General features: G+C 46.4%; 6 protein-coding genes and 3 long non-coding RNA genes across 20 annotated transcripts; 4 read left to right on the top strand and 5 right to left on the bottom strand.

Moving 5' to 3' along the window:
- Positions 1–7,368: 7,368 nt before the first annotated feature.
- On the top strand, positions 7,369–11,888 carry LOC105103053 (C-type lectin domain containing 10A). The gene is made up of 10 exons (XM_010996571.3): positions 7,369–7,915; positions 8,640–8,781; positions 9,367–9,483; positions 9,795–9,890; positions 9,987–10,058; positions 10,162–10,233; positions 10,372–10,458; positions 10,547–10,698; positions 10,944–11,047; positions 11,183–11,888. Exons 2-10 carry the CDS (start codon positions 8,715–8,717, stop codon positions 11,337–11,339), a joined length of 924 nt encoding a protein of 307 aa, XP_010994873.1. The 5' UTR covers positions 7,369–7,915; positions 8,640–8,714; the 3' UTR covers positions 11,340–11,888.
- A 15,626-nt stretch (positions 11,889–27,514) lies between these two features.
- On the top strand, positions 27,515–29,438 carry SLC16A11 (solute carrier family 16 member 11). Its single transcript, XM_031467786.2, has 4 exons — positions 27,515–27,731; positions 27,999–28,142; positions 28,301–29,068; positions 29,156–29,438. The coding sequence occupies exons 1-4, from the start codon at positions 27,530–27,532 to the stop codon at positions 29,383–29,385; spliced, it is 1,344 nt and encodes a 447-aa protein (XP_031323646.1). The 5' UTR covers positions 27,515–27,529; the 3' UTR covers positions 29,386–29,438.
- A 162-nt stretch (positions 29,439–29,600) lies between these two features.
- Positions 29,601–41,555, bottom strand: LOC105103054 (monocarboxylate transporter 13). Of its 7 annotated transcripts, none has more exons than XM_010996574.3 (12): positions 41,494–41,555; positions 40,769–40,959; positions 40,308–40,529; positions 39,845–40,198; positions 39,423–39,547; positions 38,673–38,837; positions 38,446–38,576; positions 38,191–38,328; positions 32,923–33,433; positions 32,636–32,779; positions 31,249–31,986; positions 29,601–30,629 (listed from the first exon to the last, which is right to left on the bottom strand). In XM_010996574.3, the coding sequence occupies exons 2-12, from the start codon at positions 40,945–40,947 to the stop codon at positions 30,430–30,432; spliced, it is 2,907 nt and encodes a 968-aa protein (XP_010994876.2). In that variant the 5' UTR covers positions 40,948–40,959; positions 41,494–41,555; the 3' UTR covers positions 29,601–30,429. The 7 variants fall into 7 exon arrangements, with proteins under 7 accessions (XP_010994876.2, XP_010994875.2, XP_010994877.2 ...); XM_010996573.3 differs by lacking the exon at positions 41,494–41,555 and adding an exon at positions 41,429–41,479; XM_010996575.3 differs by lacking the exon at positions 41,494–41,555 and adding an exon at positions 41,087–41,422.
- A 5,608-nt stretch (positions 41,556–47,163) lies between these two features.
- C16H17orf49 (chromosome 16 C17orf49 homolog) lies at positions 47,164–50,091 on the bottom strand. Of its 4 annotated transcripts, none has more exons than XM_031467788.2 (6): positions 49,855–50,091; positions 49,576–49,670; positions 48,855–48,956; positions 47,982–48,172; positions 47,669–47,773; positions 47,164–47,439 (listed from the first exon to the last, which is right to left on the bottom strand). In XM_031467788.2, the coding sequence occupies exons 1-6, from the start codon at positions 49,873–49,875 to the stop codon at positions 47,375–47,377; spliced, it is 579 nt and encodes a 192-aa protein (XP_031323648.1). In that variant the 5' UTR covers positions 49,876–50,091; the 3' UTR covers positions 47,164–47,374. The 4 variants fall into 4 exon arrangements, with proteins under 4 accessions (XP_031323648.1, XP_031323649.1, XP_031323650.1 ...); XM_031467789.2 differs by having other exon boundaries at positions 47,164–47,435; positions 49,855–50,009; XM_031467790.2 differs by lacking the exon at positions 48,855–48,956 and having other exon boundaries at positions 49,855–50,009.
- Positions 50,092–50,208: 117 nt separating this feature from the next.
- Positions 50,209–52,037, bottom strand: RNASEK (ribonuclease K). Of its 2 annotated transcripts, none has more exons than XM_010996583.3 (3): positions 51,789–52,037; positions 51,021–51,097; positions 50,209–50,616 (listed from the first exon to the last, which is right to left on the bottom strand). In XM_010996583.3, the coding sequence occupies exons 1-3, from the start codon at positions 52,020–52,022 to the stop codon at positions 50,475–50,477; spliced, it is 453 nt and encodes a 150-aa protein (XP_010994885.3). In that variant the 5' UTR covers positions 52,023–52,037; the 3' UTR covers positions 50,209–50,474. The 2 variants fall into 2 exon arrangements, with proteins under 2 accessions (XP_010994885.3, XP_010994886.1); XM_010996584.3 differs by having other exon boundaries at positions 51,785–51,996.
- A 156-nt stretch (positions 52,038–52,193) lies between these two features.
- LOC105103061 (uncharacterized) lies at positions 52,194–70,335 on the top strand. The gene is made up of 5 exons (XR_010384477.1): positions 52,194–52,419; positions 54,252–54,332; positions 59,653–59,898; positions 61,623–61,748; positions 62,647–70,335. It is a non-coding gene; the product is annotated as an uncharacterized LOC105103061 (long non-coding RNA).
- On the bottom strand, positions 53,038–64,824 carry ALOX12 (arachidonate 12-lipoxygenase, 12S type). Of its 2 annotated transcripts, XM_031467787.2 has the most exons (14): positions 64,690–64,824; positions 63,854–64,055; positions 62,621–62,702; positions 62,394–62,516; positions 62,179–62,282; positions 61,762–61,922; positions 60,786–60,929; positions 59,754–59,963; positions 57,583–57,669; positions 57,214–57,383; positions 56,596–56,717; positions 54,558–54,658; positions 54,265–54,435; positions 53,038–54,142 (listed from the first exon to the last, which is right to left on the bottom strand). In XM_031467787.2, exons 1-14 carry the CDS (start codon positions 64,822–64,824, stop codon positions 53,963–53,965), a joined length of 1,992 nt encoding a protein of 663 aa, XP_031323647.1. In that variant the 3' UTR covers positions 53,038–53,962. The 2 variants fall into 2 exon arrangements, with proteins under 2 accessions (XP_031323647.1, XP_064351218.1); XM_064495148.1 differs by lacking the exon at positions 54,265–54,435.
- A 28,335-nt stretch (positions 70,336–98,670) lies between the features above and the next one.
- LOC135323217 (uncharacterized) lies at positions 98,671–101,642 on the bottom strand. The gene is made up of 3 exons (XR_010384476.1): positions 101,378–101,642; positions 100,936–101,134; positions 98,671–99,149 (listed from the first exon to the last, which is right to left on the bottom strand). It is a non-coding gene; the product is annotated as an uncharacterized LOC135323217 (long non-coding RNA).
- A 20,154-nt stretch (positions 101,643–121,796) lies between these two features.
- Positions 121,797–124,809, top strand: LOC135323216 (uncharacterized). The gene is made up of 3 exons (XR_010384475.1): positions 121,797–122,010; positions 122,254–122,452; positions 124,239–124,809. It is a non-coding gene; the product is annotated as an uncharacterized LOC135323216 (long non-coding RNA).
- The last annotated feature ends 2,559 nt before the right edge of the window (positions 124,810–127,368 follow it).

Genomic DNA, 127,368 nt, shown 5'->3' with positions numbered 1-127,368 from the left:
TTAGGAGTGTTGGAGTAACCATGGAGAAACAGACTCATCCTTAGACAGGAGAAGTCTGAGGAGAAAAACCTGGGCTGGAGCTGCCCCATTCATCGGTTGACTGGGTTGCACTTGCTTGTCTATCAGAGAACCTGTGAGCCTACTGGACCCCATGGATGTCAAGCCTGAGCCACCAAGGGACGACCCCGCCCAAGAGGACTGCATGGCAGAGTGAGGCTTGAAAGAAGATGTGTGTGTACAGCAGCAATCTTGGGCAGGAACCAATGGCGATCATCACAGAGGTGAGCCAGAGAGTTCATCATCCTCGCAAGGGACTGACATGGTGCAGAGGGCCCCACAGGGTCTCTGAAGCACCACCTGTAAAAGGCCAGTGTTGATGCCCGCTTTGAAGAGCATCTTGACCGCCACAGTCACACCAGATCACAGACCTCTTCCTGGAATTCTCCTCTCCTTTGCCCCAACCCTCAAGCATCAATGAAAAGAAGAGGAAAGAGAGAGGAGGAACAGAACAGTCCATGTCTCCTGTCCTAGGTTCTCCAGAAGCAGACCCTGATATGAGGATCCTTGTGAAGATGATTCATTGGGAAGTGTTTTTAGGCAATATTAAGCAAAGACCTGTGATGGTGGTAGTGTGACCAGCTCAATCCCACGGGGGAGGAATCGGGACAACATAGGTCACATCTCAGAGTTGTCTCAGTCAGGAACAAGGGATCTGGAGTATTTGTATGTTTGCAGCCACAGTTATTGGTTATGGGTGGCCTGTGGTTGGTGAGAATGTAAATTCCAGGATACTTCGGGCTAGTGTGCCCAGGTGCAGAAGGTTCTAGCACTTGTGCAGGAATAGAGGGAAGGGGCCTGAATGAAGTCCTGGTAGTGTCCGCCTCCCCCTAGCCCGCTGCTGATCCCGAGCTGGTGCTGCCTAAAGCTTTAGCTGGAGGTAAGATGAGAGGTTTGCTTTTTTTTATACTGAACTTTTGAGACCTGAAATTAAGACCAATCTTACAGCTGAGGTAATAGGGAAGAAAAAAAAATCCAAAAAAGTCTATTTAATAACAGTGGAATGACATACTAGTGTATGATGCCGCTGATCAGGGTGAGAAAGTTCCCTTTTATTTCTACTTTGCTGAGAGTTTTTTTTTTTAAATCATGAATGGGTATTGAATTTTGTCTAACGCTATTCTGAATGAGTTGATATAATTACATAAATAAAGCATTATGAAAATGTTGGAATAACATGATTTCAGTAATTCCTGGTAACTTTCTGGAATTCTGATTTCTTGCTCCTGAATCCTGAAGATCAGTATCCAACTTGTGGAAGCACCAAGTAGGCCTGCTAACATGGTCAGCTGCACCGTCTTCCTGGACAGAAAGGAATTATACCACAAATACGTCAGTCCTTCCAGAAATTATATATAAACGTAACGCATTTGTGATCTGAATGCCAACAGACTTTTTTTTTTGAACAGTATAAAATAACTTTAATGTTCATATAGAATAGAAGTCTAAGTAAATGTAAAATTTATGGTTAAGAAATTGTGAGAGATCACTTATTCGAATCTGCTGAGATCAAATCAGTATGATAGCACAAGAAGAGAAATTAAATCAGTGGGACAGAGTATGAGTCCAGAAATACATACGAATACAGTAAGGAATTTAATATGTGACAGAAGTCTTAATTCATTGGGAAAAATGTAAAGTATATATAGTTTATAAATCGATTATTCATTTGGAGTAAAATAAAGCCAGGCTGTTGTGTCATAATCTATACAGAAATAATAAACTCTAGATGGATTATTTAAATGTGAACAGTAATCATTAAAAATATTGGAAAGAAATTTAGGAGAATGTATACAATTAGGATAGGGAACTCTTTCTAAGCAAGACTAGAATTCCAGAAGCCGTTAAAAGAAGTGACATTCCTTTTTGAGTACATAAAAATCGAGGGAAAAAAGCATGGCAAGAGACATCGTGCTCTTAACATCCCACTGAGACTTCCCGGAGAAGGACGCGCACCCCCACAACCTACCTTTTCTAATGTCTGGCAAAAAAAAAACAAACTTACCGCCATCAGCGCCATTGCAAACAGCCAATGTTACTCCAGCAGCATCCAAACTTAAAAGACTTTCAAAGATCTGACCTCAACTTTGCAAACTGGAGATTTGAAAACAAAAGCTACAAATCTTAGCATTTTTAAGGATTTAAGCATTTGTGTTCTTATTCTCTGGGATTTTAAAAATAGGCAATCATATCATTTACCAATTCTGACAGCTTGCTTTCTCTTTCAGTCCTCCTGTGTTTGATTTGTCTCGTCTTCCTCACCGTTTGGCACAATCTCACAAAGAACTGGGAGAGTGAGCATCCTTTGTCTTAGCCTTGAAGAAACGCTTCTTTTTACTCTACTTCTAGTTCTTCTACTAAGGCATTCATTTTACTTTCCCCCAGTGTATGTATGTGTGTATACTTTGGTAATAGAAAACAATGAAAAAAGAAATAACAGAAGGACATTCCCCAGAGCTGAATGACAAAGATCTCAAGGGGAAAGAAAGGGCCCAGCAAATTCCCTGCACAACGGGCCAGAAAAGGCCCAGACCTCATCCCGTTACCATGCGTTTCAGAGTATCTTGCCGAACAATAAAATAAGAAAAGCTTTTCAGAGAAGAAATTTGGAAATCAATCACTGAAAGAAGAGGAACAAGAGGCATCATCTCAAAACTGTTAGAAGAAAGAAAATACAAGAAAAAAATAAATCTATCAAAAGTCAAGAAAGGAAAAAGAAAGAAAGAAATTATGGCAGATTGAAAACATGGAGTGGGGAGGGTGTAGCTCAGTGGTAGAGTGTGTGCTTAGCATGCAGGAGGTCCTGAGTTCGATCCTGGGTTCAGTCCCTCTATTAAAAACTAAATAAGTAAGTGAACCTAATTACCTCCCCCCAAAATAAATTTTAAAAAATAAATTACCCAAAAAAAGAAAAAAGAAAAGAGCAAATTAAAAAGTATGTTACAGAGAAAATTTTGTGTAAAAAACCAAAACAAAACTTCACTTATGTGTATGTGTTCTTATGTATACAAATATGCACAGAAATATAGCTGAAAAGACACATCAAATTGCTAAGTCTGGGGTTGGAAATGGGGTAAATTTCTTATTTTATGGCTGAGTAGTATTTCATTGTCTATATATACACACCACATCTTCTTTATCCAGTCATCTGTCAGTGGACATTAAGGTTGCTTCCATGTCTTGGCTATTGTCAACAGAGCTGCTGTGAACATTGGGGTGCATGTATCTTTTTGAATTAAGAGTTCCCACTGGATATATGCCCAGGAGTGGGATTGCTGGATCATATGGTGGCTCTATTTTTAGTTTTTAAAGGACCCTCCATACTGTTTTCCGTAGTGGCTGTGCCAAATTATATTCCCACCAGCAGTGTAGGAGGGTTCCCTTTTCTCCACACCCTCTCCAGCATTTGTCATTTGTGGACTTTGTAATGATGTCCATTGTGACCGGTGTGAAGTGATACTTCATTGTAGTTTTGCTTTGCATTTCTTTGTGATATTGAGCATATTTTCATGTGCCTTTGGCCATCTGTATGTCTTCATTGGAGGAATGTCATTTTAGGTCTTCTGCCCATTTTTGGATTGGGGTGTTTGGGTTTTTTTGTTACTGAGTTGTATGAGCTGTTTGTATGCTCTGGAAGTTAAGCCATCGTCAGTTGCATTGTTTGCAAGGAAGACAGATTTGGTTCTGTTTAAATCTGAAGATGAGACTGAATCCTGGCTGACTTGGGCTCCTCATTATACCATTAGGCAGGGGATGCAGGTAATTGTACTTTTACGGGTGACTGATTCTGATTAAGAACAGAAATAGGTCTGCTGCTTCACGATGGGAAAAAAGAGGACTGAGCCTGGAATTCGTGAGACTCTGGGGTGCCACATAGCACCCCCATGTCCAATAACACAATGGTCAATGGTGAATTGTGGTGACCCAGGAAAGATGGGTCAAGGATTTGGATGCTGTAGAAATGAAGTTTGGGGTCACCCTACCTGGTCAAAGAATCCTGACCAGCTGAGGTGCTGGGAGAGGGTAAGTATCATGGAAAATGTAGAAGAAGGAGGCTATAATTGTCAACCATAAGTCTCAGACACAAAAGGAAAGAAGAAAAAAGAAGGAGGTTACTTGCAAAGAACTTGTAAGGGAATCAGACTTTGGGAGGACAGGCTTATCGAACAAAACCACAGGTTTCGAAGGAAATTCTGCACAATTACCGGCATTGACAAGTTTTTATCAGTCTACTCCTTTTGGCAAAACAGAACTTCCCTCATATGATTATCCTGTTCACAAAAAGTTCATGACAGATCTTTAGGCATCAGCATTGCAAAAGTCAGGGATAAATTTGTTTTTCCTAGGGAGTCAGCAGTTTGGGAAATGCTCAAAGTTTAATTTATTTTGAGGACTGGAAGGAGAACTATTTTTTTCCTGTGAGTGTGTGTGAAATCCATATGCAATTTATCAGCAAAAATCCTGTCAATTCTACCTTCACTCTATGTCCAGAATCAGAACACTTCTCCTCACCCGTACACCCACCACCATCATCTCTCACCTGGATATAGCTCTTTACCTGGAGCCTGGGTTACCACTCTGGTCCCTTTTCATGAAATTCACAACACAATAGTCACACTGTTACAGTTAACATGTAAGTCAGTTCACTCACTCCTCTGCTCTGACTCCTCAAAGTCTGCCCCGCTAAGTCAGAGTAAAAACAGATCTGCAAAAATACTTACAAAGCACTAAAAACTTGTTGTTCCATGTTTTGCCTCTGTGACTCACCTACTTCTTCTCTATCTAGGTCATTTCTCTATAAAATCTCTGGCATCTCTGGCAAATGGGTGATCCTTGTACATACCAGACATTCTCCCACACCAGGACCTTTGCACTTGCTGTGCCCTCTGGAACACTCTTCCTCCTGAGGCTCCCCATGACTTGCCCTCTCACCTCCTTCTGACTTTTTTTGCTCCGAGGTCATCTTTGCAGTAAGGCCACTCTTGACAGCCTGTTAGACATTGACCTGATCTGACTAACTTCCTTGCTGTATTTCTCTCCATAGCACTTACCGCCATGTGACAGTATGTATATTTTACTCATTTATTCTGTTCATCTGTTACCCACTAGAATATAAGCTCTATTGACCAGGGTTTTTTCTGCCTGTTTGTTCACTTCTGAAGGATGCCTCTTCTGAGGGAGGATGCCTGGCACAGTGCAGATACTGTCGACAAAAATAGTCCAGAAACTATGATATGAATAAGAATAGAATGATAAGAATAGAAAAGAGTTTTATCTGAGCCAAGCTGAGGACTATAACCCGGATGCCAGCCTCCCAGATGACTCTGAGAAACTGCTCTGGGGAAGCATGGTTTGCAGCACAGTTTTATATCCTGTCAAAACAAAGAACACTAAACAAGTCAGAGATACATTTCTTCAAGGTTTCAAAAAAAAAAAACCCCAAAAAACCAGACTGACATGTACACAGTGAGTCGGTATGGCCTTGGGACCTGGGAAGGGAGTCATTATCAAAGGAGGACCAGCATTAGCGTCCCAGGAAGAGAGGCATTTAATCTTTACTTCTAACATGGGCATCCTTTACTTCTGGTCAATGCTCCCTTTTCTTTAATAATTAAAGCAGATGTACAATTCAGGTTAACTCATGAGCTAGCCAGTGACTTCCCCATACCTCAACACATGAAAATTTTCCTTTATCAACACCCAATACATACTTGTTTTTTTTTTAAACACCTTTCTTTTGGTATGATTCTTGTACAGTAAACTAGACATATTTCAGATGTACAATCTGATGAGTTTTGATAGATGTATACACCAAAATAATGAGTAAATGCTTGGATGAGTGAATGGAGAAACATTCCATGCTCTTGGTGGGAAAAGTTCAATAATGCAAAAATGTCAATTATTCCCAAATTAACGTGTGAATCGTGGTAGACACAGAGGTAAGAGACCCCGACCTCCCTTCCAGGAAGGACTTGGTGCCCAGCTGTGGGGACTGTAACCTGTGCAGACAGCCACCTCTCCTGAGGTCCTGCCCTTGCTGGGGTATCCTCCATCTGGAGACAGCGAGGTGGGTGATAAAGGTCCCATTGCAGCCCAGTGATGGGCAGCTCTGGCAGGCAATGCAATCTGAACTCCCAGAAGCCCCTGTTAGATTGGCTAAAGCTGTTTGCAGCTGTTTAACGCCTCCCTCTGCCCTCTCCTTTCCTTTCCCCTTCCTTCCACAGGTGTTGATGCTTAATAAGTAGCCTGCACCCTAAATTCAGTCTCAGCACTGGCTTCCAAAACCCAGTCTGGAACAAATACTAATTAAAATACCCGTGGGGGAGGGTACAGCTCAGTGGTAGAGCACTTGCTTAGCATGCACGAGGTCTTGGGTTCAATCCCCAGCACCTCCATTAAAATAAATAAATAAATGTATAAATAAATATCTAATTACCTCCCCCACCAAAAAAAAAAAAATACAAACAGAAAGGAAAAAAACCCCACAGTTCTGGAGGGAGGGTATAACTCAGTGGTAGAATGCACACTTAGCAGGCACAAGGTCCTGAGTTCAATTCCCCAGTGCCTCTGCTTAAAACTAACTAAATAGATAATAAATTAAAAAAATTTTTTAATTAAGAAAACACCAAATAACAAATAAAAATAAAGCAAGAAAACAAAACAAAACTGGAAACAACCTAAATGTTTATCAATAGGGAAAAGCTTAATAGATAAATTATGGTACATATTATGACATGAGATGAAGATGAGAAGTGAATAAAGGACATTTTATAAACTGATGTGGCAAAATGTTCCTGAAGCCTTGTTAAATGAATTTTTAAAAGCAAGTAGCAGAACACAATCCCATTTAATTAGAAAATAAAATCTAAAATGGATATGCTTTCCTTCTTCCCCTTTGAAGACACTAGGAATCCTTCCTATTGAAAAGATTGTGTGTGTGAATTCAGGGCAGCCCCCTTTCAAGGATGGAAAGGGTTGACAGGATTAAACTGAATCCTTTTGTTAAGATTGTGTATGTGGAGAGAGCCCAGGTTACGGTGTCAGGCAGCATCGGGCTTGAATTCTCTTTTGCTTACCAGATATGTGATCTTGGGCAAATCACACAATGGCTCTGAGCCTCAGTCCATCATCCAAAGTTCCTCTCAAGGGTCTGGTGGGAATTGAATGGTTAATGCACGGCAAACGTCTGGCACAATCCTCATCGCAGATTTGGTGTTCAATAAATTCTTTTTTTCCGAGGCTCCTCCCCTCCCATTCTGGCCAGGAAACCCTATTCTCAGCCACCCTCTCCCCTCCTTCTGAATGGAGCGGGAAGAGCTGACCAGAGCTGGCCGAGCTCCACGACTGAGACCCCAGAGGAAGCGCAGATGCCTGGGACTCAGCGTCAGGACTGAGCAAGAGCACAGCAATGAGTTCCTCCGGCCCCGGCTGTGCAGTGATGGGGACACCGACAGTTCTGACATTCATTCAGATGCAGGAAGTGAAAGGGGTGTGGGGCAGAGGGGAAACAACAGGTGGCACCTCTGGTTTCTTCTGGTCTAACTCCTCTCCCTCAAGTGGGAAAATTGAGGAAGTTAGGGGAGCTCAAAAGAAGCGGAAAGGGAGTAGACCCTCCCTGGAGGAAGAGATTAAAGCTGGCCCTATATCCAGCTGCCCCTGCACACCATCTGCCTGGGTCCTGATTTCAATTCCTCCCTGTTGTTATTTACTGCCCCAATTGGGGGGATCCCCATTTATAGACTCCTGGCGGCGCCTCCTTCTGTCAGCCCCACTCCTGCTTTTGAGGATTTAATTTTTTCCACCTCTGGTCATTACTGCACAAAGAACTCAGGAATCACCTCCTCTTGACTTTTCACAGGTAACCGGGCTGGGGATGCAGATGAGACCAAGGGGACAGGGAGGATGTCAGAGAAAGCAGGGATTGGGGACTGTGGGTCTTAAGTGGGATGGAGTGGGAAGATATACATGGGGGCAGCTGGGGATTTAATGACCGAGTGGAGATTTTAGACTCTTCCCTACATTGGATGCCGATTGAATAATGGCAGCTACAACCTTGGTCACAAGCTGAGACTCGCACTCAGCCCCGTCTCAAGCCTAGTTCCAGCCTCATCTTCAGCCTCCACCCCAGCCACAGCCCGAACCCCATAGTAACCCCAACTTCCCCTCAGCTTCAGCCCTAGAGTCTGCTTGAATCTTATCACCAGCCCCAACCCAAGCTTGAACTTCCACTGTATCCTATTTCCAACTTCCGCACCAAGCTTAGGTCCAACTCCATCCATAGCTTCAACATGAGTACTGACCCCAGTCGTAGCAGGAGATGCAATCTCGCTTCCAGCCTCAGTGTTAGGCCCAGTCCTAGCAATACATGTAGCTCCAACTCTACCTCTGCCATCAACCCCAAACTCAACGTGACCCTCACTCAGGCCTAACCTTGACCCAACTTCCGACCTCAGCTGCAAACCGAAGCCCTTCCCCTCCCCGTGCCTAGCCTTGGCCCTGGTTCCTTCTCGACTCTCATCTCTTACCTCAGCTCTGGCCCTGACCACAGCTTCTACCTAGTCCCAGCCTCCCCTCTACCCCAGCTCCTGCCCCTGCCTGGCCACTGGCCCTGCCTCCATTTCATCTCCGACGGCCTCAGAAGCTGTGTTGGTCCAAGCATGTCAGTGAAGTATGAAGACCTCCAGTACTTGGAGAGTGAGAAGAAAAGCCATGGCTCTACAGATGGTAAGAAGGAAGGAGGAACAGTCTTTCCTAAATCCCCTCTTCATGTTTAGAAGGGTTTCTGTGGTCAGGTCCTGTCTGCACTTCTACCATGTGTACTGGTGGGGTCCTCCACGCTAAGGGGGTCAGGCCTCAGCCTCTGGGAGCCCCAGTAGGAAGAGGGTTCAAGGTCCACAGCAGGCCTGGCCTCCTATGCTCTGGAGAGGGCATCAAACCCATTTTCTAACCTGTTTTCACTGATAAATATGAGCCTGTTAAGGATCTGCCTGCTCCCAGCTCTCTCTGGGTCCTCCCACCACCTCCCCCAGCTCTGATGATAGGACCTTACATATCGCATCGTCCCCTGTCTGTGTGTCTCTGTGTACATGTGTCCCCGGGGGTGTGAGGGGCCCAGGTGATGGAGCACTTGCGCTGGTCCATGAGGAGTCAGAGGCTTGGACGTCCCCTGTCCCACAATCCTCCTTGTCCAGGCTCCTCCGAGCACTACCTGCACCAGCCTTCCCCCCGACAGGTCTCCGTGGCCCTCTCTTCCTCCCTGTCTCTCTCCTGTCCGGACCCTTCTCATCCTGACACCCTCTCCTCTTGCAGGGCTGCCTCCCCCACGGACCTTCCTACACCGTGTCCTCTCTGTCCCCTGGCCACTCCTGCTCTCCCTGAGCCTCAGCCTCCTCCTGCTGGTCGGCATCTGTGTGATCGGATCCCAAAGTGAGGGGCACAGGGTGGGTGGGGACGAGAGAAATAACCGGTTGCGGTGGCGGGGGTGCGTGGATGGCGATAGTGATGGATGAGGGTGACTGCTGGCTTTGTCACTTATCAATTGGGGAATGAAGTCAAATTACTTCACCGCTCTAGGTCTCAGTTTCCTACCTGCAACATTGAATAACAACAGTGCCCGTCCCTTTGGGTTGGGTCCCTGTGGGGACCAGCGAGACAAGGCACATCAGGTACCCCACCCAGTGCTGTCAGAGAGGGAGCCTGCTGGCCCCTAGCACTGATTGTCCCATCCACCTGATCAGATTCCAAGTTTCAGAGGGACCTGGCGACCCTGAGAATGACTTTTAGCAACTTCACTTCAAACACGGCAGCTGAGGTCCAGGCACTGAACTCCCATGGTGAGCCAGGCATGGAAGGGGCTCTGGACCTGGGTAGGGTGCAGTGGGGAAGCCGGGAAGGCTAACTCCTGAGCTCTGAGTCCCCCTGTCCTCCAGGTGGCAGTTTGCAAGAAAAGATAACATCCCTGAAAGCCGAAGTGGAAAACCACAAGCAGGAATTACAAGCAGGTGAGAGACACTCCAGGAGAGTGTGTGGAGGGGCCGGGGCCAGGCTCTCAGGACAGAGCGGGAATGGGAGCAGCCACGTGGTGCTGAGTGCCCTCCCCTCCAGCCCGTAGCTTGAATGACAAGATATTTTCCCTGGATGGCAAGTTGGAGAATCAGCAGCAGGAACTCAAGGCAGGTCAGGCCCCTGCTCCCCTCCACCTGGGCAAGGGAGGGCAAGGGGGCTCCCATGCATGGACCTCTGGTCTCCAGGGGCTCATAGAGCAGACCTCACACCCAGGGCACTGTCTCCACTGCCCATCTGTGTGTGTCCCAGGTTATTCGGAAATGCTCCTGCAAGTCCAACATCTGGTCAAGAACTTGAAGTCCCTGACCTGCAAGGTGGCTGCTCTGGAGAGCAATGGTGAGGGGTTTGGGGGCGTGCTTGGCCCTACTTCCTGCCCATGGCCCCTGGGCAGCATCTCAGACCCTCCCCCACCCTGGCCCCTTAGGGTCTCGCAACACCTGCTGTCCCACTAATTGGCTGGAGCACGAAGGCAGCTGCTACTGGTTCTCTTCCTCTGGGAAGCCCTGGCCCGAGGCTGAGAAGCAGTGCCAGCTGGAGGATGCCCACCTGGTGGTCATCAACTCCGGGGAGGAGCAGGTGAGGGCCTCTGGACCTCGCATCCCAAGACATGTCCCATTGAAGCAAACGGTTCTCAACCTTGGCTGCACATTGGAATCACCTGGGGAGTTTTAAAAACTACTGCCATCTGAGCCAGACCCTCAGAGGTTTAATTGGCCCTGGAATCTCCTCAAACGATGTAACTGACAGGTGAAGTTCAGAACTGCTAGTCCAAGGAGCTGGCTGGGATGGGGAGAAGTCACCAAGCCCTTCTGTCCCCCCAGAATTTTGTCCAGGCACACATCGCCTCCTACACCTGGATGGGTCTCAGCGATCTGGATGGAGTCTGGAAGTGGGCGGATGGGACGGACTATGAGACCAACTTCAAGTGAGTACCCCCGGCTTTCTGTGTCCTCCCTCCTTCAGCTCTGCTCCTAGAGGGTCTGACCCACGGCCCCTTCTTCCCAGACCTGGGTTCTGTTCCATCTGACCTTCTGAGTTGGCTGTTGTCCTCTGCCCCCAGGAATTGGAAGCCGGGTCAGCCAGATGACTGGTCCGGGCATGGGCTGGGCGGGGGCGAGGACTGTGCGCACTTCCATCCCGATGGCAAGTGGAATGACGATGCCTGCCAGAGGCCCTACCGCTGGATCTGTGAGGCCGGGCTGAGCAAGGCCACCTAGGAGGGTGGCCCGAGTTGTTTCCTGTGGACCCGCGCCACCAAGGAACTGGCGGGGTTGGGGGAGGGGTACCTGTCTCTCTGTGGGAGACAGATAAGCCCGGGGAGACTGGAGCACTGCCATCATTTCAAATATTTTTCCTTAATTTTGAAAAGACTGTATAGTGTTCCCAAGGTATTTTTAAAATTTCTTCTTCATTGAGGTGTAATTGACATATAAAGTTGTAAGATACTTAAAGTGTACATCGTGATTTGATACATGTATACATTGTAAAAGGATTCTCCCATATAGTTAGGATATCCATAACCTCACATACTTCTTTTGTTTTCTAGGTGAGAACACTTAAATTCTACTCTTTTAGCAGATTTCAATTAAACATTACAGTGTTATCAACTATAGTTACCATGTTTTACATTAAAACCATCAGTTCTTATTCATCTTAATAGCTGAAAGTTTGTACCCTCTTACCAACCTCTCCCTCTTCCCCTGACCCCCCAGCTCCTGACAACCACTTCTCTGCTGTTTCTATGACTGTGACTTTAAGATTCTACATATAAGTGATAAGTTATTATAAGATATTGAATATAATTCCTTGTGTTATACAGTAAATCCTTGTTGCTTATCTATTTTATGTATAGTATTGTGTATCTGTTAATCCCATACTTTACCCCTCCCTTTCCCCTTTGGTAACCATAGGTTTGTTTTCTATGTCTGTGTATCTGTTTCTGTTTTATATATAGATTCATTTGTATTATTTTTTAGATTCCACATATAAGTGATACCATTAATATTTGTCTTTCTCTGCCTGATTTACTCCACTAAGTATAATATTCCCTGGGTCTGTTTTTGTTGCTGCAAATGGCAGTATTTCATTCTTTTTATGTCTGAGTAATATTCCATTATATATATACATATATACATACATATATATGTATACACACACACACACACACACACACACACACACACACACATATACACCCCACATCTTCTTAAGCTAATTGTCTGTTGATGGGCACTTGGGGTGTTTCCATGTCTTGGCTATTGTAAATAGTGCTGTTATGAACATTGGGGTACATGTATCTTTTTGAATTCGAGTTTTTGTCTTTTCCGGATAGCGACCCAGGTGTGGGATTGCTAGATCAGATGGTGGCTCTATTTTTAGCTTTTTAAGGAGCCTCCATACAAACCACCCCATAGTGACTGCACCAATTTGCATTTTCACCAACAGTGTAGGATGGTTTCCTTTTCTCCACATTCTCTCCAGCATTTATTATTTGTAGACTTTTTGATGATAGCGATTTTGATTGGTGTGAGGTGATACCTCATTGTGGTTTTGATTTACATTTCTCTGATAATTAGTGACGTTGAGAACCTTTTCATGTGCCTGTTGGGCATCTGTATGGCTTCTTTGGAAAAATGTCTATTTAGGTCCTCTGACCATTTTTTGATTGGGTTGATCATTTTTTTGATATTGAGTTGTGTGAACTATTTGTATATTTTGGATATTAACCCCTTGTCCGTCGCATTATTTGCAAATGTTTTCTCCCATTCCAGAGGTTTTCTTTTCGTTTTGTTGAAGGTTTCCTTTGCTGTGCAAAAGCTTTTTAAGCTTGATTAGGTCCCACTTGTTTATTTTTGCTTTTATTTCTTTTGCCTTGGGAGACCGATCTAAGAGAATATTGCTACAATTTATGGCCAAGAATGTTTTACCTATATTCTCTTCTAGGAGTTTTATGGTGTCATGCCTTAAACTTAGGTCTTTAAGCCATTTGAGTTTATCGCTGTATATGGTGTGCTCCTCTTTCTTTCTGGTTCCCCTCCTGCTCCAGTAGAACCATATCTGTCCTTGCAAGGACAGGGAGGCTGGTCCCCCACCACTGTCTCATCTCTGGATCCGGGTTTACACCGTCATACTGCTGTTGATATTGAAAGTGAAATTTTTAGAATCCTAAAAATCTCTCTCCTCTGGCTCTTGCAAATCATTGTGGCTTTCAGAATGTTGCTTTTGTTATGAGTCTGGAAAATCCATTCAGAAATCCAGTTGAAATTTTGGCCTTAGTTTATATGCATACTCACCACAACTCTGGGCAGACTGTGGAGAGCGGTCACTGCTGAACCAGTGGTGGGCAGAGCAGTGGTTACACAGAGATTGGCACTAGCAACAGAGGAGCCTCATCTCTTGCTCCAAATATTAGTATTGCATGCTTTCCATTTAATCTTTCCACACTGCTTGGAGCTTCTAACTGCATAAAGTACTTGTTTTCATTTAAAAAAAAACTTGACAAATAGATAACATTGAAAATATTTAATGAGAAGTTTTCTCCAACTTTCACACACTCCCCAAGTTTGGAATGAGCGAGTCAAGGTCACATTGTAATGGTCACCCCCACAACAAAGACAAAATCAAAAAATTGCCACCTGGCTGAGGCAAGATTGGGTGTGACAGGGTCATGGGTGCCACAAAGGGGCTGAATGATGATTGGTTTAAATCTACTAGGACACCCCCACTCTCTTTTGTCCATGATTGGTTTCGGGGTAGACATGTGACTCTGTTTTGGCCAATGACACTTGAGGATCTGGAATGGGCTGGGGCTTCTGTGAAAGAGTTTTGTTCTCTGATGAAAATAGAAGGATGTCTAAGGGAGGAACCTTGATTGTTGCCTTCCTGCTGTGGACAGTTCCTTGCTAAGGACACGATGTTTGTAGCAGTGGCAGCTGTCACAGGACTATGACGGGAAAGTCAGGAGTAAGGAGTTATTTAACTGCTGATGCAGTGTGAACCTACAATGACTCCTTGGGGGAAGACAGAGAACTGGGTGTTTAGTGGGTCCAATGCTGGCTTAATGCTATGCACTGAGTAAGGTGCCTTACACATCCTGCTTCTCAGCTGAAATGAAAACGTGCACTTCTCTTAGAGTTAACCTACTTGTAGGTTTGGGGGAAAAGGACAGGAATCTGAAGAAAATATGTGAATCATTGGCTAGAAAAGAAGACAAATGCCTCTAGCTGTGCCCCCAGAATTAATAGGATTTGAAATGTCAGAATGAGTCATACCTGGTCATGTTTTACAAGTGGAAAAGCAGTCCCATTGTGTATTATTCACATGGTGTGTGATTACTTCACATGGTATGTGATTACTTCATGGAGGCGGATGGGAACAGTCTATTGCCATTTAATAGAATGGTTTCAGAATGAAAAGGAAAACCGTTAAATAAATCAGGATAAGCAGTGCCTGACCTTCCTAATTCCACCACTTTTCCTGAGATTGATTTGCACTGCCTGAGGACAAGGGGCTAGACCCCTCTCCCTGGCGTACACAGAGCCATAACCACTACCACCTGAAATCAGCCAGTTCAGAAGTTCACACATAAACTCTCCAGCTTCAGACCTTGGCCATGGTGTACTGTGACTAGGAATGGAGTAATTCTGTCCCAGAAGATCATAAAGAACAGAACGCTTACATGAGCTAAACCGCCTTTAACCTCTGCAAGAAATTATATGGGACGGCAGTTGCAAAAGAACTGAAAAAGATTGTTCCCTTCTGTCAGCAAAACTGTTTGTTAAACTACACTCTGCTGAAGTCCTCGTCGGGTTCTGTTGATCCAGCAGATGGACAAGAGTGAATGGGAAGTGACCTCATTTGCATTATACTCCCCTGCCATCTGACCACTCGTATTAATCCTGAGACCTTTACCAGTTCACTGACTGCCAGTCAGAGCCAGGTCCATACTTCTCAGCATAAGGGACTGGGATCGACACTCCCCACCCTCCTTGCCTTTGCTGTCCTCATTCCACCGCTGCTCTTCCGGATTTTCCTGGATTCTCAGGATGTCTCCTCTCTTAAAGTCAAGGAGAGGCTGGGTCACACATCCTCTGGCTCTTTCTGCCTGAAAATCGCCCCATTTCCCTGCCAGGCCCTGGGAAATGCTTCTATCAACATTGTAGTGTCCAAATAGGACATTTTGTAGAATTCCAGTAAAGTGGGCAATGAATCAAACTCCTGATCTTCTGTTTGAAATCTGAGGTGACGCAACCCAGTTATTCCGCTCCTCTGAGTGGAAGTCGCCTGCCTTGGCCATCTCCGCATCCGCGTGCTGCGACGCTGTGGCCACACGCAGCCCCACCCGCCCCGGCAGCCACCTCCCAGCAGACCAGCTGGGCTCTCGGCCCCACTGCTGCGCCCGAAATGGCAGTAGCAGCTGTGGGAACTCCCCACTGGAAGTCCCCCTAATCGTTTGATAATTTTTTTTCTTATTCATATTTTCAAACTCTCTTCTATTTATGTAAACGTATTAGATATATTTATTTGTACTTTTCCAGTAATTCCAACGTCTAAACAACAAAATTCTATTCTGCTGTTTGCTATTTCTGCTGACTCTCATCCCCAATGTCCCGTTTCCTTTTGTGTTTTGTATTTTTTTTTTTAATGCTATAAGCTCTTAGGGTTTTAAACTTTATCCCTCAAGGTTCTTTCAGGTCCGGTCTGGTGGTATATTCCTCCAGACAGGATCTATGCTTGCTTCTGCCAGGTGCCTGAGGGCCTTCCAAGCTGGGGCTACTTTAAATAAATCACTCAGCTGGATGTTTCTTGAAACTCAAATGAAGTGTGTATTTGTGCCCTGCTCCTGCTGGAGGGCAGGCTTGTGGTTATGAGTTTTTATGGGAGTCTTCTTTCATCCTCTGGAAGACCAGCTTTCTTCTTGTCTTTTTTGTGGTCCTTCCTGAGGCTGCTCTTAGGATCTGACTTCTTCCCTTATGTGGCCCAGGCCTTCTTCACCTGCCACTCACACGGGCGCACAGTTTGAAATTCCCTGTTACTATATTCAGCTTTTGGGTCATTATCTACTTTAGCCCTGCTTAGGTCTCTGGATTTGTGCTTCAGCTGTCAGAAGCCCTCTTATTTTCTTTCTAGCTAAGCCACTAATTTAAAAGGAAATAGAACAGTTTTTTTAATCCAGATCTTTTAGGTATTTTGTAGTAGGAGTTTAGCTGCCCTATTGCTAGAAAAAGAACTTAAAGCTAACATTTTACATTTATGTGTCTTGTATCTAGCCACCTTGCCAAATTTCCTTCTTAATTCTGAAAGTTTTTATGCTAGGGCCTCTTGTGTCTTCTAGGTACTCAGTCCTATCAACAATGACTTTCTTTTTTTGTACTTGCTAGGACCTCTGGGCATCGCTGGGTAACAACAATAATAATGCGTATCCTTGCTTTTTAATGATTCAGATCTAATGATTTGCTCTTTACAGCATCTGCCCTTTTGAGAACTGGCCTTTATGAAATTTAAGACATTTCCTTATATTTCTATTTTACATAGTTTTTTCTTTTAATTAGAACATGGCTGCTGAAGCACATCGTGTCTTCTTAGAGCTGATTGATATTTTGATTGGCTACATCCAGTTTGGAACCAAGCTGGGCCTATTCCTGCTTCACTCATTCACCCCGCCAGTGGGCTGAAGCTGAGGATGCAAAGAGAGAGGGAGAGAGCTCTGAAGACAAGATTTCCAGGCTGGATTCAGATGATAAAGGGCCTTGTACTCCTAGCTGAGGAGTCTTGAGTTTGTCCTGAGGGCAGTGGGGAGCTTTTGTGGGTAGATCAGATTTGAATGAAAACAAAACAAAACAAAACAAAACAAAACAAAACAAAACAAAACAAAACAAAAAACCACTCTGCTGCAGTGGAGAGAATGAATTGCTGGGGCCAGCTGGTGGCAGAGAGACCAGTTAGGGTGTAGCTTCCCTCATCTAAACTTGGGGAGGAGACACATGCTTTTATCTGTTGCTGCTATATTGATGCCCACTTCATACCAAACATTATGTCAGATCCTTTACATGGAGTGTAGGTGTTTCTTCCTGCTCCGTGTGTGTGTGTGTGTGTGTGTGTGTGTGTGTGTGTGTGTGTGTGTGTCATGGAGGAGGGAGGAGTTTGTGGTAATAATCAGAGGGAACAAATCACATTAATAATAACAAACAAAAAATTCCCATCAGGGTCCCAGGAATAGGCCCCTCCAGAGTAACTTTGCTTTTCCAACCTCCCCAAGTGCCTTCAAGCACCAACGGGGAGTTCTTAGATAGTTTAGCCAAGTCCCTTGGTTTCCTATGCAACACTGGTTCTTTTTTCTCCTTCCTAACTGACCCTAACTGGTGCTCAGGAATCCACCCTACTCCATACAGTCACGTGCTTCAGGTGAGTGGCTTCAGGCCAGTCCCAGAGGTACAACCTGACGAGAGTAAGCCAATCACGGTGGTCCCATCCCCCCTTGCCAGTAGCTCGTTTAATCATGGACATGGGATACAAATCTGGCCATAGATGAAGGGCTATCTGCGGGGGGCCATAGGGACGCACTGCACTGGAAGAGATGAGCTCATATTCCTCTGCACGTGGTTATGCCTGGATGCCACATCTGAAACTGCAAAACTAAAACACTGAGGGTGACAGACTGAAAACATGGGAAGACCCCGATTCCTTGATGATGCTGTTGAGCCACGATTAGCTACCTCGGGTGTTCCTACCTCTAGTTTTATTGATACCTGAGATAATATATTTTGTTATTGTTCAAGCCAAGTTCAGTTGGACTCCTTTGTTACTTGTGGCCAAAAACATCATAACTAGTGGAGATGGTTTGTGCTGCCAATGAGCACACTGTTTATACGCTCCAGAAGGGCTTATGACCTACAGACAACATGATCTTCCCTCCCCTCTGGGGCTGATATTATTATGAACTGCTATCCACTGAGCCTTCTGGGCACTGCCAGTTCTTATCAGCATCCCCAATACTGAATGGCATTATGGGAAGTTGGACCTGCAACTGGAGACAAAGACAAAGGAGAAAGTGAGAGAGACCATCAGAGATTGGAGGGATAACAAGAGGTGTATGTATTGTGCAGGGCGGGGGCGGTCAGCAGAGCCACAGGCCCCTGCAGGGTCCAGCAGGTCAGTGCCAAAATGGATAATTAGATTTGGGAAGAGTCAGGAAGACAGCTTCCTTAATAAAACCAAATCGGCAACTCCACGTGTTAGCCCAGGTTGGAGAAGCAACAAAACGGGGCGGCAAACCCTCTGGCCCGGGTTTTTCCTTCTCCTTGGGGTTCTTTTATCTCTGTCTGCATCCTGACAGCCCAGGTGTACATGGTTCCAATCATGGTTGTGGCCCGAGGCTACACACAACGCTCTCCTTTGGTTCACTAGCCCACATGAACTGGAGTGGAACTTTCTTAAAGACTCAAGGAAACACTCATGGATCAAGAGCTCTCCTACATTTGTTTATTTATGTGAACAAACAGACCCTTAAAGAGTGCTTACTTCTTATTAGGAATTGTCTCACACTTTTCAAATATTAACTCATTTAATCCTCACAACCACCCTAAAAATTTGTGCAAATAGTAACAAGGTGCTACCGTCATCATCCTTCTTTTCTCAGACGTAGGTGCCGTTTTATTGTCATCTGTTTTACAGATGAGGGGGTCATTCATAGGCAGGTTAAATACTTTGTTCTGGATCACAGAGCTGATAAAAGCTAGAACTTGAACCCAGGCCGTCTGGTTTCAGGCTCAGTGTTCCTACCACCATGCTATGTTACTTCTCAATATTGAGTATTTTCAAATACACTCATAAATGCATTAAGTATAATATTTTTTTCTGTGAAGATTTTTGAAAGGATTTTCTTCTTTAGAATTGCCTACAAGGAACTCATTGTACCTTTGATTGGCTCTGATTTCTTGGCAATCATCACGAATATTTAGGAAATTCTGGGAAGTGAGAAAATTAACATGCAAATTGTTTTCCAATGTAATGAAATTTTAGGAACATGAAATTTATCAAAGAAGTTGACTTAAACATCCATTATTTTAGATTTTCACAGTTTTCTTTTTGCATTTTGGAGTCAATAAACTTTTTCAGGTCTGTAACATTTCTGTGAACACTTGGAAAGCTTTTAGCCCTAAACCTTGTGTACTCAGGGGATAAATAAACTTTCCTTAAGGACAACAGGGAAATAAACCCAGAAGCCACAAGCCACCTAAGAACAGCCAGGCTTTCTGTACCATGGAGCTCAGGCTCTGATCCTACCCCACCCCTCCGCTCACTGCTCTCAGCCTTCACTGGCCACTGTCCTAAAACATCTGAGCCTGAGCCTTTGGTACCAACTTCCCATCCCCCAGACCCCTGGGTCCAGGAGGGGTAAAATCATAATCCGTCAATCGGGATGCTTCTCGGAAGTAACCAGTTGACCAGATGCCCAAGGCCTTGCCCTCACCTCTCTTTAGGCCCACTCAGATGTGACTTCCCCCTAGGTCAGACCCTGCCACCACACTCTTGAAACTACACAGTAGGCATCAGACCCACAAACTTGCTTTAAACTAGGATCAGTCCCATTGTGAGACTCCTGGTTGTGAATCAAGAAAGAGAGCTATGGAAAAAAAAAAAGAAAAGAAAGAGAGCTATGACCAGAGTTGAGGTGGCTAAAGCTGGGTAAAGCTATTTGTCTGAATGAGACAGAGGGAAAGAGCCCTTAGGAAGAGAAGCTGCCCACGATTTAAAATGCTTTGAAGCAGGGGAGAAGTAGCGGGGAAGGGCTGTGCAGAGGAAATGACATTGCGGTGCAGGCAGGGGCGAAGGAGATTCAAGGCAGACAAGCAGAACTCTGTTCAAAAGCGAGGGCACTGAAAGGAAAAAGACTCACCCTGGGCACAGACAAGAAGAGGTCCGTGTGCTATCAGTAGCAGCCAGTCACAGCCTCTTCAGTTCACAGCCCCTCCCAGTGGCTTTGGGGCATTCCCAGGGCTCAGTCAGTTCCCACCCCGGTCCTCCCAGTGGCCATACAGGGATTCCTTCCTTGAGGGACAAGCACCTCATGGTGTGGAAAAACTAAAGTTAGTTTTTATATCCTCTTCTCCCTCTCCTCCTTCAGTATAGACTTGACTCCCTTAAACCCAGAGACCTGTTGGGACTGACCCTCCCAAAATTGGTTACTAGTAATGTCAGGCAATCTGGACTTTCCAAGGTCACCATTGCGATGGCACCCCTCAAAAGAGCAGTGGTTCCTTTTTTAGACTGTGGATCTTCAGATTGATAATTCTGCCATTTTCATTTCCATTTCCTGAAAGTCAGGGTCAGCTTGTGAAAAGTTGTTAAACAACATGCTAAATATGAAATGTCAACCCTCACTCTAAACTCTCAAAGCATCACATGAAGACTTCATTGGGTTTTCCAGTGGCTTTCTGATTTTGTTAGTCCATTGAAAAAGGGAGTTTGAAAGTTGTTGTATACTGTTAACGATTGTCTGCCCATGTCCTGCCTGAAATTCCATGATTATTTATGAGAAGTATCTTTAATAAAGCTGGATAGGATTTGGCCTGGGAAAAAAAATGGGCAGAGGAGCTGAATAGACACTATCCCAGTGAAGACATACAGATGGCCAACATCTAATTATTTGGGAAGTGCAAATCAAAACCACAGTGAGATACCACTTCACAACTTTTAGAATGGCTGTTACCCAAAAGACAAGAAATAACAAGTGTTGGAGAGGATGTGGAAAAAAGGGAACTCCCATACACTGTTGGTGGGACTATAATTGGTGCAGCCTCTATGGAAAACAGTATGGAGATGCCTCAAAAAAAATTGAGAATAGAACCACCATATGAGCCAGCAATTCCACTTCTAGTATTTATCTGAAGAACATGAAAACACTAATTCAAAAAGATATGTGCACCCTGTGTTCACCGTAGCATTATTTACAATAGCCAAGATACGGAAACAGCCAAAGTGTCCATCAATGGATGCGCGGATAAAGAAGGTGCGGTATATACATACAATGGAATACTACTCTGGCCATAAGGAAAAGAATGAAAGCTTGCCATTTGGGACAACATGGATGAACCTTGAAGGTATTATGCTAAGTGAAAGAAGTCAGACCAAGAAAGACAAATACCATATGATTTCACTCATATGTGGAATCTTAAAAAGCAAAACAAAAGAAGAAACAAAATGGAAAAACAAATCCATAGATACAGAGAAGATTAGTGGTTACCAGAGGGAAAGGCGGTCAGGCGGTGGGTGAAGGGGTCAACTGTATGGTGACGGATGGTACCAGGCTTGCGGTGGGGATCACTTTGTAGTGCATACAGATGTTGAATCATGATGCTGTACACTTGAAACATAATTAAAAATGTTGGGTCCTGCAGAGGGGAAACGACAGACATCATCCCTGGCCCCTTCATCGTTACTGACTCCCCCTCTCAGATCCAGACATAGGAGCACAGGGAACTGGAGTAGAGACTGGGCTGGAGTAGAGGTGAAGGAGTGACTACCTGTGGCCAGAAAATAAGAGGAAATGAAACAGGAAGGGACCTACATTTGTAGAGTTCCTACCATGTGCCTGAGTTGTGCTGGTCCTTTGTCACCTGATGTCTCACCAACAATCCTTTGAAATAGTATCACCTTTTAACAGACATCTAGAAAGTGTTGGAGCTCGGAGTCAAGAACTACGCTTTTAAATAGGAATGTGGGGGGAGAAAAGAACTATTGCTTTTAACAATTTACCATGTCCACGTTGTTCTTGCTCACTTTCCTGATGTCCCTTCCAGCTGGGATGAGAGCACACGGCCAAGGTTCAGGTGGTCAGGAGCACAACCCTGGCCTTGGATTTGGAGCCAGAGGTGAACGAAGCTGAGAATGTTGCTGAGCAGCAGCAGTAGTTCCTAGGCCCATTGGTCGCAGAGGACTGGCAGTGACATCTAGTGTCCAATGGCGACCGCAGTGACCTTGGCCACCCAGTTAGGCCCGTGGCAAGCTGTGTTCCTGCCAAACCTAGTTCTGTAGGCTTCTTGGTGATTCTGAGCACAGAACCCAGTATCCTGTGATCAATCCTCTCTTTAAATAAGTCAGAGTTAGTGCCTGTGGTTTACAACCAAGAACTTTGACACACATGTTGGCCAAAGACTCAGAACCAGAAAATGCCAGCTAAGCCACATTTGGGTATTTAAACACAGAGCAGGCTCAGAGACCTTAGCTGGTTGCTTCCTCTGCCATCCTGATCCCCCGTCCTGGGGACGGGGCTGTCCCAAGAGATCCAGAAGCCAGAGGCTTCAGGTGTTCAACAGGTTTCGAGGTGGGGGAGCTGGGGGCTGGTGACAGAGGGAAGGGACTGGGGACTAGATAGAAAGAGGCACTGGAAACAGACTTGGTAGAGGGGGTAAGAGAGGGGAAATGTGGGGTAGGACTCCCCTCCCATCCCCTCCCATCCCATCCCAGGTCTTGGCTCCAACCTGGCTCCAGCCCCAGCTCTGTCTCATCTGTGCCCACTTCAGCCCCACCCTCAGCCACCCCAACCCCCGCCTCAGACTCAGCAAATTCCTTATCCAGTCCCAGTCCCATCGCAAGGTTCTGGGGACACAGTTCGGTCGCCCGTTCATGTGTGGTCATCTAAGCAAACTTGTTCTCTGCACACAGTGAGCCCCACTGCCCTGAGTGGGCATCGTCACCCTCCTGCATCATTACCCACCCCCATTTCAGAGCATCTCAATAGATGTGCTCTCCTGGCCTGGCCCACAAACCCTGACCTTTGTGTCCTCATCCCCTTCCTGGGTCATTTTTGCGGGCCCTGGACCTAGGCTTTGAGGTCCATGCTCTCTTCCCACAGCCTAGTCTCTGGGTGAGCTGGAGAAGGAGAAGGTGCAAGGGGGCGAGGAGGGAGAGGCAGCTGTGTAAGGCACTTAGAAGCCCCAAAGCAGCTGGGAGCCAAATACTGGAAAGCTTCATATTTTTGTGTACCTCAAGTAGAGCCACATTTCCTGTGGGTAACACCATCCATCCTTGCCTGCCCCTTCCCTCCCATCCACCTCCAGCAGAGGGAGTCCCCAGTGGGTGTATCCAGGGAATGGCTGGGCTCAATTCAGGGCTTCCCAGAAGCTGCAGGCCCCAGAGGTCCCAAGGACCTCCTACAGAGAGGTTGCAGTGCACAGACACAGGTTTAGAATTCACAGACACAGACACTCCCAGATCCTGTGGTCCCCAAAGCAAACGCTGTATAGACCTTGAAACCGTCTCTTCTGATCTCGTTAGACCCAAATGGGCTCAGCACCTGTTTTTGGGACTTCCTCCACATGGGCAGGCATTTCCAGTTTGGTCCATCAGCCACCACTCCTTGTGGTCTTGCCTTATCTGGTGGCAAGTCAGTCAATGAGTCCCTTGTTCAGAGTTTCTCTCATTCAGTGAGTGGTCATTCACCCTTGGCACCTTTGGGTATCAAAGATCCAGAGATCAATAACGCAGGGTCCCACCTCCTGGGCCTTCGTGGGGTAGAAGCAATGTCGGGGTGAGAGGCAGAAGACAAAAATGGATGATGTCACTGCGGGCTGAGAAGTGCGCCATGTCGGTCAGCAGCGGGGATGGCACCTAATGCACGTCGCCAATCAGGCCGACTCCTCAGGGGTGGCTTCTGCCCAGAAGAGAACTTGGGAAGAAAACCTGAAATAATTCACTCAGTCATTTAAAGCATTAATTTTCTTATGAAACATGCATCAATGATTATGAAGCAGAAAGCAAAAGTCCACGTGAATTTTCAATATAAAAGATATTTCAAAGAAACGACCTCCCACCCCCATGGAGGGTCTACACCCCAGACTCTCCTGATCCCTCGGGCGCTGGTACAAGTCCTCTCGCCTCTGTGTTTAGCTTCCAATATTAGTGAGTATTAGTGACTGCTACATCAGTGGAAAGTTTTGAGAAGCATCAGTGTCTGGGAAGCTCCTTAGCCTGACCTTCATGACCTTCCACGACAGCTTCATCCCACATTTGTCCCCTCCACACTCCCCGTTCCCCCCACAGCGATATGTACAGCTCCCCAAACCATAAACAGCGTGCTGGGCTGGTTCATGCCTTGTGATTTTCCACAAGCTGCTCCCTTTGCCTGGAATGCCCCTGCCCACACATCCATCTGGCAAACTCCTACTCATCCTTCAAGACCCGGCTCAAAGAGCTCCTCTTCTATGAAGCCTTCCCCACAGGCCCAAGCAGAATGAGTCAGTTCCTCCCATGCACCATTCTACGGTGTCCGCGTCCCTTTCCTTGTGTGGAGATCTCTTTATTTCACTTTGTCTCTAACTTGATTGTGAGCGCCTGGATAGAGGAGTCTGTAGCATTGGAAAGTTGTATCCTGGTCCTAAGCGTAGCATCTGGGATGGTAGGTGTCTATAAATATTTTCTCTAGAGGAGCGAATGAACAAAACTTATTTTGACTCTTTTCTTCTCAATTGTTTTTTCATTTGTTTTTAGAGTCAAGATAGGGAGACCAGCATCTTCTCATAAACTTTGGAAAATGCTAAGAAAACCACTCACCACTAAGGTAAAAAAAAAAAAAAAAGAAAATGCATTTAATCTCTCTTTGTAGTCATTCACATCTTAAAAACCTGGGGAGTTCTGCTGAGGACTCACCAGACCAATGTGGTCCTTTGACCCGCAGGCAGCAGTAGACTAACCAGGTAGGGAAAGGCAGCGGTGCTCTAGGGTCCAGTCGGTTTCCTCCAAGCCACCACAGGAGCAGCTATGGGGGTGGACACATCACATCCCAAGCACCAAGTCCCTTACTTATACCCATATACACGGCGACTCATTCTATCCCCATAACAACCCTATCAGGAAGCTACTATTTTTATCCCCATTTTAGAGATGAAATTGAGGCAAGGCACAGAGAGGCTGAATAACTTGCTCATCATATTACAGCTAATAAGTGGCAGAGATAGGCTTCAAACCCAGCAAGTCTAGCTTGGAAATTCATTCTCCCAACCTCACTGCTCTACTAGTTCCAGGAGCAAAAGATGTACAGTGACAGTAACTTTGGCTAAGAACAGAGGGACCATGAGGTAGAAGATGAACGTGCCCTTTCACAACCGATCACCCCAGTCCTGGGCTCTGGGATGCCCTCTGGGTTCATAAGTATCCTGTAAAGGCTCTCAGCATCACTCTGTACAACTTGCAGACCCTGAGGACCCAGTCTCCTCTCTGACTGCCCTGCCTTTTTACTTTATCTTGGAGAGGGAGTGATTTGTTTCAGTTGGCTTGCTTCCACTCGAAGAGTGGAAGAGTCCTCACCATCTCAGGAAGAGGGCTCCCTGCCCTCCTGGGTGAGTGAGGATCTGCTGGCGCCATCTCCCAGGTGTTTTTCACAACAGCACCCCAGGGAAGGGAAACTAGTGGGACCACTTTCCTAGGGTGCACGTGGCAGGTCTCCTGTACCCCATCCAGGACCTTTCAAGCAGAGGGCATGATATATGCAAAAATTCAGGCATGAGAAACAGCTGTGCCTGTCCAAAGAGCAGGTGAGAGGCTAATGGCTGGTGAAAGGGTGAAGGAGAGAGTGGAGGGACAGGGGATGGAAAAACATTCCAAGTCCACCTTTGATTGTGAAGGGTCTTATACCCAAAGTAGAGAAATTTGATTTTGTTTTCCTTCTGTGGGCAGTGAAGAGCCTTTGAAGATCAGGCTGTGTTGTTAGGTTTACAGTTTCACTACTTAAGAAGCTGTTTTTCTTCTTTTTTTCTGTTTTTTTGGTTTTTTTGTTTTGTTTTTTTTTTTTTTTTTTTTTTGCAGAAACATCTCAACAATTAGGAAACACTGCCACCATGTGGCTATTGGGTGACACATACTCCAAACAGTAAACTGCCAAATTTTCTGATACTGTTTAATAATTAAACCAAAGAACACATCCTTTGATTCAAATAGCTGAAGTAGATCAATGATAACCTTACCCCTAATGTGAAAAGGATACTTTTCACAAGGTTTTTCGAGAAATCAATACCTGATAAACAACAAGGACCTACTGTATAGCCCAGGGAACTGTACTCAATTTCTTGTAATCAGCTGTAATGGAAAAGAATCTGGGGGGAAAAATACACACCACACACACACACACACACACACACACACACACACACACACACACACACACGAAAGAAATTATTACCTGGGTTCATCTCGGATTTCTTAACTTTTCTTTTAAAATCCTAATCTAAATCTTCAGCGATTCTGATCAAGGATCCTTTCTATTCCCAGTAACCCCTATCGGAATCATAAACTCTTTGGCCCTGCAGAGGCTCTACCATTTCCAGGACAGTTTGGCATCAAGCTGTCTCCAGGCCATTTCCCTCCGTGGTGGTAGATTCTATTTCTGTCTGAGGTCTGTTCTCCTTGTGTGGCTCCGCAGTTGCTCAGACCCAAATTGATATATTTCCACCATCTTTAAAAAAAATTTTTAAGCTGGGTGATTTGGGGCAAGTCACCTGACCTACCTAAGCTTCAGTTACTTCGTCTTCACAGGGTGACTGCGAAGATGAAAGATGACACGTGGGCATGTCCCTGGCACATCACAAGGAAGCCCTTGAGGGCATATTACTGTTGAGCACGCAACATGCGCTCAGTTGAGTTCTGTGATTTGACATCCGAGGTTAACCTGATTCTCCACGAACGTTCCCTGAGAGCGAAACTACTCATTCTCTCTGGCTCTGGGGGATCACCCCTATTTTCGTGCGTTGCCTGCCGACTGCGGTCTGCCCGGAGATCGCCATCCACGCGTCTCCCGGGTGCGCAGCCGGCGGCAGGTGCGTGGGCGGGGGCGGGGCGGGGCGGGACGGCATTCACTCCTCGCCCCTCCCTTCCCAGGGGCTGGGGGTGGGGGGGTGTCTGTGGATAATTCAATCCTCGTGGGACTCGGCGTCTGACCTCACCGGCGGCTCGGCGGATTGGCTGCCTGTCTCAGCTTGCCCCCACCCTCCGTACCCCCCGCGTCCCAGGTGGCTCAGGCCTCCTGTGGCGATCTGTTTATTGTGAGAGCCCGTCCAAGTTGGACTCCATCTCTGCATTTGCTCCCCTCTGGGGCCCCCTCCCGCCGGGGAAGCGGGGAGAAAACCCGGCCAAGCCGTTCCTCACCCTTCCCCTCCCCGCACCACCCGGAGAGGTCGGGTAAGAGGGAACGGGTGTGTGTGGGAAGGGGAGTCTCAGGCCCGGGAGATCTGGCTGTCACCCCGTCCTGGTACCTCGCGCGGACCTGGGAGTTCTATCCCTAGGCCTAGGTCCTGTTCCCCGCCCCAGTCCCACGCAAACAGCCAGAAGCTGGATCTCAGGGATGCCCAGGTCCCTAGAGAAGGCACAGAGGTGGCGACTTCACTCACAGGTGTTCCCTCTCCCCCAGGCGGCGATGAACCCCAAGCCAGCCGGACCCCCGGACGGGGGCTGGGGCTGGGTGGTGGCGTCCTCAACCTTCGCGGTGAATGGGCTCTCCTATGGGGTGTTACGCTCCCTGGGCCTGGCCCTCCCTGACCTCGAGGAGCATTTTGACCGAAGCGCTCAGGACACTGCGTGGGTCAGCGCCCTGGCCCTGGTCGTGCAGCAGGCAGCCAGTGAGGGGGGCCCTGGGGTGGGAGGAGGGAACAGGGGTGGAGGGGCCATGAGTGCAGTGGTGGGGGACGCACCTGACTGATTACCAGATAATCTGAGAAAGGGCGACCGGTGGAACTGAGTTCTGGAAAAGAGTGGGTCTTTGTGGTCAAGAGAAGGGGCTATTAGACAGGGGGAGGAACTTAGGCCCAACAAACTGTCAATGAGAATTGCTGAAGAGAGTTTAGGGGTCCAGGAGCGTGTCTTCCGTTGACTCCGCCCCTTTCTAGGCCCAGTGGGCAGCGCCCTGAGCACCCGTTGGGGGGCGCGCCCCGTGGTGATGGTTGGGGGCGTCCTCACCTCGCTCGGCCTCGTCTTCTCGGCTTTCGCCCACAGTCTGCTGCACCTCTACCTTGGCCTGGGCGTTCTGGCTGGTGAGGGGAGAGGGACACCCGTGTTCTTAAGGGGCGATGGGAGAAACAGGAGCTTGTTGGAGGCCAACGGGGCAGGGGCCTTCTGCGAGAAGCAGAGCTGGGACTGCAAAGGCAGATAACCCCGGTTCCCGCCCTCACCCCGTCCTATCCATTCGCAGGCTTCGGCTGGGCTCTGGTGTTCGCCCCTGCTCTCGGGACCGTCTCCCGTTACTTCTCCCGCCGTCGAGTCTTAGCCGTGGGGCTGGCACTCACGGGCAATGGGATCTCCTCGCTGCTCCTGGCGCCCGCCTTGCAGTTTCTCCTTGATAATTTCGGCTGGCGGGGCGCCCTGCTCCTCCTTGGTGCCATTACCCTCCACCTCACCCCCTGTGGCGCCCTGCTGCGACCCCTGGCGCTCCCTGGCGACCCCTCGGCCCCACCCCGAGGCCCTCTAGCTGCCCTCGGCCTAGGTCTCTTCACACGCCGGGCTTTCTTGGTTTTGGCTCTAGGCACGGCCTTGGTGGGGGCCGGGTACTTCGTCCCCTACGTGCACTTGGCCTCTCATGCTTTAGATCGGGGCCTGGGCGGCTACGGGGCGGCGCTGGTGGTGGCGGTGGCAGCGGTGGGGGATGCAGGAGCCCGGCTTCTCTGCGGGTGGCTGTCGGACCAGGGTTGGGTGCCCCTCCCGCGGCTGCTCGTGATGTTTGGGGCATTGACAGGGCTGGGGCTGCTGGCGGTGGGTCTGGTACCCGCGGTGGGGAGCGAGGGGAGCTGGGGGGGCCCCCTACTGGCCGCCGCTGGGGCCTACGGGCTGAGCGCCGGAAGTTACGCCGTGCTGATTTTCGGTGTGCTCCCGGGGCTGGTGGGCATCGGAGGTGTTGTACAGGCCACCGGGCTGGTGCCGATGCTGATGAGCATCGGGGGGCTTCTGGGCCCGCCCCTGTCAGGTAAGGGCCTGAGCCAGCAGATCCGCTCCCAACCACCCTCTGCTCTTGGGGTCTGAGGCTTCTAAGTCCCTTTCCCCCTCCTCTCAGGCTTCCTAAGGGACGAGACAGGAGACTTCACCGCCTCCTTCCTTGTGTGCGGCTCTTTCATCCTCTCTGGCAGCTTCATCTACATGGGACTGCCCAGGGCGCGGCCTTCCTGCCGTCCGGCCGCCAGTCAAGCCACCCCTCCCCCTGAGAGGGGGGAGCTGCTCCTCGTTCCTCAGGCTGAGCTGCTCTCCCCAGGAGGCCCTCACTCCACTCTGGACACCCCTTGTTGACCATTTTCTTGTTTAACTCCCTCCTCCAATAAAGGATTTCTATCTGCTTTTTCTGCAAGCTCCAACTGAAAGCATTCTACATAAGATATCTGAAAAGGCAGGCTGATAGGAAAAGGATCCTACTAAAGCCATGGGAGGCGGAAATGGTGTGTGTCCAATCAGTCGATTTCTCTCTGCCCAAGTTCTTGTCATCATAACAGCAGATCTTTGCCAAATGTCTGTCCATCAGCTTCAGTTTATTGGAGGGCAGTGCTCTTGAGTGCTAGCTGCCCCAACCTCATTTCCCAGACAATTCTTTCCTGCATTTCAACCTCCTTCTACTGGCCTGAGGGAAATACAAGAATCCCAGACCCAGACTTCAGCTCTCTAAGCTTTTTCTCTCCTTCCCAAACTGGCACACATTCCCACACAATCCCCCCCCCCCCAATGTCCCTTGTTTACTTAATTTATTTTCTAAGTTACAGGGGATAGTGGGAAAGAGGGAGGTCAGTGAGCAAATGGGAGGAACTGTGGTCCAGGGAGCAGAGTCCAGGGTTTAAATGCTCTGGGTCACCAGAGCACCTGAACACCTCCCCTCCACTCCCCAGCATGCCCCCATTCAGCCAACCCAAGCTCATAGGCCCCAGCTCTTCTTGAGGTTCTTATTATCCAATTTTCTTATTCAGTTTTAATTCAAAGGGGCATCCTTCTTTCCCAAAGATCTGTCTTCAGGGAAGAAACTTAGAAGGCAACACTGGAGATCACAAGTAAAACATGAGAAGACTCTTCTTGGCCTTTGATTTCCACAGTTGATTCACAGCTCAGTGGAGCAGGCTGAATGCCTGCATCCTTCAGAAAAGGTTGTGGGAGCAAAGAAGAGATGAGTCTCCTCAACAAGATACAAGGAGCTGGCACACACATTGCAGGAGCCCCAGGCCTGCTCTGGTTGAGGGGAGGCAGATCAAGATGTTTAAGGCACTATGGTTCTGTGGGTGCCAAGATGGGGCAGAAGACCTAGAGCTGCCAATCTCTGGCTTTCTGGGTCTGACTAGCCCTTCCTGGAGTTCATTCCTCTCCCAGCCCCTCACTGGGCAGAGGGACTTTGGTACCCAGTGTCTCCGTTACAAGGTCCTGGGGCTTGGAAGTAGGAGCTGAGAAGCAGAAGAAGTGAGGCAGAGTGATGAGAACTCCACTCCCTGCAAGGAGGAAGGCCCCAGACACCACAAAGGAAGCCGTGTAGTTGCCTGTCACATCCCGGAGGTAGCCTAGGTTCAAGAGAGAAAAAGAATACACGTGGGTGATCTGTTTCCTGAGACTGATGGCTCAGACACATTTTTGGGTGGAGGGAAGAAAATAATCCTTAACCTATTATCTTGGAAGAGTTAGAACTCTCAAGGTAGGACTGGACCAGCCAGTGGGGATCTGGGGATCCAGATGGAGTCAGGCACACCTGTGCCTTTCTTTCCAGTAACTGTGGCCCTCCCATTCATGCCTTCAGTTAATAGTTAAGAGGAAAATGTTACAGGGTCTGAAGGCTCTGACGTCTGGAGCCTGGAGAACTTTGACCAGATGGCCCAGACCCCGGCCCAGGGCCCAGTGGGCCAAAGGAAAAGGCAGACACTAGCATGAGATGTCTGGCCAGGTCCTCTGAAAACCCAAGCTGTAAGTACCCTGCCAAGGATGCCACATAGCTCCTCTTAACCTTTCCACAGCCCAATTACTTTGCCCCTTGGACCCATTTTGGGGCCAGTGTGACTGACCATGCTGGCTGCGTACTGCACCAATTCCAGAGGGCATTATACATATACACTATAATGGAAGTTCCCCCTCCCGAGTGGCATGATGTAGCAGCCCTGGCCCACCTGGAAATCCCACTCCCCTTACCTGACAGAGGAGCCCCCAGCAGCCCCCCGATGCTCTCTACCATCTGCACCAGTCCCAGGCCACAGTATATCTTTCCAGTCCCCACCAGTTCAGGCAGCACGGAGAAGGCCACTGGGGTCAGGGCCCCTGATGTGAAGCCATATGCCACAGCCAGAGCCACCAGGGCTGTGGGAGCCAAAGCCACAGGGAACAGGGCCAGTATCACCCCAGTCAGGGTGGTCCAGAGCATCAGGAGTCTTGCCACAGGCCCTGGGACTGCATCCCCTAGCCACCCAGAGGCCACACGCCCCACAAGATCCGAAATAGCCACCACTGAGAGTAGGAAGGCAGCAGGCAGTGGGTCCCAGTCCAGGTCTTGCAGATGCGCCACCAGGTGCACATAGGGAATAAAGTAGCCAGTGTTGATCAGGGTGAGGGCGACAGTGTAACGGAGGAAGGGGCCATGATGGAGGAGGGAGGTGAGTTGGGTCCCAGGGCCACCCACGGCAGGGTCCTCAGCCAGGGAGAGTGGGCGGAGAAGAGCACCACAGGCCACCAAGTGGAGGGAGAGGGCAGACACCAGCAGGAGGGCCCCCCGCCAGGCATAGTAGCTGAGCAGCCACTGGAAAAGTGGGGCAAAGGCAAAGGAGGAGAGGCCGACACCCGTCAGTGCCAGCCCGGTGGCCAGGGATCGCCGGCGAGAGAAGTAACGGGACAGGCAGGCCAGGGTCGGAGTGAAGGTCAAGGCCCAGCCAGATCCTGTCAAAAAGGAAGAAAACAGGGGTTCAGGGACTCTTAGGAAGCTCAGGGCACCCAGTCATCCCAACACTGCTCAGCAGCAGAACGTAGCACAGGCCTGAGTTACAACCTAGCTTGATACTTTCCAGCTGTATGACCTTGTGTATTTTACTTAACTTCCCAGTCTCAATCTCCTGTGCAAAATGGGGGTAATATACTTTATGGGAGTCTGGAGGCTTAGAGATAATGTTTACAGAGTAACTACCATGGAACTTTGTAGGTAAACCTGGGCTGTACCATTTCTGGCTGAGTAAACTTCATTGGCCAAGTTGCATAAGCTTCTAAAGCCTTTCTTCACCTTTAAGTAGGATAATGATACCTATTTCACAACCACAGTACCTGAGACAACATTTTCATAATTCTTCCTTTTACACTCCAGTCCCACTGGCCCTAGGCTTGCATATTCTGGATTCATCATCTTTGCATTTCCTGATTTCCCTACCCTGTTAATGACTTTAGTCAACTCTCTTAAGAATTCCATTCCAGGCACAGGTGCCAGCCAAAACTTTCAGCTTCTCACTAAGCCTTTTGGAAGGAGCAGGAAGAATGTGAAAGTCCAGAGGCCAGAGACTCAGGCTTTTAACTCTCAGGCCCTTGCCCAGGGTCTCACCTGAAAGCAGCCCAATACTCAGGTACAGGTGGGTCAAGGAGGTAGCAAAGGAGGCGAGCAGCATCCCCAGCGCAGCCAAGATACCCCCAGCCATTACCACAGGCCTGGGCCCGAACTTCGTGCTCAGGGCACTGCCTACTGGGCCTGGGGAAGAGGAAGGGTTCTGCGAGATCTCAGGCGTCCTTCTCCAGCACTGCCCACCCCTTATCTCCTTCCCAGTTCCCGCATCCCCTCTCCCTTCCGAGGGTCGAAGGTCGCAGGACTCCAGACCCAGGCACAGCACTCACTCCCGAACTGCTGCACCGCGATTCCTATGGAAGCGATCCAGGAGACTCGCGCCGCCTGCTCCTCAAACGCTGCCACAAACTCCACAAAGAAGACGCCGAAGGAGCGGAGCACCCCGAACACCAGCGCCGACTGGAAGAACGCTGAGAGCACCACCATCCATCCCCAGCCCCCGTCGGGGGGCTCGGCTTTATGTGCCATCTGGGAAGTAACAGGGCTGCCGCCACTGAGAGCCCCTCCGGGAGCAGGGCTCAGGATGTTCCACCTCGGCCCACCCATCCAGCCACCCAGCCGGACGGCTCGGGGCCGTGCGGAGGAGGAGAGGATGGTAGAGAGGAAAGTACCGATAAGGGCTTGAAAGCTGCAGAGAGGCTGCGTGAGGCGCCTGCGCCTTTCCCCTGGTGGCGGCGAGGGTGGGCTGGCGATATACGTGGGAAGACCCGGCCGGCACTGGCCCCCCGCGTTCAGGGCCGGGGGGCGTGGCTCCGCTGGCCGCGAGTCGAGAGTCCAGGCCTGGGTGGGGCAAGATGAAAGCGGGGCCGACGTTGGTTAGGAACCAGGGGGCAGCACTGGGTTTGGGCTCCACCCTTGAGGTGAGCCAGCCTCGAAGCGGATCATCTATTTTATCATTGGAAGTGTCAGCACCTGGCCAGACGGGCAAACATCCCTGTCTGCAGCTCACCAATGAGGACACGGGACTCCTCAGAAGAGGGCGGAGCCAGAAGGGCTGGGCGGAGTTTAGAGCGCGTTCTGCATTGGGTCAGTGAGTGGGGCGCATGCGTGAGGAGGAGACCTTTAGGAGGCACTCTAGATGGGCCCCACGTGACCCAGGAACCCACTAGGAGGCTGTTTGGGTCTCCTGTCCACCTAGAGGACCAATTCGACCGGATTGCAGAACGGAGACACGCACGTAAGGAGTCCAGGGGGTTGGTGGTGGGTAAACCGGTTTAGGAAAGGAAAACACTCACGTGCTTAATGAGGGCCCCAGGAGTTGAAAGACGAGGCCCAGGTCAGGGGGCGGGTGTGGAGGAATTATGAGATAAGCCTAAACAAAATACCTGGCCAGGCGCCTGAGGCCACTAGGATCTAAATGCCTGGATTCCTGAGGGGTTCAAAGGCCAAGGAGCAAGACAGGGGAATGGGCTGCTGGACTCCTGGCGTTGATTTCTGTGATGGGAACTCTTTCCTGTTCCTTCTGTTCCCACTAACAGGAAACCTACAGGTCACAGAGACCAAAAATAACTGGGGCGAGGAAGTGCTGCTCTGAGCTCACTCAGAGCCCCACCAGCACCGGTCTTCAGTGGGGCTGGGACATTTTCCTCTGCCCTCCAGTAACAACCACTTCCTAATCACATGTTTTAATCTCTTGATGGGATAGACTAAAGAGACAAGCCATGACCACTGGAGCAATCAGCCCCTCCTACCCAACCAGTACCTAGTTCCTCCAACCTTATATAGCACTCATGGTGGATTGGTTTCAAGATCCTTAGGACACTGACCTTGAAATTTGAGCTCAAGGGTTCATCCACATACAAGTGGGGATGAGGTGAAGGGGCGAGAGGTGGGGAAGGAGGCTGTGTAATTGAAAGAAAGCATACTGAGCCTTATATTTCCATATGTGGGAAATAAAAATAATCATACCCCAAAACTTTTTTTTTTTTAATGTAAGTGGAGTCAAAACTTTGGCTGTTGGGGACTCTGCCAAAGATGTAGAAATTAGTGTGGCTGTATAACATAGTGGTTAAGAGTGCAGTTCTTAGAATCAAATCATAGTTCCAATCCTGGCTTTATCACTTACTCACTTAGCCGAGATATTGAACCTCTCTGTTTCTCTATCTGTAAATTGGGGCTAAAAATAGTACCTACTTTCTCAAAAAAAAAAAAGTACCTACTTTTAGGGTTATCAGGGGAGTTGAACTAGAAAATCTATACACTAAAATGCTTAGTTCAGGGCATGGCATGTAGCAGGAGATAAGTAATATTAGCTGGTCTCATTTGCAGCAGGGGATAAGCCATAGTGTGAGGGGAAGGAACGTTTTCATTTAGTTTCTTGGTTTTGTTTTTTGCTTAAAAAGTAAAATCTAATTCAGGTCATGGGTTTTAAAAGATTGAGAAACACAATCACAAACTAAATGTTGAGAGGAACGTATTCTTTCCATGTTAATGGACTTATTTCACAGGTAAGGAATTTAAGTCCCAAAGCAGGGGTAAATTATCAGAATTAGAGACCCTTTACCCTCCAGCCATGGGGCAGAACAAAGCTGTGCACACAGGACGTGGGGAAAGGGTGGGAGAGAAGTGTGTACTAGGCACTGGATGGATTCCAAGACACCATTGCTCTGGGGGAGGCATAGAATTGGCATGTTTGATCTAACCACTTAGCTTCTCACTGCCACCTCCAGCCCCTATTGTCCTTATGGGACCTGAGTCCTATCCATTTTCTGTGGTGGTGGTAGGGTGTGTCCCAAGCATTAAATTCCCCAACACAGATGCACCCCCAGCCTCTTGGTATTATTAGTGGCTTCCTGGTTTTCTCCTTGCCACCTCCACACCTCAGGCAGGAAGTGACTTCAGAGCAGCAGGATGCAGGTGGGTCCGGAGAAACTTCATGAAGTCACTGGTTCCTACACAATGAGCCGGAAGGCATGAGCAGGGAAGAGGAGAAAAAAGCTGCTTAAAATGTCTGGTGGAGTGGGACAGTGGGATGGGCACAGAATCCAAGACGGCATCTAAGAATGGAGATCCCTCTTTCCCCAGCTTCACCCAGTCCCCAGATCCCCAAAGACAAGAGCCCAGGACACAGCAGGCAGCACAGAGAGGCTTCTTTATTCCATGATTCTGATCTTGCAAGATCTAACATCTCCACCCCTTGGCACTCTCCACCTGCCCATCCAATCTGCTAAAAAAAAAAAAAAAAAAAAAAATCCTGGTTCCTTCTCACATCTCTCCTCTGCTGTCCCTCCCTCCTTCAATTCTGCAGTGGGGAGTAAGAGGGAAAGAGCGAGAAGAGTAGCTTTCTCACCAGTCCCCAGGTGACAGCCACTAGTACTGACCTGTCTTGAGGAAGCTCCACCCCACAAATTCAAAGTGCTTCTGATCCTCCACCCCATGCCCCAGATCAAACAGTCCCCAGGGCAACAGAGGCAGGCCTGTAAATTAAGGCTTCAGAGCATCATCTAACATTCCAGACATTCCACCCAGTTAAGAGGAAACCCATTCCTAACTTTCTATCTACTTGGCCTGCACCAGAGACTGTGCCCCTCAACCAGCCTCTTAATCCTACCTGGAAATTTGGTCCACTAGAAGGCCTACCAGTCAATCAATCTTGAAAATCTTTTAAACCTCTAATCCCAACAGCAGTCCCAATCATAATCCGAAACTACAGCAAATCCAGAATGGAACTCAGCCTCCCTTTTCTCTCCCTGTGGAAGATTCTAGTGCATTCACTGGTTCCAGACAGGAATGCAGTGACAGGAAGACCAGGTCACAGACCCAGCTTTTCTAAGGTAAGAAAGATACCAAGCACCTGTGATTTCTAGAGGCAAAGAAGTTTCTGGAATTTGGACACTTGCCAGAAGATGTCCAAAAACCCACTAAAGGAAGAAGAGGTTCATCTCAGAGAGAACCCCAAGGAATTCAAACCCAGATCCCTCTGCAGTAAAGGACGGGTCATACTCTTTACTATTTCATCAAGATAAAGAGTTTCATAACTCTCCCCTAGGTCATGACATTCTTGGAAATGGCAGAATCAGAAAAGGTTGCATTATCTCTGATAAGGAATTTCAAATCTCTCCCCCATGGAGGGATCAACTCAGTGCTAAGAACGGGTCCTAGTGGGAGGATTATGGGCTCAACCCAAGCTCCTAGGTGGGCTCCATCAGGACAAATAGACACAGTGGAGCCAAACCTAGATGACCAGACTAAGGGGACAGTTAGGGGCAGAAGACAAAGCCTCTCCAATCATCCCTCTAGTTCCAAGATGGACAAAGCCCCCTCCAGCCACAGCCTCCAGGAAGTATTTATTACCTCCACTTCTGTGACCCTTGAAGAAGAAAGAAACGTCTATATCCAGCGCTAGCCTTCTAGAGAACCTACAATATCCAGGATACCAGAGAGGGTTCCTGACCCAATTCCACAAACCTGCATGTTCCCAGAGGTGCCCTAGAACAAATCGAGGTTCCAGACCTAGAATTGGAGGGGCAGGACACAGCGAACCACTTCCTCTATTTTAAACCAACAAGCAAACAAATAGGAGACAGTAATTCTAAAGATAAAAGTCATGACAATAATCATATAAAACACTCAAGCCAAAGGAGGCAGCCAAGTGCTAATCTCTGCCAGCAGAGCTGTGACCTCACATTCTGTGTTTCAGGTCACTTTTGATCACACTTGTGGAAGAGGGACATGGGAAATGCATTAGAATGAAGGCTCTGGTGCCACCCAAAGGCCTCAATAAATTATATTTACAGATAAATCGAATGAGATGGGCGCTTAAGGAAGCCAAGCCTCCTGTCTTTCCCCTCCCCCAGCTCCTAGCATGCTGTCTCCTTAGAAACAATTTGGATCGTGGGGAAGAGGTTTTGACCAGCAAAACAGAGGCAGATCAAGCCGTGATCTGCCACCCCTGCTCTCCCCGGTGAGAAATTAAGGTGGTGGCAGTCGCTGATAGGGAGGGACCTCGCACGCCCCCATGCCCAAGCCTGACAGGGAAGCCAGCCTTGAGCGCAGCTTTCCCGTCTTCCAGGAAGGGAGTGGGGCCGGGGCCGGCGCTCAGCTAGGGCCCCCCAAGAATGTGGTAGTGCACTTTGGTGTTGGTAGCAGCTCCGTGTTTCTGGCGCAGATGCAGCCGAAGTTGACTCTTGTGCCGGAAATGCAAGCTACAGGGGTCGCACTGAGGGAGGACAGCGGAGTCAGATCCGTCCCCACCCACAGCCACCTTTGAGGTGTTGAGCTAGGGAGAACTGCCCAGCACTCCACCTTAGAGAAGCTCTTTAGTCCCCACATCCTCCCAAATTCGCAAGGAAAGGCCAAGGAACTAGGCCCTGCCCTCCTCAGCAAAGGTTTTCCCATCCGTTAGCTCCTCTCCAGGAGCCTAACTTCTACACCTGCCATCCCTCCCCCCAGGCCCCGCCGCTTCCAAGGACTCTTCCAGGACACCGCCCACCTGGAAGAGAAATCGCGACGGCCAGGCCCACTCCTCACAGAGCCCTGCCCCCTGGTAAACGGGAGGCAATTCCAAGGCTTTGGGCCAAGCGAGGTCGAGTACTCACGTGGTAAGGCTTCTCTCCCGTGTGGATGCGGACGTGGCTTTTGAGGGTCTGCAGGTGGCGGAAGCGAGTCCCGCAGGTGGGGCAGGGATAGGGCTTCTCCCCGGTGTGGATCAGCACGTGCGCGCGCAGATGCGCCACCTGGGAGAGGAGGGGACCTCAGACCGCGCCTCTCGGAGGGACAGAACCCTCCCCATTCGGCCCTCCCCGCCCTCTAGCAAATTTGCCTTCCAGCCGGCTCTGAGATGGGCGCCATACCTGCACAAAGCGTGAGCCGCATGTCTCACACTTATAGGGCTTCTCTCCCGAATGGATGCGGCTGTGCGTTTTCAGGTTTGCTGGCCGGTTAAAGCGGGCTCCGCAGATGGAGCAGTGGTAGGGCTTTTCCCCTGGAGGCAGGTTGGAAGGAGGTCAGGGACTGTACCGGAGAACACATGTCGGTGGGCATGAAGGCAAGGATCCTCTCCTCCCTGCTTCTTCCCTACCTGTGTGCACTGTGCGGTGACTGGCCAGGTTGCCCTTATAGCGGAAGGCGGACCGGCAGAGCTGACACTTGTAGGGCTTGTCCTCCTCCCCAGGAGCCAAGGGGTCCAGCCCCGATGAGCACCCAGCCACAGCCTCACAGTTCTGACAGTTGAAAAATTCACTTCCTGGGAAGGGGGGTGGGTGATGACGACAATTCCCGTGAATTCTCAGACCACACAGAAGCATGTTTTCTTTTTTCCCAGTTTACTGCTAAGGCTTCTGGGGCTCCTTTGACTTGCTCAGAGTCCCATGGTTATGAAATGGACAAGCCAAGATCAGACTTCATGTCTGCCGTCTGATCCACAGTACTCTGCTAATCTCTCCAGTGGTGGTGATGGTAGGTGGAGGCCCCTGCTGGTCAGTGGATGCTTCTATTTGTCTCTCCTCTCTTGCACCAGTCTGGATGACAGCTTGCCAGAGAGGCCCTGCCAAGCCCTGGGCTGACCACTCAGCCCTGGATGGGAATTGGCCGGAAGCTCTCAAACTTTGCTGCTCATTGGAAGCTTTAAAAAAATACTAATGCCTGGATCCCATTTGAAGACATTGTGATCTATGGGGTGTGACCCGGGCAATGGGATTTTAAAAAGCTCCCTAGGTGATTCTAACTTGCAGGAATTGGACTAGGCCTTTCCTAAGGCCTTTTGGCCCACGCTGGCCTTGAGCAGCCGCAGGAGAAAAACCAAGAAGGAGGAAGAAGGAGGGGCTCTTACCTGGTGGTGGACGAGCCTGCCCAGAGGGTGATCCAGTGGGCTCTGGAGCCCGGGGTGTGAGGAGATGGGGGGTATTGACTGGAGCCCCATATTTGAACTGTACATTGGCAGCAGTTGGAGAGAGCCTAGGCAGGTATCAAGGACCAGAGAAAAGGGTTAGGAGAGATTATATGGAGGGGGTTTCTCCCCCGGAGAACTTGTTGCCAAAGGCCTACCCTCTGGAGGTGAGCCAATATTGACCAATGAGCCATATCCAATTGTGCTGCCAAAGTCCCACCCCACTGAGTAAGCCTGGCTAGTGAGGTGAGCTAGTGTGTCTGAAGCCCACCCCTTGACTCTTGTTCCTGACCACCCAGGCCCAATGGCTGTGCCTCTGAGCTGAGGCTAGCCTACACAAATTCCGGGGGTTCCAGTTTCTGTACCTGCTCTGGGGACCAGGAATGGGTCCTTCTTCGCTGCCGCTGCTACTACTGCTGGAAGCCTCATCTCCACTGGGGAGCCGGGCTTGGGAGCAAAGTTGGCCAGAACTCCTCTCCCCTGCCAGGCTCCCTGCTTGGGAGGCCTGAGAGTTTAGCACGATGAACTTGTACTTTTTCCAGTTGCAGGCCTTGGGGTCTGGGCTGCCTGGACTGGGGGGCCCTTGACTGCAGCTGCGAGACTCAGTAGGTGGGTCTGGGTGTCCTTCGGAGCGCCTGGGACTGCCTGGTGGAGGGGCTGTTGGGGGTCTGGGGGGTTCCGCCTCCAGGGGCCGCAGGGAGATGCTCAGAGGTTCATAGCTGAGAAAAGTGCGATGGTCATTAGTACCATTTCCAAATCGTGGCCCCTGCCCTTGACACCTGGAATGACACTTCACCCATGGGGAATACCGAGCTGAGGCTCCCTCACCTGGCCTGGATGAAGCGGTGGCATGCCTGGACCACATGTTCCATCTGCAAGTACGTGGCGGCTGCAAGGACGGCTGGTGCAGTTGCGGGAGAGAGACGTAGGCGCGAAGTGTACATGAAATCCAGAAGAGGCGCGAAGCCCCCAGCTTCAGGACCCCCAGGCAGGGAGAGCACATCTACCCCGACTCCTGCACGGCCTCGAAAAATTGAATAGAAGAAGCCACTGGAGAGAGGGAAGATTAGAGGTCACATTTAGAGGCTGGGGAACCAAGGGATACACGCGCTCCTGTAGAAAGCCCCGCCCCTAAAGAAAGCCCCGGCCCCTCCCCACTCCTGCCCCGCCCCCAATTCCAGGACGCTCCGCCTCCTGCGTCTGGAAGGCTGGGCTTCCCGCCTCAAGACGTTATGGCTCCGCCCCTTTCCCATTTGGTCCCACCCAACCCCACGAGCTATCCCTCGAACCTGCAGGCGATAAGAACTGCCTTATGAGCGCGAAGGGGTTGCCCGCCAACCAGCAGCGTGACGTCAGTGAGGATCCCGCGCAGGCGCAGCTCATTCAGGTTGCCAAGCACGTCGGAGGAGTGGCGCGTGAACTCGCGGACGTAGCCCAGAGCTCCCTCCGGGGTAGCCGTGGAACCCATAGCGACGCAGGCCTGCGGGGGCGGGGGAAAGGGCTCAGGGATCCAGGCCGTCCGAAGACCCCATGCCTTCCGCAATTTGCCCGCTCCTCCTGAGGTGCGGCTAGAGCCAAGCCCCCGGCTCCGGTTCACGCGGCCTTACTTAATTCATCTTGTTCTTTCTGCACTCAGCCACACCGTCGCTCGCTTTCCTCTTCTAGACTGAACTGCGCTTGGAGCAAGTTGAAGGTTCCCACACCGAGGCGTCGATGACGACCGTGGGGAATTTGGCCCGCAGCGCCCTTAGACTCCCTGTGCCCTTCCAGCACCCCTATTCCCCTCTGTCTCACCCCGTGCCTGGTCTCAGATCCTGTTTGGAGTCCCCCGACGACCTGCTGTCTCCACCCCTCCAAATCCCAATCGAAGTTCCCTTCCCTGAACCAAGAAATTCCATCTAGTCCCGGATCCCTAGTTTAACCCAATTTCTGGGCCTCAGTCGTCCTACCATCAATAAGCCCCAACCGTCTTAGGGGACCCAGGAGTCTGGCTCCCTCAGTCTCAGGTTCTTACCCCTGTCCTGCAGGGGCTTCAGCTTCTCTTCTCAAGGGGGGCGGGGCCTCTCTCCCCTCTTGGCCTCGGCGCCTTTATCTGGCCGGGATGTCGGGGGCGGGGGTGGAGGTGGGGTGAACGCCTGGGTCTATATCCTTCCTTCCTCCCTTGCTCTCCAGATGGCGAACCCGGGGCGGGGTCTCGGGCTCGAGGGCGGGACCTCAGAAACGCTAGGTGGTCGTAACGTAAGGGATCTTGGGCCACTGAAAGTGGAACTGAGGATGGGACACTGGAATTTGGGAGGAGATTGGGGATACTGAGATTGGAAATATGGGTAACCTGGGTCGTCGAGGGGGCCTGGGACAGAGAACATTGGTGTGTTGGCTTTAGGAAGGAACCTATTACAGGAGAGTGAATACGGCAAAACTCTCCTTTCCAGTGTAGGGGATTAAAGGAGATAAAGAGGAGACCAAAAAGGCACTAGGTGTGGGGAGGCGAGAGTGGGCTCCCGTGGGGGTCTCAGACAGCAGGAGGGTGTGGTTAAATGACAGGTTCCTCTAGCGGGGCCTGCAAAAAGGGGGGCTCTGACCAGGCGCGGTAGGGAGGGGGCGGATATGATTTCTAGTTCGTTTCCTTCTATTGTCCCGAGACCGGACGGCTCCGCCAGCTGCTTCCCCTCGAGGAGGTGGGGAAAGCCCCGGGTGGGGGCCGAGAGACGCTCAGGAGACCTAGGGTCCGGACTTTCGCTCCCGACTTTCTTCTCAATCCTTTTAGGGGCCCAGAGAGACAGACTCCTGCCCAAAGCCCGCTCGCCCTCCCCCAGTCCCAGCTCTCTAGGGCCTCGGGCACCCGCCCGTCGGCCGCGTTTGGAGGCTGGCGGGACGCCGGGGTCCAGCGCGGCAAGTAGGCAAAGCTCGGCAATGTTCGGCTCCTTCCACGAGGGGGCGGACGAGCACTAGCCTCGCCTCGCCCAGTCATCTCCATCCGGCTGGGGGTCCTCTCAGACGGGGGCGCAGGATCGATTAGGTCTGGGCGGCTGAAACCTTCGTTCTCCCCTCGCCCCCTTTGCGCTGGTTTATTTTGTCCAGGGGCCTAGGGTTGGGCAGAGGGAGGGAGAATTAGGCGACAGAGGGGACTTTCCTCCGAGGCTGGGGCTCCTACCTGGGGTGAGAAATCCGCGGGCTTTGGGGACAAGGGGAACGAGTGCGACAAGGAGCGGGGTCTGAGGCCTGGGATCACAGGGTTTCATTTCTTGTTAAGCTAGATACTATGATCTGTCTTTAGAGGTGAATTTTTAGTGAACATCAATATGAAAGTTGGGTGCAGTGAACAGAGAGGGGAAACAGGGAGGGCCTCACGGTAAAAGAAGGGAGAGAGGGCAGGAAGGCCTGATAACCACAATTTAAGTCCCTGACCTAGGAGATGGGCAGGGGTCACACCCTCACGTTTTGTTTGGGGAGCCGTTGGAGCTAGGGGGTGGAGAGAGGTGGGCAAGGTTCATCTGGAGAAAGGGGTCCAGAGCTGAGTTCAGCTGCAAAGCAGGACTTGGATTTGGGCTCAGGAGAGACTCCGGCTGCCCAGTAATATTTGACCATTATCCGTGGAGCTGCGTATCCAGGCCTAGGGCCCTCCCCTTCAGATCTGAGAGCGTCTTTATTTGGGTGCAGGAAAGAATTGCTGAGAAACCAAGAAGGGGGACGACTAAGGGTTCGTGATGGTAAGGTGGTTTTTGCAAATGAGGGTAACTTTGGTCTCTGCCCAGCTGGAAGTTGGGAGTTAGACTCGGGACTCCCTTTGGTATCAGGATGGGGTTATTTTTGTGTTGTCTGGTCAATGTGTCAGTTGAGGGAGTGCATGTTTATTATGGGTCATTGAGTTAGTTTGATTGTTCTGGGCACTGGGGGCTGCATTCAGGCTTGAAGGCCAGTAGTAAGTCTGAGGCTTAGAGCTGATTTTGAAGCTACATTAGTTCTGGGGATTCTGACACTGACAATTTGAAGACTGTCATCTTGGAATATCAGGAGAACCTGCTAGGTGTTCTTCGTAGGTTGATGAGGATTTTCTTTGGGGGAATTCATCATCATCGGTGTATGTGGACAATCTGATTTTCAAATGGAGTAGTCATGCTGATTTTGGGATGTGGTCTGTTTTGGGGTGCCAGATAAGTTTCAAGGTTCAGATTGTATTTGGGGGACATGAAATTTAATTTGGGGTTTGTATTAGCTTGAGGTGGAACATAGTGGGGACCTGGGAGCAAGTGTGAAGGCCTTCTGTGATTGTGGGTCCTGGACGGGGGGGGGGGAGGCTTTATATTTGAATGTTGTACAACCTTACTTTCAGGAGGCGGATAGTTCTGTGTATGCATTGATAGTCAAGAAGCTTTTTCCAGGAGGAGAAACAAGGTGAGGGCCAAGGGTAAGAGACTAAAGTTTTGGGGTGTCCTTATTTTGGGGTGATTTGCTACTCTTTGGGTGCATTTGGTGAAGCCGAGCAATGACTCATAAGGTGAGATTGATTTTAGGGTTCACTTAATTTGGAGCACAAGGCTGGTTTGGAATGTCCTTTGCTTATGGCACCTTCACCCCAGATTCTAGAAATTTTTTTCTTCAATGAACCTCCAAATGTGCCCAGGGATTGAAGGGAGAAATTTGGAAAGGGAGTGTATCTCCTCTTACTTCTATGTGACCTGGATAGATCTGAGAGACAAAAGGTGGTTTTGGAGTCTGAACCCCAATTTCTTAAGGGAGCAAACCTCGGTTTGGGGGACAATGGGGGAAATGGGGTGTCTTGTGGTAAAGTGGACACCCCTGAGTAGGACAGTGCTGTTGGAACTGCGGCAAGGAGAGGTGGTGAGGTCCAAGGCAGTGAATCTTGTACCCTGATTTTCCAGGATAAGAGCCCCAAACAGAAAGCAGACAGAGGACTGGGAGTGTGGGTGAAGTGGGGGGGGTTCCCCACGGCAGCCGAGGCTGGGGGGTAAGCCAGGCCAGCTCTGCACACCCCGGTCCCTGCTCTCCTCAGCTCTCCTCCCCTCTCTCCCTCCCACCGCCCACCCCCCCAACCCAAGGAAAAAAAAACTGCCTGTGCAATAGCAATGGCAGATTCCAATCCTCCAGGCTTTCCTAAACCACCACGGAGACCAGCCAGGGGGGAGGGGAAGGGAGGATCGGGCTTTCCTGCTTCCCTAAGACTGGGGCTATGAGCTTGACCTCCTGGCCCCTAGCCCTTCGAGGAGTGCCCCCCTCCCCCCCGGCCTGGAAGCCAGGTGTCCTGGACCCTAGCCCCCGAGCGGGGGGGCCTGGAGAGACGGGGAGGAGGAAGGAGGGAGTGACTTCCAAAATTGGCATCGGGACAGAGCAGGGCTGGCGGGAGGCAGGTGAAAGACGGAATTTTCCTGAAAAAACGGGGGGATCTAAGGACCCCAAATTTGGGGAGCTAGTCAAGGACCGTCCTGCCAACATCCTAGATTTTTTTGGGATTTTTTGGGGCCCCCGGGACCCCTCTAGATGGGGTGAGGAATGTAGTGTTGGGGGAATCTGACTGGGGCATTGCAGCTGCCTCTCCCGCCGAGTTGGAGACGGATGGGCTGGGACGAGTTTTGGGGGGGTGTCCCCAATTCTAACTGGGAGTGGAGGAACCCCCTCCTGTGCTCTCTTATGGGGGTCCCCCCTCCCTAGGGCACTCCCCACTCCCTGAGCCAGCCGAGAGGAAGGAGGCCAGCGATGCGACTGGGGCGGCTCCTTTCTCCTGCACCCCAAATGTGAGGGATGCACCCCAAATTTTGTTCCCTTCAAAATAGGGGACCAGGATCTCAGGGGAGAGTAGCTGAGGTAAGTGGGGAGGAAAGTGTCCCCTGTTTTCAGGAGAGACATGGCGGTTGGGGGGGAGGTTTGGAGGTGCGTGCTGGGGTGGGGTTGGGCTTTGTCAGTCTTGAAACTGGGGGGATGATTGGAGAGGCTTTCTCCTATGCCCCTAAACTGCAGTCCCCCAGATGGAAACCAAAGACAGACCAGAGGGCCCCCCAACGTCCCCAGCCGTTAGTATAGTGTTTGATTTCTGTTTCACCCCCACAAAGGCTTTGCCGAGGATGGGAGCTGGGGGCAGCTGTTCAGTTTGGGGGTTATGGAGGGTGGCGTGAGGAGCAGGAGGCCTTGGCAGGATTTGATACAGGACAGATAAGGGTCTCGACCGAGGGGGTCCGGCATCCCCTGGGGCCTAAAAAGACTGCTTACACCACCATCTTAGATTTGTCTGATTGCTAAGAGTTTTGGGGGGTGTGTCGAGAGGGGGGGCGGTAAAGGGTGGGATGGGAGGTGGGAGGATAACTTTTGAATTTTAGGAGATATAATTTTGATTTGCGGAAGGGATTTTGACCCTTGGATTTCGCTTTCTGGTGGGGGGTGTTTTTTAAAAATCAAGTCCTGGACAGGAGAGAAAGGCTGAGGGAAGGCCTAGGGTGGGGGTGGGGAGAGGCATGTTTGTCTCAGCTTAAACGTGGCTTTCTGGGGTGGGCCCGCCTTCCTGGGCCTGGTGGATGGGCTGATGAGGGATGTCACGGGGGGTGAGACTTGGGTCCTGGGGGGCCGTGGGGAGTTAGAACAATGCTGGGGGTTGAATACCTGGCCCCCAGGTCCAGATGGCCCTCTTCCTGGGCCTTGCTGCTCCCCTTTTTCTCTGGCCTCCATTTCCTGCCTTTGGCCTCCATCTTGTGGCAGGCCCAGGGCCCAGGGCGACTTCCGGCCCCCCTCTCCCAACCATGTTCCGGCCCCACCACCTCTGGACTGCCAACTCCCAACCCTGCTGTCCTTGGCCTTCTGTCTTTCCTTGCTTTCTCCTGGGTTCTGACCCAGGGAGGGGAGGAACAGGACACAGGAAGCCTTGGGTCCCTGCCCTTGCTGAGTCCAGAGGCAGTCTGTTGGTCCCCCATAGTCATTCCCTATTTCCTCTGCCTCTGACCCCACCCTAGGGATCCCCTGAGCAGAGTTCCTACAGGGAAGATGGCTCCAGTCTATGACACTGCGAGCTCACCCGAGGCCCCTCTCCCTCCAGTTGCCTGCTCAGCTCCCAGCTCTGGTTTCTTGTTTTCCCCAACCCTTCTTGGGGCCATGCTTGCCTTTTCAGCCTTCTCTAACTCCCTGCTCTTGGTGGTGGGGGATCTTCACAGCACTGTCCTGTGCTCCCTTCCCCTCAACCCACCCCAGTCCTGCTCCCGCCCCAGCAGCACACTGTGGTTTGTACGGCACTGTGGCCACGTCCAAACCACACTGTGGTGTTAGAGCGAGGGTGGGGGAGGCACCGCCGAGGCTTGGCCCAGGAGGCCACCCTGGAGAAGCGACACAAAAAACATCTGGGGCCTTCTCATGAGGTGAAGGGGGGCAGGGGGGTGGGAGGTGTGAACGCGCTGGCAGCTGCCCCTCTGAAATCCCCAGGGTAGTCTCAGGAATCCTGACTGCCAGAGACCCGGGAGTAAGTTCTGCCTCCAAAGAGCAAAGTGGAGTCTTTGTTGCCCACACCCAGCTCCCCTGGCTCTAGCAGCACAGAAATATTGGCACTGAGAAGAGAGTCTGCCAATATTGGCTGTGCTGCTCCAGGCGGGGTGGTGAGAGCTGCCGAGGAGGGGCTGAGCCCAGGGGGCTAAGGACAGAGGGGAGTGTCCCCTGTCCTCCATCAATGTCAGGCTGAAGGCACCAAGCTAAGAGGGAGATCTTTATTGTCTTCTGTATAAAAATGTCCATCGGACGGGGGGGGGGAGTCAAAGGGGTTGGGGGCAGATGCTCATACAGGAACAGCAAGATGGGCGATTCCCGCAGGTTTTCACCCCTCACTCATGCAGGCCCTGCTCAGAGTCCCAGGCGATCCACAGGTCCAGGGTGAACAGTGGGAGGGGTCAGAGGTGAAAGGCTCAGCAAGAGAGCAGAGGAGGATCAGCAGAGGTCAAGAGAAGGCCAGAATCCAGGGTCAGGCTGTCTGGAACAGGAAGTAAAATGGGCCGAGATGGAGCAAGCCCCAAGTATGCTTCCGAGACGACTCCCACCTCCCTGGGGCACCTAGCTCCTTACAGACCTGATCCCCTGCATGCACAGGTGGGAACACCAGGGACCTGGGAGGAGACTTCTGCTGAGCCCCTCCCATCCCAGCCCAGTCAGCATGTCCTTCCCCACCCATTCAACAGCTGTGGGAGGAGCAAGACTCCTACCCTGGTCGAAGTTGAGTTTCTTGGCTGGAGGAGTTTCTCCTAGCCCTTCAATATCCACCAGGTCACTGTTGGCGTCCGAGTCGTTCAGAGCACTGAGTGTCACATCTGGAAGGGGGGCATAAGCTAAGTTCTAGGTTCCCTGATGGTTACCCACCCCCACTTCCCAAAGCTTCAAGCTCTCCCTCCCTCCCTCCCTCCCCTCAGCCATTCACTGGGAGATGAAAAGAGATCTGCCCTTTGACTCAAGCCCAATTCTCCCACTGAACCTCGGGTGGGATCTTGAACCACTAGGCAGCAACTCCACAGCCCTCACCAGCCTTCTGTTTCTTTATGGGGGGACCCCCGGCCTCAGAGGCACTGGAGCTGCTTGGTGGAGGGGCAGATGGAGGAGGCGACAAGACACCAGATGCCACCTTCTTGGGCCCTTTCTTGGGTGAATCAGCTGGAAGGGGGATGCCGGAGTCTTCATACACCTTTCGTTTCACAGTGGCCTTTATTTGAGCCCTAAACGAAAGAGAGAGCATGTGAGGAAGGGAGTCATCAGAGACTGAGGGCAGATGGGAGGGGAGGGGAGGGCAGGGCATTGGGCCACTCGGAAGGAATCCTGGGGAACCCCTTCAAAGGAACCCAGGTGGGGGGCCCCAACTTTTTGATAGGGCTCTTTTTCCTGAAGCTTTGCAATCACTTAGGGCAAATGGAGCCTGAGGAGTGGAGTCCCTTAACTGAGTAGCAGGACAGGCCCATCTCCCAGTTCTCTTCTGGGAGAGGGGTATGGATATGGAAGGCTACCAGGGAAGCCTGCACGACCCACAGATAGACTGAGACCTATTAGGAGATCCTGATCAACTAGTTCAGAATTGCACTATCTGAGGAAACACCACAATAGAGTCTCAAAAGCTCTGTATAAATAACCAGGGAACTCTGATGACCAAATTCAAGGATTGGGTATCTCCGGCAAACTAAAATCAAATTCTTGTAAGTTCCCATTTACCATAGCACGTTAGTAACTTTTGACCAATTGTGACAATTCTTTTATTCTTTCAGTCCTCAAGGGGATGCTAATAGAACTAGCAACAAAGTAGGAAAGATGCTGAGCTGGAAGGGAGTTCGGAGGAAGATGGAACAATGGGTGTGGAGGAAAAAAGCTGCCCACCCGCCCTTTCTCTGCCAGCCAACCCTCCCTCACACTGTCCGTTCCTTGATGACACAGCTGATGTGATTAAGATCGTCCCCAAATCGCTTCACAGCAGCCCTCAGCATCTCTATCTCCGTCTCCGTCCACTTGGCACTGTCAGAAGGGGAGAGGGGAATAGCGAAAGTGGGAGGAGGAGGGGTGTGGAGCCAGCCCACAGGCAATGCATTCCACAGCAACCAGCCTCCTCCCCGCAATGTCTAGAGCCTCTTCCATGAGCCCATAAAGAGGCCCTCCTTAAAAAAAAAAATCTTAAGGCCCTGTGGGAACTGTCAGGACCCCCAACCACATGATATTGCAACAACCGCCACCTTAGAAGAAAACCTCTCTCCCATCAACGCGAAACAGCTGCTGTAAACAACCCACTAAAACTAATTCAACAAGTAGGGGTCTTACAGAAACCCTAAACACAATCTGCAGCAGTCTGACGGAATTCCACGTGATTTGGGCGAGGTGGGTAGTGATGGTGGTCTATAATGTGCCAGTTTGCAGCAGGGTAGAGCTGCGCAATGAATGAGTCCGGCTTATGAGCCTCAGTCTGTGGTTTATCTGTCATTCATTCATTCATTCAACAATCATTTATTAACACCTATTCTGTGCTGGGCCAGGCACAAAGGGAAACTAACATCTGTCCCTGCCCTAGAGAGTGTCGGTGTCTGTGATCGAGTCCCAGCGTCCGCTCTCAGCGTCCACGTCCCGGCCCGGGCTCACGTACCCCGCGGGGGAAGAGTCGGCCACGGGATGCAGCTGCATGGTCAGCTCGCCGAGCTTCGTGAAGGCGGCGCCCGCGGCGGAGAAGATCTCTCCGACCTGGGGGCGGGGCAGCATTACGGGGGGCAGGCGCACATCCCCGCGCCGTCCCGCCCGGAGCCCCTAGCCCCACCCCAGACTGGACTCCCGCCCACCCCCGTCCGGGACGGAAAATCCGGGAGCCAACTGGGGGGCCCGCCCTCCCGTGGCCACCAGGGAGCGCTGTCCGCGAGGGAGGTCGAACCTTTGTGGACGCTGACGTCATGGCCCCGCGCTCCTCCTCACGGAGCCGCAGCCGCCGCCGCTACCACGAAGCCAAGCCGGGACCACGGAGAGCCCGGCGACCGAACGGCTCCGGCCCCCGCGCAGGAAGTCCCGCCTCTTTCCGCAGCTGATTGGCTCCAGCTCGACCTCCCGCCGCCTCACCAGCCGCAGTTACTTAGGCCGCCTCCGGGTGCGGAGAGGAGAGTGGAAGACACCGCCTCACTTCCGGCCCGGCTTTACTTCGCTTCCGTCGAGGGGTCGGGACTCCCTGTTTGGAGGCCGAGCTCCAGCCCAGGTGCCGCCCCCGCCCCCAACCCAAGCACACACACAAGGCTTAAGAGAGCAGTTTCTCTTTATTGTGGAAAAGGACAAGGCGAGGGGGCCAGAGGGACAGGGAACGGCCACAACCTCCCTCCATTGAGGACGGGTGCCAGAGGTTGGCGAACAAGGGATTCAGTCTTCCGCCAGGGAAATCCAATCCTCAGAAGGCGCCAGAATGGATGGCGGGGGGGTGGGGGGGGTGGGGGTGGGGAACGACGACCAGGTGGGGAGAGTCTTTAAATAGAGGTGGGGGCAGGAGAGGGGAAACGTGACGGTGCTCTAGCGCACCATGTATTCCTTGCGCTGATTGAGCCGAACCTGGCAGAAAAAGAAGCCTCCGAGGAGGAGGTAAAGGCCCGCGGCGATGAAACAGTTGTAACTGACTTGCTCGTAAAGGTTGTATATGTTCTGGGGGCCATTCCTAGGGGTGAGGATTAGGCAGAGAAATGTCAGAAACATTAATAGCGGCCGATAGTTACCGAACACTGATTATGTGCTGGGTACCATTCTAAACGCTTTTGCGTGTATTGTCTTATTCAATCTTCTCCATAACTCTGAGTTCTTTTACAGCATCCACTTTGCAGAGGTGGACGGAGGCACAGAGAAGTCAAATGTAATACCTATGAAGCCACATCTAAAGTGGTGGGTTTAGGATGGCCTGAGATCTGACTCCCAAGACCGCTCGTAACTGTGTGCTAAGAGAGCAGCTCTTCGCACCCAGCTCCCTATCCTCCGGGCCCCAAGCGTCCAGCCTCCTGCAATTCCCCAGCCTCCTGCAATTCCCCGCCCGTCATTCTGACCACCTCACCTGGCCTCTCTACTTACTCAAAATCTTTCTCCGTGAAGGGAACATCCTCAATAAGCACAGCGGAGTGGACATTGAAAAAGATTCCGAGCATTATCTGAAAAAAGGGAAAGCGCAGGTTGTTGAACTCAGGCACCTGAACTGGTCACTGCCTAACCTCCTCCCACTTCGAATGTTGCCACAACATCTATGTTTGGGATTGCCAGAATGAGCTGGATTAGGGATGGTTGTTGCTGGATTTGGACTCCTGTCACCCAGAATAGGGCGTGAGTGTGACACAGAGACTTGGCTGGGGCAAGGGCAAGAATAGTGAGCAACCCAGGAACCCAGATTATCCTCTCTCCAGAGGCGTGATTATCACGGGACAGAGGGGAGGGGTTAGGAGGAATCGGTACTTCTTCATATTATTTCTTCCTGGTTTGGGGCGGGTAGAGTCCTGGGGAAACAAGGCCCAGCTGCCCACTTCGGGAACAAGCATTCCCTTTCCCCACTGCCCTCCATTCAGTGCAAGGATCTCTCAAGAACCCAGCTCTTCTTCCTCTTACCTTGAGGGTTTTCCAAATTTACCAGCCCAGCTCCCATACCAATCTTCAGTTTTCCCCCCTCCACTCTCCAATTCCCCATTTCTCAGTTCAGTTCTGTCTCCTTCTCCAGAGGCTAATTAACTATCCCCTCCAGCCTGCCTGCTGCTTTCCGAGGCCTGGAGTCCCCCAGCCTTCCAGCCCTCCAACACCGGGGCCCTCAGGCCCTTTCCTCTCCTGTTCTCGCTGGGCAGTCCCCTCACCAACATGATCACTCCCCAGGCGCTGAGGACGATGCCGCAGGCGGCCAGCTTGGGCCCACAGCACAGAAGCGACGCCATGAAGAAGGGAGTCGGGGATCGCCTTGATGTAGGCCGGGTAGGAAGGCGGTGAGTGGAAGCCCCAACCAGCTGTGGGGAAGCGGGCTGGACTAGGGGGCTCGCTCGGAGGACGGAGAACTGGTAGGGCGGCCGAGGGGGCGTGGCTTCTGGACCCAACCATCGTGCTGTGGGGCGCGCCAAGCAGAGAGCGCTGGGTGGCGCCGGGTCCTCTCGGGACTTCGGCGGGAAAACGCAGCGTGTCCGAAATTTTATCAGGTCCTTCGGAATCCTTATTAACCCATATGTAGCTCGGGTGCGAGTATTGCAGGAGGAAGGGCCTCCGATTTCTTGGTTCCTCCCTCTTCAGGTTTGAATAGGAGGCTCCATTGTATCACGGGACGGAGTATGGCAAGTCACGTGACGAGGAAGAAGCAGTAGCTCGGCCTCGGGAAAAGGGCTTATCGCTTGCGGAGCTCCTGGTAACCTTGGCGATGCGCTCTTAGGAGCAGAGGATTGAAACTACCTGATTTTTCTCTCCGGTACCTTAGTCTCGGGTGGTATCCTGTGATGGGGAAATGGTAAGTGAGACATAGACATTTACACCAAGAGAGAACGCCTCCATCTTTTCTCTACTCATCCTTACCTTTTAAAATAGACATTCTGACATTGTAAAAGGAGGTAGCAGCCCCTTCCCGCGCCCAGGCGTGCTGCTGTGGCTAGGACGCTTTAAATTGCTGAGGCTTCTTGGCATTGGAAATATGTAATATTTTATTACCAAACATGGAATACTGAAGGGTTTTGGATGCCAAATCGGGAAAAATATGGGCGTTAGGAGAAGCCCAGGAAAAGCAGACTCAATGAGCAAGTTGTTAAGGTGAATGGTCCTGCCAAATGTGCTGGAGAAGGGGATGAATACACAAAAATGTCACTTTGCTTCCCTGTTGTAAACTAAGGAAGCTTTGAACAAGGCGGGGTACAAGATTTTAAAAATACGAATAGATCACACTCTCCAAAGAAAAAGTTTGTATACTTTCCTGGTGAAAGATTTGTAATAATTATTCAGGGAAATAGGGGTGTTTAAAGAACACAATTTTGCACTGAGTTTGTTGTACCCATTCTAGTGAGGACAGTGATCACAACATAATTGAGAGGGGTCATTTTGATCCTAAAACCCCAGAATCAAAGAAACGCTGTCAGTGGTTAGCATAACTTTGTGGTATTTTTCCATTTATTTTGTGACATAGTTCTTAAAAGTGTTGTGAAAGAGAACTTGGAACCTAGGAAACACGTGGAGACCCCAGGGCCCGAAAGAGAAGTAAAGTGATCTTGAGGCATGAATTTCATGTCTCTTGTTTGAGACTGTCTGGAGAAGGAAGCCATTTTGGGGTGAAGGTTTTTATTCTGCTTTAGGAGCACTACTCTCATTCAAGGACTTTTGGGGTACGTGTGTGAATAGGAGAAATCGGGGTGGAGAAAAAGTTGCCAAAGAAGTGTCAGGAATTTTTAAGTTAGCCACCAAGCATGAAGTTAAGCTCCCAGGAAAGGAGAATTAGTTGAGAGAGTCAGTTTTTCCCAGAAATCTCCCAGAAACCCTTCCAGCATTCTCTGGATGGTTTGCAAGAAAGGTCAGTGCCTCAGGCTACTGCGGGGCACTTTTGTGCAGGTACTGCCCCTGAGGGCCAAGTCCAGCCGGCAACCTGTGCATGTCCCTCTAAGAAAGCACAGGTTTCTTTGTTTGTTTGTTTGCTTTTTAATGGTTGACTAAACCAAAAGAAGAAGGATATTTTGTGACATGGGAAGTTCGTATTTTGCTGTCCATAAATAAAGTTTTATTGGAACACAATCACATCCATTTACATACGGCCGGTGGCTGCTTCTGTGCTACAACAGGAAGGTTGAGTAGTCTCGACAGAGACTGGGTGGCCTACAGAGCCTAAAAGATTATCTGGCTCTTTACAGAAAAGTTTTGCTGCCCCTTGGGCTCATGGGGTACAGATGTAGGCGATTTAATTGGGGGAGGAAAGAGAGCCTCAGCAGCAGAGATTAGGAAACCATGAAACTCAAGATGAAACTCAGCCCTAGAGCTGATCTGTGGTCTTCCTGGTGGGGGCGCCTTAGAGCTCAGATAGTGATGCTGTTCTCCGTGAGGCTGGGCTTCAGGTATTCATAGGGCAGGTCAAGTTGCTCATTCCGGGCTGTAATCTCCCTTTCCAGGTTTGCCAAATCTGTTTGGAATTGGTTTAGTGCAGCCTTGGCTTTGGCTTCTGAGAAATATTTTTCTTTGTGATGCCCCAAAGGCACCTAAGAAGGAACAAAAGATCAGTCGGTTTCCAGTTTGAAGGCAGACGCACCTAGAGTCCAGCCCTTCGCTCTGATGTTTCCCTTCCAACTGTCATTTCCCTTTCCCCAGAGTCTTCTCTTACCATGTCTGGCTGGTGGCGACCCAGATGCCATGTGATGGCCATTTGAAGACAGGCCTTTTGGACATCAGGTAGTGAGCCCATCACTGTGGCCATTGTCACGTCTTCCTTGGTGGTGGGTGGGGGCATCCGCATTGTGCATGGGGCATTAGGGACCCAGGCATACCATTCCAGCTGGGGGAAGAAACTGCAACCCTAGGATCCTGGTACTTAGGGTCTGAACCCCCATCTCTCCCTTGGGCATCCCAAGGTCCAGACACCTGTCTTCAGGGACCTGGGCTTTTAGCTGTCCATACCTGGCCCTTGTTGATGGCCCCATGCTGAGCAGTGCATGTGAAGACACACATGGTAAGGAAATGGCAGAGTTGATTCTGGGACTGGAAGGACACAGGGAAACCTGGGTGGGAAAGGAACAGGATTTAGAGTCTATAGCCTGAGAGGAGAGAAAAAAAGACCAATGTCTGGGATGCCTGTATTTTGGAATTGGTGGGTGTTTGCTTATTTGGTCATTTATTCAAATATATTTGCATCAGACTGAGTTTCAATTCAGGCTCAAGTCATATAGCTGGGTCACCTTAGGCCAATTGCTGAACCTCCCTAAGCCTCAACTTCTTCAGCTGTGGAATGTGGAACGCCCCCTACCCTGTGCATGAGATAGTCACCTGGCATGGAACAAGGGCTCAATAATTAATAATTATTGTTATTATGGAAGAGCAGGGGACTGAAAAGTTCTCACTGATCAAAAATCCTCTGCGTCAAAAAGTGGCTGAGAAATTTGGGATGCCGCCTCCTATTTCCAGACAGGGAATTATGAATGTTTGAGTTATAACTTGAGGGATAAGAGAAGTCATGGATTTGTAGTGTCACAGCCAAGAGAGGCTTTCCACGAAGAACACGTCAGGCTACTCAGTTGACAGTGGAGGTCGGGGCTCAGAGACCCAATAATCCTGTCAGTCAAGTAGAACAAATATAATCACTCCCCTGTTATTCATTTAAAAAAAAAATCAAAGACCAGAGAGATTAAACTCTTGTCAGGATCACATAGTTGGGGAAAGGCAGTGGCTGACCTTGAACTGGGGTGCCTGACTGCTAATCTCAGGCTTTTTTATTTTAAAAAATTTATTATTTTTTGATGGAGGTAGTGGGGATTGAACCTTACTAAACGTGAGCTTTACCACTGAGCTATATCCCCCCCCCCTTTTTTTTGGCTTTTAAAATTTTAGCCTATTTTCTCTAAAAAGTCTACTGGGAAAATGAGGCAAAGGTGAGCTATAAGAACTGCAGGAGAGTAGAGGAGGAGGGGATGAGAGGCAGTTAGTTGAGGTTAAAGTTAACAGGCAGATGTTTATTTTCATCTTCCAAATGTAGATACTGGTTGGGGAAAAGATGGCTGGGGAGAGGAGGCAGGGTCTTCCGAGAGCATGTGGAGCTAAGGGACAGCACTGAGATGTACTGGAGAAAGTCTGGTCCTGGGAGGGTAGGGGGCAGTTTGCAGCCACTGACTCTGCAGGGAGACACCCCTCCAGAGGGCAAGTGTTGGTTAGCACTCACCACACCCCCAGAGGCTGGCCACAGTGGCTCCCCAGTAAATGTCTGTAGTTGTCCCACAGAGGCAGAGATGTTGGTGCGAAGTGTGAGGGGCAGGGACCAAAGGACGATGTACAGCAGGGACAGGCTGGCCCACGTGAGTTAGAGAGAGGAGGACAGACCTCAGAAGAGCTCAAGAAAGGCTGTTTCTTCCTCAGAGTTTAGAAGCAGGGGGCAGATGGTGGCTGGATTGGCCAAAGAAATGAGAGTCTCAAGGGGTAGGACACTGAGTTCAGGGTTGAGCCAAAGCACACAGAGCACTGAGTTTGCACCTAGAAATGACCTTGTTCTGTGGTGAGTGTGCAGGGTGCCTGGACCGTCTGTGTGATGCACAGGAGCAGAAGTGGGAGGAGCCAGGGAAGGCCATCATGGGCGTTGATGGGAATAAGCTCCCCATTTATATCCTTGGCTAGGAAACTGACAACCGTGAGGCGAGAATGTGAGCTCTGGCAGGACCCAGGCAGATCCCTGCCTGGCCAGGGTTCTGGCCCTGTTGGGCTCCACACTGTGACAGGCTGGGGGTAGGGGTGGAAATGAGGGTTGATGACCAGGGTCTCTGAGAAGGGTGGTCCTTGGGTGTCTGTAACTGTCATGAGTCTCTGGAGGTGGGAATGGGATTCAGGTGCTTCACATGTGGAGGGAGACGGGGGTGCGGTGAAGGGTTGGCGTCCTGAACCCAGACGGACAAGGCTGAGAAGGGGCCTGGGCAGAGGGTCCGAGGAGCCCATCTCTGGGGAGGGGTCTCACCTCGGTCCTGGGCCCGGCACAGCCCCACCTCAGTGATCTCCCGACACCAGGCCTGCAGCTCAGGGTCCCCTCTCACGACATCGTCCCCGTGGTAGAAGAGCCGGACGATCCGCTCCACATACCTGCCCAGGGGAGCGGGAGGTGAGCTGGTGGAGAGAAGGCTCCGACCTCTCCACTTTGCTGTGGCCTCTGCCCAGCTGACTCTCAGTGTCTGAGCGTAGATTGTTCAAGACCTGCCTTCTGGGTCATTCCCAGCTCTTTCTACAAACTAGGTGAGAAAGGAAGGAAATGTGGGTCATCCATTTTAGGAATTCCCTGTGCGTGGGTGATAGCCATTCTTCCTGGCAAAAAACAAAACAAAACCCTGTTTTGTCCAGATCCCTCAGCCTCCCAGTCCACAGTTTCCTGACCGAGGCTTTCTGTCCCCCATCTCCTCCTTCTCGGACCTTACCCACTGACTCCTCACTCGTCCTCATCTCTCCCCAGGATGGAGTCTCTGCTCCTCCTGTCTGGACCCTCTTGTATTTAGATTCCTTTTGCCCCGTGCTGATGTCAGGCCAGAGCCCCACTCACCCTCTCCCCCAACCCCTCCATTTCTTGGCTCCCACTCTCACCCACCGGGCAGTAATGTCCCAGAGCCGTAAGGCATCGTGGGCGTAGTGAGCACCTGGGGTTCCCAGCAGCCCGCGTTCAGCCAGATCGTCGGGAGGACAGAGGGAGCAGTAGGTCAGCTGAGCCATGGCCCGGCGGAGCAAGTGCACGTGGCCCCCACCACCGGTGCTCACTGCCTGGGACAAGAGAGATGTGAGACCTTGAGGAAGAAGCCAAAGCACAGTATTTAAGGGGTTCAAGTGTGGGATTTTCACATTTAAAGCTCTGGATATAAAGGGTCAGGACTTTCACACTGGTGGGTTGGGGATCTTGAAAGTGGCAGGAGATCGCAGACAGTTGGATGGTTGGCAACCCCCTGCCCTGTCATCTCCTTACCTTATCAAATACACCTCCATCTGAGATGAGTTGGGTCCGTGCCCGGGTGTTGATTTCCATAGTGTAGCGGATGTGGGGCATCAGAAACTGGGACGGAGGAGATTATGGGGGTGGTTAATGGTGGGTCATGCTTGGGTCCTTCCTTGCAGAGCACGGTGGCCTTCTCTCCTCTCCTCCCTTGACAGGCTGGTCTCCTGCTTCTGCGATCACTTTCATTCTCTTTACTCCCCTCTGAGTCAGGCTCTGGAGCAGACTGGCCTGGGTTTCAATCTACAGTTCAGCCCTCACTCTAATGCTCGTTCAGGGTCCTGGCTCTGACTCATCTCCTGTCTAGCACCTCATCTGTCAGCAGCAGGTGATGGTAGGGTCTTTTGTCTCGGGAGGCTGTGGTGTTTATGTGAGTGATGTGTGAGGAATGTTTGGTACACACAGAAGTCCTGGAGGAAAGGTCCTTGTTATTGTTTCCCTCTGGAGTGCAGGTTTCATGCAGTGTTGGTATCTATATGAGTTGTTGCTGGACACGGGATGAGCCAGCGATACCTCTGGTGCCAGGAGGTCAGAGCTGGTCACAGTGAACTGAAGCTTTTCAGAAAGTTCATGAGAGGCGCTGAGTGTCATAGAAAGCCCAAAGTCCGCATGAGGAGAGAAGACACCTGAGGACAGACAACTCTGAATAACAGTAACAATCGCTGCAAGAACGAATGTTTTCACAGCTTTTAGCTTCTGTCACACTGTTGTGTCATTTTATACTTTAGCCACAGTGGAGCTCCTGTTGTCCCCACTTAGAGGGGAGGACACTGAGCTCACATCTGGTATGTACAGAGGTCAGGATTCAGGATTCAGAGCTGGGCAGTCTGAGTCCCGAGCCTGCACACATCACCTCCAGGACATGTGCCGGCTGGGCTCTCCCCGTGTACCGGTAACAGCTCAGCTGTTTGCCGTGCTGTTGCCATGGCAGTGGAGATGGGGCTTGGAGGGGACTGAAGGGGGAATTTAAGTGTGAATAGAGGCTGAGCCTGGTCAAGATGAGCAGAAGATGGTGGTGCGTGGCCCCCTAGAGATCAGTGAAATCCCAGATTCTGTCAGTTCCATTGGTCTCCATCTTTTCTGTGTCACCCAGGACTCCAGGAGGCCACAGCTACTACTGGCCAGGCTTGGAGGGTTGGGCAGAAGCCCCACTGAAACACAGTTTTGTCGTTCTCCTGACCAGGTGCTCACTGGCATCTCTTGCCAACATTTCCGACTCCACGTACCTAAAATGGAGCACCTCATCTTGGCTTCCCAACTGGCTGCTTCTCTTGGCTTTACTGTTTCTGATCATTGTTCTGGTTCCGCAACTTGTATCACTTTTGTCCCTCCTTTGCTTTGTTCCCTGTATCTAAAGTGTCATCAAGATTTTAAGGACAGTTTGAAGCAAGCACAGGCTTTATGTGACTGCCTTCTGCCTGGCAACAGATGCTGAACTCAGTCTTTCCCAAGCCCACAGGCTTTCCAGGTCACTCCAGCACACCCACCCCTGGGCTCCTAGGAGCAGCTTAGACCTCTGACCTTTCTGTCTCCGTTCTGGCACACAGGCATGCCGCAGCTGCTGTTACCTCCCTGCACCAGCCCTTTGATTTTTGTCCTTTTCATTCCTGTTGCCACCTCGCCAATGCATGTCTTTCTCCATCTCTGGGGCAGGTTTAAACGGCCTGCTGGGCTCCCGTCCTTGCCTTTTGATCTGTTGCTACTTAGCAGACTCAGCTGGGGTGGAATTTGCTCCATCAACGCCCTAGTGTTTATAGGTGGTCTCTTGTGATTTCAGTCTAGTTCCAGATGCTCTCTGGGCGGTTCTAATGGACACCACTTGTCTTTCTGGCTAATAAATCTCCTAAGGCAGGAACAAAGCTTTTGTTTTCCTAGTAATCTTCTGGCTAGGCCCATTGCTAGATCGTCAGATCTCTGAGGATTTCAGAGGGCCATATTAATAATATGTTCTGAAGAAACATTAAGTGACTCGACCTAATTAAAATCTGAGTCTCAACATATTGACTCTGTCTTCCTTCTCTTCTCCCCTCTTTCTCTCACAAGGTGATGTAAATTTTTTTTGATGCTGCAGTATCATTTGCCACTGGGCGGTTTCCTTTCTCTGGGGTCTGACTCAAGTGGGATGTGGAGGGTGGAGGTTGTACCTTGAAGACAGGGTGCAGTCCCGGGAGGCACCTCATGGTGGCCACAGCGATGACCTCGGCCAGCAGATGAGTGTTCAGCAGATGATATTGGAGCTGATGCAGCTGGAAATCTGAATTTCGGACCCAGGACTTTGCCAGGAGCCAGGCAAGTGGAGGATCTGAGGGCAGGAAGAGTGGTGGGGTCGGGGAGCTGGGGCTGGGAGGCTGGAGCTGGGAAGGAGAAATGAAGCCGTCATGGAACTCCTGCTTTATGTGTGACGTTATGGTCAGCATTCTTAGGGAAACAGATGAGTATGTTGATTGCCATCAAAGAAGTTATAATCTTGTAGGAGGAATGAGGACTTTCCACCCTGTCTCTCCCTAGCTGTGGCACCGTGCGAGCGCCACGGTGGTCAGGTTGAATCAGGGAGAGTCAGAAGCAGGGCGTCCAGCGAGGAGATCCTGCCAGTGGTTTGGGAGAAACATGATGAGGGTTGAATTATGGTGGGAGGATGGAAGGGGAAGTGGGCTGTGTGAGATCATTGACCGTACTTTTTACCTAACTGTTGAGAACAGAAGAAGAAAAGGTAGATGGGTAGTTAGTGTCAGAGGTGACTGGGAGATTAAATCATGATGCTCAGTGTGTCCCCAAGCCAGCAGCATCAGCATCGCTTGGGAATTTGTTAGAAATGCAAATTCTCAGTCCCCACTGCTGACCTACTGAATCAGAAAGTGTGTGGGGTGGGGGAGGTGGGGAGGACACCCAGCAACCTGTGTTTTAACAAGCCCTCTAGATGATTCTGAGGCACAGTAATGTCTGAGAACCACTGGGTATATGAGGAGAACTCCAGAAGGCCTTTATGACTCTTGAACAAGTCCTTCCAGTTGGATGAGTCAAGGAGAAACTAGGCCGCAAACAGAGTGACATGAGGACAGGTCTCACTGCGTAAGGATGGAATTCAGGAGCCCAGAACCAAGGGGCTGTGTCCTTGGGAACAGAGGTTGCGGTGGTCAGAGAGCAGGGTTGGGAGGGGGATGCTCAGGGCGCCTCACCTGGATGACCATGGGAAGCAGTTTCCCATGGGGGTCCATCTTCAGCATGACGAGGGGGGCAGCCAGGTACTGCTTCTCTCCTTGGATCACATTGGCTGGAATTCCATCCAGGAGGATGAAATCCGCCTCAAACAGGGAACCGTTCTGGGGAAAGGAGGAATGTATCCATCGTTAGAGTTCAAAGTCCACCACTAGAGGGCCAGGGCAAAGGGGGAAGACATTTAAAGACATTTGTCTTGCTTCTTGCTATCATCTTGTGTCAGTAGCAGAGTCCTGTCAGGAGCAGAGCAGCTGGCCCAGTTCCTCTCGTTTTAGATAAGTGAAGAAACCACCTAGTGAGGGCTGTGTAGTAGGAGATCTGGTTTTAGAACCAGGACTGCTCAGTCCGGTTTGCAAGCTGTCCCCTTGTCAAGATGGCCAGGCCCCTTACCCCCATCCCTCAATGATCTGCTTGCTGGATTTGACTGTCATCAGTTCAGCCAGCACTCTTTGACTCCCTATCCAAACCTCACCTCCTCTGCCAAGTGATCCACAGAGGTTCCCCTGCCTACCACCACCATGGAGTCCAGCACACACGCACACAGACAAAACTCACATCCCGCCCTGCTCATCTCTTCCAAACCCAGGTAACCTCCCCAGTTCTCTCTACCTGATGGTGCATTCTTTATCTTTCTTCCTGCCTGTGAACACTGGTGTCTGGAGCACCGATATCAGCCAGGGAAAGTCATCGTCCCTGCTAACATCTCTGGCCCCATCTGTGCCCTGGGAATCCATCCTGGTTCCCCTCCACGCTGGGTGCTCCTTATAGTTTTCCCTTACATGCCTTATTATCTCTAGGTTTTTCCAGCACTGGACTCTGGACCAAGAGGCAGTGGATTCCCACAACCTCCCGACCCTGACTCAGCCTTGGTCCCTCCCCTTCACAACTGCTGGCCACACTGCCAAGGAGAGAACAAGGCAAAGGTGGGAAGGGTACCTGGAGTTCTCTCTCCAGCTGGGCCCGTAGCTCCTCCATCCCCGAGGGCAGCACTAGCCGAGGGGGCAGAGCGGTGGAGCGTCTCAACAGCATGGGGTTGGCGCCATTGAGGAACTGGTAGCCAAAAAATTCATCCTCCTGCCAGTGCTGGCGAACCTTCTCTGTGGGGTCGGGGTGGAGTGGAGAAGGAGGACAGTACACAGTTGGGATATCCCCCTCCTCCAGGCCCTACCCCAGCGATCCAGCATATGACCAGCCCGTATCCAGCCCCTGCCTTTTCATCTTGGGGCCTCTGAGAAATGACCAAGCATAATATGTTCTCATCTGGGAAGTAGTTATGCGGGACTGTGAAGTGTGATGGTCGGGTCATCAAAAGGGGCCATCAGGGGGTTCTAGAGACCTGGGGGGACCACTGACCAGCCAGGGTACTCTTCTGGCCCCAGAAGATGTGATCAAAATCCTCCAGGCGGTTCCAGGAGCTCAGGAGGGTGTACACACGTTTGAGGAACATCTCCAGGGCCCTAGGACAGGTGTGGTGGCATGAACCCATTTGCTGATCCATCAGCCCCTCCCCACTTATCACCATTTTGGGGTCTCCCAGCCTTCTTTCCACTCTGAGAGGCTCTTCTCACCCCGCCTTTTGTGTCCATTCAAAGTCCAGCCTCTTCTCCTCCTGGAATCTCATGTTTGGAGGTAGATCATCCTCACAGCCCGCAGCTATTGTCAGTGGTAAGCCTTCCTTCCAGGTGGCCCAGCTAGGAGACAGGGACAAGGCTTCAGGGAGGGTGTCCAGGTCAGTGATGGGGGCGGGGTCAGGGAATGGGGGTACAACCAAGGGGCCCTGTAGGTGGGTGGTCACCAGTATATCTGATGCCTTTCTTTCAGTTCCTTCTCTCGATGTTTCTGGAACACGTCCAATGCATTGTCTCCTGCCAGGCGGGCTGGGGAGACATGAAGATGATTGGCCACAGTTTGTGTGGTCCTGTGCCCCGCCACCTATCCTAATCTTCCTTTCCATAGTCATAGTCCGTGTGTTCAGTCATGCTCTGTTGCTTTTATCCCTGGCCTTGCCTCACTCCATCAGTTCCCCAGACACATTTATCTTATCTTTGCCAACTTTGCACTCCTGGTTGTGCTAATTTCAGACCTCATCTCTTGCCTTGAGACAACAGTCTCATGTTTGACACCCTTTCTTGTCATTTAACTGTCTTTCCCTTCCTGATCTTATTTCATCAATATCTATGATTGGAAAAATCACCTTAATTAAGGTGATAACATCTTAATCACTCATATGCCTACACCTCTTTTCTACAGTATATTGCTTTGGTTAATTTCATGTGTCCTGAACCTCACCTGCCGCACCTTGGCCATCCTCAAAAAGCTTTGAGGAGCTATGTTTGCTTTCTGTTTCTGACTTCATTGTTCCAAGACTCACCAGCAAAGTCTATATTATCAACTTGTTTCTGCTCTTATCTGTACTTATACTTACCTGCCTCAAAGTGATAGATTTCACGTTTCCGTCATCACTGCCCTTGCCTCAGTTGCCTCCATAATCATCTCTCGTTTCCCCAACAAATTCTGAATTTGCTGTCATTCATCCCCGCCTCCTGTCAGCGTGCTCCCTGTCCCTGACGGTTGTCTTCCATGTTTTCCCAACCAAACCAGCCCTCCAAATCATATTATTTATTGTTTCCCTTAGCTGTGTCCTCGCAGGGGTCCTCCCCAGCCCCTATTCCATATGCTAATCTTAACCTGTCCTGCCCTAACTTCTTCCCAGTCCCATCCAGATCTCCTTCTCACTTTTACTTGGACTTCTCTGTTTTCCATCACTGCTTCAACGCCCATTCTGTGTCTTCACCTTCTTGGAAGGTGGGAGCTACACAGCACTTATGTCCCTATCCAGCCCCACTCGCAGCTTTTCTTAGTCTATGTGTAAATTTGGTGTTTTATAACTTTCCCCCATTTCCTGTCTTCTTCGCACTTAACCTGCTGAACACCCACTTTTTTCAAGCCCCCCTGACCTTTCCTCAGTCCTCCCCCCCACCTTCGTCAGCAGTTCCCCAGGCTCCGCACCGCCCACCACTGCCCCCACCGGTGCCCTCGGGCAGGCACAGGACGCCCTCGCCCTGCACCCAGCTGTAGCACGGGAAGGCGGCCTCCTCGCCGGCTCCAGGGCCCTGCACCGTGATGCGGTCGCAGAACCACGCGTCGTCCACCAGGGAGTGGTGTTTGCGCAGCTTCACGAACTGCAGCGGCCCCAAGTCGTCGGGAACGTCGTGCTCAAACTCCTCCTCCTGTGGGGCCAGAACCCGGAGACTTTAGTGGGAGGGTCCTGGGAGAGGCCGTTTTGCGGAGAGTGAGGGTTGGGGGTCTGAGGTGGGGTGGGGACAGAAGAGGGGGGACCTTGGTGGCCTCCGTTGACAATGCCTCCAAAGACCTCGTTCCCTCCTCTGGACACCTGCGCGGTGGATTTCAGACGCCCCATGGCACCAGGAGGACAAGGGAAGGCGGCGCGTGGCCCTCATTGTCTTGAATTGATGCCTGAGCACCATCACCTCCATCCGTTCTTTGAGCCATTCCCGTCTGCGCTCTCCCAGGAGCTTCCCATTTGACACTGATGCTATATTGACACTGGCCTGGGGTCATTTAGAGAGTCAGTTGGAGGCTGTGAGGACCAGGGTAACTGGGAAGGGAGAAGGGGGTGGCGTTCAGCCCGTCTTTGGCTCCCGACCCTCCCTCTCCTCGCCCCTCCTCGCCCCTCCTTGCCCAGGCGCAGGCATCCCAACACCTGGAAGTCCCAGCCAGTGCGGTCCAGCTATCATTTAGCTCCTGGATCCCGCGCCTCACCGGCCTCTCGCCTCTGGGCTGCCCTCCCGCCGCGAGCCCCAGCTCGGGCCGGGGTGGGGGCCCCCGCTCCCGCCTGCTGACCTGGCCCCGCACCGGCCGCAGCTCCAGCTCCAGCTTCGTCTCCCCGTGCGCCCCGACCAGCCACAGCCGCACGCGGTTGTGCGACCCGGCGAAGAGCGAGGCCCCGGTGGCTACGCGGATGCAGTAGCGGCCCATGGCGGCCCTGGCGGCTTAGACGAGGGGAGCCGGGACGTGCGCACTTCTTGGGGCCGTGGGCGGGTGTCGAGACGCCTTGGGGCCCGGGCCTTTAAAGATGGGTCCGCGTCCCCGCCCTTCTCACGACTTGCTGGCGCTCTCAGTCCCCGCCCCAGACTAGCCCGAACCTGTGAGCGGCAGAGCCGGCTGTGGGGAAGGGCCGCGCCTCCGGATCCGAGCGGAGCTGCGGGAGATAAAGGGGCCCCAGCCTCGGTGAGGCCGAGAGGATGGAATTGCCTGGGTTTCTCTGGACCTCCGAGGGGGCCTCGGGGTTGTAGGGAGCAAGGCTGAGGACTTCCCGGGGTCCCCAGGCCTTTCGGAGAGCTAGGCGGAAGAGGAGGTGGGTCGGTCTTCCAATGGAGGGGAAAGTCTCTGCTTTTCTTGGCTGGGCCCCAGGGAGCACGTAGTGTCCTGCTGCTAGACCCGGTATGGCCAGTAGGTTTTCAGTTCCTGCTTTCGACCTCATTTGAGCCCAGTTTTTTAGTAAATGACCTGGGGTCCCCCAGGCTTCCTAGAACCTGGAAAAGTAACAGTTCAAAGACTTGCACCCCAGACCTCAACCTGCTTTCCAGCATGGCCAGGTTAAGACCCCAGGCACGCCAGATGCAGGGGGAGGCCCCGCTGAGGCAGGGAAGTGAAAACCTCCTTTTGTCCAACGTTCATAGTGGGTGCAGAGAATGTTAGGATGCAGCTATCAGGGTACAGTATGGAGTAACTTAGGGACACAGCATCCATGGACAGTTCCCCTGGACTTTGTTCCCTTCCAGGTGAACACAACCTCTTCCCCGTGAACACAACCTCTTCCCCTTCCATATGTTCCAGGTTAATTTTTTATTTTTTAAAAGTTTAATTTTTTAAAATTGAAGTATAGTCAGTTTACAGTGTGTCAATTTCTGCAGTACAGCATAAATGTTTCAGTTATACGTATACATATATATATTCGTTTTCATATTCTTTTTCATTGTAGTTTAATACAAGATATTAAATATAGTTCCCTGTTGTATACAGAAGAAATCAGGTTCATTTTTATTCTGGCCTTACTGACCCTGGTACCTGCTTCCCCCACCTGAAGCTTTTTTCAGTTTTCTTCTAAGACATTAGATGCAAAGTTTTTATTAGTCAAGAAGTTCTACCTCTTTCATCTTCTTTCTAGTCTTTATCCTGCTCCCCCCAGCTATTTCCTGGTCCTTTGTGGCACTCAGGGCAGGAAACCAGGGAGCTACGGAGGGGCCAGTGCTGGTTAGGGACTTTGTAAACATCAGAAGATGTTCAGGCCTCATGCTCTGCCACCCACACAGGAACCAGGTGCAGCCTCTTGCAGGTCCCTATCTAGGTCTTCTTGGCCAAATCATTATAAGCTTTTGGCTCCCAGTGGATGTGTCTGGTGGCCAGGGCTAGGTCAGGGCAAGGTAAATCTGCTTTCTTGAGCCAGACCCTCAAAAATGACTTGATGTGTGGTTACTCGGGCGGGGGAGGGCGTAAGAGGGATTCCAGTCCTGCCTTCTAGCCTCCAAACTTCCGGAAGTGTCTCATCCTTACAGTGTGCTTTCTTCTTATCTTCTGGGCCCACTGCTGCCTGCATCCTCTGTGCTCAGGGCTGGTGTCTGTCACATGCTGGACCCTAGTTTCCTCCAGTTCGGGGGGGTCCCCTTATCCTGTAATACTTAGACTATCTCATGTCCCCATCTTACATAGTAGCTGAATCTGGTTTTCCATACATACCCTTCAAGGGTCACTTTGGCCTAGAAAAGACAGTTTGCTTCACACCTATTTCCAGAACCCGTCTAGACTTCAGCCTGCTTCTCTGCTGTTTCGTGACAACTTTTCTGCCCATTCTAGCATCCCTCAAGGTCACGCAGCCGAGGCGGGGCGAGGCGGGGAACGAATGACTAAGAGCTATAATCCAAGCGACTACATAGGCTAAAGGGGTTAATGTTGAAAATATTTAGAACAATGCCTGACACTAGTCTCTGTATGCACCTGCTGCCATTATTCTATTTACAGACTGGAAACAATTTCCGGTTGAATGTCAGCATCATTCCTTCTGGAAATTCCTCCGCCGTTCCCCACCCCATACTGTTTCTCCATGTCCCTCCACAGACCCCAGCCTCCCATTTAGGGATCTTGCTCCTCAAGACCCTTCCAGTTTTTTTTTTTTTCTTTTTTCAGCACATGCATTATGCTGAGGAACAGAATTTAAAACAAAATTACCCAACCCAGAAAAACCCCTAAAACCCCTCCACAAAGGTGGCAGAGGAAAGAAAACAGTTGTATAATTGAATAAGCATTCCCAGAATGTGATACGCGTCACAGGCCATCCGCTAAGAGACTGTAAAGATAAAGTAATCGCACCCTTTTATAAAGCAGCACAGCCAAGCAGATACAGCTGTTACACGTATGTCCTCAAGATGAACAGTAAACTAGTCCTCAGAGTAAGAGGCTTGACCGCACCGTTTGTCACACACAGTTTATCCTAACTTTACCTGGTAACTGGTGAGCCTCTGGGTTACTAGTAGGCTTAATCATAGGACTAAGTTCTTATATCTTTATGATAGGAGGTAGTTTTGCAACTTGGTGGAAGGAGCCCACCGCAGTTAAGGTCCTACCCTCCCACCGAAACTGGGAGATGGGGGTGCTACTCCCTGAAATTTACATTTGAAAGAGATGGCTCTTGGCGGGGGGCCTTGGGAGCGACATTCCTGGGTCAAAAACCAGCAAGAGGCTGGTTTAGCTTCTGAGAAGATTTCCACACATTTCAAAGAGGCACAGGAAGAACTTGTAGCTACAAGTTTTCTAAAGTTAATGCTCCAAATAAATAAATAAATAAATAAATAAATAAAAATAAAGCTAATGTGCTAAGAAAAGGGGGAAAGAGGAAGAAGTTTATTATTTTCAGCAGGGAGAATGAAGCTGCTTATTTGTCTTCACAATTACCATTTTGTTGTGTACCTATGCCCCGGGAAGGACCAGGGCCTTGGCCTTGCCGGGCCCTTCATGGTGGGAAGGCCCAGGTGTGCACATCAGAGCCAGACTCTCTCTTCTTCCAGACTCCCGGGGCCCTGTTCTGCAACCCACATTCCCATGAACTCTCTCTGCAGAACAACTTAACTTGGTCAAAGCTTCTCTCACCAAGGGGTGTGGGGAAGGGGGATGGACCTTGCCTTTCAAGCCAAAAAGTCTTGCTAAAGTGTTCTCCTAATCACAAGGATAATTTCATCCTCTTCCTTTCCTCTGTGCCAGGGTGGCTCAAACTGCAGTCGGTTAGAGGATAACTCAGTTGTCCCCTCTGCATGAATCTTTGGAACCCATATTTGGCACAGGGCTATAGACATTTGTATTTGTTCCTTGAGGGCAAATTAAACATACAAACACGACATTATAAACTGTGTAGCTTTGAACCAAACATAGGATCTGATTTCAGGGCCGATGCTGTAGCACATGTTTTCCATTGAGTCATTTGAGGTCCCACCTGCCCCTGTTTGCACGAAGCCCAGCACTTTCCTCTCTGAGTGGTGTTACTTGCTTCTGTTCTTGTTCAGTGGTCGAATGCGGGAACATTGTTCCTGCACATTCTATGGGTTATTTTCTGGTGCTGCAGGGACCACTGCACAGGCCACGACAGTGACGCACACTTGGGCTTCCCAACTCCTGTTCACACAGGCTTGGGCAAGGGCCCCAAGCATGATTGGTGCCAGGGGCCTGGGTCAGGCCCATGTCCAGCCTCAGCTGCTTAAACCTTTAGGCATTGGTGTTGAACCTGGTCCTTTAACCAGAGAACTTTGCTCACAGAGGGTTCCCTTTTGGTTCTTTCCTGCTGATGGGTCTCTGTTGGAACTGATACAGGGAAAAATGTGAGGCAAGAGGATGGCCGTGTCCCAGGTCTTGGATGAGCCCCTGGGATGTGCGTCACCAAGTGTGGGTCCTTGGCTTCTCACAGGAAAGAATTCAAGAGTGAGCCACAGTTGAGTAAGGCTAGATTTATTTAGAGAGATACATACTCCATAGACAGAGTGTGGGCTATTTCAGAAGGCAAGAGAAAGGCCAGGAGGTGTGGGGGTTGGGTGCTCAGTTTAAAGTAGTTACACTCCAAAGGCAGAGTGCGGGCCACCTCAATCAGAAGAGCGAGTGGCCATGAGGGGTGGGGCTGTTAGTTTTTATGGGCGTGGGAGCTTCGTATGCTACCAAGTGGGAGGATTATTCCAACTACTCTGGAGAAGGTGCTGGGATTCCCAAGAATCCAACATCCAACCCCTGGCCTCTCTTTTTCAGGACTGAACTGCAAGGCCAGACCCACAGCATTTTGGGCTTTTTACTCCATCTTGGAGAAACAACGGTTAAGGGACAAATGAGTTGTGGGGTCCATCAGAGGAGAAATTCCACTCCTTCTCTGGGACCCCTGCCAGCATCCCCCAAACCATCCCAAACTCTGTTTATCTTTCTCTTTTTTCTAATAATCCTACATTACTCAAAATTTTTAATTCACACTGATTTCTAGATAATCTTTTATTTTTTATTGAAGTATAGTAAGTTACAATGTGTCAATTTCTGGTGTACAGCACAATGTCCCAGTCATGCATATATACATACACATATATTCATTTTCATATTCTTTTTCATTAAAGGTTATTACAAGATATTGAATATAGTTCCCTATGCTATATAGAAGAAATTTTTTTAAATCTATTTTTATATATAGTGGTTAACATTTGTAAATCTCAAACTGCCAAATTTATCCCTTCCCACCCTCTTTTCCCTGGTAACTGTAAGATTGTTTACTGTGTCTGTGAGTTTCTTTCGGTTTTGTAGATGAGTTCATTAGTGTCCTTTTTTTCTTTTTCTTTTTCTTTTAGATTCCACAAATGAGTGATATCCTATGGTATTTTTCTTTCTGTTTCTGGCTTACTTCACTTAGAATAACCTAGATAATTTTCATGTCTTGCCTGCCGCCTGTGATCTCTTTGCTCCATCTTGTGCTGAACCATATTTAAAAGCTATCACTAACCCACTAACCCACATAACAGATTTGTACTGAAGGTTTGAGAGGGCAATAGCCAGGGTGGGGAATAGGGTGAGGCGAGTGAGGCACTTACCTTGGGAGCAACATTTAAAGTGTCCCACCAAAACCTGTTCATCAAGGTAAATAATATTTTAATACAATATTTGAAAAGATCAAAATTAATGCAAAAATTCACAGTAAACAAAAATATCAAAAATTAAAAAAATTTATTGATTTATAATCATTTTACAATGTTGTGTCAAATTCCAGTGTAGAGAACAATTTTTCAGTCATACATGAACATATATATATTCATTGTCACATTTTTTTCTCTGTGAGCTACCATCAGATCTTGTGTATATTTCCCTGTGCTGTACAGTGTAATCTTGTTTATCTATTTTACAGTTTTGAAATCCCATCTATCCCTCAAAATTTTAAATAAAGACAAGATCAGTTGTAAGACTGAATATTAGCCATCTACGTATATTCTCCACATTTTTTGCCATTTTCTGCCACCAGAAATCTCTCTCTGGTTGGCTTGATCCCCAGCACCCCCATACCCAACTCAGGATTAATGGGGGGCCATTTGTGGGCTTCTCATACAGATTTTTCAATCAGTCCTACTGTGTTCAGCTTTACCTGCACCGCTATCTTCGGGGATCACTGATTCTCCAGTTGCTGAGCCTTTCTGGGTATCTGTGCTCACTGGCCCACATGTATGTACCCTGTAGTCATCTGCCCTTTAACTTTCTCTGGTCTGCCAAATTAATTACCACTTGTCCATCTGCTTTGAGCTTCCAAAATATGGACATGGTCTGTTATCTACTCTTATCTCCATTCTCTTTGTAATTATGCTTTTTAAAAAATTCCTTGCCTGATGTTTTAGTGGAGGGAGGAATGAGAGCAAAGAAAGGAGCAGAGGTTCAATCCTTCATGATTAATTGCAAGAACATTCTTTGTTTCAATAGCGCCATTCTTTCACTTTTTTCTAGTCTCTCCTTGAGCTTTTACATAGATGTTGGAACGTCCGGATTTTTTTCCCCATGTTCCTCAGTGTCTCTTCCTCACTTTATGAAGTCTCGTTTCTGTTTTATACTTTGACAGAATCCCTTGGCTGGATCTTCAACTCACATATTCATTCTTTAGCTGTGGCCATCCTGCTACTGATTTTTTTTTTTTAAACACTGCAGCTGGTGTTATTCTCCGAGGAGCCTCTTTTCATATGAGGCAAATACAGACATTCAGAAAAAGAATTAAACTCCCATGTGCCATGGAACAATGTTTTCCCATGCAGAATCCTGCTGCTGGTCCCAGGAGAGAGGGACAAGAATTAGAGGTTTGTATCCACCATCTTCAGGCTGCAGAGGTAACTGTGTGATGACTGGAGGTGGTTAAACCAATGGCACGTGGATCCTCTTTGCTGCAGTAACAGATGACCCCCAGTCCTCTGTGGTTTGCAACAGCAAAGGTTCATTTCTGTCCCCTGTGGCTCTGCTGGACTCTGCTCCGTAAGTCTTCTTTATTTGGGATACAGGCTGAAGGAGCAGCCCTTATTTTCAACATGCTGTTCTCATGGCAAAAGGCTTCTCTTTAAATGTGGAAGGAGTCATATCCATTTCCAGTCTATTGGCCAAAGCAAGTTACACGGCCAAGCCTTAGGTCAAGAGCACAGGGCTGTATATTTCTCCTCTCAGAGGAGTGACTAAGTCTATGGAAATGGACAGGAAGGGCAATTCTTTCATAGGAAGGGAGAGTGAAGAGTTGAGACCAGTATTATGATCTACCCACCACCGCAGTTCTATATTCCTGGAGCCTAAGAAACATCAAACTACTTCCCATCCTTAGGAGAAGGAAGGATTGAGAAAGCAAATGTATAGAATACTGTTATAGTCTCTCTCTCGCTCTCTTTTTTTAATTTGGTGAGGGGGGTAATTAGGTTTATGTATTTATTTTTTAATGGAGGTACTGGGAATTGAACCCAGGACTTCGTGCATGCTAAGCACCTGCTCTACCACTGAGCTGTACCCTCTCCCCTCCCTGCCCAGAATACTGTCATAGTCTCTTAAAACAAGAATAGAAAAGTCAAGAACACAGGATGTGGGTAGACTTAACACCTCTTCCTCCATTTTTCTCTTTGGGTTTTGTTTTTTTTTTAACTTTTGAAGTATAGTCAGTTACAATGTGTCAGTTTCTGGTGTACAGCACAATGTCCCAGTTATGCATATACATACATAGATTCCTTTTCATGTTCTTTTTCATTACATTCATCTCTTTAGAAGTTAAGAAGGCGTGGACGGCAAAGTCACAGCTGTCAAAGAGTGTGGCCTTTCTGCTATTGATTTTTTTTTCTGCTATTGATTTTTAATCTCAACAGTTCGACTTTTTAACTTCCTAGTTCTCAAATTGCTTCATTTAATAACTTCCAGTTTGTATTTGTTCTCACTGGAAGTTGGAAGTGGGTGGGATGTGTTGCTGGTGAGGTACCTGGGAAGTCGGAGTACAGAGTGTGATTACTCCGTATTCCCTGTGGATGGCTTCCAGGTGGCCCACCCCTCAGGGTCTTGTTTCCTCCTGAGGGAGAGGAATATATTCCTCTCTCGCTCTGTTCTGGCTGATGTTCTAGCTACAGTTCTCCATTTTAGTCTAATCTAGCATGATATCTTTTAGCAAGTTCTCTCTTTCTATTCTACCAGCCATTCACTTTCTAATTTTGGAGCATAGTTATCAATTTATTTACAATGTATTTCCTATTGTTTCTATGTGTATAGTTTGTAGGAGGGTAGACCCCAGTATCTATAGGTCTACCATCTTGTAATCAGTACTGGATATTTATTCTGTAGCAAATCCCCTTGGAGTGATGACCTAAAAAGATATTTGAAAACAGTCTTGTGATTCTCAATCTATGGATCAAAGAAGCAAAAAGTAGTTTAACCAATATATCCTGCTTTACCAGTTTGTTACAAAATTAGATTACACTCCTGTCAGCATTTAGATTAAGCTATTTTTTACTTCCACCCTGCGTATTAGAATGTGTTCTTTTTCTTCCTCCGAGATCCTTTTTCCATGATGATCGTTAACAGTTCTGTAGTATTTACTTTGGGCCAGACATTCTTCTAAGTGCTTTATATAGATAGTAGCTTGTAGTAACTTCAGACTCCTCAGGGAAGCTTTTTAAGTGTAAGGGGTTAGTGCTTGTTATTATTGTCTTGAGGTGAACAAAATCTAAAAGCCTGCTCATTCTGCCAGATTCCTGGTGTGTGTGTGTGTGTGTGTGTGTGTGTGTGTGTGTGTGTTTTGATTGTTGTTGCTCTTACTCACATATGGGTTGCTGGTGAATTTCAGGCTGCCTAATGATTTTGCTCCTTGTCTACTGATAAATGGCCTGTAGAAAACCTGTCAATGAGAGTATCACAGCCTCTTGGACAGTGGTTGGTTAAGAGGTGGACACATGGCCCAGGGTGGGCTCATCAGAGCCAAAGACACTTATTTTGGGGATTTTAATGGAAATGGAGAGAATGAAGTCTTTGTGTCTCCACCATGGCTCCCAAACCTGTAGACTATAGGTCTGTTGACTGCACTGGCCTCCACTTGGAGAAAACCTGCCAGAGCATAGAGCCAACACAGAGGAAAGGAAAGCCAGTCATGGAGGGAGAGAGAGAGACTGAGTCCTGATGATATTGTTTGAACCCTGTGACCCAGCCACATCTGAGGTCAGACTGCTCCTGACTTTTCAAATTGTAGAAACCAATAAATGTCTTTTTCTTGTTTGAAAAGTACTTTGAATGGACTTTCTGTTATACGTGTACAAAGAATCCTAAATAATGTAGGGGGTAAGGCAGTGATACAGTCTGTAGGCTAGAACACCCGGGCACCTGTGGTCTGGGTCCAAGAGATAGTGACTTAGAACAATGTGCCAGCCCGTGAGTGGCGTTCTCCCCAGGCAGCCTAGGATCTATGTAAGTGAGTTTGGATGTGGATTTCTTGCTCTCTTCCTAGGGTCCTTTTCCAGACGGGACCTTCTCCTCTCAGGGGTGGCGGCCTGGCATCTCCTGTTTTTTTTCCTATTTCTAGAACCTCTTGGGGTGAGTCAGTTAGTTGAAAAGCCACTGCATCTGGGTGTGGGAAGACCCCCCCGTGACTGAGCTTATATTTTCACTTTGACTCATGATTTAATATTTCCTTTTTCCTCTCATGTGTAATTGGAAGTAGAAATTCTCTGTTGTTTTTTTTTTTTTTTTCCTGGAGAACTGCTTTTGGGGGGTGGGGGTGTTGAGTTTTGTTCTGCTGCCTGCTGAGTTTGGGAGGGGTGGCAAGACAGTTCTGTCCACCAGGTCACCTAGAGGAGATACTTTAGGTCTCCTTGATTTAGTGTCTCCCATTCAATTTGCATGCGTTCACAGGTAACATTCCAAGTCTTTCCATCACTAGATAGGGCATCTGTCTACTGGTCAGCTAGTTTATGTTACTTTATAGTAACATTTGTTATCTTTTCCATAGTTCCTGGCACATGGAAGCATTTTTGTGAGGCGCAGCAATACTTAGCCGATATGTTTGAGGTGGGGTGTATTTTAAGTGTGGTCTTCTATATCTCCCTTTCACAAATCCACTCTAAAGCATCCATCTATGAGCAGTTGTGGTCTCCACCTAGCATCCAAAAGTGGCATGTAAAGCTGGTGACATTGTTAAGGTTTTACCAATTCATGTTTCAAAAATGTCAACTCCTGCTCGGGTCAGCATCAGCAAATTTTTTTTTTTTAATTCAGTGATTTATTTTTATAAAAGAATAGTTTTTTTTTTAAGATAAACTTTACATTTTAGAATAGTTTTAGATTTACAGGGAGATTGTGCAAAGAGTACAGAGGTTTTTGTTGTCAAGATTTTGACGTTTGTTGGAAAACTTTTTAATTGGGAGTTCTCTCTTGAGTTATTTGGTGGTGGCTGCGCACTTTTGGATACTGACTAAGCTGACTCTTTCACACGGTGGCTTGATCGCAGTCTCTCTTTCATAATCAGAGTGGATTATATCAAGAAATCCTTATGTTGAAGAATCATTTCCCCCTCATTATATTTGTGCAGATGTGGTCACTTTCTGGTTTCAGGTGGGATACGCCTCTACACAGTTGGTGAATTAACCGATCAACACAAATAGGTCTTTAAGGTTCCGCCTCTCAGTCTTTGAGGGTAATACGAAGGTATACAACTTAGGAATATTACTTTGGAGGATATATACAGACAAAGGGTCGGTGTTAGCAAGGTTTGTGTGTCCATTTTGGGTATCACAATTGGATCTGACTTTCTCAGCCACCTTATACTCAAATGGCCGTATTTTATAACAAAAACATACAATTGAATATTTTATTGTACATTAAAATATTTTCTTCTTTTGTTATTCATCAAGTTATATGATTTGATGATCTTTTTTGTTTTATTGTGAAGTGATTTTTTTCCCTTTTTCAGTTTTATTAGGTAGAATTATTACAGTTTGACCGCATATTATACATTATATTGCATGTAACTACATATATACAATATACTGCATAAATTTTTTTTAGTTTACCTATATGTACTGATCGTTGTTTCTAAGAACAGATTAGAGCTTTAATTTTTATAAACTTACATAGTTATCAAAAGAATAAAGCCAACTACGTAATAAGAATCAACAGAATGTGATAATCCAGTCATAAAGGACAGTCAAATGCAGTTATACATATTCAAGAAATCAGACATCTAAGTTATAAATAATAAGCAGTTCATTTGTGTCCTTCTTTTTCTTTTTTTTTAGATTCCACATATAGGTGATATCATATGGCATTTTTCTTTCTCTTTCTGTTCCACTTGTGAAGTGATTTTAAATCAACTTTAATAAGGTATCATTTATGTACAATAAAATGCATTTATCGTAAATATACATTCCCATGAGTTTCGACCTTATATCTCTGACCATGAAAATATATGCAACATTTTCATTACCCCACAGTGTTCTTTTGTGCCCAACACCAGTCAGCCTCCTTGGCCCCAGGCAACCACTGGTTTGCTTTCTGTCACCATGGGTTGAATTTGTCTTTTCTAGAGTCATATAAATGGTATCATATATACTCTTTTGTTTAGGTGGCTTTTTCTACTCAGCATAATGTCTTTGTGATTTATCTACTTTATTATGGGTATCAGTAGTTCATTCCTTTTTGAAAACTTTGTATTTTGAAATATTTAAAATATTCACAGGAAATTGCAAAGGTCGGACAAAGAAGTCCCATGTGCATCTTAACGTTGACTACAGTACAAGATCGAAACCTGGAAACTGACTCTGGTACCATGGGTGTGTATAGTTCTATGCCATTTTTCATGCGTGCGGATTTGTGTAACCACCGTTACAAGTGAGATGCAAAACAATTCGATTAACTGAAAGATCTCCCTGGTTTCACATTCTCTCTTCTCCCCTCAACATCCCTGACCCTTGGCATTGACTAATTTGTTCTGCATCTCTGTAATTTTGTCATTTCTAGAATATTATGTAAATGGAGTCATAGTATGTGGCCTTTTGTGATTGGCTTTTTTTTTCATTCAGCATGATGTTCTTGCATATAGTGGAATCATGTTTTTTAATCTACTGTGCCAATCCCCTTGGCCTCCTCTGACTCTGGTTGGTGGTGGGAGGGTGGTGGTATCCTGTTATTGCTGGGTGGAGATGGAAGTTTATGATCTCTGTGTGATCTCTCCCCTGACATTTTGGAAGGGAAGCCCCATCAATACCTACTGGGGGTGAAAGTCCTGGATCTCCACCCACTCTTCTCTGAGACCCCCCCAGCAAGGGGCAGTTTAGAGGTGCCTTATTCCAGCCAGGCAAGAATGGAAGTCTGGGCTCCCCGTGTAGCATTTACCGATGGCGTGGTGATGGGGCTATGATTCTTTCCATGGTGTTTGGCTGGGATAGAGTGATTACATCTAGAAGTTTTCTGTCTTGCAGGTTTGCTCCTTTCCTCTTCCTTTTCCCAGAGGGATTTCTTGAGGATTATTTTGTTTGTGCCCACTGGTGTTCCCAGGTTGGCAGCTTCTCCAGCACCCAGATATACAAGGCAAAAAGAAAACCCAGGGAGCTCATTGCCATGTTGTTCCCGAGGTCCTAAGTTCCCTACCTGGTCTACCTTCTTATCTCTACCTTTTAGAGTCTTCTTATGTTTGTTATATATATAATGTCCATAGTTTTTAGCTGTACTTAGGAAGTATAGGAGGAAGTGTATCTATTTCATCTTCACTTCATCCCTTTGCTTTTGTTTCTGTTTTTTTTTGCTGAGTAATGGTCCATTGTGTTGCAGTACCACATTTGTTTGTCTAATTACCTGTTGATGCACATTTGGATTGTTTCCAGTTTTTGGCTTTATGAATAATGCTGCTTTGAATATGATTTACCACTTCTAAGAATATACATCACCAAGTCTTTGTGTGAACACATTTTCATTTTTCTTGGATAAAAACCTAGGGGTGGAATTGCTGAGTCATATGGTAATTATAACTTTATAAGAAACTGTCAAACTGTTTTCCAAAGTAGTTGCACCATTTTACTTTCCCAACACCAGTGCTCTTCATCCTCACCAACACTTGGTATTGACAGTCTTTTAAGTTTTAGTCATTCTCGTTTTAATTTGCTTTTTTCTGGTGACTGATGTTGTTGAACATCCTTTCATGTGTCTATTTGCCATTTGTATATCTTTGGTAATGTGTCTGTTAAAATATTTGGCCTATTTTGTTTTATTGGGTTGTCTGTCTTCTTATTATGGGGTTGTAAAAGTTCTTTGTATATTCTGGATACAAGTCGTTTATTAGATATATGTTTTACAGATATTTTCTACTAGTCTGTGGCTTGTCTCTTCATTGTCTTAACGGTGTCTTTTGAATAAAACAAGTTTTACATTTTGATGAAATCTGATGAAGTCTTATCAATTTTTTTCTTTTGTAGTTGATTTTTTTTTGATCCTACCTAAGAAAACTTTACCCAAGCCAGAATAAAGAAAAAATTCTCCTATATTTATGTCTGAAAGTGTTACAGTTTCAATTTTTATATTGCAGTTTATAATTTATTTTGAGTTATCTTTGTATATGGTATGAGGTAAGGGTTGAGATCCGTTCTTCTGTATATGGATACCCAATTATTTCAGCATCTTTTGTTGAAAAGACTAATCTTTTGTTGAAAAGACTGTCCTAAATTACCTCTGAACCTTTGCTGATCAATTGACCTTATATGTGTGGGTCTATATCTGCACTCTATTCCATTGATTTGTCTACTATGCCAATATCGTACTGCTAATAATATATAATACTGTTTCATATATTAATATATATTAATATGTAATAGTAGAGTAGCTTAGCTTTATAGTTAGCTAGTTCCGTAGTAAGTCTTGAAGGTTCAGGTAGTTTAAGTCCTCCAACTTTGTTCTTATTTTTCCAAATTGTTTTGGATATTCTAGATACTTTACATTTCTATTTTATTTGAGATTCGGTGTGTCCATTTCTACAAAATAGCTGTCTGGTACTGCGTTAATCTATAGATCAATTTAGGGAGAACTGACATCTTTTTTTTTAAACTTCTTTTATTGAGTTATAGTCATTTTACAATGTTGTGTCAAATTCCAGTGTAGAGCACAATTTTTCAGTTATACGTGAACATACATATATTCATTGCCACATTTTTTTTTCGCTGTGAGCTACCACAAGATCTTGTATATATTTCCCTGTGCTATACCGTATAATCTTGTTTATCTATTCTACATATGCTTGTCTAGGAAGAACTGACATCTTAACATCTTAACTATATTGAGTCTTCTGATCTGTGAACATGGTATATACCTCTCCATTTATTTAGGTGTTCTTTAATATTTCTCACAATGTTTGTAGATTTAAATTTTCAGTTTTGGTCATGTCTTGTAATTCTGAGACCAGTTTTCCCTCCTTCCTTCCTCACTTCCTCTGGTCCTCTTTATCTCTGTCTTCCTTGCCTCCTCTCTCCCTTCTCTCCTCCCTTTGTTCATTTATCCCTTCCTTCCTTTTAGTCTTTCATTCTTTTTTCCTTTTTAAATTCAGCCATATAGTACATATTTTGAATCCTGTGGCCATTTCATGAAGTTTATTGAAACTTGAAATCTGTTCTGTAGATAAATACAATTGAGTAACCTTGGAGTAGAGTTAGCTAGAGGTTGCAGCCAAGCACACAGCACTCCTGTGTAGAGAGGCAGTACAGGACAGGCATGAAGAGTACAGGCTATGGATCCAGACCTTCTGTATTTGCAATCCTGGCTTCACCCTTACTAGATGTGTGACTCAGGAAAGTTATTTCATCTTCTTTGTGCTTCAACTTCTTTATTTGTAAAATTATAAAAATTCTGGAGGAGCCAGAGCAGTATAATAAACAGGGGAGAGGAAGGAAGGGAAAAAGAATGAAGAAAATATTTGAAGACGCAGCCCACTACGTCCATTTTCCTTTTTGCAGGGTTTCTGAGTCTCAGTCAAGCCTGAGCAGGGGGAAAGGGTATAAGCTTTGAATTAGATGAAAATGCAAATTTGATAATAGATTAGACTAGACATTTTAATATCTGAAGTTATCATTATTCCAACAACCAAAGTGACACAAAAAGCTATAGAAACTTAAATGCTAATTAAGCAGGTCTATTCAGTTTGTAAAAATTTATTGGACTGTATACACATATGTGTACTTTTCTATATGTACCTTATATTTCAATAAAAATTTAACAGAAAGCCACAGGTTGTAATATAATCAAGAGGTATAGAAGGGAGATATTAAACAGCAAGTCCTAGGACAGTGGAGAGTTAAAAATAAAGAGTTTTTTTTTAATGTGCCTATTGGCCATTTGTATGTCTTCACTGGAGAAATGTTTGGGTCTTTGGCCCATTTTTGGATTGGGTTGTTTGGCTTTTTGTTATTAAGTTGTATGAGCTGTTTATATATTCTGGAAGTTAAGCCCTTGTCAGTTGCATCATTTGCAAATACTTTCTCCCATTCTGTAGGTTGTCTTTTTTGCTTTATTTATGGCTTCTTTTGCTCTGCAAAAGCTTATAAGTTTAATTAGGTCCTATTTGTTTATTTCTATTGCCTCAGTAGACTGCCCTAGGAAAACACTGCTACAATTTGTATTAGAGAATGTTTTGCCTATGTTCTCTTCAGGGAGGTTTATGGTGTCTTGTCTTAAGTTTTTAGGCTATTTTGGGTTTATTTTTGTGTATGGTATGAGGGAGTGTTCTAATTTCATTGAGTTACATGCAGCTGTCAAGCTCTCCCAACACCACTTGGCAAAGAGACCTTTTCTCCATTGTATATTCTTGCCTCCTTTGTCAAAGATTAATTGACAATATCATTAGTTATCAGAGAAATGCAAATCAAAACTACAATAAGGTATCACCTCAACCGGGGGCCATCGTTAGAAAGTCTACAAACAATAAATGCTAGAGAGGGTGTGGAGAATGGGGAACCCTTCTGCAATGTTGGTGGAAATGTAGTTTGGTGCAGCCATTATGGAATATAGTAGGGAGATTCCTTAAAAAACTGAAAATAGATTTACCCTATGATCTAGCAATTCCATTCCTAGACATATACCCAGAGAAAACTAATTCAAAAAGACAATGTGCACTCCATTGTTCATAGCATGGAGATGGTCACTCTAAGTGAAGTAAGACAGAAAGAAAAATACCATATGGTATCACTTATTTGTGGAATCTAAAAAAAAAAAAAAAGAGAGAGAGAGGACACAAATGAACTTATTTACAAAACAGAGACAGAATTGCAGACATAGAAAGCAAACTTATGGTTATTGGGGGGAAAGTGGCGATGGGAAGAGATAAATTGGGAGTTTGGGATTTGTAGTTACTAACTACTATATATAAAATAGATAAACAACAAGGTCCTACTGTACAGCACAGGGAACTATATTCAATACCTTGTAATGGCCTATAATGAAAAAGAGTATGAAAAGGAATATATATATGTAAATGAATCACTATATCACTATGCTATATATATGAAACACAACATTGTAAATCAACTAGACTTCAATTAAACAAAGAGAGATTTTATGATTGTGCCCTACTAAGTTCTGCCCATTCATACCAGTGGCAGGTTGATTATTATCTGACCTTCTGTTGCATCCACAGTCTGGCATAGCCAGGGAAACACTAGGTATGTGTGCCTTGCTGGGAAATTTTATTGTGAAATTAATGGAAAGGGTTTCAAACTGGGGAGTGACATTTTGGGACACTCACTGTAGTTTCTTTTTAAATTTTTAAAATTTATTTAATTTATTTTTTTAAAGCTTTTTTTGGGGGGGGGTAATTAGGTTTAATTATTTAAAATTTTTTTTTGGCAGGGGGAGGTAATTAGGTTTATTTATTTATTTTTTAATAGAGGTACTGGGGATTGAACCCAGGACCTCAGGCATGTGAATCACACTAACCCTACCCCAATTGAGTTTCTGTGTCAATAGATTGGAGGAGACCAGTGGATTGGGCAGGGCAGTCACGAGGCTGTCATGTAAGTTCAGGTTGGATTAGGGCACTGCATGGGGTTGGGGATTAAGATTACCTTGGCACCCCCAGACCCTACATCTCCACTGAGGATCCCTGGACACAATTATCTGCTGGGTATCAACATTTAGATATTAGAAGGCACCTCTGTCTCAACACGTTCAATCTGAACTCATTATCTTCCTCCCCAAACCTGATCCCGTTCCAATGTTCCCAATGTCTGTGAATCAGTTTCTTTGTGTACTAGTTATGCAAGCCAGAATCTCGGAGTCACTTTTACCTCCTCCAACCCTTCTCAAGCCCTGTTGATTTTCTCCCTTAAATGCCTCTCAGATCCTTTATTTTCTCTGCCTCTCCACCATCTTTCCCCCTGTTGAAGCTGTCTGGGCTATTGCAGCAGGATCCTAATATGTCCACCTTTGCCCAACTACTCCGACCTGCATCCGATTCACTCACCACACTAAAGTCGATTGATCTGAATTATTCAGGATTCTCATGGCTGGATCCATTCTGGTGCCTCTAGTTGAATGGCCCCGCTCTCAGCATACAGATGGTATCTGAGGGCATCGGAAGAGATGAACGTGGCCAAGGATGGTTATGTGAAGATGACCGCAGACAGAATCCTGGGGGCACTGGCTGCACCTAGTTGCTAGATCTAGAAATAGCCAGGATGCTTGTGATCCAATCCAGTCTCATCCACCCAAAAGGGAGTGTCCAGAATATTTGGCCAAATCAAGAAGTCTGCCCCTTCTCCACTGTGGTTTTTTTTTTTTTTTTTTCTCCCTCTTTTTCTCCTCTAAGCTTTATTACTGTAAGGCTTAGCGGCTCTGAGTCACCCATGGACTCGCTCATCTATCAGTCTGTTTCCATCCCCAGGTTTCTGGGAATTTGATCTCCCTCTATCCACAGTTGACAAGAAGAGCCAGGTTGACATCCTTTTCCTGGGTGTGGTTGATTGCTTTAGAGATAAGCACCTGACTGGGGCTGACTAATTATTCCCGAGAACTTGGAAGTAAAGGCTGAGACTTCAGCTTGGACTGATGAGATAAGGAGGGGTTCCTGTGTCCCCCGGAAGTGCTCTGGTCCCTGGTTCCAGCCTTGTCTCAGCCTGATTTTGAGGCTCAGCCATCTCTGCTGTTGAGTTCTGTGAGTAACCAAAGGTTTCTTAAAATACAATTTCCTTCACAAATTTAAGCTGGCTTAAGTGGGTTTCTGTTACAGGGACTCAAAATACTCCTTGATGACTCTCAGAGAACACTGTTTAAATTCCTTTTTATATGCGTAAAGACAGCCTGCCGCTAGCCATAAAATTGTTTTTTTCTTCCTGGAGAAAAAACTAGAGATGACAGACTACATATTAAACAAATAACCACAAAGTTCTACTCTCTTTGCAAAAGATAAATGTTGCAACGAAGGAAGAACTTCACTGTTTGCAGAATTCCTACTTGAGCTCTTTGACCATAAGTCCTCTTCAGCTTTGCTTACTTAAATTTTATTGCTATTCAAGAATTAGGGGGGAAGGAGGTTGCCCTTGAACCTGCCTGCTTGTTTTTCCTGAGCCCAAGGTAGGTAGCCCTTCAGGAAGGTGGAGCATCAGAAATCCTCAAAGGTGTGAAAAAAAAATTTATCTCAGCTGTGGAGGGTTAAAACTTGCATGGACATTATTTGAATATCTCTTAGCTGTGATTTAGCTTGGGGATGAAGGGGAGAACGTTAGAAAAGCCTTCCACGTGTGTCTGTCCCTTTCTGCGTCCTGAAATTAAGCCTAGCTTATTGAGATTTTCTTGTTTTTTGGCAAAGACCTAAAGAAACTGGGGTTGGGACTCGTTGTGGGGTTCACTTTCCTGGAGGCTTGCTGGGGCTGAGGAGGTGGTCTTAGAAGGATGGAGGGGCGCTGGTTGGGGGGAGGCTGTTGGAGGGGTGTTGGGGCAGGGGCATGGGGGAGTCTTCCCTGTCTCCCCCTTGCTAGTCTTTCTGCTGTGGGAGGCAGCTGAGTTCCCGTTCTCCTTTTTTATTTGGTGGGGGAGGGGAGTAATTAGGTACTGGGGATCAAACCCAGGACCTCATGCATGCTAGGCAGGCACTCTACCACTGAGCTGCACCCTCTCGCCTTGAGTTCCCTTACACTACAGCCCATAGTTGCTTGGAAGTACAGTTGGGAGAAACTTTGTTAGCTTTTCAATTGTATTCCTCATTTATTTCTTAATGTTCTTGTCCTTTGCATCGGATGGTAGGGTTTTTAAGATTATGCTCTGACGTGGTTTTAGAAAATGTCCACAAAGTCTTTGACATTCTGTCCACTGAAAGGTGGTGGTGGTGGGGTCTATGTTCTTCCCTCGCCTGGAACCTGGGCAGATTTGTAACTCACTTGTAATCAACAGAGTGTGATGGAAATGATGGATATGTGAATTCTGAGACCAGGTCGGAATAAATGCTTGCCCTTCAGCCTTGTTTCTGAAGTCTGAGCCCAGGTGGCAGGGAGAGGCCACGTGTAGGTGCTGTGGTCAGTAGCTCCAGCAGGGGGCTCAGCAGACAGCCCACATCAGACGCCAGAGTGGGGAGTGAAGGCGTCTCCACGTGAGTCCAGCCTCTAGCAGTTGGGCCTTCCAGCCCTGGAGGCTTCCCAACAGAGGCCCCAGAGGTCGTGCAACAGAGACCGGCCTTTTCTGCTGGCCCCATCTGGATTTCTGACCCCCAGAATCTGGGAGCAAATTAAGATGTTTGTTTTAAACCTTTACATTTTGGGTTAACCTGTTCTAAAGCAATAATAATCAGTAAAACACACTCCTCAGCTGAGCCTCCCACCCGTCTCTGTTCAATTAGAAGCTCGGAGGGCAGTAACTGAGAACTCATGATCCCCGTGGGCCCACCGGCTCCCAAGAAGGAAAAAAAATGGAGGAGCCGAGTCAAGGTTTCCTTTTTATTCTTCCCCTAATTACCAGTGAGATTTCTCATTGCCCCAAGACCTGGACCTTTACATGGATGAAGCTTCCTCATCAAAGAAACATCAGGAGAAGGGACAAGTGTTCACCTCTTTCAAGAGGGTATTTTAAAGGGCTTATTCTACATCTTTCCTCCCCCTCGAACTATTTCAGTTTACTCTTTTTTTTCCTTTCATTTTCTTTTATTGTCATAATATAAATTATAATAAAGTTAAAAGAATAAGTTATAATAAATTTGTTATATAATTTAAAAGTTATAAAACTTAGTTATAATAAAAGAATAAAAATCCTTAGTTATAATAAAAGAATAAAAATCCTTTTATTTGTTTTGTCTCATTTTAGGGTTTCTCTTCAAATGTCTCATGTTCCTTGGCTATCTCTTCCCACATGTGTGCGGAATTACAACTCTGGAAGCTGTGAGTATGCGGGCCTCATACAGGGAAATCGGTACGTGAAAGGGCTCTGTTGTTGGGTTTACCCTCACCTGCTAGTTAGAGCAAGAAGGGCTTTTCTCTGGAGCGGTTTCATTCTGCAGAAAAGGACTGTCCCGTCTCCTGCTTCAGTAGTCTGAGCTGCTCGCAAATCTAGGAGCAGGTTAGGGAAGGACTGAGGTCCCCACCACTTGGTGTCAAGGTTCACTTAATCTCCCTGTGTTCAGTGCCGTACCTCGCCCAACTCCCTCTACTCAGACTGGTCTCCCCAAGCCTGGAACCTCTCATTTCTTCATAAGATGAGCCTCCTGTCTCTCGCAGTGTGGAAGGTGCCAGCCTGCAAATGTGGGATACATGGGGGTTTAGTGGTCTGGTCCCTCAGTAACACACTTCCAAGTACCTCCTCATTTTAGCTTCCTGTCTCACCTACAGTTTTTGTGTTACCTTGAATCTCCAAGGGCTAAACCTTTCCAGGTTCTGTGAGGTTTAATTGGCTCATTTCCCAGTGGGCATCCCTCTTCAAGTTAGGAAGAATAAATTGCCCAAAGTTACACATGGAACTCAGGCTCCACCTCAGGTTTGTCCATCCTCAAAGCTCCATATTTCTTGTTTTATAAAACCAGAATAAAGCCTGATAATCTTAATTTCAGAATATGGATGCAGGATCCCTAAATGTTAACAAACTCAATTTACACAATATGGAAAAATCTATACAAGGCAGGCAACTCAGGTCCTTCAAATGCCCAGAAGAAAAGATGAAGAGAGACCTACCAAGACACTTCATCACGAAATTTCAGAACACTGGGGCGAAGAGATTTAAAAACTTTGAGCTGTTTGTATATTCTGGAAGTTAAACCCTCATCAGTTGCATCATTTGCAAATATTTTCACCCAGTCCGTAGGTTGTCTTTTCAGTTTGTTTATGGTTTCCTTTGCTGTGCAAAGCTTGTAAGTTTAACTGGGTCCCATTTGTTTATTTTTGCTTTTATTTCTATTACCTTGGCAGACTGACCTAGGAAAACATTGCTGGGATTTATGTCAGAGAATGCCTGTATTCTCTTCTAGGAGATTTATGGTGTCCTATCTTATGTTTAAATCTTTAAGCCATTTTGAATTTATTTTTGTGTATGGTGTAAGGGAGTATTCTAACTTAATTGATTTACAAAACAGAAATAGACTCATAGACATAGAAAACAAACTTATGGTTGCCAAAGGGGAAAGAGAGGGGAGGGATAAATTAGGAGTTTGGGATTTGTAGATACTACTACATATAAAATAGATAAATAATAATTTTATGCTGTGTAGCACAGGGAACTACATTCAATATCTTATAATAACCTGTAATGAAAAAATATGAAAAAGAATATGTATATACATATAACTGAATCACTATGCTGTACACCGGAAACTAACATAACATTGTAAATCAGCTATACTTAAAAAAATTTTTTTTGAGGGGTGAGGTAATTAAGTTTCTTTATATTTTTTTAATTAATTTTTATTTTCTTTTATTTATTTATTTATTTATTTATTTATTTATTTATTTATTTATTTATTTATTTATTTTTTAGTGGAGGTCCTGGGGATTGAATCCAGGACCTTGTGCATGCTAAGCACACACTCTACCACTAAGCTATACCCTCCCCACTCAACTATACTTTCTAATTAAAAAAATCTTTGAGAGAGAAAAAGAGAGATGGAGATCGGGAATCAGATTTGGCTCTGCATTTGTTGATGAATAACACTGGAAGTAAGAAGACAATAGAGCAATCCCTTCAAAATTCTGAAGCAGAATGATTTCCAACCTAGAATTCTCCACCCAGCTCAATTATCAACCCAACATGAGGGTAAATAAAGACACTTTCAGGTATACAAGATTGCAAAGCATTTCCCTCCCATGCATCCTTTCTGAAGAAGCTCCTGGAGGCTGTGCTGTAAACCAAGAGGAAGGCATGGAATACAACATACAGGAATCTGACACAGGAGAAAAGTAAAGGGAATCATCAGGGTGAGGGTGATGGGAGATTCCAGGATGACAGCTGTATGCTAGATGCAGAAGGAAACAAATTCAGATTGCAGTAGTGCAACTCCAGAGAGAGACAGGTTGCGGGCTGCCGCCCCCATGAACCCCACTACCGTCATACAAACTTCCTTTGGTATAATTTTTAAAAATTTTTATCTTTTGATTTATAATGTGTTAGTTTCTGGTGTACAGCATAGTGATTCAGTTACACACACATACTCTTTTTCATTGCAGGTTACTATAAGCCATTGAATATAATTCTCTGGGCTATACAGTAGGAACTTGTTGTTTTATCTATTCTGTACATAGTAGTTTGTATCAGTCAATCCCAAACTTCCAGTTTATCCCTCCCTCCCCTCTCCCCTCCCCCAACTCCAGTAACCATGAGTTTGTTTTCTATGTCTATGAGTCTGTTTCTGTTTTGTAAATTAGTCATTTGTGTCATTTTTTAAGATTCTACATATAGATGATATCATATGATGTTTGTCTTTCTCTGACTTAATTCACTTAGTATGATGATCTCCAGGTCCATCCACGTTGCTGCCAATGACATTATTTCATTCCTTTCTATGGCCGAGTAGTGTTCCATTGTATATATATACCACATTTTCTTTATCCATTCATCTGTCAATGGACATTTAGGTTGCTTCTGTGTCTTGGCTATTGTAGAAAAGCGCTGCTATGAATGTTAGGGTGCACCATCCTGCAAACTTCTAAATCAAGGATAAAATGCCCAGAGAGTCTGGCCCAGATTTTTCTCTGTACTTCATCCACATGCTGATCACTCCTGCATGTCCTGCTGCCTGATCTGCTGTGCATACTGTCTAGAAATGTTCTGCTTTGACCTCTTCTAGGACTTGGAGGGAAAGTCATGGTCAGGAGAAAATCCAGAGCAGCCTTTCCCTCTGACTGTCTCCTGGCCGAACACCTGCAACCTGGCCTGTGCCACAGTGCTGCCACATGTCTCAACTGTGCTGACCCTGATGCCCTGTGTTACTCATCATCTTACTCAATGATTTTCCCATAAAAGGCTCTTACAAATGCCCAAGGAAGCTGCAGCCAGACCATGACCCAGAGACATTTCAGCTTATCTTCTCTTTCAACAGTGGCAGCATTGCCCTTTCCTTACCCTTCTTGACTGGTGCTCGCCACTCAGATTTTCAAAACTGAGTACTATTTCAGGATGCATATATAGGTGGAAAACTGAAAGGAAAAATGGGACCAATCACCATGAGACTGACACAGTGGTTAGCACTGGGGGGTGTAGAGGAGATGGCAGTTGAGGAGGAGTAAACAGAGGCTTTGAAAGGACTGGCTATGTTTTATCTCTCACACTGGGTAGATGACTGTTTGCTCTATTACTACATTTAAGTTGCACAAATGATTTTTATTGTCCCTTTTATTTGAATGACGCATTTCACAACAAACCACTTAAAAATCAGGTGATGTTACTCAATAAGCGAGGAAATGAATGGGGATGTGCTGAACTGAGAGATGTTCATCTAGAATCTTTGAACAATGAAAACACCTGCAAAGAGAAAGGAGAGGAAGGGACACGTGTGTCTGGCTCGTACTGTTGCAGGGAACAGAGACTTGCTTAATTTAACTCAAAAAATGAGAGGGAGGTTGTTCTAAGCCTACATGTGGCATAAACTGAAGGATAAAACTTAGAAACCTTTTCACTCTTCCTACAGGCATCTCTGTGTCTGCCTGCTCTGTCCCCTATTGGCTATATAGTAAACCTCCCCCGAGTTCTTTGGCGTAAAACAGCAGTCATCATTTATTTATTGGCTCATAAGTCTGTGATTTGGGAAGGGATTGGCAGGAACAGCTCATGTCTTCTCCATGAAGTGTTGGCTGGGTCAGCTGGCCTGGGGCTGGAGGATGTGGATGGCTTTACCCATATGTGTGGCTTCTCAGCTTAGGTGTCTAGAACAGCTAGGGGCTGGCTGGACCAATCTCTCCAGCAGGGCTTCTTTACCTGGTGACTCAAGGCTCCAAGAGAAGTAAAGCAGAAGCTGTCAGGCCCCTTAAGCACTAGGTCCAGAACTGGCACTGTGTTACTTCTGCTGCATTTTGTTGGCCAAAGTTAGTTCATACTATGGGAGGAGAAATAGACTTTACCTCTTGATGGGTAGGTAGTGTGGTGCTTACAGAGATGGGAAGAACACTGCAGACTTTTTTTTTTTTTTTTTTTTTTGCCAGAGGGAAGTAATTAGGTTTACTTATTTTTCTTGATGGAAGTACTGGGGACTGAACCCAGGACCTCGTGCGTGCTAGGCACGCACTCTACCACTGAGCTACACCCTCCCCCAACTTGGGGGCTATTTTTGGAAACAATTTGCCATATCTTTTCTCCCACCACATACTTTTGATTTGCATATAATTTTAGTTTGCTGGTGCCTTACCTCCACTCATGTTTTTATGTCACCTCCACTTTATTGCTAACTAGCAAATTCTTTTTGTGTTTTTAGGTTCAAATTCTTAAGAACTGTTTGGTTCCGTTCATCTCTTTACCTCATGCCAGTGGTCAAAGCCCATTATATTTTTCTCAAGTTTTTACTTTGAAAAACGTTAAGCTTTCAGAATAGTTGCATAAATAATATACCGAATGCCTATAGATGCTTCACTTAGAGTTACAAATTCTAACATTTTCTACATTTGCTTTACCACACTTTCTCTCTGAGTATATGTATGCAGTTAATTGAAGACATCATGATGTTTTTGCCTTTAAATACTTTAGTATATATCTCCTGAGAACAAGGACATTCTCTTACATAACCACAGTCAAATGATCACAGCCAAGTAGTTAACAATTATATACAACTATAATCTAATTTACTACCATATTCGTATTTCCACAATTGCCCCAATAATGTCCTTTATATATGATTTTTGGGGATCCAGTATTCAAGTTATGATCACACACAGAAATTAGCTGTCATTGTCTCCCTCACGTCCTTGAGTTTAGACAAGTTCTCTGGCCACTTTTCATCTTTTATGACATTGACTTTTTGGAGACTCTAGGCCAGTTGTTTTTGCACAGTGTCTTTCAAGTTGGATTTGCCTGATTATTTCCTCATGATTAGATTCAGCTTAAACCTTTTTGGTAAGAATACTACATAGGTGATGTTGTGTGGCTAGCCAGTGGATTGGCTGCTCTTAGACAGTTGCTGGCCAGTTGCCTATTTGTGCTCACCCCCTCCCCCACCTGCTCCCCCATCATTCCCCAGGCTCCTTAGTCTAGAGGCTTCTGTGTAAGTGTGGCCAATAGAAGAGGATGGCGGATGATTGGAGAACTGAAGAGGAAAGACTAGGGTATTTCCCCCTCTTACTCTCTTCCTATGAGGTCCTTGACTGTGGCTGCTTCTCTTCTATGAATTCTGCTGTTCCCCCCACAACAGACTCTTCCTCTATGGTTCCAGCTCCCTGGAAATTTCCCTCCTTGGTTCTGCCTCCTTCCAGCTGGCCCCAACCTCTGTGCTCAAATCAAACCTCCTTCTCCGGTTATCCCTTCAGCCCTAGGGCAGCAGCTGCTTCTGGCTGTTGCTAACCTCCAGTTGCCTCACCATCCTGTGTTTGGGCTCTCAGCTTTTCCATTTCCTGTGTAACCAATTTCCTTTATTTGCTTTGAAAAACCCAGGGTGTTGTCTGCTTTCCTGACTAAACCCTGGCTAATACAGGCACGGCGTCTAATCCCAGTGACCTGTGGGATGGGGTTACACAGTATAAACTAAAGCAGCATTAGCAGCAGGGGCTATAAGAGGCGAAATTCCTTTAGAAAGAGTAAGCACTGCAGGTCTCCTCCCTGTTACACAGAAAGGAAATGTACGAAATGTAACATCTCTGGGTGGTAGAATTTTGGATGATTTTTATATTCTTTTTTCTTCTTTTTGTTTATCCAGATTACCTACATTTTCTCCAGAGGACATGGACTGTTTTGGCGTGAAGAAAAATATCTGGCATGCCATATTTAGTAAACAAATGAGAGACTGTTAAACATGTTGTGCAGAATAAGATATATCAGAGGGTATGAAAGTGGCTAATCCCTGTAAGAGTGCTTTGGCTCCCAAATTTTTTTCTTCAGCTTTATTGAAGTATGATTGACAAATAAAATTGTAATATATTTAAAGTGTACACTGTGACGGTATATATACGTATACATTGTGAAATGATTCTCACAATTGAGTTAATTAACACATCCATCATCTTACATATTTACCATTTATCTATTTATTTTTGATGCAAACACTTAAGTTCTACTTTCTTAGCAAATTTCAACTATACAATGCAGTATTATCAACTATAGTCACCATGTTGTACAATAGATCTTCAGACGTTATTCCTCTTATAACTGAAAGTGTATAACCTTTACTAACCTCTTCCTCGCCTCCTTTTTAAATTGAAGTATAGGTGATTTACCATGTTGTGTCAGTTTCTGGTGTACAGCATAGTGATTCAGATATATATATACACACACACACACATATATATATATATGTGTGTGTGTATATATATATATGCTCTTGTATTACTATCCAATCTACCATGCCATGTCTTTTGATTGCAGAATTTAGTCCATTGACACTTAAGAAAATTACTCATCTGAGCTGTCTTCTTAAGCAGGTTTTTGCTATTGGTGCCTGGCTTCATTGCTCACAGTATCAAACTATGGCTTGCCCGATTGCAGTCTTTTAATTTTGTTGAGACTTGCTTTACCGTCCAGTGTGCTCCATCTTTGTAAAGGTTCTATGTATTCTTGAAAAGAATCCTATGTGTTGTGCAACTTTGAGTACTGTGTTCTAAAGTGTCCACTTGATCAAACTTGCCACCAAACTGCCATATATATTATGACTACTATGAACAGTCAAGCCAGTCACCAGTAGCAAAAACCTGCTTATCAATCTGCACCAATCATCAAATAAATGCGGAAAAATCACCAAGGTACTAATTTACAGCTATTAAATTTAAAACACTCCAAACCTCATACCATCTGCTGGACGTATTACAAAATAATGAAATACTTAAATGTAAAAATGGAAACCATGAAAGCCTTTCTAACTGTGACTCAAAACCTAGACCCCTTAAAAAATAAAAAGTAAATAAATAAAATCTAAAACCCCTTTTAAAAGCAAAGATTGACAGTCCAACAACTAAATGCACTGTAGTGTCCTGGGTTGCATCCTGAAATTTTAAAAGAATATTAATGGGGAAATGGGTAAAATCCAAATGAATTCTGGAGTGTAGTTGATACTAATGCACAAAGGGCGGTTTCTTAGTGCAGACAAATGGACCACGGTAAAGGAGGATGATGACATGGGAGAAACAAACTGGGTGAGGGAAGTGGGAAAACTCTCACCGCTGTCTTTGCAGATTCTCTGTAAAGCGGACATGATTCCACAACAAAAAGTTTATTAAGAAATCCTATTAGTGGGGGGAGGGTATAGCTCAGTGGTAGGGTGGGTGCCTAGCACGCACAAGGTCCTGGGTTCAATCCCCAGCACCTCCGTTAAAATAAATAAAACCAAATTACCTCCCCCCTCAAAAGAGAAAACCTATTAGCAACATGGAAAATGCTTACAATGCAATATTAAATGAAAAAGGATGACAAAAATATATCTGGGGGACATATTTTGGGGGAAAGGGAAGATGAAGGAAGGAGAAGAGGAAGCGAACACTGGCTGCCCTGCAGTGCATTTAGTCGTTATGTCTCCTTAGTCTCTGTGACAGGTTCTCGCTGGTTCCGTACTTTTCATTACCTTGACAGTTTGGGGCAGTACTGGTCAAGTGTTTTGTAGAGTGTCCCTCAGACTGGGTTTGTCTGATGCTTTTCTTATAGTTAGAACGGGGTTGTGTGTTTCTGGAAAGAATGTCACAGAGGTGATGTACCCTTCCCATCCCATTGTATGGGGCAGGGGGGTGGTGCCTGAGATCCACGTGACATTCCTGGTGATGTGAACCTCAGTCACTTGGTGAAGGCCGTGTTGGCCAGGCTTCTCCACATACAGTGGAGTTACTGTTTGTCCCTTTCCTACCTCTGTTCTTTGGGAGTGAGTTCACTGAGTGCAGTCCACACTCAAAACAGGTGAAGGGAACTGCTCCTCTGCCTGGAGGGGCTGCTATCTTCATAAATTCCTTGGAATTCTGTAAGGAACATTGATTTCTTGTCCCCATTTATTGATCGATGGAATCGTTTGTTTAGATCAGTCTGTATACTTGTGTTATACTTTGGGTTGTAGTCCAATACTACAGTGTTTGTTTTGTTGCTCAGACTGTTCTGGTTTTGGCCACTGGTAGCCCCTTCAGCTTGGCCCCTGTGTCCCCGTGACATGCTCCATCCTTTTGTTTCTCCAGCACTGCCTTACTTCTGGCACTAGGAGATGCGCCCGGCTCCTCCTGTACTTCCCAGCCCTTGAGTCAGCCATTTCCTGCAAGAGCCCTGGTTTCTCTGCTTTGAGGATAGTATTTAGAAACCAAGATCTGGGTGTTGGGAAGAGCCATGTGGTTTTTATAGCCATCGTTTGCATTTGTTGATTCCATTTAGTAGATTTCAATGATTAATTCAGCCACTCTGAGTATTACATTTGGTGGCAGTGATTTTTAGTGTTTAAAAAAAAATCCATTTTGCAAATCTTCCCTTCTATAAAACTCTTTCTGGAGAGTGGGTATCTGGGAGAAGGATGAATGGGGAAAAGGTCATGGATATTTTTTACGTTTCTAGATATTGAACAGCAAATTGTTCTCCGTCATATTGGATCATAATACTGTCTCCAAGATGTTATAAATATACTAGTTTCACTTCAGTTTTCTAGAATACATAGAAAGGTACAGAATGAAAACCCTTTTTCTTCCTGTCCCCATCTTTCCAATTCCCGTGCACGTCTTTTTTTGGAGATCATGGTATTCTCTCCTCATGATTCCTTTTTAGAGTTTGCCCTGAACAGGCCAGCAAAATGAGTGCACGTGAAGAGAGCGTACTAGGAGAGGGTAATAACTGCATGGTAGAGCGCATGCTCAGCATACACAAGGTCCTGGGTTCAATCCCCAGTATCTTTCCTAAAAAATAATAATAATAAAAAACATAAAGAGGGCATACTAAACACACTGTTCTTAATCTTGCCTTTTTACTTTGTATTTTGGAAATCTTTCTATATCAGCACAGAGAACTTCCTCGCTCTTTTTAAAGCTGCAAAGTATCCCACTGAATGATTTTACACTACTGTATGTAGCCAGTCGACTGCTGAAGGATATTTAGATTTTTTTCCCAAACTTTTACTAAAGTGAACAATGAGGAGATGATTAACCTTCTGCTCCCCTTATTTTGCCTGTGTGCAAGTTGATCTGAGTAATGAATTCTCAGACACATGACTGCTGGTTCAAAGGGTTGATACATTTGTGACCTTACAAAATATTACCAAATTGCCCTTCACAGGGGTTCTGTCCAGGTCACATTCCCCCTAGCAATGTACGAGACTTATGACCCTATTATCCTATTACACACAAAAGCCTGTGTTATTAAACCTGTGGGTACATGTGTCTAAAGCACCTTAGGACAGTGAATGGAACATAGCAAGAGTGTTCCCTACTTGCATTACCGCTGTTGCGATTAGATTTTTACCAATCTGATGGAAGATGGTGCCTTGGTGTCTTCCCATTTGCTTTTTTGTTTGTTTTTGGTTTTTTCGGGTTCTTTTTTTTTCTGAAAAAACTATTTTTAATATTCTTTACCAGAGATGTTAATAGTACTGTGACAATAATACAGGTGATATAATATTAGGTCATGGCCAAATCTCTTACACAATATGCTTATAAAAATATTTTAAAAATCATATACAGGGGAGAAAATTAGAAAAAGAACAGAAAGGAAACACCGCATATTATTGGTGCTTGTGTATAGATGTATAACCGGGATAACTGGCATGGTTTAACGCTTTTATATTTCCTAAATATTTTTAATGAGAATATGGTACTTTTACAGTGGAAAAAGGAAATATTCTAAAGTAATGGTTTTAAAGTTTTAAGGCAGTAGAAATCGTTTTCAAATGAATTCTTATGCAGAACCACAAGCATAAAGACAACACTAAAATATTTTCTGGATGAATTCTGAATATTTAAACTAAAAATAGTTAGGAACATCAAAGACAATAAGATATTAAAGCATCTTCAATCTTATTACATAAAAATACAAAAAAGTGGATATTGTTACCGGTCATCACTGACCATGAAAGAAAAAATGTACACACGCAATATTAGTGTGTACATTTTAATCCAAGTTCTGATTTCTTAGTTTTGTTCTTCACTGGAGAAAGAGTCAGATTATAGGAAAAACTGGAAAGCTGGAAAGCTGACTTGAAACAGGAAAATAAATAGAAAGTTTCATCCTAGCTCAAGCTGAATAGGTAGTTTAGTTCTAAGCATCTCTGCACACAGCCTTCTTATCAGGAGAGGAGAGATGGGATATAAATGATACAATTCCAAGTGCTTGGACAGACCCCACCTTTCTGGATGGGGCACAGGAGGACAAAGGAATGTATGTCTTTTTCTTAAATGATGCTGACTCCCACCCACAAAGCTCTCCACAAAGAACGGCGGCCATGTTAAAATTCTTTTTCTCATTTGTGACAAAATGGAACATCAGACACTTGCTGAAGGTATAATTTTCAAGGGAAGGTTAGCCAGTCTTCTTAGAAGAAGAATTGAAATCATCCCATCAAAGCACTTTGGGAACTATGATGAAAATGGGGAAATAAGCCCTTCCTCTCGTGAATGAAGATTCAGTGTGACTGTGTCTAGTTCAAACGGTTGATACACTTGTGACCTTACAAATGAATAAACTGAAAATAGAAAATGTTTAATAGGGTCATTCTAAGTGAAGGAAGCCAGAAAGAGAAAGAAAAATACCATGTGAGATCGCTTATATGTTGAGTCTAAAAACAAACAAACAAACAAACAAAGCATAAATACAAAACAGAAATAGACTCACAGACATAGCATACAAACTTGTGGTTGCCAAGGGGGCAGCAAATGGGAAGTGAGAGTCTGGGATTTCAAAATTATAGAATAGATAAACAAGAGTATACTGTATAGCACAGGGAAATATATAGAAGATCTTATGGTAGCTCACAGAGAAAAAAATGTGATAATGAACATATATGTTCATGTATAACTGAAAAATTGTGCTCTACACTGGAATTTGACACAACATTGTAAAATGATTATAAGTGAATAAAAAATGTTAAAAAAAAAGAAAAAAAAGAAAGTGTTTAGTAGGGAGTTTAATGGCTGTAAATATAAGAAAGATAAGTTACATAAAATTCACTGACTACCCAAATTAGAAGTTCATGGGACCAATTTATCCCTTTCCAGCCCGTCTCCCCTCTGATAACTGTAAGTTTGTTCTCTATGTCTGTGAGTCTGTTTCTATTTTGTAGATAAGTTCATTTGTGTCCTTTTTTAAAGATTGCACATACAGGTGATATTGTATGGCATTTTTCTTTCTCTTTCTGGCCATTTGCTTTTGTCTTTGGATGAGTGAGACTGAATCCCTTTTCATGTGTGTGTAACAGCCATTTGTGGTCCCCTTTTCTGGGCATGTCTTTTGCCATTTATCCGTTGGGTGGGTAATCTCTCTCTTTTTCTTGTTAATAGGAGTTCTTTCAATCTTAGGGAAATTAGCCCTTTGTGATCTGAAGGGCAAAGATTTATTTCCAGTTTGTCATGTGTCTTGCCAATCTTTGCTTGTAAGGGTTCTGGATTTTGAGTCAGCTGGGAAGGCTTTCATGATTTCCATTTTCACATTGAACTGTTTCACTTTTTTGAAATACGTCCCGGCAGATGGTATGAGGTTTGGAGTTTTTTAAATTTTTAATTAAATTCATAGCTGTAAATTCGTACCTTGGTGATGTTTTCCCTGCATTTATTTGGTTATTGGTGAGGGGGAACACGATTCGCTACATTTGTCTCTAATTTTATTTCATCCCAAGTGAGTGATTGGTACTTTTTTTTATGCACAAATCTTTGGGATCTTAAGACTTTTCTTACCAACCTGCAGTATTTCTTATATAAACAGACAATGTTTGTATATTTATTGCCAATACATTTCCCATCCTAGTTTTAAAAATATTTAGTATATTCCAGAAAGCTTTAGCTTTTCATACACTAAATGGTTACCTTTTACCTCTGCGCCTCACTGGGGACAGTTCAAACTGCCGTCTTCAAGTTCACTGACCTACATTCTCATCTCCAGTTATTTGCATCCAGTGAAATGTTTATTGTAGCTGTTGTATTTATCATCTCTAGATTTTCCATTTGATTATTTTTATCTCTTTCATTTCTCTCTTTATTATTTTATTATACTACTTGTAATAGCTGTTTTACAGCCTTTGTCTGTCAATTGCATCATCTCTGGTATATCTGGTCTGTTTCTGTTGACTGGATTTTCTACTGCTTATGAGTCACATTTCGTTGTTTTATTGCACTGCTAGTAATTTTTGGCTGGATGCCAGATATTGTGACTTCTGTGTCCTTGAATGCTTGATTTTGTTAATATGCAAAGAGGAACTGATGCATATTAAATTTTTCACAGTTTATTCTGGCAAAAATCCATCCAAATCAAGTAACACCTAGTCTAGCAGACAGAAGGGAGCTCCGGGGAGCTGTACAAAATGAAAGACGTATATAGGCAGAAAGGAGCAGGGACAGGGGAGTTATACTAGGCGAAAAAGTGGGTCGGTTATTGCAAAGTTACTTTCCTTGAGGGGATGGCACGGGTCTTTCAGGCAGGTGACCCAACTCATGCTGATCACGTGATTCTAGACTGACTGCTTCAATTCCATTGCTGAGGGAGCCGAAACTGTAATAATGAAGTCTCAGTTTGGTGACATGGGACTTAGCATAAGCAGCTCCATTTTGCGTCTGTTGTCTTGTTTTTAACAGTTGTATCCCTTTAAAGAGTGTTGGAATTTATTCTGGCACATGGTTAATTTACTTGAGAATATAGAGCAGCCTGTACTCAAGGCTAACTTAGCCCCACTGCTGTCGGAGACTTGCCTGGGCTCCTTGCTAAATGCCCCATGTATTGAATTGAATGAGGTCTCCACGCGGGCGGATGGGCACTTGAAGAATTTCCACCCTGTGTGAGTCCAGGGAACCTTAGACTCACAAATCCACGAGGAACAGTTCTCTTTCTGGCAGGTATTTGCCTAGCCTCATGGACCTTCACCCTTGGTCTGATTGGCGTTGAGCCCGCCCGTGTGAATTTCTCAAGCTCCTTCTCTGTGTGTATCCCTCCTTTCTGGTGTTCTGCCCCCTGATTCTGCCCAAGCCTCCGTGAGCTCTGATCTCTGCTTCCTCAATTCGGTGGAGCTCTTTTGAGATTCCCCTACCTGTGCTGCAGTCTAGACATTTCCTCTGGGCAGGAAGGCTGGGCAGTCATAGATACCATCTCATTCATTTCCCTTCACAGCTCTGCACTTACCTGTTTTCCAGTGTTTGAAAATTGTTTTTGCATAATTTCTGGGTTTATGTTTTTCAATGTCAGGAGGGCACGTCGTATAGTAGTTACCAAATCTTCAGCTTTACGTATATTATTTTCTTTATGATTGTTTTTAGCATAGAAATCTGAGAAAATAATTACCCTCCTCTCACAAATATAATAACCCCCCTTTGAATAAACCCTTCTTTTGAAGAAAGAAGAGGTGGGTTTAGTGGTGAGAATGGAGGAGGGAATTTAGGAGACACTGAAATAGGAACGATTCTAGGATTTGGTCATTACACATGGGGAGTGTGTGTAAAACCAACAAGGCATAAAAGAGCCAAAGTTATAATAAAAGTGGTAGTGCTTCAGTCTGAGAACAAAGCTTTAGTCACGTGAGAAGATGGAGTCCTCGTCTTAATGTACTGTCATTTATTATTATTACTTTTACCAGTTGAGTAAAAAGATGAAGGCACGTAGCCAAGAAGACATGATAATACGAAAGAAGTAACACTGTGTAAACAAGGAGCTGTTACATAGAAAGCACTGAATGGGGACTGAGAAATTCTGCAGTTTCATTCCTGTTTTACCACGTGCAGGCTGTGAAGCTGGTAGTCTATTTGAGCCTTAGTTTCTTCGTTTGTCACATGGGGAACATGTGTCACGCCTACTTCCTAGGTGAGGCTCAAATGAAATAACGCACGTGAGAGTGCTGTGTTGAACTTGCATCATCCAGAGGTGAGATATCACCGTATGATTGTTCTTATTATGGCTAGTAAGTATCAAGATGTGGGAGATGAGAGTAAAGCTGCAGTCAAAGCCAGACAGTTGTCGTCTTGGAGCGCTCCCTGTAGAGCTGTCAGTAAAGGTGGAAACAACAAGTAGGTGGGCAGCAACTGGAAGGGGACCACCATAAACAAAACTTAGAGGCAGAAACAAGCTCTCTTTTTATGTTTACCCCCCGGGACCATTTACCCTCCCCCTGCAAAGAGTAGCTAATCAACACGTTGAGGAAATGAGAGCAGAGTGTAACGGCTGGAGCGGGGAGATTTGTGCTGGGGAGAGGTGAGGACACTGGCTGAGAAGCTAAGAGGAATGGCTGGAAAGACAGATAGATGTGGGAGAGAAAAGTGCTTTTGGCGAGTGTGGGAGTGAGTGGTAATTATAAAGGTAATGGCAATTAATTGTCAAAATTCATGCCGAACAGAAGGGAAAGTCTTCCATTCTTTTTCATTTTGGAGAGGTAACTGATCCTAATAATTTGGGGTATGGCCTTTGACACTGTTTGTAATGCGTACAAAACATGGATACTATGAAATTCCATTCACACCGGGCAGCAGCTCCCTCCCTAAGCCTGGAATCTTTCTCTGCCTTCGGCTTCTTGGTCCCTGGGCTGGTTCCCCTTCTAACCCCCACGTGAGCTTTCTCGTTTTGCTTCCTCACTCCTAAGAGGAGGTGGGCCTCAAGGCTCAGTCCTTGGCTTTCTGTTCTTCCCACTAGCTTCTTTGCTCCTGAAGATCCCTTCCAAGCAGATGACTCCCCAGTCGCCCCTTCAACACCTGACTTATCTCACGAGTTCCAAGTCCGTGTCACCTACCACCTGCCGGACGTCTGTCCCTCGATCTCTTACCCTCCACCTCGCACTTGACCTTGTCTACGGTCAAAGTCAGCCATGTGTCTCAAAAGGGCTCCTGCTTTCAGCTTTCCTGGTTTTTGTCATTTATAGACCCTAAAATCATGTGCTCAAAACCCTGGCTTTGGTCTGATTGTTCCTCCTGCCGTATCCTTCTCCTCTATCCCATGTTTTCAGTTTCTATTTTCACCACCTACACCATGACAATCATCCTGCCACAAGCCTCTCCCTGCTGTAATCCACGTCCCCGTAGCTGCCATGTCATCCTGTATAAAGTATGATTTATGTCTTAATTTTCTCCTCCCTCTCAACATAGAACCCCTGACCTTCTTGCTTCCCTGCCACTGTCCCAGCGCCTCAGCCTGGCGATTATGCCTCTCGCAGTCCCGCCCCAAACGATCTTTCCAGTCTCATCTCCATGACTTCTCTACACCTCCTTTCCATTCCAGCCCCAACAATTTTAATTATTATTCTCTTAAAACCCCTTGTACCTGTTGACTCCTGGATCTTTGCTCACGCCACTAACTCAGTCTGAAATTCTGATTGCATTTTCCTGAACTTGTCCAAGAACTTTTCTTCCTAGTTCAAAACCAAATCAAGCCCTGTCTCCTCCAAGGGGAATTTTCTGATCATCTCCACTGTCCGCGGTACTGTCCCTTCCACAGCCCGAGGACACTGGTTAATGACAGCCTAGACCGGTATTTCCCTATTATCTCTTCAGATGCACGTTTGGCCTCCCCGAGTTTCCCGTGCGCAGAGACGATGCTTCATTCCCCGATTTACCCTCAGTGCCCGACACAGGGCCTGGGCATCGTAGATGCTCAGTAGCTTTCACGCGCAATGATTATGCTTAGGGATAGGATGGTTAGGTCGACGATGTGGAGAGAAAGAAGATAAAGTTTGGGGGATAAAGAAGAGGGCTATTACAGGAAGAGATGAGGAATAAAATTGTGGCCAAGGACGAAGGGAAGAGATTGAAAGAGAGGTGCGAATGGGTGTTTGGGAATGAAGGATTAGAGCATGAGATTGAGTAAAGATCACACGCCTACCTGTGTTTGGTGGGACCCAGGATGGAGGCCCCGTGCAGGTGTGGTCAGGAGGTGAGTGTGTGAGGGCCCAGATGGTCCTTAGGGGAGGTAGATTTGGTGGAGTTGGCCCTCTCAGCTCTGTATGGCAGGCAAACCATGAATGACTTCATTCAAGTCTTCAGGTTCTCAAAGAAGCAGCTGGTGGAAGGCCTGGTTGCCTCTTTCACAGAAAAAGAAGGATAAAGTTAAGAAAGTATTGTGTTTATTTATTAGATTCACTCAAAAAGTGTTTATTGAGCACCTATTATACTCCAGGTACCTAGAATACAGAGGTTTTGCCCTGAAGGAGCTCCTAGTCTGGCGAGGGAAACAAAAAGATTTAAAAATAAGTGTACCTGCATGTTACTCTGCAGATGAGTCCTGTACAGCGTGTGCAGCATAACGCAGGGAGGGGTTGGCTTACCTTGGGGAGACAGAAAAGACTTCTCGGGGGAGCAACGTAAACTGAGTCTTGAAATCTGAGTAGGCATCTGCCAGGCTGGTGGGAACAGGAGAGTCGGGGCGAGGGTTGGCATTCTGGGCACTTAGGCAGCCAGAGTCTCAGGGAGCTGGTGACATTTCAGGGGAATTCATGCGGTTGGGGCCAGGAGGAAGTAAGTGATGTGGTTGCAAAGGAAACAGCAGGCCCGCGAGAAGAGTTCTTCGCAGAGCTGGTGAGAGGTGATAAGGGCCAGCAACAAGGCAGGGTTAGCAGGAATGGAGGTGGGGGCGGGGGTGGGGGGGGTGAAGGCGATGCTGAGGAAGTGGAATCATCAAGACTGTGCAACTGCTGGTGAGAGAGACAGAGCGCAGGATCCAGTGTGACTCCCAGGTTCTCGCTGGGGCAGCTAGGTGTGCGATGAAGTCATTTACTGAGATGTAGGATATACAAGGAGCAGAAGGATTGGGAAATAGGATCAACTTGGTTTTCGACGAATCAAGTTTGAGGTGCCCCTTGGGATTATACCAGAATACTTCGTGGCCCACTTAACCGTCCGCTGCGTTGCAAATGTAGGAGCTTTGATGTCTGGGAAAGGCCAAAGGAATCCTTGGCAGAGGAAGTACAAGCACGTGCAGCCCAGCGTCAATTTAAGTTACTGAACGTTTGCGATGGGCCAGACGGTGCAGCCCACGTGCCTCTCCAAGGGCGCGGAGACTCTACCTGCCTTGTTCACAGCTGCAGCCCGGTGCCCGGTGCAGTGACTGACGCACAGTGGGCGTGTCATTAATCTTTGTTGAATGAATGACAGAATGCATAAATGAACGTGTCTGGTAGCGGGAATGCAACAATGAACGTCTCCTGTCCCCCTCCCTTGGGAGCTTGCTGTCTGGCTGGGGAGACAAATGCAAGGCCAGAGTGTCCAGCAGCATCTTACAAGCCTGAATAGAAGTTGGATGTAAGGGCAACAAGGACTCGGGGGGAGAGGGAGTGACTTGCTCAGGCCTTGTGCTGAGTTTTAAAGTTTTCTAGGCAAGAGGAAGGAAAAGACATTCCAGGAAGAAGGAACAGGCCATATAGAGGCTTAGAGGGGTGCAAGTGTGGGGCCTGGTTCTCGGACTGACAGTTTAGTGCGGCCGCACCCCCCGTGGCAGTGTTCCTGCCTGCCACCCCCTTGTAAGGAAACACGCCCCATCCGCAGCCCTTGCTGAGGGGAAGCTATGGGTGACCTTGCTTTACACAAAATGAAACTGCTGTTCAGCCGCAGGGACCCCAAACAGACAAGTCGTTAGCTGTCTGGCAGCCGAGGAGGTAAACCTGAGTGGAACGACTGTTCAAACCAGAAGGGGCAGGGCCAGTCTCTACGATGTGTGTGTGTGAGTGTGAGCGCGTGTATGTGTGTGGAGGTGGTGGTGTGGAAAACACAGCGAATCAGGCGGTGAGCCACAGCAGCCAAGATGGAGAGGAGCCGGAGAGGCCAAGATGGCCAAAGGAAACAATTCCAAAAAAGCAGAAGCCACGTGGCCGAGAAAAGACTTGCTGAGCAGAGGGAGAGGCAGCTGTTTTCAGAGCGGGGAGCAGATGGAATCAGAAGTCAGCCTGTTCTATCAGGTCTGTACGTATTAAAGCCCATTACTAATGTCATATATAGTATTTGCTGTCAACCGTCAAGTATATTTAATAATTCATGAGGAAAGGATCTTTAAAACTTCTGTTGTTCTTCCTTTATTCCCAGCGGTTTAAGTTTCCTGCTCATCTCATTTCTCTTCTGTTTGAATAACTTCTTGTTACGGGTCTTCTGGAGCAGGTCTGCTGGTGATGGATTCTCTTAGTTTTCCTTCATCTGATAATGTCTTTATTTCATCATCATTCCTCCAGGGTACTTTTGCTGGATATAGAATTCTGAATTAACAATTTTTATTCCCCCTCAGCACTTAAAAGAATATTATCCCGCTTTATTCTGGCCTCCATTATTTCTGATGAGAAGCCACAGTTTTTTGAATTATTGTTTCTCTCCAGGAAATGTGGCTTTTCCCTGGCTGCTATGAAGATTTTTTGCTTTGTGTTTAGTTTTCATTGGTTTGGTTGTGATGTGCCTGGGTGATGAGTCTTTGTTTTTTTTATCCTGTTGGTGACTTGCTGAGCTTTTTGAGTCTGTGAGTGTTTGTCTTTTACAAAATTTGAGAAGCTTTTAACCATTATTTCTTTTGTAAAAAGGTTTTTTTTTTCCTGTATCACACTCTCTTTCCTGTTCTTCTTTGGCTCTGATGACATGCGTGTTAGACCTTTTAGTTTTGTCCTACGTGTCCTTGAAGCTCTGTGCAGTTTCTTCCAAGCCTTTTTCCTCTATGTTGTTCAAGTTGCATAGTTCCTATACTCAGATTCACTGAATCTTTCCTTTGTCAGTTCCATTCTGTGGTTGAGTTCATTCAGTGAATTTTTAAAAAAAAAGTTTACTCATTCTAATTTTTAGTTGTAAAATATTCATTGGGTTCTTCTTTGTATTTTCTGCTTATTCCACAAGATTTTCTATCTTGCCTTCTTCTCAGCAGTGTTTGCCCTTACTTGTTGGAGTCTTTTATAATCACTCCTTTAACGTCTCTGTCAAATAATCCCAGCACCGGTCCCAGCACCTTCACTGAGGTGCCCACTGTCTCTCCTCATGTGAGCTGAGAGATTCCTGCTTCTTCATAATATGGGCAATTTTGGAGTATCACCTGGGTATGTTGAATATTACGGTATGAGCCTCAATCTTTTTGTAGGTCCTGTAGAGTATGCTGGTGTTTTTGTTTTCTCAGGCAACTGAGCTGGTTCGGTTCAGGTCACAAGCTCCAGTCAGCCCTCTGTGGCTGTGGTTTCAACGCCAGTTGTTTTCCAAGCCTTTGCAGTGCTATTGGGATCTGTCCCATGTGGGTGCCACCCAGTGGCCAGTCTGGAACTCGGGTGGTAGCCTGTCTCTTAATTCACTTCTCTGTCTGTTGACTTGTTCAGTTCTCTGAATCTGTTTGTCAACTGATCGTTGCTTGTGCAGTTCAGGAGTGATCCCAGGAGTCCATAAACAACATTTTGGGGTTCCTTTCCTAAGTTCTTCCCTGTCTGTGACATCTCCAGTGCTTTCTGATTCCCTTGATTTTCCCTTTGTGGTCTGCCAGGTAGAAAGTTGGGGCTTCATTTACCCTGCTCTGCTGTACACATGTTGCAATTGTGCCCTCAACTGGGTTCAAGCAGCAAGAGAAGAGAGAGGAAACTAATCCGTGGGGTTTTTTCCCTCCCATCCTCTTGGGGCCACACCTCTTCTGATTGGAGAGGAAAGTTCCCCCTTCTTCAGAGTTGTAAGTACCTGCAGGTCCCTGCTGCCACTGTTGTCATTTCCAGGGGAACCCTTCCCCACTCTCTAGGCCAGAACTGGGAGCTTCCCCTCAAGCTCCCTCTGTCCACGCTGATGTACACGTCCAGGTTTTGGGCTGCCTTGAAGTCAGCCTAGGGGCTACTGGAGGGAAAAAAAATGGTAAACTTCCTGCCAGTTTGCACTCTGGTGTGTCCCCCTAACCCGCATGTTGGTACCACTTTTCAGAGCCCTTAAAGGGCTGCTCCGTACGTTTAACCCAGAGCTTTATAGTTGCCTTCAGGGAGAGAGAGAGGACCCCGGACGCCGTTAAAAGAGTAGTAACTCTGCAAATTATAAAGTATGATCATTCTAATCTGGCAGTGTTTGTTTTGATTTCCTGACATGATACTATATTCTTGCATCTCAGATAAGTCTTATGGGGTTATTTTCCTTGTTTTTTGGAGCACGTTCTCAGACTTTTTTTTAAAGCCTATCTTTAGAGGTAAATTTCCTCATTATTATTATTTTTTAAATTTGAAAACCCTTGAGTTTTGCTGGGTTGACATTTCTTGGTTCACCAATGCTTGCTTGCTTTCCGTTTTAATAATATATATTTATTGAAGTATATAGTCAGTTTACATATTGTGTCAATTTCTGGTGTACAGCAGTGCTTTCTTTCTTTCTTCCTTTTTTAACATTTTTTATTGATTTATAATCATTTTACCTGTTGTCCCAAATTTCAGTGTAGAGCACAATTTTTCAGTTATACATGAACATTGTCAGATTTTTTTTCTCTGTGAGCTACCATAAGATTTTGTATATATTTCCCTGTGCTATACAGTATAATCTTGTTTATCCATTCTACAATTTTGAAATCCCAGTCTATCTCTTCCCACCCCCCGCCCCCTTGGCAACCACAAGTTTGTATTCTATGTCTGTGAGTCTATTTCTGTTTTGTATTTATGCTTTGTTTGTGTGTGTGTGTGTTTTTTAGATTCCACATATGAGCAATCTCATATGGTATTTTTCTTCCTCTTTATGGCTTACTGCGCTTAGAATTACATTCTCCAGAAGCATCCATGTTGCTACAAATGGCATTATGTTGTTGGTTTTTATTGCTGAGTAGTATTCTATTGTATAAATATACCAACCTTCTTTATCCAGTCATCTGTTGATGGACATTTAGGCTGTTTCCATGTCTTGGCTATTGTAAATAGTGCTGCTATGAACATTGGGGTGCAGGTGTCATCCTGAAGTAGGGTTCCTTCTGGATATATGCCCAGGAGTGGGATTCCTGGGTCATACAGTAAGTATATTCCTTGTCTTTTGAGGAATCCCCATACTGTTTTCCACAGTGGCTGCACCAAAGTGCTTTCCCACCAGCAGTGTAGGAGGGTTCCCTTTTCTCCACAGCCTCTCCAGCATTTGTCATTTGTGGACTTTTGAATGATGGCCATTCTGACTGGTGTGAGGTGATACCTCACTGTAGTTTTGATTTGCATTTCTCTGATAATTAGTGATATTGAGCATTTTTTCATGTGCCTATTGATCATTTGTATGTCTTCTTTGGAGCATTGCTTGTTTAGGTCTTCTGCCCATTTTTGGATTGGGTTGTTTATTTTTCTCTTATTGAGTCTTATGAACTGCTTATATATTCTGGAGATCAAGCTTTGTCAGTTTCATTTGCAAAAATTTTCTCCCATTCCGTAGGTTGTCTTCTTGTTTTACTTACGGTTTCCTTTGCTGTGCAGAAGCTTGTAAGTTCCATTAGGTCCCATTGGTTTATTCTTGCTTTTATTTCTATTGCTTGAGTAGACTGTTCTAGGAGAACATTTTTCAGATGTATGTCAGATCATGTTTTGCCTATATTTTCCTCTAGGAGGTTTATTGTATCTTCTCTTATGTTTAAGTCTTTGATCCATTTTGAGTTTATTTTTGTGTATGGCGTAAGGGAGTGTTCTAGCTTCATTGTTTTACATGCTGCTGTTCAGTTTTCCCAACACCATTTGCTGAAGAGACTCTATTCCATTGTATATTCTTGCCTCCTTTGTCGAAGACTAATTGACCAAAAGTTTGTGGGTTCATTTCTGGGCTCTCTATTCTGTTCCATTGGTCTATATGTCTGTTTTTGTACCAATACCATGCTGTCTTGATGACTGTAGCTCTGTAGTGTTGTCTGAAGTCTGGGAGAGTTATTCCTCCAGCCTCTTTCTTTCTCTTCAGTAATGCTTTGGCAATTCTAGGTCTTTGATGGTTTATATAAAATATAAATTTTATTATGATTTGTTCTAGTTCTGTGAAATACGTCCTGGGTAATTTGATAGGGATTGCATTAAGTCTGTAGATTGCCTTGGGCAGTGTGACCATTTTAACAATATTGATTCTTCCAATCCAAAAGCATGGGATATCTTTCCATTTTTTAAAGTCTTCTTTAATTTCCTTCATCAATGGTTTATAGTTTTCTGTGTGTAATTCTTTCACCTCCTTGGTTAGATTTATTCCTAGATATTTTATTACTTTGGGTGCTATTTTAAAGGGGATTGTTTCTTTACTTTCTTTTTCTGTTGATTCATCATTAGTGTAAAGAAATGCCACTGATTTTTGAACATTAATCTTGTAACCTGCTACCTTGTTGAATCCTTTGATCAGCTCTAGTAGTTTTTGTGTGGACCTTTTAGGGTTCTCTATATATAGTAACATGTCATTGGCGTATAGTGACACTTTTACCTCTTCTTTTCCAATTTGGATCCCTTTTATTTCTCTCTCTTGCCTGATTGCTGTGGCTAGGACTTCCAGGACTATGTTGAATAGGAGTGGTGATAGTGGGCATCCTTGTCTTGTCCCAGATTTTAGTGGGAAGCTTTTGAGTTTTGCACCGTTGAGTACTATGCTGGCTGTGGGTTTGTCATATATAGCTTTTATGATGTTGAGATATGTTCCCTCTATACCCACCTTGGTGAGAGTCTTTATCATAAATGGGTGTTGAATTTTATCAAATGCTTTTTCTGCATCGATTGAGATGATCATGTGGTTTTTGTCCGTTCTCTTGTAAATGTGATGTATTACATTGATTAATTTGCATATGTTGAACCACCATTGTGTCCCTGGGATGAACCCCACTTGGTCATGATGTATAATCTTTTTTATGTGTTGTTGGATTCCAGTTGCTAAGATTTTGGTGAGGATTTTGGCATCTATGTTCATCAGTGATACTGGCCTATAATTCTCTGTTTTGGTAGTGTCTTTGCCTAGTTTTGGTATCAGGGTGATGGTGGCTTCATAGAATGAGTTTGGGAGTATTCCTTCCTTTTCAGTCTTCTGGAAGAGTTTGAGAAGGACTGGTATGAGTTCTTCTTTGTATGTTTGGTAGAATTCCCTGGTGAAGCCGTCCTGTCCTGGACTTTTATTTGTAGGGAGGTTTTTAATTGCTATTCTATTTCATTTCTAGTGATCGGTTTGTTCAAGTGGTCAGTTTCTTCTTGATTCAGTCTTGGTGGGCAGTATGTTTCCAGAAACCGGTCCATCTCCTCTAGGTTATCCAGTTTGGTCCTATGTAGTTTTTCATAATATTCTTGTATGATATTCTGTATTTCTATTTTATTTGTTGTAATTTCTCCATTATCCTTTCTTATTTTGCTAATTTGTGCTCTCTCTTTTTTCTTCTTTGTGAGTTTGGCCAGAGGTTTATCGGTTTTATTTACTTTTTCAAAAAACCTGCTTTTGGTTTGATTTTTTCTATGGTCTTGTTAACCTCTATTGTATTTATTTCCTCCCTAATCTTTATAATTTCCTTCCTTCTGCTGCCTTTTGGGGCTTTTTGTTCTTCTTTTTCTAATTCATTCAGCTGGTGGGTTAAAATGTTTATTTGAGATTGTTCTTCTTTTTTGAGGAAGGCCTGTATTGCTATAAAATTCCCTCTTAGCACTGCCTTTGCTGTGTCCCATAGATTTTGAGTGGTTGTGCTTTCATTGTCATTTGTCTCAAGGTATTTTTTAATTTCAGCTTTGATTTCCTCTTTGACCCATTGGATTTTTAATAACATATTGTTTAATCTCCATGCTTTCCTTTTGTTCTCCTATGTTTCTCTGTTGTTGATTTCTAGTTTCATGGTATTGTGGTCAGTAAAGATGCTTGAGATAATTTCTATCTTCTTAAAATTGTTGCGGTTTCTTTTGTGCCCAAGTACATGATTGATCCTGGAAAATGTTCCATGTGCACTTGAAAAGAATGTATATCCTATTTTGGGGGGGGGGTGTAATGCTCTGAAAATATCCACCAAATCTAATTTTTCTATTGTATTATTTAATTTCTCTGTTGCCTTATTTATTTTCTGTCTGGAAGATCTGTCTAGTGATGTTAATGTGGTGTTAAAATCTCCAGCTATGATTGTATTCCCATCAATATCCCCCTTTATCTCTGTTAGCAATTGCTCTATGTACTTACGTGCTCCTATATTGGGTGCATATATATTAATGAGTGTAATATCCTCATCTTGTATCACTCCTTTAATCATTATAAAGTGTCCTTCTTCATGGCCTTTGTTTTAAAGTCTATTTTGTCTGAAATCAGTACTGCAGCACCTGCTTTTTTGGCTTGTCCATTTGCATGGAATATCCTTTTCCATCCTTCTACTCTCAATCTACATGTGTCCTTCTCCCTACAGTGGGTCTCTTGTATGCAGCATATTGAAGGTTCTTGCTTTATTATCCAGTCTGCCACTCTGTGTCTTTTGACTGGAGCATTTAGTCCATTAACATTTACAGTAATTAATGATAGATGTGTGTTTATTGTCATTTTGAACTTATCTTTGCAATTGATTTGCTATTTCCTCTTTGTTCCTTTCTTTTTCCTTTTGTGGTTTGGTAATTTTCCTTTGTGTTATCGTGGATTTTATTTAATCTTTGTGACTCCCTTGTAAGTTTTTGGCTTGTGGTTACCTTTTTTCATAAATCTATTAGCCCATTACTATAACTGTTTTTATTAAACTGATAGTAACATGATCTCAAACCCATCCTATCGAGAACAAAAAATTTAAAAAAGAAAGAAAAAAATATTCTATATTTCCCTGCCTCCCTCTCCCACTCTCAATGATTTGTATGTCTTCTTTTATAATTTTGTGTTTATTTTATTTGTAATTCATGAGTTATTACCTTTCCAGTTGTGAGTTTATCATTTCTGTATTATCCGCTGCTTTTCTATTTAGAGTAGACCTTTCAATATTTCTTTTAGCATGGGTTTAGTGTTGCTAAACTCCTGCAGCTTTTTCTTGTCTGTGAAATTCTTCATGTCTCCTTCTATCCTAAAGGTTAGCCTTGCTGGATAAAGTATCCTAGGCTGCATCTTTTTTTCATTCAGGACTTTGAATATATCTTGCCACTCCCTTCTGGCCTGTAGTGTTTGTGTAGAGAAATCAGCTGAGAGCCTTATGGGGGTTCCCTTGTAACTCACTCTTTGCTTTTCTCTTGCTGCCTTTAGGATCATTTCTCCATCCTTGACTCTGGTCATCTTGATTATGATATCTCTTGGTGTGGGTCTATTTGGGTTCTTCCTGTTTGGGACCCTCTGAGCTTCCTGTATTTGGATATCTGATTCCTTCTTTAAGTTTGGGAAGTTTTCAGTCATGAGTTCTTCAAAAACCTTTTCAGTCCCCTTTGATCTTTCTTCCCCTTCTGGGACCCCTATTGTGCGAAGATTGGCACACTTTATATTATCCCATAGGTCCCTTATGATATTTTCATTTGTTTTTATTTGTTTATCTTGTAGCTCTTCTGATTGGGTGCTTTCTGTTGTCCTGCTTTCTAGGTCACTAATTCGTTCCTCTGCATTATCTAGTCAGCATTGCACAGCCTTTAGATCATTCCTCATCTCAGTCAATGAGTTTATCCATTCTACTTGGCTCTTCTTTATAGTTTCAATTTCACTTTTGACATATTTTATATCTCTAAACACTATCTCTTTTAGTTCCTTCAGCACTTTGGTCACTCCTTTTTTGAAATCTTGATCTAGTAGGCTATCGATGTCTATTTCATTGATCGTTCTTTCAGGGGATTTCTCTTGTTCTTTTAATTGGGAATGGTTTCTCTGCTTCTTCATCGTGCTCCTACCTCTCTGGCACTGTGGTTTATGGAGTATCAGTTATCTATTGTGGTCCTTAAGGAGTTTATCTATCTAATGCCTATGTAGGAATAAGACTTAGGAAAAAAGAAGAAAAAATGAGAGTGGGAGAGAAAGAATTTTAAAAGAAGGGAGAAAAAAAGGTTTGAAAACAGTGTATAATGAATAATAGAAGAGCATGTTGAAGCAGAATAGCAATCGAGTTGAGACGTCCTTTTAAAACCTTTTAAAAAAGGGGAAAATATGAAAAGATGTGTTTGAAACCTGTGTGTAATCAATAACAGGACATCAAAACCCAACAGAAAGAAAAATGAATTAAGAAGTAAAAATTAAGAGGGTAACAGAAAATAAAACAGATAAAAACAGATTGTATAAAGGGGGGGGGGGTCGGTATTCTCCTGGAGACTGTGTGCTTTTAATGTGAAGTCTTTCTGTCTTCGCCCTGTTTTGGAAGCTCAGCTTGCCGTTACCAGAGGCCCTCCGTTAGCGCCCTCATCTGTGCTGCTCCCAGTGCCTGTCGGCAAGCAGGCCGCGCCCCCTCCCAGCACTGGGTCAGGTGCAGCTCTCCTTGGCTGTGGGCGGGCGGGTCACTGCCCCTCCCGATGCCGCAGTCAGAGGATGCCGACTGGCCGGGTAGGAGGGTGGGCGGCGCCCGCTCCCAGCAGCGCGGTCGGGGCTGCGTTCCCGCCCGCAAGGCGGTGGGCCGCCCGCCCCATCCCGGGCCGGTGGCTCCGCTGCCCTGTGCGGCTGCGCGCTCCGCCCCGGGTCGGCGCTCCGCAGGCGGGCTCGGGGAACACCGAGGGACAGCCCTGTCCCTGCTCCGGGCCAGAGCCCAGCTCCTTGTTTGTCTTGGGGGAGCAAGTTCTCTGAGGGACCAGGACGGAAGGATCCTACCTGCCTCGGGCTGTAGACAAGTCTCCGTCAGGCCCTTGAGGCTGCTGAGCCCTTCGGTGCGGATGCAGGTTGCGCCCCCGCCCGGGTGCTCAGCGCCGGAGGATTTGGTGGCTGTGCCTGAGGTCCGCCTCTCTTCCCCCGAAAACTTTCCGCGGGTTTTCAGAGATGGGGGTGTGCACCCTTCCCCCCAGGGCACATCAGCCGTGCTGTTTCATGGAGGGCCCGGGTTGTTCTGCCTTGTGCACCCACAGGCACGGCGCGCAGCCCCCTGCAGTCCCCCGGGGCCGCCTCCATGCCCCCGTTCCAGTCCCCCGTCCCCCGCCCAACTCGGGCAGCCCGGCCCTGCCCCCAGCTGCCAGGCCGCGTCTCGGGCTGGGTGTTGAGGGGACCCTCTGTGCCCGTTTAACTTAGTTCTGTCGGTCAAGGGCTGCTCTGTACAGATCCGAGCCTCGGAGGCTCCCCCTCCGTCCTGCTGGCCTCAGTTGGAGAGCGGAGATCCAGCGAGCGAGCGCGAGTCCTCCTTTGCCGCTCCCTCCCCGCGGGACCCATCCCGCTCTGCTTTCCCTTTTCTTCTTTTTTCCTTTTCTTCTACCAGATTTTTGGCGTCTCTATCTTTTGAAGAGGGCGATGTTCTATCGGAGTTCTGCAGATGCTCTGGTTGGCTGAGTGGGTCTGTGGATGTGAGTCCTGGTGCGTTTGTGGGAGAGGGTGAGCCACGAGCGTCCTTCTACTCTGCCATCTAATCTCTTCCTCAGATGTGAACCCTCTACATGAATTTTTAAAAGTTAAGCTAACTTTGTGTTTTTGAGATAGATCTAACTGGGTCATTTTATGCATCACTGAGTTCAATTTGTTAATATCTTGCAATTTTTACTGCTACGTCATTGAGAGAGGCCTATAATTTTCTTTTCTTAAGCTATCCTTCTCTGGTTTTGTCTAGAGGGTTAGAATTGCTCAGTTGAGTTATTAGCATACTATTCCTCATTTTGAGGGGCTAGTTTTTTGAAATATCTTATCTAAGATTGGAATTATCTTTTCCTAGAATACTTTGCAGAACTCATCTCTAAAATTTCTAGGTCTCTATGTACGTGTGTTCATAGCTCTTTTTGCTGTTGGCTTGTTAGCTTGTTTTGGAAGGAAGATTTCTAACTACTTGCTAGAATTCCTTAATAGCAGTAAGACTTTTGAGTTTTTCAATTTCTCCTTGAGCTAGATTTAATTCTACTTTATCTGGGACTTTTTTACATTTCATCAAAGTTATAGTCATTTAGAATTTACAATATTCTCTTATTTATCAATTATCCTCAGCAGCTGTCAGTATGATTCCTTTCATTGCTAACATCATTTATTCACACCTTCATCCTTTTATTCTTGATCAGTCTTGCCAAAAATTTCTCAATTTTATTGGTCTTCTCAAGGAACCAATTTTTGACTTTATTGATCCTGTCAACTGTCTTGTTTTCCCCAATATATTATCTTATACTTTAATATTCACTCTTTCATCCCCCCCCAAGTCTTTCATCGATTTTTCTCTTCCCCTTTTTCTAACTGTTCAGTTGGCTGCTTACCCCTCAAACTGTGTCCTTTACTGTGAACGGAAGAGAGAAATGGGGTGGTAACTGTAATGGGAAATGGAGTCAATATAGGGAATTTTTAAGATGGGGAAACTAACAGCTTGCCAGAGTTCTAATGAGAAAGGCCCGGCAGAAAAATAAAAATGAGTAACACACAAGGGAAACTGCTAGGATGGGATTTGGGGTGGGTAAGAGATTACTGGGACCTGTTACACAAACTTAGGGTTGGCCGTTACTAGGAATATGGATAGTTCATTGGTAGTAACAGGAGAAAACACAGAATACATGGACACAGATGCTGGCAGATGGATAGATGAGCTGATAGGAGTCATTGGAAGTTCTCTTTTTTTAAAAAAATATTGATATAATTGACATATAACATCATATTACTTCCAGGTGTACAACATGATTCAATAGTTGTATATGTTGCAAAATGATCACCACGAGAAGTCTAGTTAACATCTATCACCACACAAAGTTACAGTTCTTTCCTTTAGGATGACAGCTTTTAAGATCTATTCTCTTCGCAACTTTCAAATATACAATGCGGTACAATTAACTATTGTCACACGCTGTACAGAAGTTCTGCTTCAGTTTCCTCAGGGAAGGCAGAATCAAGGTCTACCACTGAGAATGAAGAGAGCAGAAGAGGGATTCTTTGAACTGACAGGAGAAGAACCAAATAGTGTCCAGGAGGCAGGAGAGTGGCTGAAACAGGAACAGATGGTAAAATTGCCAGACAACCCCGAGGGGTTCTTGAGATTAATGATCATAAATATGAAGTGTGATGAGTCATTGGTTTTGATTTTTTAACTGTCCACATTCAGCTGTAGGTGGAGGGTAAGGGGGATATGGATTAAACCATAGTCTGGTTTCGTTAATGAAATGAAAGAAGGATCAGGGAGCTAATGGTGCATTAAAGAAGTGATTATAAGGTTTGAATACACTGAAATTGAATCTTGGAAAGGAGAGAAATCAGAGGGACCACAAAATGATTGCTGGGTCAATAGACTGTAGGTCTCAGTAAGGCCAAAGACTGTAAGTTGAAGTAACACATTGTATCAGCTGGGAAGATGGGAGGGAGCAGCCATAGGGAAAGATGCCTGGAATGGTTATCACCTAGTGGATTCAGCTGTTGGTAAGGGTAACATCTAGGTTTGGTTGTGGGACTGAGTGACTGAGGTTGGGTAACAAGAAAGACCTCTGGATGTGAAGAAGCCAAAAAGCTGAGAAGACAGACTCTGGGGAAGATTTGTTTTAATTACCAGAAGGGACAATCGTAATATCAGGAATAATGACTGTGATCTAGAAGCTAAACTCTTTGAGGAATGAGTGGGGGAGGTGATTCTAGGATCGGCAGATCACTGCCACAAAGGGAAGTAGTAGTTGCCAGAAATCGATGAAGAGTTTCAGAACTGGTTTTTATGAAGGAGCAAGGGGAACGTCCTTGAAGTGATATCGAGGACCAAGGAAATATAACATGCTTCTGGGCTCAGTACCACAAGGGCAGAGGGAGAAAGAAAGTATCCAGCAGCGCTGAGGTTTTCAGGGGAAGCGGCATGCTTTCTGGAGAGTTGTATTTCATTCAGAGCAGCTGTCTAAGCGCTGGTCTCTCAGCCTCTAACTCTTCTGACTTTGGTTTCCTCATCTCCTGAGAGTGTCCTAGCTCAGCCATTTTACCTCCACGTGCATCTTTATATGCCCTAGTCAGTGTGTTTCTGCCAACCTGTAGCTGGGCATCCCTCAGATCACAGAAGAGGAGGATTGAATGCAAAGGTCAGTAGCCTGGTCCCCTAAGTGGGTGCGGCTGGGCCAGCACTCCTGGAACCTAGGTACCATGTGGAAGCCCCCACCCATCTGCGAGGATACGACAAAAAAGGGTATTGTAGGTTCACCGCTGTTTCCACCACGCCCATATGCTTAAAAGGATTAGTAAAAGCGGGACAGATAACCAAATATACTAAGACCAAGGGCCAGCTGGGAGGAAGACCCAAAGGATTAAGACCATGAACAAAGCAGTGTAGCAAAAGATAAATCTTAAAATGTAGAGACCAAAGGACCAACCTGAGGATTACTATTGTCACCTCAATATGAGAAGCCTACCTGGGATTGGGGCTGTGGGATGACAAAGGAAGGACAGATACAGAGAGTCTGAATCCTTAAAACGTCGGACACATTCGGTTTATCTGTGTCCCACAGCTTTCCACAAATATCGGAGGCAGTCTAAGTAAGGTTAATGTAATACAGTTAAGAAGGTAGAAACAGACACATACGATCCATTAAAAATCACCTATTGCTGCCAACCTCTCAACAACCCAGCTGGTCACTATCTCACCAAGCGGGAGGTGGAGCTTTAGCTCAGAACTCGCCTTCTTGGATGGATCATGAAAGGTAATGTGGGAAATCACAGACTCTCAGAATTTTTGCATTGGTCACTTAGAAACTCTTCTGGAGAAACTTTGTGAGATAAAGATTGGAAGAACTTGAAGACTGAGTTTCAGAAGAGAAGGAGCGACTGAGGGAGATTAAAAGATTGAGATTAGGCTAGAGAGAAGAAACATTGTTTTAAATTAGTGTAACAGTGGGACATGTATGTGAAGACAGTAAGCAGACAATTGGAAAAATTTGAGATCCAAATTAAACTACGAAGACTGAATGTGAGTCAAGGACTCAGTCTAGTCTTCCAGTCATTCCACCCTAATCTGCCAGGACAGTCTAGTATAAACATTCTTCTTTTTTCTGTTGTTTGTTTGTTTGTTTTGTTTGTTTGTTTTTGGTTTTTTTAATTTAATTTTCATTTTTTAATTATTTTTTAAAATTTTTTTATTGATTTATAATCATTTTACAATGTTGTGTCAAATTCCAGTGCAGAGCACAATTTTTCAGTTATACATGAGCATATATATATATATATTCATTGTCACATGTTTTTCTCTGTGAGCTACCATAAGATCTTGTATATATTTCCCTGCGCTGTACCGTATAATCTTGTTTATTTATTCTACAATTCAAAACACAAATAGACTCATAGACACAGAATACAAACTTGTGGTTGCCAAGGGGGAGGAGGGTGGGAAGGGACAAACATTCTACTTTTATTTTTTATTATTATTATTATTATTATTATTATTATTATTATTATTATTATTATTATTATTATTATTATTATTATTATTATTATTTTGGCCTTAAGCGGGAGGTAATTAGGTTTATTTGTTTCAGAGGCGGTAACGGGGATTGAACCCAGGACCTTGTGCATGCTAAGCATGCGTTCTGCCACTTGAACTATACCCTCCCCCCAGTATAACCATTCTTCTCTTACTGGGATAATCTGCCCAGGCATCACTGAACATGAGGGGCTTACTGCTGTCTCTAACTCTTTTAACGGTAATTCCCATTTGGACTACACACCCCTAATTTTCCCATCGATCGTCTCTCTCCCCTCCTTTTACAGCAGGCCCAAAACACCTTCAGGCACCTCGGCCACATGTCTTTGATCTGACTTTGATCAGCGCTTACCTCTTACTCCATCTGTGGGGCTGCACTGTTGCACAAGTCCAGAGTGGGTGCTCACACTGGCTTCTGTGAATGGTTTCCACTGCAGTCGTGTGACATAATTGGTGGCCATCTGTAAACAGTAAGAGGACGGGTCAAGAGTTCTAGTGCCAAGTCTTCTCTTGAAGCTAGAAGCTCTGGTCTAGAGGTCACCCAAATGGTGACAGAAGTCTCTCCCTCTTCTCTCTCAATAGCCCAAGAGCAGCTCCTGTTATTCCATCACAGCCCGCTAGAGGGCTCTCTATTTAAACCGCGAGCAATAAACGGAGGAATTAAAACGTGTGGTCCTAGAATGTCTCATCTCTAGACCAGCTGGGTTACATTTTCCACTTTGTGTTCTGGCTGAAATAAAAGCAATAATTCCAATTACTTCACAAAGAGGGCTTGTGACACTTTTACCTCGATACGATGCTACAGCATGGACACTAGACCTGTGAGGTAATCGTGAGGTTCAGACAGCAGGCTCTGTAACTTACCCGGAGTCCTAGAGCGCTCTGTCTTTTCAGTCCTTGCTGCAGAGTTACGACGTTGTTTTGTTTTTTAAAAACTTATGCTGTATAAGGAATGTTTCTTTTATTCATTCTAAATATGCTTTAGTTTTACTCTCTCACTTGATAAAAACAATAAAGCTTGTCTGAGATTTGCTTTATTCTATTGGTTTTCTTTTTAAATGTTATGTGTATTCTTGTTTCCCCATGTCCTACCTTATCCATTTGTATGACTAGCTTCCTCCTACTCTCTTTATGTTTAAATTATGCTGCTTTTTCCAATTCTTAAAAATTAAATACTTAAGTAGCTGAGAAGATGTAATATAGAAATAACTGGTGTTGTGGAAGGAAAGTATGGTGATTACAGACAAAAGGTAATATTTAAACCAATACTGGTTAACAGTATTCTAGAACAAACGAAGCATCAAAACCCACAGGTCAGTGACTCCCAAGCAGAAAGAATGAACATGAATTCATAAGCAGAAACATCAGGCTAAACTTCAGAATATCACAGATGAAAAGGTCTTGAAAGCAGCCAGAAAGAAATGAAAGGTCACGAACAAGGCAACAGTTAGCATGACAACAAGTCTCAGTGGCAACAATGGAGGCCAGAAAACAATGGAATCAGGCATTTGTCATATTGAAAGAAAGCGCTGCTGTACACCAGATAGTGACACAATATGTAAACTGGCTATACTTCCATAAATATATATTATAAAAAATGAAAGCAAGCAAGCATTGGTGAACCAAGAAATGTCAACCCAGCAAAACTCAAAAGTGTTTTCGAAATTAAAAAAGTAATAATAATGAGGAAATTTACTTCTAAACTTATGCTTTAAAAAAAAAGTCTGAGAACGTGCTCCAAAAAACAAGGAAAATAACCCCATAAGACTTATCTGAGATGCAAGAATATAGTATCATGTCAGGAAATCAAAACAAACACTGCCAGATTAGAATGATCATACTTTATAATTTGCAGAGTTACTACTCTTTTAACGGCGTCCGGGGTCCTCTCTCTCTCCCTGAAGGCAACTATAAAGCTCTGGGTTAAACGTACGGAGCAGCCCTTTAAGGGCTCTGAAAAGTGGTACCAACATGCGGGTTAGGGGGACACACCAGAGTGCAAACTGGCAGGAAGTTTACCATTTTTTTTCCCTCCAGTAGCCCCTAGGCTGACTTCAAGGCAGCCCAAAACCTGGACGTGTACATCAGCGTGGACAGAGGGAGCTTGAGGGGAAGCTCCCAGTTCTGGCCTAGAGAGTGGGGAAGGGTTCCCCTGGAAATGACAACAGTGGCAGCAGGGACCTGCAGGTACTTACAACTCTGAAGAAGGGGGAACTTTCCTCTCCAATCAGAAGAGGTGTGGCCCCAAGAGGATGGGAGGGAAAAAACCCCACGGATTAGTTTCCTCTCTCTTCTCTTGCTGCTTGAACCCAGTTGAGGGCACAATTGCAACATGTGTACAGCAGAGCAGGGTAAATGAAGCCCCAACTTTCTACCTGGCAGACCACAAAGGGAAAATCAAGGGAATCAGAAAGCACTGGAGATGTCACAGACAGGGAAGAACTTAGGAAAGGAACCCCAAAATGTTGTTTATGGACTCCTGGGATCACTCCTGAACTGCACAAGCAACGATCAGTTGACAAACAGATTCAGAGAACTGAACAAGTCAACAGACAGAGAAGTGAATTAAGAGACAGGCTACCACCCGAGTTCCAGACTGGCCACTGGGTGGCACCCACATGGGACAGATCCCAATAGCACTGCAAAGGCTTGGAAAACAACTGGCGTTGAAACCACAGCCACAGAGGGCTGACTGGAGCTTGTGACCTGAACCGAACCAGCTCAGTTGCCTGAGAAAACAAAAACACCAGCATACTCTACGGGACCTACAAAAAGATTGAGGCTCATACCGTAATATTCAACATACCCAGGTGATACTCCAAAATTGCCCATATTATGAAGAAGCAGGAATCTCTCAGCTCACATGAGGAGAGACAGTGGGCACCTCAGTGAAGGTGCTGGGACCGGTGCTGGGATTATTTGACAGAGACGTTAAAGGAGTGATTATAAAAGACTCCAACAAGTAAGGGCAAACACTGTTGAGAAGAAGGCAAGATAGAAAATCTTGTGGAATAAGCAGAAAATACAAAGAAGAACCCAATGAATATTTTACAACTAAAAATTTGAATGAGTAACCATTTTTTTTAAAAAATTCACTGAATGAACTCAACCACAGAATGGAACTGACAAAGGAAGGATTCAGTGAATCTGAGTATAGGAACTATGCAACTTGAACAACATAGAGGAAAAAGGCTTGGAAGAAAGTGCACAGAGCTTCAAGGACACGTAGGACAAAACTAAAAGGTCTAACACGCATGTCATCAGAGCCACAGAAGAACAGGAAAGAGAGTGTGATACAGGAAAAAAAAAACCTTTTTACAAAAGAAATAATGGTTAAAAGCTTCTCAAATTTTGTAAAAGACAAACACTCACAGACTCAAAAAGCTCAGCAAGTCACCAACAGGATAAAAAACAAAGACTCATCTCCCAGGCACATCACAACCAAACCAATGAAAACTAAACACAAAGCAAAAAATCTTCAAAGCAGCCAGGGAAAAGCCACATTTCCTGTAGAGAAACAATAATTCAAAAAACTGTGGCTTCTCATCAGAAATAATGGGGGCCAGAATAAAGCGGGATAATATTCTTTTAAGTGCTGAGGGGGAATAAAAACTGTTAATTCAGAATTCTATATCCAGCAAAAGTACCCTGGAGGAATGATGATGAAATAAAGACATTATCAGATGAAGGAAAACTAAGAGAATCCATCACCAGCAGACCTGCTCCAGAAGACCCGTAACAAGAAGTTATTCAAACAGAAGAGAAATGAGATGAGCAGGAAACTTAAACCGCTGGGAATAAAGGAAGAACAACAGAAGTTTTAAAGATCCTTTCCTCATGAATTATTAAATATACTTGACGGTTGACAGCAAATACTATATATGACATTAGTAATGGGCTTTAATACGTACAGACCTGATAGAACAGGCTGACTTCTGATTCCATCTGCTCCCCGCTCTGAAAACAGCTGCCTCTCCCTCTGCTCAGCAAGTCTTTTCTCGGCCACGTGGCTTCTGCTTTTTTGGAATTGTTTCCTTTGGCCATCTTGGCCTCTCCGGCTCCTCTCCATCTTGGCTGCTGTGGCTCACCGCCTGATTCGCTGTGTTTTCCACACCACCACCTCCACACACATACACGCGCTCACACTCACACACACACATCGTAGAGACTGGCCCTGCCCCTTCTGGTCTGAACAGTCGTTCCACTCAGGTTTACCTCCTCGGCTGCCAGACAGCTAACGACTTGTCTGTTTGGGGTCCCTGCGGCTGAACAGCAGTTTCATTTTGTGTAAAGCAAGGTCACCCATAGCTTCCCCTCAGCAAGGGCCGCGGATGGGGCGTGTTTCCTTACAAGGGGGTGGCAGGCAGGAACACTGCCACGGGGGGTGCGGCCGCACTAAACTGTCAGTCCGAGAACCAGGCCCCACACTTGCACCCCTCTAAGCCTCTATATGGCCTGTTCCTTCTTCCTGGAATGTCTTTTCCTTCCTCTTGCCTAGAAAACTTTAAAACTCAGCACAAGGCCTGAGCAAGTCACTCCCTCTCCCCCCGAGTCCTTGTTGCCCTTACATCCAACTTCTATTCAGGCTTGTAAGATGCTGCTGGACACTCTGGCCTTGCATTTGTCTCCCCAGCCAGACAGCAAGCTCCCAAGGGAGGGGGACAGGAGACGTTCATTGTTGCATTCCCGCTACCAGACACGTTCATCTATGCATTCTGTCATTCATTCAACAAAGATTAATGACACGCCCACTGTGCGTCAGTCACTGCACCGGGCACCGGGCTGCAGCTGTGAACAAGGCAGGTAGAGTCTCCGCGCCCTTGGAGAGGCACGTGGGCTGCACCGTCTGGCCCATCGCAAACGTTCAGTAACTTAAATTGACGCTGGGCTGCACGTGCTTGTACTTCCTCTGCCAAGGATTCCTTTGGCCTTTCCCAGACATCAAAGCTCCTACATTTGCAACGCAGCGGACGGTTAAGTGGGCCACGAAGTATTCTGGTATAATCCCAAGGGGCACCTCAAACTTGATTCGTCGAAAACCAAGTTGATCCTATTTCCCAATCCTTCTGCTCCTTGTATCTCCTACATCTCAGTAAATGACTTCATCGCACACCTAGCTGCCCCAGCGAGAACCTGGGAGTCACACTGGATCCTGCGCTCTGTCTCTCTCACCAGCAGTTGCACAGTCTTGATGATTCCACTTCCTCAGCATCGCCTTCACCCCCCCCACCCCCGCCCCCACCTCCATTCCTGCTAACCCTGCCTTGTTGCTGGCCCTTATCACCTCTCACCAGCTCTGCGAAGAACTCTTCTCGCGGGCCTGCTGTTTCCTTTGCAACCACATCACTTACCTCCTCCTGGCCCCAACCGCATGAATTCCCCTGAAATGTCACCAGCTCCCTGAGACTCTGGCTGCCTAAGTGCCCAGAATGCCAACCCTCGCCCCGACTCTCCTGTTCCCACCAGCCTGGCAGATGCCTACTCAGATTTCAAGACTCAGTTTACGTTGCTCCCCCGAGAAGTCTTTTCTGTCTCCCCAAGGTAAGCCAACCCCTCCCTGCGTTATGCTGCACACGCTGTACAGGACTCATCTGCAGAGTAACATGCGGGTACACTTATTTTTAAATCTTTTTGTTTCCCTCGCCAGACTAGGAGCTCCTTCAGGGCAAAACCTCTGTATTCTAGGTACCTGGAGTATAATAGGTGCTCAATAAACACTTTTTGAGTGAATCTAATAAATAAACACAATACTTTCTTAACTTTATCCTTCTTTTTCTGTGAAAGAGGCAACCAGGCCTTCCACCAGCTGCTTCTTTGAGAACCTGAAGACTTGAATGAAGTCATTCATGGTTTGCCTGCCATACAGAGCTGAGAGGGCCAACTCCACCAAATCTACCTCCCCTAAGGACCATCTGGGCCCTCACACACTCACCTCCTGACCACACCTGCACGGGGCCTCCATCCTGGGTCCCACCAAACACAGGTAGGCGTGTGATCTTTACTCAATCTCATGCTCTAATCCTTCATTCCCAAACACCCATTCGCACCTCTCTTTCAATCTCTTCCCTTCGTCCTTGGCCACAATTTTATTCCTCATCTCTTCCTGTAATAGCCCTCTTCTTTATCCCCCAAACTTTATCTTCTTTCTCTCCACATCGTCGACCTAACCATCCTATCCCTAAGCATAATCATTGCGCGTGAAAGCTACTGAGCATCTACGATGCCCAGGCCCTGTGTCGGGCACTGAGGGTAAACCGGGGAATGAAGCATCGTCTCTGCGCACGGGAAACTCGGGGAGGCCAAACGTGCATCTGAAGAGATAATAGGGAAATACCGGTCTAGGCTGTCATTAACCAGTGTCCTCGGGCTGTGGAAGGGACAGTACCGCGGACAGTGGAGATGATCAGAAAATTCCCCTTGGAGGAGACAGGGCTTGATTTGGTTTTGAACTAGGAAGAAAAGTTCTTGGACAAGTTCAGGAAAATGCAATCAGAATTTCAGACTGAGTTAGTGGCGTGAGCAAAGATCCAGGAGTCAACAGGTACAAGGGGTTTTAAGAGAATAATAATTAAAATTGTTGGGGCTGGAATGGAAAGGAGGTGTAGAGAAGTCATGGAGATGAGACTGGAAAGATCGTTTGGGGTGGGACTGCGAGAGGCATAATCGCCAGGCTGAGGCGCTGGGACAGTGGCAGGGAAGCAAGAAGGTCAGGGGTTCTATGTTGAGAGGGAGGAGAAAATTAAGACATAAATCATACTTTATACAGGATGACATGGCAGCTACGGGGACGTGGATTACAGCAGGGAGAGGCTTGTGGCAGGATGATTGTCATGGTGTAGGTGGTGAAAATAGAAACTGAAAACATGGGATAGAGGAGAAGGATACGGCAGGAGGAACAATCAGACCAAAGCCAGGGTTTTGAGCACATGATTTTAGGGTCTATAAATGACAAAAACCAGGAAAGCTGAAAGCAGGAGCCCTTTTGAGACACATGGCTGACTTTGACCATAGACAAGGTCAAGTGCGAGGTGGAGGGTAAGAGATCGAGGGACAGACGTCCGGCAGGTGGTAGGTGACACGGACTTGGAACTCGTGAGATAAGTCAGGTGTTGAAGGGGCGACTGGGGAGTCATCTGCTTGGAAGGGATCTTCAGGAGCAAAGAAGCTAGTGGGAAGAACAGAAAGCCAAGGACTGAGCCTTGAGGCCCACCTCCTCTTAGGAGTGAGGAAGCAAAACGAGAAAGCTCACGTGGGGGTTAGAAGGGGAACCAGCCCAGGGACCAAGAAGCCGAAGGCAGAGAAAGATTCCAGGCTTAGGGAGGGAGCTGCTGCCCGGTGTGAATGGAATTTCATAGTATCCATGTTTTGTACGCATTACAAACAGTGTCAAAGGCCATACCCCAAATTATTAGGATCAGTTACCTCTCCAAAATGAAAAAGAATGGAAGACTTTCCCTTCTGTTCGGCATGAATTTTGACAATTAATTGCCATTACCTTTATAATTACCACTCACTCCCACACTCGCCAAAAGCACTTTTCTCTCCCACATCTATCTGTCTTTCCAGCCATTCCTCTTAGCTTCTCAGCCAGTGTCCTCACCTCTCCCCAGCACAAATCTCCCCACTCCAGCCGTTACACTCTGCTCTCATTTCCTCAACGTGTTGATTAGCTACTCTTTGCAGGGGGAGGGTAAATGGTCCCGGGGGGTAAACATAAAAAGAGAGCTTGTTTCTGCCTCTAAGTTTTGTTTATGGTGGTCCCCTTCCAGTTGCTGCCCACCTACTTGTTGTTTCCACCTTTACTGACAGCTCTACAGGGAGCGCTCCAAGACGACAACTGTCTGGCTTTGACTGCAGCTTTACTCTCATCTCCCACATCTTGATACTTACTAGCCATAATAAGAACAATCATACGGTGATATCTCACCTCTGGATGATGCAAGTTCAACACAGCACTCTCACGTGCGTTATTTCATTTGAGCCTCACCTAGGAAGTAGGCGTGACACATGTTCCCCATGTGACAAACGAAGAAACTAAGGCTCAAATAGACTACCAGCTTCACAGCCTGCACGTGGTAAAACAGGAATGAAACTGCAGAATTTCTCAGTCCCCTTTCAGTGCTTTCTATGTAACAGCTCCTTGTTTACACAGTGTTACTTCTTTCGTATTATCATGTCTTCTTGGCTACGTGCCTTCATCTTTTTACTCAACTGGTAAAAGTAATAATAATAAATGACAGTACATTAAGACGAGGACTCCATCTTCTCATGTGACTGAAGCTTTGTTCTCAGACTGAAGCACTACCACTTTTATTATAACTTTGGCTCTTTTATGCCTTGTTGGTTTTACACACACACCCCATGTGTAATGACCAAATCCTAGAATCGTTCCTATTTCAGTGTCTCCTAAATTCCCTCCTCCATTCTCACCACTAAACCCACCTCTTCTTTCTTCAAAAGAAGGGTTTATTCAAAGGGGGGTTATTATATTTGTGAGAGGAGGGTAATTATTTTCTCAGATTTCTATGCTAAAAACAATCATAAAGAAAATAATATACATAAAGCTGAAGATTTGGTAACTACTATACGATGTGCCCTCCTGACATTAAAAACATAAACCCAGAAATTATGCAAAAACAATTCTCAAACACTGGAAAACAGGTAAGTGCAGAGCTGTGAAGGGAAACGAATGAGATGGCATCTATGACTGCCCAGCCTTCCTGCCCAGAGGAAATGTCTAGACTGCAGCACAGGTAGGGGAATCTCAAAAGAGCTCCACTGAATTGAGGAAGCAGAGATCAGAGCTCACGGAGGCTTGGGCAGAATCAGGGGGCAGAACACCAGAAAGGAGGGATACACACAGAGAAGGAGCTTGAGAAATTCACACGGGCGGGCTCAACGCCAATCAGACCAAGGGTGAAGGTCCATGAGGCTAGGCAAATACCTGCCAGAAAGAGAACTGTTCCTCGTGGATTTGTGAGTCTAAGGTTCCCTGGACTCACACAGGGTGGAAATTCTTCAAGTGCCCAGCCTCCCGCGTGGAGACCTCATTCAATTCAATACATGGGGCATTTAGCAAGGAGCCCAGGCAAGTCTCCGACAGCAGTGGGGCTAAGTTAGCCTTGAGTACAGGCTGCTCTATATTCTCAAATAAATTAACCATGTGCCAGAATAAATTCCAACACTCTTTAAAGGGATACAACTGTTAAAAACAAGACAACAGACCCAAAATGGAGCTGCTTAGTCTAAGTTCCATGTCACCAAGCTGAGACTTCATTATTACAGTTTCGGCTCCCTCAGCAATGGAATTGAAGCAGTCAGTCTAGAATCACGTGATCAGCATGAGTTGGGTCACCTGCCTGAAAGACCCGTGCCATCCCCTCAAGGAAAGTAACTTTGCAATAACTGACCCACTTTTTCGCCTAGTATAACTCCCCTGTCCCTGCTCCTTTCTGCCTATATACGTCTTTCATTTTGTACAGCTCCCCGGAGCTCCCTTCTGTCTGCTAGACTAGGTGTTACTTGATTTGGATGGATTTTTGCCAGAATAAACTGTGAAAAATTTAATATGCATCAGTTCCTCTTTGCATATTAAGAAAATGAAGCATTCAAGGACACAGAAGTCACAATATCTGGCATCCAGTCAAAAATTACTAGCAGTGCAATAAAACAACGAAATGTGACTCACAAGCAGTAGAAAATCCAGTCAACAGAAACAGGCCAGATATACCAGAGATGATGCAATTGATAGACAAAGGCTGTAAAACAGCTATTACAAGTAGTATAATAAAATAATAAAGAGAGAAATGAAAGAGATAAAAATAATCAAATGGAAAATCTAGAGATGATAAATACAACAGCTACAATAAACATTTCACTGGATGCAAATAACCAGAGATGAGAGTGTAGGTCAGTGAACTTGAAGACGGCAGTTTGAACTGTCCCCAGTGAGGCGCAGAGGTAAAAGGTAACCATTTAGTGTATGAAAAGCTAAAGCTTTCTGGAATATACTAAATATTTTTAAAACTAGGATGGGAAATGTATTGGCAATAAATATACAAACATTGTCTGTTTATATAAGAAATACTGCAGGTTGGTAAGAAAAGTCTTAAGATCCCAAAGATTTGTGCATAAAAAAAAGTACCGATCACTCACTTGGGATGAAATAAAATTAGAAACAAATATAGCGAATCATGTTCCCCCTCACCAATAACCAAATAAATGCAGGGAAAACATCACCAAGGTACGAATTTACAGCTATGAATTTAATTAAAAATTTAAAACACTCCAAACCTCATACCATCTGCCGGGACGTATTTCAAAAAAGTGAAACAGTTCAATGTGAAAATGGAAATCATGAAAGCCTTCCCAGCTGACTCAAAATCCAGAACCCTTACAAGCAAAGATTGGCAAGACACATGACAAACTGGAAATAAATCTTTGCCCTTCAGATCACAAAGGGCTAATTTCCCTAAGATTGAAAGAACTCCTATTAACAAGAAAAAGAGAGAGATTACCCACCCAACGGATAAATGGCAAAAGACATGCCCAGAAAAGGGGACCACAAATGGCTGTTACACACACATGAAAAGGGATTCAGTCTCACTCATCCAAAGACAAAAGCAAATGGCCAGAAAGAGAAAGAAAAATGCCATACAATATCACCTGTATGTGCAATCTTTAAAAAAGGACACAAATGAACTTATCTACAAAATAGAAACAGACTCACAGACATAGAGAACAAACTTACAGTTATCAGAGGGGAGACGGGCTGGAAAGGGATAAATTGGTCCCATGAACTTCTAATTTGGGTAGTCAGTGAATTTTATGTAACTTATCTTTCTTATATTTACAGCCATTAAACTCCCTACTAAACACTTTCTTTTTTTTCTTTTTTTT

This window comes from Camelus dromedarius, chromosome 16 (assembly GCF_036321535.1).
Source record: "Camelus dromedarius isolate mCamDro1 chromosome 16, mCamDro1.pat, whole genome shotgun sequence".
Lineage (NCBI taxonomy): Eukaryota > Metazoa > Chordata > Mammalia > Artiodactyla > Camelidae > Camelus > Camelus dromedarius.
The sequence above is the reverse complement of the archived record's forward strand: the minus strand, read 5'-3'. Positions and strand labels throughout refer to the sequence as shown.

Excerpts from the sequence above, each read along its gene's own strand:
- ALOX12 (XM_031467787.2), bottom strand. The coding sequence starts at position 64,824 with ATGGGCCGCTACTGCATCCGCGTAGCCACCGGGGCCTCGCTCTTCGCC. Across the intron at positions 54,659-56,595 it reads GTGCCGGGCCCAGGACCGAG|GTTTCCCTGTGTCCTTCCAG; the intron begins GTGAGACCCCTC and ends TTTCCCACCCAG. Across the intron at positions 54,436-54,557 it reads GGGCCATCAACAAGGGCCAG|CTGGAATGGTATGCCTGGGT; the intron begins GTATGGACAGCT and ends TTCTTCCCCCAG.
- LOC105103053 (XM_010996571.3), top strand. The coding sequence starts at position 8,715 with ATGTCAGTGAAGTATGAAGACCTCCAGTACTTGGAGAGTGAGAAGAAA. Across the intron at positions 10,459-10,546 it reads GGCTGCTCTGGAGAGCAATG|GGTCTCGCAACACCTGCTGT; the intron begins GTGAGGGGTTTG and ends CTGGCCCCTTAG. Across the intron at positions 11,048-11,182 it reads GACTATGAGACCAACTTCAA|GAATTGGAAGCCGGGTCAGC; the intron begins GTGAGTACCCCC and ends CTCTGCCCCCAG.
- RNASEK (XM_010996583.3), bottom strand. The coding sequence starts at position 52,022 with ATGGTTGGGTCCAGAAGCCACGCCCCCTCGGCCGCCCTACCAGTTCTC. Across the intron at positions 51,098-51,788 it reads AGCGCCTGGGGAGTGATCAT|ATAATGCTCGGAATCTTTTT; the intron begins GTTGGTGAGGGG and ends CCCTTTTTTCAG. Across the intron at positions 50,617-51,020 it reads TTCACGGAGAAAGATTTTGA|GAATGGCCCCCAGAACATAT; the intron begins GTAAGTAGAGAG and ends CCTCACCCCTAG.
- C16H17orf49 (XM_031467788.2), bottom strand. The coding sequence starts at position 49,875 with ATGACGTCAGCGTCCACAAAG. Across the intron at positions 48,957-49,575 it reads GCCGACTCTTCCCCCGCGGG|TGCCAAGTGGACGGAGACGG; the intron begins GTACGTGAGCCC and ends CCCTTCTGACAG. Across the intron at positions 47,440-47,668 it reads GAAACTCAACTTCGACCAGG|ACAGCCTGACCCTGGATTCT; the intron begins GTAGGAGTCTTG and ends TTCCTGTTCCAG.
- LOC105103054 (XM_010996573.3), bottom strand. Across the intron at positions 38,329-38,445 it reads GCGGCTCACGCTTTGTGCAG|GTGGCGCATCTGCGCGCGCA; the intron begins GTATGGCGCCCA and ends CTCCTCTCCCAG. Across the intron at positions 32,780-32,922 it reads CGCGGTGCAGCAGTTCGGGA|GCCCAGTAGGCAGTGCCCTG; the intron begins GTGAGTGCTGTG and ends CCTCTTCCCCAG.
- SLC16A11 (XM_031467786.2), top strand. The coding sequence starts at position 27,530 with ATGAACCCCAAGCCAGCCGGACCCCCGGACGGGGGCTGGGGCTGGGTG. Across the intron at positions 27,732-27,998 it reads GGTCGTGCAGCAGGCAGCCA|GCCCAGTGGGCAGCGCCCTG; the intron begins GTGAGGGGGGCC and ends GCCCCTTTCTAG. Across the intron at positions 28,143-28,300 it reads TGGCCTGGGCGTTCTGGCTG|GCTTCGGCTGGGCTCTGGTG; the intron begins GTGAGGGGAGAG and ends ATCCATTCGCAG.